The 142,410-nt window shown below is 54.5% G+C and overlaps 5 protein-coding genes across 11 annotated transcripts; 3 read left to right on the top strand and 2 right to left on the bottom strand.

Annotated features, from left to right (window-relative positions):
- Positions 1-16,697: 16,697 nt before the first annotated feature.
- Positions 16,698-42,826, top strand: TRIM62 (tripartite motif containing 62). Its single transcript, XM_077456001.1, has 6 exons — positions 16,698-16,966; positions 23,648-24,132; positions 28,638-28,733; positions 29,445-29,701; positions 30,832-30,947; positions 37,420-42,826. The coding sequence occupies exons 1-6, from the start codon at positions 16,852-16,854 to the stop codon at positions 37,968-37,970; spliced, it is 1,620 nt and encodes a 539-aa protein (XP_077312127.1). The 5' UTR covers positions 16,698-16,851; the 3' UTR covers positions 37,971-42,826.
- A 2,707-nt stretch (positions 42,827-45,533) lies between these two features.
- SVBP (small vasohibin binding protein) lies at positions 45,534-82,634 on the bottom strand. The gene is made up of 2 exons (XM_077456021.1): positions 82,426-82,634; positions 45,534-51,687 (listed from the first exon to the last, which is right to left on the bottom strand). The coding sequence occupies exons 1-2, from the start codon at positions 82,537-82,539 to the stop codon at positions 51,601-51,603; spliced, it is 201 nt and encodes a 66-aa protein (XP_077312147.1). The 5' UTR covers positions 82,540-82,634; the 3' UTR covers positions 45,534-51,600.
- LOC143933052 (calpain small subunit 1-like) lies at positions 59,298-60,877 on the top strand. The gene is made up of 2 exons (XM_077456012.1): positions 59,298-59,478; positions 59,655-60,877. The coding sequence occupies exon 2, from the start codon at positions 59,707-59,709 to the stop codon at positions 60,730-60,732; it is 1,026 nt and encodes a 341-aa protein (XP_077312138.1). The 5' UTR covers positions 59,298-59,478; positions 59,655-59,706; the 3' UTR covers positions 60,733-60,877.
- A 446-nt stretch (positions 82,635-83,080) lies between the features above and the next one.
- Positions 83,081-103,074, top strand: LOC143933051 (tyrosine-protein kinase STYK1-like). Of its 4 annotated transcripts, none has more exons than XM_077456009.1 (10): positions 83,081-84,087; positions 90,384-90,445; positions 90,858-90,998; positions 91,743-91,958; positions 92,060-92,241; positions 92,429-92,500; positions 93,778-93,995; positions 94,366-94,406; positions 95,663-95,759; positions 101,735-103,074. In XM_077456009.1, exons 2-10 carry the CDS (start codon positions 90,418-90,420, stop codon positions 101,907-101,909), a joined length of 1,170 nt encoding a protein of 389 aa, XP_077312135.1. In that variant the 5' UTR covers positions 83,081-84,087; positions 90,384-90,417; the 3' UTR covers positions 101,910-103,074. The 4 variants fall into 4 exon arrangements, with proteins under 4 accessions (XP_077312135.1, XP_077312134.1, XP_077312137.1 ...); XM_077456010.1 differs by lacking the exon at positions 83,081-84,087 and adding an exon at positions 84,123-84,213; XM_077456008.1 differs by lacking the exon at positions 90,384-90,445 and having other exon boundaries at positions 84,081-84,213.
- TMEM269 (transmembrane protein 269) lies at positions 98,965-119,385 on the bottom strand. 4 transcript variants are annotated; one of them, XM_077456019.1, is made up of 8 exons: positions 117,935-119,385; positions 115,067-115,128; positions 111,775-111,922; positions 108,208-108,305; positions 107,437-107,580; positions 105,345-105,545; positions 104,446-104,506; positions 102,104-102,655 (listed from the first exon to the last, which is right to left on the bottom strand). In XM_077456019.1, the coding sequence occupies exons 2-7, from the start codon at positions 115,089-115,091 to the stop codon at positions 104,484-104,486; spliced, it is 639 nt and encodes a 212-aa protein (XP_077312145.1). In that variant the 5' UTR covers positions 115,092-115,128; positions 117,935-119,385; the 3' UTR covers positions 102,104-102,655; positions 104,446-104,483. The 4 variants fall into 4 exon arrangements, with proteins under 4 accessions (XP_077312144.1, XP_077312145.1, XP_077312143.1 ...); XM_077456018.1 differs by lacking the exons at positions 102,104-102,655; positions 104,446-104,506 and adding an exon at positions 98,965-99,255; XM_077456017.1 differs by lacking the exon at positions 104,446-104,506 and having other exon boundaries at positions 117,935-119,384.
- Between the last annotated feature and the right edge of the window lie 23,025 nt (positions 119,386-142,410).

The following is a 142,410-nucleotide window of genomic DNA, read 5'->3' on the forward strand; positions in this document are numbered from 1 at the left end:
ACTGCAGGCTCTCACCGTCCAGCCTCGTCTTCTACTTCTCCTTCTCCTCTCTCCTCACAATTGTCCTCCACTCCACCTTCCATCACGCCAAGCTCACATTTTTCTGCAAAAAGGCAGGCTTCCGTGGGCCTAATGTTTGAGCGTAAAAAAATGATGACGCCGGATAACCCTCTTGCCCAACGGTTGGCGGCTGGCTTGTCAGAACTCATAGCCCGCCAACTACTGCCATATAAACTGGTGGACTCGGAGGCCTTTCGCAAATTTGTGGCCATTGGAACACCACAATGGAAGGTCCCAGGAAGGAAGTATTTCTCAGAGAAGGGCATCCCAGAGCTATATGGCCATGTTCAGCGGCAAGTGAATGTATCTCTGGCACACAGTGTCGGTGCCAAGATACATCTGACCACAGACACGTGGTCTAGCAAACACGGGCAGGGAAGGTATATCAGTTTTACTGCCCACTGGGTGAACCTTCTGACGGCCGTCAAGCATGTAACCCGTGGCACCCGTGTAGATTTGGTTTTACCGCCACGGATTGCATGCAGGCCTGACTCTTCTTCTCCTCCTCCTACTCCATCCTCCTCCCTCTCCTCCTCAGCTGCCTCCTCCTTTTCCGCTGCTAGCGCCTCTTCCACTGCACCGCCCAAGCTCCCCAGAACCTATTCCACATGCCAGGTGAGACGTTGCCATGCCGTGCTGCGTCTGTTGTGCCTGGAAGCAAAGAGCCACACTGGCCCGGCACTCCTTTCAGCTTTGCGTTCACAGGCAGATGAGTGGCTAACACCGCTCAATTTGACAGTTGGTAAAGTGGTGTGTGACAACGGTGCCAATCTGCTTAGCGCATTGAAACAGGGCAAAATCACGCACGTGCCGTGCATGGCACACGTCTTAAACTTGGTCGTGCAGCGATTCCTTGTCAAATACCCTGGGGTCCAGGACATCTTGCGGCAGGCAAGGAAAATCTCGGCCCATTTCAGAAGATCTTACACGGCCATGGCTCGCCTTGCTGACATTCAGCGGCGACACCATCTGCCGGTCAGACGTCTTATTTGCGATTGCCCGACGCGATGGAACTCAACCTTCTATATGCTTGATAGGCTGCTCCAGCAGAAACGTGCAGTTAACGTCTACCTGTATGAACTCTGCGAAAGAAACGGTTCTGGGGAGCTGGGTTTTTTTTCACCGCGCCAGTGGCTGCTCATGCGCGACACATGCAGACTTCTGCGGCCATTTGAGGAGATCACCAAACTGGTCAGTCGCAGCCATGGCGCCATCAGTGACATGGTACCTTATGCCTTCTTTCTGGAGCGTGCATTGCGTCGTGTCATTGATCAGGCTGTGGAGGAGCAGGAGCGGGAAGATGAGGAAGTCGCAATGCTGGATGAATTCCCAGGGGGGGCTACTCTATCTGAGACAAGTCAACAACAGGAGTCTGATGAGGAGTCAGAGGAGGATGGTGCCGGGGCGGATGAGCAGGAGCAAGAAGAGCATGCTTTAAACCTTTCTGGGATCCCTGTTGTGCGTGGATGGGGAGAGGAGAATGAAGAGGACGACATTATCCTGGATGATGAGCAGGAGCCAGGCCACCACACCGCTTCCACTTTAGTGCAAATGGGGGCCTTCATGCTCCAGTGTTTTAATAGGGACCCCCGTATAAAAAGCATGAGGGTCAAGGACCATTACTGGGTGGCAACGTACTTAGACCCCCGGTACAAACACAAAATGGCGGAAATGTTACCGCCGTCGCAGAGGGCTGTCAGAATGCAGCACTTCCAGGCCTTGCTTCGAGAAATGCTGCATTCTGCTTTTGCGTGCGCTGGCAGAGGAGCAATTCCCACTCCCAGAGAAGGATTTGCGGGTACCAATCCAACAGCGCCTGCAAGAAGAGGCCGGTTTGAAGATGTGTTGGTGACTTCGGATATGAGGTCATTCTTTCAGCCGACCCATCGACAGGTGTCATCCGGATCCAGCATCAGGGAACGCCTAGACCGTCAGGTGTCCGACTACATTGGGTTAACGGCCGATGTGGACGCTCTGAGGAGTGATGAACCCCTAGACTACTGGGTGGGCAGGCTTGACCTCTGGCCAGAGCTTGCCCAATTTGCAATCGAACTGTTGGCTTGCCCCTCATCCAGTGTCCTGTCCGAAAGGACGTTCAGCGCAGCAGGGGGGATTGTGACCGATAAGCGTACTCGCCTAGCTCACCACAGTGTTAACTACCTCACATTTCTAAAAATGAATGAGGCATGGATCTCGGAGGAATTCAACACATGTGATCAGTAGACCATGTATATGTCTATAAACAATTTTTTTAATCAAGCACACAGACCTTCTTAATTCATTTGGCTCACTTCCTTGACCCAAAAAAGCACACCGTACTATATGCCCCTACCCTCCTCTTTGAAGAGGTTGAGCGGTGTCATATTTCTACTGGGGCTGCTTATGATATCCCTGTGCTGTGCTGACTTCCTCCTGGGGGTTCTTATTATGAGGGGATCACACCATCCCTGTGCTGTGCTGACTTCCTCCTGGGGCTGCTTACGGTGCTGCTGTCAGCGCTGTATGTCACGGTGCTGCTGTCAGCGCTGTATGTCACGGTGCTGCTGTCAGCGCTGTATGTCACGGTGCTGCTGTCAGCGCTGTATGTCACGGTGCTGCTGTCAGCGCTGTATGTCACGGTGCTGCTGTCAGCGCTGTATGTCACGGTGCTGCTGTCAGCGCTGTATGTCACGGTGCTGCTGTCAGCGCTGTATGTCACGGTGCTGCTGTCAGCGCTGTATGTCACGGTGCTGCTGTCAGCGCTGTATGTCACGGTGCTGCTGTCAGCGCTGTATGTCACGGTGCTGCTGTCAGCGCTGTATGTCACGGTGCTGCTGTCAGCGCTGTATGTCACGGTGCTGCTGTCAGTGCTGTATGTCACGGTGCTGCTGTCAGCGCTGTATGTCACGGTGCTGCTGTCAGCGCTGTATGTCACGGTGCTGCTGTCAGTGCTGTATGTCACGGTGCTGCTGTCAGCGCTGTATGTCACGGTGCTGCTGTCAGCGCTGTATGTCACGGTGCTGCTGTCAGCGCTGTATGTCACGGTGCTGCTGTCAGCGCTGTATGTCACGGTGCTGCTGTCAGCGCTGTATGTCACGGTGCTGCTGTCAGCGCTGTATGTCACGGTGCTGCTGTCAGTGCTCTGTATTACGGTGCTGCTGTCAGATGCCTCTATCACGGTGCATGTGTCATTCCGGTATGTCACGCTGCTGGTGATCATCTCCTGCACCCTCTTCTTTGCCTACCCTGGTCCCTGACCTTCCCTCTCCTCCATTGCCTTCATTAGCTCCATAGTCCTGAATTGTTAGAACAATTTCCCAAATAAAATAAAAATGCTTGTAGTTATCGATCCCAAATTCACCTCATACATGTATTATGTCATTGTCCAGATGGTGGGACTACGTTTTACCCCCTAATAATTACCACGTGGCCGCAAATTCGACATGAAGGTTTGCAAAGTTCGCCTCCCATTGAAGTCAATGGGGCCCGCGGCGAACGGTCGGTTTCGCGAACGTTTGGGTCCGTTCGCATTTCGCGTTCGCGAAACGTCCCGTCGGAAGTTCGTCCATCACTAAACATGAACACCATCCCTACAGTCACACACGGAGGTGGGAACATGAACACCATCCCTACAGTCACACACGGAGGTGGGAACATGAACACCATCCCTACAGTCACACACGGAGGTGGGAACATGAACACCATCCCTACAGTCACACACAGAGGTGGAAACATGAACACCATCCCTACAGTCACACACGGAGGTGGAACATGAACACCATCCCTACAGTCACACACGGAGGTGGGAACATGAACACCATCCCTACAGTCACACACGGAGGTGGGAACATGAACACCATCCCTACAGTCACACACGGAGGTGGGAACATGAACACCATCCCTACAGTCACACACGGAGGTGGGAACATGAACACCATCCCTACAGTCACACACAGAGGTGGAAACATGAACACCATCCCTACAGTCACACACGGAGGTGGAACATGAACACCATCCCTACAGTCACACACGGAGGTGGGAACATGAACACCATCCCTACAGTCACACACGGAGGTGGGAACATGAACACCATCCCTACAGTCACACACGGAGGTGGGAACATGAACACCATCCCTACAGTCACACACGGAGGTGGGAACATGAACACCATCCCTACAGTCACACACGGAGGTGGGAACATGAACACCATCCCTACAGTCACACACGGAGGTGGGAACATGAACACCATCCCTACAGTCACACACAGAGGTGGAAACATGAACACCATCCCTACAGTCACACACGGAGGTGGAACATGAACACCATCCCTACAGTCACACACGGAGGTGGGAACATGAACACCATCCCTACAGTCACACACGGAGGTGGGAACATGAACACCATCCCTACAGTCACACACAGAGGTGGAAACATGAACACCATCCCTACAGTCACACACGGAGGTGGAACATGAACACCATCCCTACAGTCACACACGGAGGTGGGAACATGAACACCATCCCTACAGTCACACACGGAGGTGGGAACATGAACACCGTCCCTACAGTCACACACGGAGGTGGGAACATGAACACCATCCCTACAGTCACACACGGAGGTGGAAACATGAACACCATCCCTACAGTCACACACGGAGGTGGGAACATGAACACCATCCCTACAGTCACACACGGAGGTGGGAACATGAACACCATCCCTACAGTCACACACGGAGGTGGGAACATGAACACCATCCCTACAGTCACACACGGAGGTGGGAACATGAACACCATCCCTACAGTCACACACGGAGGTGGGAACATGAACACCATCCCTACAGTCACACACGGAGGTGGGAACATGAACACCATCCCTACAGTCACACACGGAGGTGGGAACATGAACACCATCCCTACAGTCACACACAGAGGTGGAAACATGAACACCATCCCTACAGTCACACACGGAGGTGGAACATGAACACCATCCCTACAGTCACACACGGAGGTGGGAACATGAACACCATCCCTACAGTCACACACGGAGGTGGGAACATGAACACCGTCCCTACAGTCACACACGGAGGTGGGAACATGAACACCATCCCTACAGTCACACACGGAGGTGGAAACATGAACACCATCCCTACAGTCACACACGGAGGTGGAAACATGAACACCATCCCTACAGTCACACACGGAGGGGGGAACATGAACACCATCCCTACAGTCACACACGGAGGTGGAAACATGAACACCATCCCTACAGTCACACACGGAGGTGGAACATGAACACCATCCCTACAGTCACACACGGAGGTGGAAACATGAACACCATCCCTACAGTCACACACGGAGGTGGGAACATGAACACCATCCCTACAGTCACACACGGAGGTGGGAACATGAACACCATCCCTACAGTCACACACGGAGGTGGGAACATGAACACCATCCCTACAGTCACACACGGAGGTGGGAACATGAACACCATCCCTACAGTCACACACGGAGGTGGGAACATGAACACCATCCCTACAGTCACACACGGAGGTGGGAACATGAACACCATCCCTACAGTCACACACGGAGGTGGGAACATGAACACCATCCCTACAGTCACACACGGAGGTGGGAACATGAACACCATCCCTACAGTCACACACGGAGGTGGGAACATGAACACCATCCCTACAGTCACACACGGAGGTGGGAACATGAACACCATCTCTACAGTCACACACGGAGGTGGGAACATGAACACCATCCCTACAGTCACACACGGAGGTGGGAACATGAACACCATCCCTACAGTAACACACAGAGGTGGGAACATGAACACCATCCCTACAGTAACACACAGAGGTGGGAACATGAACACCATCCCTACAGTAACACACGGAGGTGGGAACATGAACACCATCCCTACAGTCACACACGGAGGTGGGAACATGAACACCATCCCTACAGTCACACACGGAGGTGGGAACATGAACACCATCCCTACAGTCACACACGGAGGTGGGAACATGAACACCATCCCTACAGTCACACACGGAGGTGGGAACATGAACACCATCCCTACAGTCACACACGGAGGTGGGAACATGAACACCATCCCTACAGTCACACACGGAGGTGGGAACATGAACACCATCCCTACAGTCACACACGGAGGTGGGAACATGAACACCATCCCTACAGTCACACACGGAGGTGGGAACATGAACACCATCCCTACAGTCACACACGGAGGTGGGAACATGAACACCATCCCTACAGTCACACACGGAGGTGGGAACATGAACACCATCCCTACAGTCACACACCGAGGTGGGAACATGAACACCATCCCTACAGTCACACATGGAGGTGGAGACATGATGCTTTGGGGCTGTTTCTCTGATAAAGGTACCCACCGGATTTGCCCCATTGAGGGGCCAATGGACGGGGTCATGTATTGTAAGATCTTGGAGGAGAACCTTCTTCCCTCATCCAGAACACTGAAGATGGGTCATGGATGGGTCTTCCAGCATGACAATGACCCAAAACATACCGCCAAGGCAACAAAGGAGGGGCAGAAGAAGGAGCACATTAATATCATGAAGTGGCCAAGCCGGTCTCCAGACCTTAATCCTATAGAAAATTTATGGAGGAGCTGAAACTCGGAGTCGCCAAGAGACCTTCAGGATTTAGAGAAGATCTGTAGAGAAGAGAGGAGCAAATCCCTCCTGAGATGTGGAAACCTCATCACCACCTACAAGAAACGTCTGACCTCTGTGATCACCAACAAGGGTTTCTCCACCAACTACTAAGGCCCCTTTCACACTGGGGCGTTTTTCAGGCGCCTGAAAAAATCCAGCCCCTTTCACTCCAGTGATTTCACACTGGAGCGGTGCGCTAGCAGGAGGGTGAAAAAAGTCCTGGTAGCCGCATCTTTGGAGTGGTGAAGGTGCGGTGTATTCACCGCTCCTAAACCGCTCCTACCCATTGAAACCAATGGGGCAGCGTGGCTATACCGCCGGCAAAGCGGTTTTAACCCCTTTTCAGCCGCTAGCAGGGGTTAAAAGTGCCCCGCTAGCGGCCGCATACCACCGCCACGCTGCCCAGCGCCACCAGAGAGCCACGCTGCCCAGCACCACCAGAGAGAGCCACACTGCCCAGCACCACCAGAGAGCTACACTGCCCAGCGCCACCAGAGAGAGCCACACTGCCCAGCGCCACCAGAGAGAGCCACGCTGCCCAGCGCCACCAGAGAGAGCCACGCTGCCCAGCACCACCAGAGAGCTACACTGCCCAGCGCCACCAGAGAAAGCCACGCTGCCCAGCTCCAGCAGAGAGAGCCACGCTGCCCAGCACCACCAGAGAGAGCCACGCTGCCCAGCACCACCAGAGAGAGCCACGCTGCCCAGCACCACCAGAGAGAGCCACGCTGCCCAGCACCACCAGAGAAAGCCACGCTGCCCAGCACCACCAGAGAGAGCTACACTGCCCAGCACCACCAGAGAGAGCCACGCTGCCCAGCACCACCAGAGAGAGCTACGCTGCCCAGCACCACCAGAGAGAGCCACGCTGCCCAGCACCACCAGAGAGCTACACTGCCCAGCACCACCAGAGAGAGCCACGCTGCCCAGCACCACCAGAGAGAGCTACGCTGCCCAGCACCACCAGAGAGAGCCACGCTGCCCAGCACCACCAGAGAGAGCCACGCTGCCCAGCACCACCAGAGAGAGCCACACTGCCCAGCACCACCAGAGAGCTACACTGCCCAGCGCCACCAGAGAGAGCCACACTGCCCAGCGCCACCAGAGAGAGCCACGCTGCCCAGCGCCACCAGAGAGAGCCACGCTGCCCAGCACCACCAGAGAGCTACACTGCCCAGCGCCACCAGAGAAAGCCACGCTGCCCAGCTCCAGCAGAGAGAGCCACGCTGCCCAGCACCACCAGAGAGAGCCACGCTGCCCAGCACCACCAGAGAGAGCCACGCTGCCCAGCACCACCAGAGAGAGCCACGCTGCCCAGCACCACCAGAGAAAGCCACGCTGCCCAGCACCACCAGAGAGAGCTACACTGCCCAGCACCACCAGAGAGAGCCACGCTGCCCAGCACCACCAGAGAGAGCTACGCTGCCCAGCACCACCAGAGAGAGCCACGCTGCCCAGCACCACCAGAGAGAGCTACGCTGCCCAGCACCACCAGAGAGAGCCACGCTGCCCAGCACCACCAGAGAGAGCTACGCTGCCCAGCACCACCAGAGAGAGTCACGCTGCCCAGCACCACCAGAGAGAGCTACGCTGCCCAGCACCACCAGAGAAAGCCACGCTGCCCAGCACCACCAGAGAGAGCTACGCTGCCCAGCACCACCAGAGAGAGCCACGCTGCCCAGCACCACCAGAGAGAGCTACGCTGCCCAGCACCACCAGAGAGAGCCACGCTGCCCAGCACCACCAGAGAGAGCCACGCTGCCCAGCACCACCAGAGAGAGCCACGCTGCCCAGCACCACCAGAGAGAGCCACGCTGCCCAGCACCACCAGAGAGAGCTACGCTGCCCAGCACCACCAGAGAGAGCTACGCTGCCCAGCACCACCAGAGAAAGCCACGCTGCCCAGCACCACCAGAGAGAGCCACGCTGCCCAGCACCACCAGAGAGAGCTACGCTGCCCAGCACCACCAGAGAGAGCCACGCTGCCCAGCACCACCAGAGAGAGCTACACTGCCCAGCACCACCAGAGAGAGCCACGCTGCCCAGCACCACCAGAGAGAGCTACGCTGCCCAGCACCACCAGAGAGAGCCACGCTGCCCAGCACCACCAGAGAGAGCTACGCTGCCCAGCACCACCAGAGAGAGCCACGCTGCCCAGCACCACCAGAGAGAGCTACGCTGCCCAGCACCACCAGAGAGAGTCACGCTGCCCAGCACCACCAGAGAGAGCTACGCTGCCCAGCACCACCAGAGAAAGCCACGCTGCCCAGCACCACCAGAGAGAGCTACGCTGCCCAGCACCACCAGAGAGAGCCACGCTGCCCAGCACCACCAGAGAGAGCTACGCTGCCCAGCACCACCAGAGAGAGCCACGCTGCCCAGCACCACCAGAGAGAGCCACGCTGCCCAGCACCACCAGAGAGAGCCACGCTGCCCAGCACCACCAGAGAGAGCTACGCTGCCCAGCACCACCAGAGAGAGCTACGCTGCCCAGCACCACCAGAGAGCTACGCTGCCCAGCACCACCAGAGAGAGCCACGCTGCCCAGCACCACCAGAGAGAGCCACGCTGCCCAGCACCACCAGAGAGAGCCACGCTGCCCAGCACCACCAGAGAGAGCCACGCTGCCCAGCACCACCAGAGAGCCACGCTGCCCAGCACCACCAGAGAGAGCCACGCTGCCCAGCGCCACCAGAGAGAGCCACGCTGCCCAGCACCACCAGAGAGAGAAACACTGAGCCACTGCCAGGTTACAGACATGCTACACTACTGACCAGAGTCGCCCCTGGGGGAACCCAGAGTGAGCGATCGTCCAGCCGGAGGGATCACTGCTGTAGTTTGGCTGGTTCTGGTAAGAGGGCCTGTTGGCCATTATCTATTACTTATGCTAGGGATTTACTACGTCTGCAGTCTCTGACTATGATAATGTGATAATGACATTGCTGAAAAGGGGCGGTGCATGGGTGACCCTAAAATTATGCCCCCCCCCTGAAAAAAGTTCCCATGGCCATCAATATTCCATTCCGAGGGACCGAAAATTCTGATCGCCACCACTGCACTGAGCAATCATCGATCAATCAGATTGTATGTGGTGGGGGAGGGGGGACACAGCGCCGTGCAATACATCCAATACCGGCCCTTCTCTCGTCAGATTGGCCCTCGTTTATCAGTGTCTGAAAGTTGGACTGTGCGTTACTCTCAGCAGAAAGCCACCTTCCAATCTGTAATGTGACCCTGCAGGTCAGCCACGCCCAGATCACAGCACAATGTCCTCTCCCAGTCACAGACACACACCCTTCTAAACTATGTGCAGGGAAAATCCTCATCTCTATTAGCAAAAATCAGCCTGGTACAACAGGGACATCTAGAGGCCAAATTACAGACAGCAGTATGTAATAATAAAGATAATATTAAACATTTACAGCTGTGCTCATAAGTTTACACACCCCGGGGGCAGAATTGATGATTTATTGGCCGTTTTTCAGAGAATATGAATGATAACACACAATCTTCTCTCTCACTCGTGGTCAGTGATTGGCTGAAGCCATTTATTATCAATCATCTGTGTTTACTCTTTTTATATCATAATCACAACAGAACCTACCCAAATGCATCGATTAAAAGTTTACATACCCCGGTGATTTTGGCCTGATAACATGCACACAAGGTGACACAAAGGGGTTTGAACGGCTATAAAGGTCCCCATCCTCACCTGTGATCTGCTTGTAATTAGTGTGTATAAAAGGACAATGAGTTTCTGGACTCCTGACAGACCCTTCCATCTTCCATCCAGTGCTGCACTGACCTCTCTGGATTCTGAGTCATGGGGAAAGCAAATGAATTGTCAAAGGATCTGCGGGAAAAGGTAGTTGGACTGTATAAAGATGAGTCCGTCGGGAAGAGTCCGGCCGTGTGTGCGCGGCATTGGAGTATTCACAATCCATCGGCCTCTCCGGACCCCAGCCTGTCGGGGGATGGGACTTTGGAGGTGATTGGATCTGAATCCTTCACACTCATAAGGATGAGCAGAGGGTACCAAGACCCCTTCACCAGAACGGTCACCTCCCCTCCCCCCCCACAGCCTCAACTGGAAGCTACGAATCAGAGGGAGCAGCAGAAAGCCATAAGTTGTGCACCCCCTGAACTGTCAGTTGTGCACCCCCTTAAGCCTCATGCACACGAGACGCAGTTAAACGCGCGTTCAGATGCAGTTGGACAGTTTTTTCAACTGCACCTGAACTCATTCAATGTTATCCTATGTGTCCATGCACACAGTCTCGTTTTTTTCCGTTTATATGCAGTTGCGTTTAGTCTCGTTTTTCCAGAAGCAAAAAAATGCGTTCAGAAACAAAAATTTCTGCGTTTCAGACGCAAAACGCGGCAAAACGCGGTAAAACGCGGCAAAACGCCGCTACCGCGTTTAGCCGCGTTTGCGTTTATATGCGTTTTTAAAGGTGACCTTTTTTTTTACATTAAAAATCTCAAAAATGATTGCAAATGATGAAAAACCATTAGAAAAATATTTTAAACAATTGCAATTGCAAGTGGACAATCCACAACTTGTGGCAAGTGACGTGGCAAGTGGACAATCCACAACTTGTGGCAAGTGACGTGGCAGGTGGCAAGTGATGTGGCAAGTGGACAATCCACAACTTGTGGCAAGTGACGTGGCAGGTGAAGTGGCAAGTGACGTGGAAAGTGGACAATAGACAACTTGTGGCAGGTGACGTGGCAAGTGACCTGGCAGGTGACGCGGCAAGTGACTTGGCAGGTGACGTGGCAAGTGGAAAATCAACAACTTGTGGCAGGTGACTGGCATGTGACGTGGCAAGTGGACAATAGACAACTTGTGGCAGGTGACGTGGCAAGTGACCTGGCAGGTGACGCGGCAAGTGACTTGGCAGGTGACGTGGCAAGTGGAAAATCAACAACTTGTGGCAGGTGACTGGCATGTGACGTGGCAAGTGGACAATCCATAACTTGTGGCAGGTGACGTGGCAAGTGACGTGGCAAGTGGACAATCCACTTGTGGCAGGGGACGTGGCAAGTGACGTGGCAAGTGGACAATCCACTTGTGGAAGGTGATGTGGCAAGTGACGTGGCGAGTGGACAATCCACAACTTGTGTCAGGTGACGTGGCAAGTGGACAATCCACAACTTGTGGCAGGTGATGGGGCAAGTGATGTGGCAAGTGGACAATCCACTTGTGGCAGGGGATGTGGCAAGTGACGTGGCGAGTGGACAATCCACAACTTGTGTCAGGTGACGTGGCAAGTGGACAATCCACAACTTGTGGCAGGTGATGTGGCAAGTGATGTGGCAAGTGGACAATCCACTTGTGGCAGGTGACGTGGCAGGGGATGTGGCAAGGGACGTGGCAAGTGGACAATCCACAACTTGTGGCAGGTGATGTGGCTGGTGACGTGGCAAGTGGACAATCCACATCTTGTGGCAGGTGACGTGGCAGGTGACGTGGAAAGTGGTGTGGCAAGTGGACAATCCACAACTTGTGGCAGGTGATGTGGCTGGTGACGTGGTAAGTGGACAATCCACAACTTGTGGCAGATGGCATGGCAGGTGACGTGGAAAGTGGACAATCCACATCTTGTGGCAAGTGACGTGGCAGGTGATGTGGCAAGTGACGTGGCAAGTGGACAATCCACAACTTGTGGCAGGTGATGTGGCAAGTGATGTGGCAGGTGATGTGACAAGTGGACAATCCACATCTTGTGGCAAGTGACGTGGCAGCTGACGTGGCAAGTGACGTGGCAGGTGACGTGGCAAGTGACATGGCAAGTGGACAATCCACATCTCGTGGCAAGTGACGTGGCAGGTGATGTGGCAAGTGACGTGGCAAGTGGACAATCCACAACTTGTGGCAGGTGACGTGGCAGGTGATGTGGCAAGTGACGTGGCAGCTGACGTGGCAAGTGGACAATCCAAAACTTGTGGCAGGTGACGTGGCAAGTGACGTGGCAGGTGACGTGGCAGGTGACGTGGCAGGTGACGTGGCAAGTGATGTGGCAAGTGGACAATCCACAGCTTGTGGCAAGTGACGTGGCAAGTGGACAATCCACAACTTGTGGCAGGTGACGTGGCAGGTGAAGTGGCAAGTGACGCGGCAAGTAGACAATCCACAACTTGTGGCAGGTGATGTGGCAAGTGACGTGGCAGGTGATGTGGCAAGTCACGTGGCAAGTGGACAATCCACAACTTGTGGCAGGTGATGTGGCTGGTGACGTGTCAAGTGGACAATCCACAGCTTGTGGCAGGTGGCATGGCAGATGACGTGGAAAGTGGACAATCCACATCTCGTGGCAAGTGACGTGGCAGCTGACGTGGCAAGTGACGTGGCAAGTGGACAATCCAAAACTTGTGGCAGGTGACGTGGCAGGTGACGTGGCAAGTGACGTGGCAGGTGACGTGGCAAGTGACGTGGCAGGTGACGTGGCAAGTGATGTGGCAAGTGGACAATCCACAGCTTGTGGCAAGTGACGTGGCAAGTGGACAATCCACAACTTGTGGCAGGTGACGTGGCAGGTGACGTGGCAAGTGAACAATCCACAACTTGTGGCAGGTGACGTGGCAAGTGACGTGGCAGGTGATGTGGCAAGTGACGCAGCAAGTAGACAATCCACAACTTGTGGCAGGTGATGTGGCTGGTGACGTGGCAAGTGGACAATCCACAGCTTGTGGCAGGTGGCATGGCAGATGACGTGGAAAGTGGACAATCCACATCTCGTGGCAAGTGACGTGGCAGGTGATGTGGCAAGTGACGTGGCAAGTGGACAATCCACAATTTGTGGCAGGTGACGTGGCAGGTGATGTGGCAAGTGGACAATCCACAACTTGTGGCAGGTGATGTGGCAGGTGATGTGACAAGTGGACAATCCACATCTTGTGGCAAGTGACGTGGCAGCTGACGTGGCAAGTGACGTGGCAGGTGACGTGGCAAGTGACATGGCAAGTGGACAATCCACATCTCGTGGCAAGTGACGTGGCAGGTGATGTGGCAAGTGACGTGGCAAGTGGACAATCCACAACTTGTGGCAGGTGACGTGGCAGGTGATGTGGCAAGTGACGTGGCAGCTGACGTGGCAAGTGGACAATCCAAAACTTGTGGCAGGTGACGTGGCAAGTGACGTGGCAGGTGACGTGGCAAGTGGACAATCCACAGCATGTGGCAAGTGACGTGGCAAGTGGACAATCCACAACTTGTGGCAGGTGACGTGGCAAGTGAACAATCCACAACTTGTGGCAGGTGACGTGGCAAGTGACGTGGCAGGTGAAGTGGCAAGTGACGCGGCAAGTAGACAATCCACAACTTGTGGCAGGTGATGTGGCAAGTGACGTGGCAGGTGATGTGGCAAGTCACGTGGCAAGTGGACAATCCACAACTTGTGGCAGGTGATGTGGCTGGTGACGTGTCAAGTGGACAATCCACAGCTTGTGGCAGGTGGCATGGCAGATGACGTGGAAAGTGGACAATCCACATCTCGTGGCAAGTGACGTGGCAGCTGACGTGGCAAGTGACGTGGCAAGTGGACAATCCAAAACTTGTGACAGGTGACGTGGCAAGTGATGTGGCAGGTGACGTGGCAAGTGATGTGGCAAGTGGACAATCCACAGCTTGTGGCAAGTGACGTGGCAAGTGGACAATCCACAACTTGTGGCAGGTGACGTGGCAGGTGACGTGGCAAGTGAACAATCCACAACTTGTGGCAGGTGACGTGGCAAGTGACGTGGCAGGTGATGTGGCAAGTGACGCGGCAAGTAGACAATCCACAACTTGTGGCAGGTGATGTGGCTGGTGACGTGGCAAGTGGACAATCCACAGCTTGTGGCAGGTGGCATGGCAGATGACGTGGAAAGTGGACAATCCACATCTCGTGGCAAGTGACGTGGCAGGTGATGTGGCAAGTGACGTGGCAAGTGGACAATCCACAATTTGTGGCAGGTGACGTGGCAGGTGATGTGGCAAGTGGACAATCCCCAACTTGTGGCAAGTGACGTGGCAAGTGGACAATCCACAACTTGTGGCAGGTGCCGTGGCAAGTGACACGGCAAATGCAAGTGTACAACTGCTCTCTATGCTGCTGCTGCTCACTCTGATCAAAATAGCAGAAATAGTTAAAAAAAATGCTTTGAGAGCTTGGGGAGGGTCTACATGATGTTATCTTTATAAACGCGTCTAAACGCAAACGCGTCTAAACGCGTCTAAACGCGACATGCAAACGCGGCAAAACGCGCGTTTCTAAACGCGCGTTTCAGCTTTTTTTTAACAGAGGTTTCATCTGCGTCTCGTGTGCATGAGGCCTTAAATGTCAGTTGTGCACCTCTTGAACTGTCAGTTGTGCACCCCCTGAACTGTCAGTTGTTCCCCCCTGAACTGTCAGTTGTGCACCCCCTTAAATGTCAGTTGTGCACCCACTGAACTGTCAGTTGTCCACCCCTTGTACTGTCAGTTGTGCACCCCCTGAATTGTCAGTTGTTCCCCCCTGAACTGTCAGTTGTGCACCCCCTTAAATGTCAGTTGTGCACCCCCTGAACTGTCAGTTGTGCACCCCCTGAACTGTCAGTTGTGCACCCCCTGAACTGTCAGTTGTGCACCCCCTTAAATGTCAGTTGTGCACCCCTTGAACTGTCAGTTGTGCACCCCCTGAACTGTCAGTTGTCCACCCCTTGAACTGTCAGTTGTACACCCCCTGAACTGTCAGTTGTCCACCCCTTGAACTGTCAGTTGTACACCCCCTGAACTGTCAGTTGTGCACCCCCTGAACTGTCAGTTGTACACCCCTAAACTGTCAGTGTGCACCCCCTAAACTGTCAGTTGTGCACCCCCTGAACTGTCAGTTGTGCACCCCCTAAACTCAGTTGTGCACCCCCTGAACTGTCAGTTGTGCACCCCCTGAACTGTCAGTTGTGCACCCCTGAACTGTCAGTGTGCACCCCCTAAACTTTCAGTTGTGCACCCCCTGAACTGTCAGTTGTACACCCCTTGAACTGTCAGTTGTGCACCCCCTAAACTGTCAGTTGTGCACCCCCTGAAATGTCAGTTGTGCACCCCTTGAACTCAGTTGTGCACCCCCTGAACTGTCAGTTGTGCACCCCTAAACTGTCAGTTGTGAACCCCCTGAGCTGTCAGTTGTGCACCCCCTGAACTGTCAGTTGTGCACCCCCTGAACTGTCAGTTGTGCACCCCTTGAACTGTCAGTTGTGCACCCCCTAAACTGTCAGTTGTGCACCCCCTGAACTGTCAGTTGTGCACCCCCTGAACTGTCTGTTGTGCACCCCCTGAACTGTCAGTTGTACACCCCTTGAACTGTCAGTTGTGCACCCCCTAAACTGTCAGTTGTGCACCCCCTGAAATGTCAGTTGTGCACCCCTTGAACTCAGTTGTGCACCCCCTGAACTGTCAGTTGTGCACCCCCTGAACTGTCAGTGTGCACCCCCTAAACTTTCAGTTGTGCACCCCCTGAACTGTCAGTTGTGCACCCTAAACTGTCAGTTGTGAACCCCCTGAGCTGTCAGTTGTGCACTCCTTGAACTCAGTTGTGCACCCCCTGAACTGTCAGTTGTGCACCCCTTGAACTGTCAGTTGTGCACCCCCTAAACTGTCAGTTGTGCACCCCCTGAACTGTCAGTTGTGCACCCCCTGAACTGTCTGTTGTGCACCCCCTGAACTGTCTGTTGTGCACCCCCTGAACTGTCTGTTGTGCACCCCCTGAACTGTCAGTTGTACACCCCCTGAACTGTCAGTTGTGCACCCCCTGAACTGTCAGTTGTGCACCCCTTGAACTGTCAGTTGTACACCCCCTGAACTGTCAGTTGTGCACCCCCTGAACTGTCAGTTGTGCACCCCCTGAACTGTCAGTTGTACAGTGATGGAGGACTCTGGCCCTTTAAGCTCCCCCTCCCTCCCCCTCTGTAGAGAACAATGAGGAAATGGAGGAATGAACCATTCCAGGGATAGGGGGGGAGGTGATCTCTGCTCTGAGGATTGCTGGGATAGAAGGGAGCGCTGATCTCTCTCCCCTGTGGCCCCTGAATAGTCAGTGAGGACAGGCCTGGGGGCCCCTGGGAGCCGAGACCTCTGTCTGCAGGAGCCAATGTGGTCTCTTCCATCCTCCAGGGGGGGTGGGATCAGATCTGACCTGGAGCTGCTGGAGAGAAGAGCTGGGAGGGGGCAATTATACCTGGGGGGCAACACCGAGCAAGACTCAGGTGAGTCAGGGGCCCCATCCATGGGGGGAGGGGAGAATGACAGGTGACCCCCTCCCCCACTCCAATCCATTCTGTGTGTATAGATAACCCCCCCCAATGTGTGTGTATATAGATACCCCCCATGTGTGTATATAGATCCCCCTCCCCCAATGTGTGTATATAGATACCCCCCCCCCAATGTGTGTATATAGATACCCCCCATGTGTGTATATAGATCCCCCCTCCCCCAATGTGTGTATATAGATACCCCCCCAATGTGTGTATATAGATACCCCCCCCCCCAATGTGTGTATATAGATACACCCCTCAATGTGTGTATATATAGATACCCCCCCAATGTGTGTGTATATATATATATATATATATATATATATATATATAGATATATAGATCAGTGATCAGATATGTCCTCTCTATATATCTATCACACGACTGTCATCATCTCCTGAGTCCTGACTGACAGGTGTCCCCTCCCCCTCCCCGGTAGTATATAGGTTGCAGTGATTATTGATCATGTGTGGATGCTGTGTGTATATATATATATATATATATATACCACGTCTGTCATCATCCCCTCCCGGGTGCCCCATCCCTGTCTTCCATCAGAACCCCCCCCCCCCCCCCCAAATATATATGTTTTTGATATATATATATATATATATATATATATATATATATATATATATATACACAGTATGTGACAGAAGTAAGTACACCCCCAGTCACATTTCTTCTCTCTTTTCATGTGACAACACTGAAGAAATGACACTTGTCTACAATGTAAAGTAGTGAGTGTACAGCTTGTATAAGTAGATTGTAAGCTCTAAGGAGCAGGGCCCTCTGATCCCTCCTGTATTGATTTGTATTGTAAGTGTACTGTCTGCCCTCATATTGTAAAGCGCTGCGCAAACTGTTGGCGCTATATAAATCCTGAATAATAATAATAATAATATAACAGTGTAAATTTCCTGTCCCCTCAAAATAACTCAACACACAGCCATTAATGTCTAAACCGCTGGCCACAAAAATCAGGACACCCCTAAGTGAAAATCTCCAAATTGGGCCCAATCGGCCATTTTCCTTCCTCAATGTCATGTGACTCCATTACTTTGTCCTCTTCCCTCTCTTCCACCTCCTCTGCCCTCTTCCCCCTCCTCTGTCCTTTTCCCCCTCCTCTGTCCTTTTCCCCCTCCTCTGTCCTTTTCCCCCTCCTCTGTCCTTTTCCCCCTCCTCTGTCCTTTTCCCCTTCTCTGCCCTCTTCCCCCTCCTCTGTCCTTTCCCCCCCTCCTCTGTCCTTTTCCCCTTCTCTGCCCTCTTCCTCCTCCTCTGCCCTCTTCCCCCTCCTCTGCCCTCTTCCCCCTCCTCTGCTCCCCCTCCTCTGCCCTCTTCCCCCTCCTCTGTCCTTTTCCCCCTCCTCTGTCCTTTTCCCCCTCCTCTGTCCTTTTCCCCCTCCTCTGTCCTTTTCCCCCTCCTCTGTCCTCTTCCCCCTCCTCTGCCCTCTTTCCCCTCCTCTGCCCTCTTTCCCCTCCTCTGCCCTCTTCCCCCTCCTCTGCTCCCCTCCTCTGCCCTCCTCCTCTGCCCTCTTCCCCCTCCTCTGCCCCCTTTCCCTTCCTCTGCCCTCTTCCCCCTCCTCTGCCCTCTTCCCCCTCCTCTGCCCTCTTCCCCCTCCTCTGCCCTCTTCCCCCTCCTCTGTCCTCTTCCCCTTTCCTCCTGTCCTCTTCCCCCTCCTCTTCCCCTTTCCTCCTGCCCTCTTCCCCCTCCTCTGTCCTTTCCCCCTCCTCTGCCCTCTTCCCCCTTCCCCCTCCTCTGCCCTCTTCCCCCTCCTCTGCCCTCTTCCACCTCCTCTGCCCTCTTCCCCCTCCTCTGTCCTTTCCCCCCTCCTCTGTCCTTTCCCCCCTCCTCTGTCCTCTTCCCCCTCCTCTGTCCTCTTCCCCCTCCTCTGCCCTCTTCCCCCTCCTCTTCCCTCTTCCCCCTTCCTCTGCCCTCTTCCCCCTTCCTCTGTCCTCTTCCCCCTTCCTCTGTCCTCTTCCCCCTTCCTCTGTCCTCTTCCCCCTTCCTCTGTCCTCTTCCTCTGTCCTCTTCCCCCTTCCTCTGTCCTCTTCCCCCTTCCTCTGACCTCTTCCCCCTTCCTCTGTCCTCTTCCCCCTTCCTCTGTCCTCTTCCCCCTTCCTCTGACCTCTTCCCCCTTCCTCTGTCCTCTTCCCCCTTCCTCTGACCTCTTCCCCCTTCCTCTGTCCTCTTCCCCCTTCCTCTGTCCTCTTCCCCCTTCCTCTGTCCTCTTCCCCCTTCCTCTGTCCTCTTCCCCCTTCCTCTGTCCTCTTCCCCCTTCCTCTGTCCTCTTCCCCCTTCCTCTGTCCTCTTCCCCCTTCCTCTGTCCTCTTCCCCCTTCCTCTGTCCTCTTCCCCCTTCCTCTGTCCCTTTCCCTTTCCCCTTCCTACTGTATGTCCTCTTTCCCCTTCCTCTGTCCTCTTTCCCCTTCCTCTGTCCTCTGTCCTCTTTCCCCTTCCTCTGTCCTCTTTCCCCTTCCTCTGTCCTCTTTCCCCTTCCTCTGTCCTCTGTCCTCTTTCCCCTTCCTCTGTCCTCTTTCCCCTTCCTCTGTCCTCTTTCCCCTTCCTCTGTCCTCTGTCCTCTTTCCCCTTCCTCTGTCCTCTTTCCCCTTCCTCTGTCCTCTTTCCCCTTCCTCTGTCCTCTTTCCCCTTCCTCTGTCCTCTTTCCCCTTCCTCTGTCCTCTTCCCCCTTCCTCTGTCCTCCTCTGTCCTCTTTCCCCTTCCTCTGTCCTCTTTCCCCTTCCTCTGTCCTCCTCTGTCCCTTTCCCTTTCCCTTTCCTACTGTATGTCCTCTTTCCCCTTCCTACTGTATGTCCTCTTTCCCCTTCCTCTGTCCTCTTTCCCCTTCCTCTGTCCTCTTTCCCCTTCCTCTGTCCTCTTTCCCCTTCCTCTGTCCTCTTTCCCCTTCCTCTGTCCTCTTTCCCCTTCCTCTGTCCTCTTTCCCCTTCCTCTGTCCTCCTCAGTCCTCTTTTCTCCCCTCCTTTGTCCTCTTCCCCTCCTCCTCTGCCCTCTTCCCCCTCATCCTCCTTCTCTGTCCTCTTCCCCCTCTTCCTCCTTCTCTGTCCTCTTCCCCCTCTTCCTCCTTCTCTGTCCTCTTCCCCCTCTTCCTCCTTCTCTGTCCTCTTTCCCCTTCCTCTGCCCTCTTTCCCCTTCCTCTGCCCTCTTTCCCCTCCTCTTTCCCCCTCTTCCTCCTCTTCCTCCTTCTCTGTCCTCTTTCCCCCCCTACTCTGCCCTCTTCCCCCTCTTCCCCTCCTCCTCTGCCCTCTTCCCCCTCATCTCCCCCTCTTCCTCCTTCTCTGTCCTCTTCCCCCTTTTCCTCCTTCTCTGTCCTCTTCCCCCCCACCTCTGTCCTCTTCCCCCCCCTCCTCTGTCCTCTTCCCCCCCCTCCTCTGTCCTCTTCCCCCCCCCTCCTCTGTCCTCTTCCCCCCCCTCCTCTGTCCTCTTCCCCCCTCCTCTGTCCTCTTCCCCCCCTCCTCTGTCCTCTCCCCCCCCTCCTCTGTCCTCTTCCCCCCCCTCCTCTGTCCTCTTCCCCCCCCCCTCCTCTGTCCTCTTCCCCCCCCCTCCTCTGTCCTCTTCCCCCCCTCCTCTGTCCTCTTCCCCCCCCCCCTCCTCTGTCCTCTTCCCCCCCCCTCCTCTGTCCTCTTCCCCCCCCCTCCTCTGTCCTCTTCCCCCCCCTCCTCTGTCCTCTTCCCCCCCCTCCTCTGTCCTCTTCCCCCCCCCTCCTCTGTCCTCTTCCCCCCCCCTCCTCTGTCCTCTTCCCCCCCTCCTCTGTTCTCTTCCCCCTTCCCCTCCTCTGTCCTTTTTCCCTTCCCCTCCTCTGTCCTTTTTCCCTTCCCCCTCCTCTGTCCTTTTCCCTTCCCCTCCTCTGTCCTTTTTCCCTTCCCCTCCTCTGTCCTGTCCTGTCCTCTCCTCTGTCCTGTCCTCTCCTCTGTCCTGTCCTGTCTTGTCCTCTCCTCTGTCCTGTCCTCTCCTCTCCTCTGTCCTGTCCTCTCCTCTGTCCTGTCCTCTCCTCTCCTCTGTCCTGTCCTCTCCTCTGTCCTGTCCTCTCCTCTGTCCTGTCCTCTCCTCTGTCCTGTCCTCTCCTCTGTCCTGTCCTCTCCTCTGTCCTGTCCTCTCCTCTCCTCTGTCCTGTCCTCTCCTCTGTCCTGTCCTCTCCTCTGTCCTGTCCTCTCCTCTGTCCTGTCCTCTCCTCTGTCCTGTCCTCTCCTCTGTCCTGTCCTCTCCTCTGTCCTGTCCTCTCCTCTGTCCTCTCCTCTCCTCTGTCCTGTCCTCTCCTCTGTCCTGTCCTCTCCTCTGTTCTGTCCTGTCCTCTCCTCTGTTCTGTCCTCTCCTCTGTCCTGTCCTCTCCTCTGTCCTGTCCTCTCCTCTGTCCTGTCCTCTCCTCTGTCCTGTCCTCTCCTCTGTCCTGTCCTCTCCTCTGTCCTGTCCTCTCCTCTGTTCTGTCCTCTCCCTCTGTCCTGTCCTCTCCTCTGTCCTGTCCTCTCCTCTGTCCTGTCCTCTCCTCTGTCCTGTCCTCTCCTCTGTCCTGTCCTCTCCTCTGTCCTGTCCTCTCCTCTGTCCTGTCCTCTCCTCTCCTCTGTCCTGTCCTCTCCTCTGTCCTGTCCTCTCCTCTGTCCTGTCCTGTCCTGTCCTTCCTCTGTCCTGTCCTCTCCTCCTCTTTCCTGTCCTGTCCTCTCCTCTGTCCTGTCCTCCTCCTCTGTCCTGTCCTCTCCTCTGTCCTGTCCTCTCCTCTGTCCTGTCCTCTCCTCTGTCCTGTCCTCTGTCCTGTCCTCTCCTCTGTCCTGTCCTCTCCTCTGTCCTGTCCTCTCCTCTGTCCTGTCCTCTCCTCTGTCCTGTCCTCTCCTCTCCTCTGTCCTCTCCTCTGTCCTGTCCTCTCCTCTGTCCTGTCCTCTCCTCTGTCCTGTCCTCTCCTCTGTCCTCTCCTCTCCTCTGTCCTCCTCCTCTCCTCTCCTCTGTCCTGTCCTCTCCTCTCCTCTGTCCTCTCCTCTCCTCTGTCCTGTCCTCTCCTCTGTCCTGTCCTCTCCTCTGTCCTGTCCTCTCCTCTGTCCTGTCCTCTCCTCTGTCTCTCCTCCTCTCCTCTGTCCTGTCCTCTCCTCTGTCCTGTCCTGTCCTCTCCTCTCCTCTCCTCTGTCCTGTCCTCTCCTCTGTCCTGTCCTCTCCTCTGTCCTGTCCTCTCCTCTGTCCTGTCCTCTCCTCTGTCCTGTCCTCTCCTCTCCTCTCCTCTCCTCTGTCCTGTCCTCTCCTCTGTCCTGTCCTCTCCTCTGTCTCTCCTCCTCTCCTCTGTCTCTGTCTCTCCTCCTCTCCTCTGTCCTGTCCTCTCCTCTGTCCTGTCCTCTCCTCTGTCCTGTCCTCTCCTCTGTTCTGTCCTCTCCTCTGTTCTGTCCTGTCCTCTGTCCTGTCCTCTCCTCTGTCCTGTCCTCTCCTCTGTCCTGTCCTCTCCTCTGTCCTGTCCTCTCCTCTGTCCTCTCCTCTGTCCTCCTCCTCTCCTCTCCTCTGTCCTGTCCTCTCCTCTCCTCTGTCCTGTCCTCTCCTCTGTCCTGTCCTCTCCTCTGTCCTGTCCTCTCCTCTGTCCTGTCTCCTCCTCTCCTCTGTCCTGTCCTCTCCTCTCCTGTCCTCTCCTCTCCTCTCCTCTGTCCTGTCCTCTCCTCTGTCCTGTCCTCTCCTCTGTCCTGTCCTCTCCTCTGTCCTGTCCTCTCCTCTGTCCTGTCCTGTCCTCTCCTCTCCTCTCCTCTCCTCTCCTCTCCTCTCCTCTCCTCTGTCCTGTCCTCTCCTCTGTCCTGTCCTCTCCTCTGTCCTCTCCTCTCCTCTGTCCTCCTCTCCTCTCCTCTCCTCTGTCCTGTCCTCTCCTCTCCTCTGTCCTGTCCTCTCCTCTGTCCTGTCCTCTCCTCTGTCTCTCCTCCTCTCCTCTGTCTCTGTCTCTCCTCCTCTCCTCTGTCCTGTCCTCTCCTCTGTTCTGTCCTCTCCTCTGTCCCCTCTTCTCTGTTCCTCTCCCTGTACATCTGTACTCAACTATCTCTACACAACTATCGCCCTATCCCGACATCTCTACCCAATTATCGCCCTATCCCGACATCTCTACCCAACTATCGCGCTATCCCGACATCTCTACCCAACTATCGCCCTATCCCGACATCTCTACCCAACTATCGCCCTATCCCGACATCTCTACCCAACTATCGCCCTATCCCGACATCTCTACCCAACTATCGCCCTATCCCGACATCTCTACCCAACTATCGCCCTATCCCGACATCTCTACCCAACTATCGCCCTATCCCGACATCTCTACCCAACTATCGCCCTATCCCGACATCTCTACCCAACTATCGCCCTACCCCGACATCTCTACCCAACTATCGCCCTACCCCGACATCTCTACACAACTTTCATATTTGGCTGCACTAATGTTTTCCGGTAAATTCTGACTTACTGATGGGGTGCATTTTATTCTATTGGATCAGAACAATGTATCAATATCTTTATTTATGACAAATGTTTATATATGCATCTCATGCTAATATTATGTGACTGTGGGGGAGAGGACATTAGAGTGTAAGCTCCTCTGGTGTGGAGAGGTGTGACGATGTATGATAATAGTGTGACACTTTTGGGGGGGTCTCTCTCTTTTTGGTAGGACGTTTGAGGTGGAGCGCGGCCTCTCCCTATCGGTGGATCAGGTGTCTCGCAGTGCGGTCTCCTCCGGTCTCTGGGATGGCTTGCTGTCTGAAGGACGAGTTGCTGTGCTCCATCTGTCTCAGCATCTACCAGGACCCGGTGAGCTTTGGTTGTGAACATTATTTTTGCCGTAAATGTATCACGGAGCATTGGAGCCGCCAGAAGCACGGGGGTCCCCTGGACTGTCCAGAGTGCCGGAGGTCCTTCGCAGAGCCCACCTTGTCCCCCAGCCTGAAGCTCTCAAATATTGTGGAAAGGTACTCGGCCTTCCCCCTGGACGCCATCCTCAGCGCCCAGCGCAGCTCCTTTCCCTGCAAGGACCATGACAAGGTGAAGCTCTTCTGCCTGACCGACCGGGCCGTGGTCTGTTTCTTCTGTGACGAGCCCTCCCTGCACGAGCAACACCAGGTCACCAACGTGGACGAGGCCTTCGAGGAACTGCAGGTGAGTGTTGGGGCCACCCACATCGAATGTAATCGATTTAGTACAGATCATAGTGGGGTTCTCGGTCACCCTGTGCCACTAATAGACACAGGGTGACTTACACATAGGAGGGGCCGGGGTAGCTGAAACAAGGGTTTCCCAACCTCTTCAAGGGATTCTGGGTTCCACAGGCCCCCCGCCCAAAGGGACTCCTGTCACAATGCTGCAGACCCAAGCTCAACTCCAGCCACAGTCTTTATATTTATACAGAGTGGGGAGGAGCCTAATCTCCGTCTGTGATCCCATTGGTGAGATTCCCCCTACAATGGCGGAATATGCTGGGACTTATAGTTGTTCCCCAGTGGGTCAGATGAAGATTCCTTCATGTTCTGTCACTGAGTTTGGAGGGGGAGCTGGGTCAGCACAGAGCCCAGGATTTGTGTAGCAGCCAGGAAGCTGTACAATGAGAATAACATGTCAGCGAATTAATAAGAGAACTACAAGGCTGCCATTCCTGGTCTCCTGAAAACGCTGATTGCCTGGCTGTGTCACAGACCCGGGACTGGCATACAACACAAATAAGTCGGGGAGAAGTCTGACGTTTTTATCCCTGTTCTTCACTGACTCAGAATATACTGAAGACAAAGGATCAGCATGGTGGGCTGGGGATCAGCAATGGCGGGCTGGGGATCAGCAATGGCGGGCTGGGGATCAGCAATGGCGGGCTGGGAACCAGCTATGGCGGGCTGGGGACCAGCAATGGCGGGCTGGGGATCAGCAATGGCGGGCTGGGAACCAGCTATGGCGGGCTGGGAACCAGCTATGGCGGGCTGGGGACCAGCAATGGCGGGCTGGGGATCAGCAATGGCGGGCTGGGAACCAGCTATGGCGGGCTGGGGATCAGCAATGGCGGGCTGGGGACCAGCAATGGCGGGCTGGGGGGATCGGCAATGGCGGGCTGGGGGGATCAGCAATAGCGGGCTGGGGGGATCGGCAATGGCGGGCTGGGGGGATCGACAATGGCGGGCTGGGGGGATCGGCAATGGCGGGCTGGGGGGATCGGCAATGGCGAGCTGGGGCGGATCGGCAATGGCGGGCTGGGGGGGATCAGCATGGCGGGCTGGGGGGATCAGCATGGCGGGCTGGGGGGATCAGCATGGAGGGCTGGGGGGATCGGCATGGAGGGCTGGGGGGATCGGCAATGGCAAGCTGGGGGGGATCGGGAATGGCGAGCTGGGGGGATCGACAATGGCGAGCTGGGGGGGATCGGCAATGGCGAGCTGGGGGGGATCGGCAATGGCGGGCTGGGGGGATCAGCAATGCAGTAGATCAGCATCACACGTTCCCTTTAATACGATTTCTGGCCCTTCCACCCTCTGTAGGCGGTTCCTGGACCTTCCAGTGATAGAGAAGATCTCCATCCACCGGCGGGCGGGTATGTGTCTCTATAGAGAGGTGCTGAGTGTTGGCAGCGTGCACTGACATCACAAGTCCTGACGGTAGCGCTGTTTCCTCCCGGTGTGTATACAACTAACCCACCCCAATGCGCGTCCTGGCCGGCGGTTCGCAGGTTGCGTGTCGGTGGTGGACTCTTGCGGAGTTGGTTTGGGGGAGATTTACTAAAACCGGAGCACTCAGAAAACCTGCATGGCAGCCAATCAGCTTCTATCTTCAGCTTCTTCAATGAAAATTTGACAGTCAAACCTGGAAGCTGATTGGTTGATACGCAGAGCTGCACCAGATTTAGTAAATGTTCCCCTATGACTGGCGCAGACCCCCGCACTCATTATACTGACGCCTCTCTCTGTAATTATCAGTGTGCCGTCTAACTGTCACCTCTTCTGTGACTAATACACATTCATCCAATGAGAGGACAGATCTGTGCCAGGCTCCTCCCCTCCCCTCTGAGCCCATTGGGTGGTCAGGGTTCAGATTTCTGAGGTCATAGGGGGCGTTCCTTTTCTTTGTGATGTCATCACGGGAGCAGGCCTTCACATTCAACCCCCATAGGACCGTTTATGTTGTCAGTCCAATCCCCGGCATGGGCAGATTGGATGGGTATTGATCCTTTTAAATTGAATATAAATAATTGGACTGGCAAAAGGGCCCTGATTGGCTAATGCAGAATAAGGTGGACCACGTGGCACTGTGCTCCGTACAGATCGGGATCCACTGGATTATTTGCTGTGTGACACAATAAGGAGAGCCGGCAACTCTGGTATCCTTGGTGCAATCTTTATTTTAAAAAGGACTAACGCGTTTCGTCAAGTAGCCTTGCTCATAGCTGTGATTGAAGAGGAGCTCCCGTCTGGGCAGAAAAGTCAGCAGCTACAAATCCGGGACAAATCCTGTAGCTGCTGACTTTCAATATAAGGACACTTACCTGTCCGGGGATCCTTGCCCCAGCCGGTTCTTCAATGGGCTTTGGGTGCAGGCGCCGGCGTCTCGGGTAAGGGAAACCTTCAGGCTTCACAACCAGTTTCCTCCCGAGCATGGGGGAGTGGTGCTGCTTCGTGAACCGATGTCTTCTGGGACCTGTGTGTGTGTCCCAGAAGGGACAGGAGGAGGGGCCTAAGATCTTCATAGATTATCGCAGCGTTCTGACCCGGAAATGGGAGCGGGTACTTACCAAAAAAAGTGCCAAATGTGGCAGTGGAGGGGGGAGGGTGCGACAAGCAGAGCTTCCCCTTTTTGGGTGGATCTCCGCTAAAAAGGCTACTCGCTGAAACGTGTTTGTTTTTTTGTCACTATCATGCCACTAACCCCCCTACTGACACCAACAATGGGGCACTAATCCCCCTACTGACACCAACAATGGGGCACTATTTTTCTCACTGACACCAACAATGGGGCACTATTCCACCAGATGAAACTGGTGATGGAGCCCCCTACTGACACCAACCATGGGGCACTATTTTTCTCACTGACACCAACCATGGGGCACTATTTTTCTCACTGACACCAACAATGGGGCACTATTCCACCAGCTGAAACCAACAATGGGGCACCATTCTTCTAAATGACACCAACAATGGGGCACTATTCCACCAGCTGAAACCAACAATGGGGCACCATTCTTCTCACTGACACCAACAATGGGGCACTATTCCACCAGCTGAAACCAACAATGGGGCACCATTCTTCTAAATGACACCAACAATGGGGCACTATTCCACCAGCTGAAACCAACAATGGGGCACCATTCTTCTCACTGACACAAACAATGGGACACTATTCCACCAGCTGAAACCATTGATGGAGCCCCCTTCCCCCTACTGACACCAACAATGGGGCACTATTCTTCTCATCGATATCAACAATGAGGCACTGATCCTGGGGCATTTTCTAGTCCCACTGGCCACAGTCCGGGCCCCTAAAGCCTGAAGGACAGTAAACTGGCCCTTTGCTTATAAAGTTTGGAGACCCCTGCTATACCAGTCAGTGCCGCATCTTTGCCGCGTTATTTGCTGCGTATCGGAGGAGTGGGCTACCTGACCTTAGATGGGGCTGGGCCAAGGAGTGGGCAAAAGTGGCGGCTGCCTTGGGTGCTTCTAACACGAAAGGGGCATAAAAAGAAGAGCAGGACCAGCAACCCATGGAGGGGGAGGGGCCCAGAACTGACCATCTGGCCCCCCCCCCCCGTGTGGTAGGACCCCTCGGAGGGGAGCATACATTGTATTCAGGATGATGATATCCACCTCTCCTCATGGGCCCTGGGGCACCTGCCCCCCCCCCCCATGTGGTAGGACCCCTCGGAGGGGAGAGGGGAGCAGACATTGTATTCAGAATGATGATATCCGCCTCTCCTCATGGGCCCTGGGACACCCGCCCCCTCTGCCCCCCTATGTGGTAGGACCCCTCAGAGGGGAGCAGACATTGTATTCAGGATGATGGTATCCTCCTCTCCTCATGGGCCCTGGGACACCCGCCCCCCCTGCCCCCCTGTGTGGTAGGACCCCTCGGAGGGGAGCAGACATTGTATTCAGAATGATGATATCCGCCTCTCCTCATGGGCCCTGGGACACCCGCCCCCCCTGCCCCCCTGTGTGGTAGGACCCCTCGGAGGGGAGAGGGGAGCAGACATTGTATTCAGAATGATGATATCCGTCTCTCCTCACGGGCCCTGGGACACCCGCCCCCCCTGCCCCCCTGTGTGGTAGGACCCCTCGGAGGGGAGCAGACATTGTATTCAGAATGATGATATCCGTCTCTCCTCATGGGCCCTGGGACACCTGCCCCCCCCCATGTGGTAGGACCCCTCAGAGGGGAGCAGACATTGTATTCAGGATGATGGTATCCTCCTCTCCTCATGGTCCCTGGGACACCCACCCCCCCTGTGTGGTAGGACCCCTCGGAGGGGAGAGGGGAGCAGACATTGTATTCAGAATGATGATATCCGCCTCTCCTCATGGGCCCTGGGACACCCGCCCCCTCTGCCCCCCTATGTGGTAGGACCCTGGTCGGAGGGGCGCAGATATTGTATTCAGGATGATGGTATCTGGCTCACCTCTCTGTTGTCTCTCCAGCGAGAACTGAAGGAGCAGCTCCAGGCACTGCAGGAGAGCGCCAAGGGCCACACCGAGGCCCTCCAACTACTGAAGCGTCAGCTGGCCGAGACCAAGGTGAGACCATGCCAATGGGAAGAGTTTTCTGTGTACCAGGCCTGTCCTGCGTCTCACCCTGCGATGTAAAGCGGCACTCAGGCAGATAACATTGTTATTATTTAGAAGAAACCCTCCCCCCAGGCCATGCTGGAGAATCTCCATGGTGACCATGTGTACCTCCTGGGGGCCCCTAAACTGCCAGGGTTGGCCCTTCCTGGCCCCCCACAATCTTGTTGTTCTTAAAATATAAAGAAGTGGCCCTGTCTAACCCATCCCCCACCCCTCCCCCAGGGTGCTGATTGGCCAGTAAGTCTTACCAAATGGCACCCCGCAGTGCCCACTATGCAAGGCTTCCTTCTGTTTCTTCATAGTCCTGTCCATCCATATGTTATGATCTGTGACAGATCCCTGCTTCATATAATACCATGCTCCCAGTCCTGACACTGCAGTGCTCTGTGCTGGCAGAGCTGAGTAACAGCCACACCCCTGGCACAGGTTTGTATTGCCGAGGAAGAGAGAAGGCGTGGCTAAGCAGGCTTCTTACTGCCTGCTGATTACTGACTTCACCATCATACTCAGGCCCCGCCCCCTCCCCCGCATAGCCGCTGTGCCAGGAGAATGAAGATGGAGGATGTCAGTATGCCGTCTCCTATTGGTGCCAGCTTCTCTTTACCTGCAGTCCAGGTGATGGGAATGTGCCGCTCACCCTGTGCTTTCTCCCCTGCCTAGTCCTCTGCCAAGAGCCTGCGTGCCACCATCAGCGAGGCCTTCGAGCACCTCCACCGACTGCTGCGAGAGCGCCAGAAGGCCATGCTGGAGGAGCTGGAGTCCGACACGGCCCGCACCCTGACCGACATCGAGCACAAGGTCCAACGCTACAGCCAGCAACTGCGCAAGGTACAGGAGGGGGTGCAGATCCTACAGGAGCGCCTGGCGGAGGGCGACAAACACAACTTCCTGGCGGGAATCTCATCGCTATCTGAGAGGTACCTGTATGTGTGTGTTGGGGGGGGGAGGGGCAGTAACACATAGCAACCAGCCAAAAATCATATCATTGCTATGATGGCTTCTGGTATGCAGATCCCACCACATACGACCCACCACAGACCGCAGACGACCCACCGCAGACGACCCACCGCAGACGACCCACCGCAGACGACCCACCGCAGACGACCCACCGCAGACGACCCACCACAGACGACCCACCGCAGACTGCAGATGACCCACCGCAGACTGCAGATGACCCACCGCAGACTGCAGATGACCCACCGCAGACGACCCACCGCAGACCACAGACTACCCACCACAGACGACCCACCGCAGACTGCAGACGACCCACCGCAGACGACCCACCGCAGACCGCAGACGACCCACCGCAGACCGCAGACGACCCACCGCAGACGACCCACCGCAGACGACCCACCGCAGACGACCCACCGCAGACGACCCACCGCAGACCGCAGACGACCCACCGCAGACGACCCACCGCAGACCGCAGACGAGCCACCGCAGACGAGCCACCGCAGACCGCAGACGAGCCACCGCAGATCGCAGACGACCCACCGCAGACGACCCACCGCAGACCGCAGACGACCCACCGCAGACCGCAGACGACCCACCGCAGACGACCCACCGCAGACGACCCACCGCAGACCGCAGACGACCCACCGCAGACGACCCACCGCAGACCGCAGACGACCCACCGCAGACGACCCACCGCAGACCGCAGACGACCCACCGCAGACGACCCACCGCAGACGACCCACCGCAGACCGCAGACGACCCACCGCAGACCGCAGACGACCCACCGCAGACCACACTTTATAGATTGCAGATTATTTTTTACACCTTTTCTCTTTTGTTTGGTGTTTGGACATTTCCTGTATTTTCTATGTCTGTGACAACCCAGGAAGTGAGGTGTAATTTCCCCATGGGGGGAAAAAAACTGTTTTGGCCGGAGCTCCTCTTTAATAAACATCTCCGCACTCAGCCGTGTCTAGAGGAAAGGATCGCTCTGAGGCTTGGCTATCACATGATGCTTGGCTCTCGCTGTGATTGGCCGATCTGTAGATTGTATTGATTGACCCCGTTCCTCTCCTTTCTCCTCCCTCTCCAGGTTAAAGGGGAAGATCCACGAGACCAACCTGACCTACGAAGACTTCCCCACCTCCAAGTATATGGGGCCCCTGCAGTACACCATCTGGAAGTCGCTCTTCCAGGACATCCACCCGGGTAATAAGACCTTCCCTTTCTTCTCTCTGATTGGGCGAGCATTGTGGGAGGGACTATTCCCTGATGACCAATCGGTTCTTCCTGTCTGACCCAATCTGAAGTTAGCCCCCCCCTTTCCATATACAGCTAGCGACCCCCCCCCCTGGTACTTGTGAGGTGCTTAGATACTCAGGGGGCCCTAATTGGGGGAGGGGCATATGTGGATTTTCCTAGAATGTGGACAAAATTCCGAAAAATCAAACATTCCTGATTGTCAGCCGGTCCTGATTTCAGGGAACAGGGGACTGAGCACGCAGTGTAGAGGGGACAGGCAGGGTGGATCACATACATGTTCTGGGTTAGGGGACAGGCAGGGTGGATCACATACATGTTCTGGGTTAGGGAACAGGCAGGGTGGATCACATACATGTTCTGCGTTAGGGGACGGGCAGGGTGGATCACATACATGTTCTGGGTTAGGGGACAGGCAGGGTGGATCACATACATGTTCTGGGTTAGGGGACAGGCAGGGTGGATCACATACATGTTCTGGGTTAGGGGACAGGCAGGGTGGATCACATACATGTTCTGGGTTAGGGAACAGGCAGGGTGGATCACATACATGTTCTGGGTTAGGGGACAGGCAGGGTGGATCCCATACATGTTCTTGGTTCGGGGACAGGCAGGATGGATCACATACATGTTCTTGGTTCGGGGACAGGCAGGATTGGTCACATACATGTTCTTGGTTCGGGGACAGGCAGGATGGATCACATACATGTTCTTGGTTCAGGGACGGGCAGGGTGGATCACATACATGTTCTTGGTTCAGGGACGGGCAGGATGGATCACATACATGTTCGGGGACAGGCAGGATGGATCACATACATGTTCTTGGTTTGGGGACGGGCAGGGTGGATCACGTACATGTTCTTGGTTCGGGGACGGGCAGGATGGATCACGTACATGTTCTGGGTTCGGGGACGGGCAGGGTGGATCACGTACATGTTCTGGGTTCGGGGACGGGCAGGGTGGATCACGTACATGTTCTGGGTTCGGGGACGGGCAGGGTGGATCACGTACATGTTCTGGGTTCGGGGACGGGCAGGGTGGATCACGTACATGTTCTGGGTTCGGGGACGGGCAGGGTGGATCACATACATGTTCTGGGTTCGGGGACGGGCAGGATGGATCACATACATGTTCTGGGTTCGGGGACGGGCAGGGTGGATCACATACATGCTCAGTACCCATCTGCCGGGATCATGAGTCATCGCTAATTTCATAACAGCCGTGTTTCCTATTGAGTGATGGTGTGATTGGCCCACAGCTATCACATAGCACCTGTACCAATCACAGCACCCTGTACCATGTGGATAGCTGTAGCCAATCAAAGATCACTAGTAGTCATTATTTAAACAGCAAAGTGTAAAAAATTAAGTAAAATAAAAAGTAGTACAGCCTTACTATAGTGACACTGGACTACTCCGATGAAAGTATGTATTAATAAAAAAATGTAAAAAATTTAATATTTTATTTTTATTTTATTTATTTTTTCACATCCTGTCTCCAGTGTCCCTGATTACCACCCACCAGTCATGTGATGACGCTGCACTGGTGATGGTATGTGGGAAATTTTTTTTAATTTTCTAAAAATAAAATTAAAAAAATTGCAACTTCACAAAACCTGTCATGCTTCTTACGAAAAGGGGTGATTTGGGGGGTATTTGTACTGGAGGGGGTGATTTGGGGGATATTTGTACCGGGGGGTGATTTGGGGGGTATTTGTACTGGGGGGGTGATTTTTGGGTATTTGTACTGGGGTGGGATGATTTGGGGGATATTTGTACTGGAGGGGGTGATTTGGGGGATATTTGTACCAGGGGGTGATTTGGGGGGTATTTGTACTGGGGGGGTGATTTTTTGGGGGTATTTGTACTGGGGTGGGATGATTTGGGGGATATTTGTACGGGGGGGTGATTTTTTGGGGGGTATTTGTACTGTCCTGGTGGTTTCAGGCCTCAAGAAATGAGATTGGCTGTCAATATATCAGGATTGATCGATTATCAGATATATATCCTGTAGATTGGGGGCTCTATAACTTTCTTATACACTGATTTGGATTTTTTCCCAGACACGGAGCAGAATACATTTTGGCCTAACTTTATGAAGAAATTTGATTTTATTGCATATTTTTTTATAACAGAAGAACATTTTCTTACCTTTTCATTTCTATAATAAGAAATAACCCCCCAGTGGTGATGAATTGCCATGAAAAGAAATAGTCTGTATAAATATCATGTGGGTACAATGTTACAATTGTCATTTTCAGTGTTGAATAGCAGAGAATTTCCTGGTCAACAAGAGGGAAAATCTTCCGGAGGTGAAGGGGTTAATGTCGGCAACAAAGGACAACTGCCAGTGGGGATCACTTCAACCAAACAAAGAATGCCCCCCCTCCCCCAGGGACAGGCCAGGGAGGCTGCTCCCCCCCTCCCCCCCAGGGACAGTCCAGGTTCTGTACAGACTCCCCCCCCCCCCTCCTCCCCCCCCCCCCCAGGGACAGGCCAGGGAAGCTGCGGGTTCCGTGCAGACTGCCCCCCCCCCTCCCCCCAGGGACAGTCCAGGTTCTGTACAGACTTCCCCCCCCCCCCCCCCCCAGGGATAGTCCAGGTTCTGTACAGACTTCCCCCCTCCCCCCCAGGGACAGTCCAGGTTCTGTACAGACTTCCCCCCCCCCCCCCGGGACAGTCCAGGTTCTGTACAGACTTCCCCCCTCCCCCCCAGGGACAGTCCAGGTTCTGTACAGACTTCCCCCCCCCCCCCCCAGGGACAGTCCAGGTTCTGTACAGACTTCCCCCCCTCCCCCCCCCCCCCAGGGACAGTCCAGGTTCTGTAGAGACTGAACTGGGGAAAGATTCAGGTGACGGCAGATTTGTGGCCGGGGTGGTTTTTCCACTCGCTGTCATCAGGTGTGTCTGATTTATGTCAGGAGAAAGTTTGGGTGTGACACGTGTGTAGGGCAGAGGAGGCTCCTGCCTAGGGGAGAATCACACTGGGGCTGACAAGTGACACATTCCTGTTTATACAGATCACTGAGTACATAGAGAGAGGCACAGATCTGATCTTCAGACACATGACTCTTCCTCCACAATCAGCAGATCACACCCGTCCTTGCCTCCCGCCGGGGGGGGGGGGTCGTGCCCGTCCTTGCCTCTCGCCGGGGGGGGGGGGGGGTTGTGCCCGTCCTTGCCTCCCATCGGGGGGGTCGTGCCCGTCCTTTCCTCCAGCCGGGGGGGTGTGTGCCCATCTTTGCCTTCCGGGGGGGGGGGGGGGTTGTGCCCATCCTTGCCTCCCATCGGGGGGGTCGTGCCCGTCCTTTCCTCCAGCCGGGGGGGTGTGTGCCCATCTTTGCCTTCCGGGGGGGGGGGGGGGTTGTGCCCGTCCTTGCCTCCCATCGGGGGGGTCGTGCCCGTCCTTTCCTCCAGCCGGGGGGGTGTGTGCCCATCTTTGCCTTCCGGGGGGGGGGGGGGGGTTGTGCCCATCCTTGCCTCCCACCAGGCCCGTGGGAGGCAAGGATGGGCACGACCCCCCCCCCCGGTGGGAAGCCAGTGGTCGTGCCTGTCCTTGCCTCCCGCCGGTGGTTGTGCCCGTCTTACTTGGGACAGTCTGGCATCCCTGGCATTGTGCTCAGGTTTGCTGCACTGGGGATGTGGTGTTGGTAGAAGGAGGGGGGTCTGTGTGTTTCAGGGGTTCGCGGGGTAGTATACTGTAAGGCGGACTCCAGTACTGACTGGAATGGGTTGTGTCTTGGCTCACATCTATATCTGTAGGACAGGAAAGCTGAAATCCTGGCAGTGGATGTGACTGGAAGGGAGTGAATGTTTCCCCCGAGAATACTGACCAGGAAATACTTCTTTCCGTAGAGAACAATGGAAACCGCCCCAAAAAAAGTGCTGGGTGAAAAGTCTCGCCGAGTTTCCTACATGAATTCTGTACATTCACGGCATTGACTTCAGGAGAATCTGTGTCCCTGGGATTCACAGCTCATTCACCTCCTCCATTCCCCTAGTAGTGGGATTCACAGCTCATTCACCTCCTCCGTTCCCCTAGTAGTGAGATTCACAGATCATTCACCTCCTCCGTTCCCCTAGTAGTGGGATTCACACCTCATTCACCTCCTCCTTTCCCCTAGTAGTGGGATTCACAGATCATTCACCTCCTCCTTTCCCCTAGTAGTGGGATTCACAGATCATTCACCTCCTCCTTTCCCCTAGTAATGGGATTCACAGATCATTCACCTCCTCCTTTCCTCTAGTAGTGGGATTCACAGATCATTCACCTCCTCTGTTCCCCTAGTAGTGGGATTCACAGATCATTCACCTCCTCCTTTCCTCTAGTAGTGGGATTCACAGATCATTCACCTCCTCTGTTCCCCTAGTAGTGGGATTCACAGATCATTCACCTCCTCCATTCCCCTAGTAGTGGGATTCTCAGATCATTCACCTCCTCCGTTCCCCTAGTAGTGGGATTCACAGCTCATTCACCTCCTCTGTTCCCCTACTGGTGGGATTCTCAGATCATTCACCTCCTCCGTTCCCCTAGTGGTAGGATTCACACCTCATTCACCTCCTCCGTTCCCCTAGTGGTGGGATTCACACCTCATTCACCTCCTCCGTTCCCCTAGTGGTAGGATTCACACCTCATTCACCTCCTCCGTTCCCCTAGTGGTGGGATTCACACCTCATTCACCTCCTCCGTTCCCCTAGTGGTGGGATTCACACCTCATTCACCTCCTCCGTTCCCCTAGTGGTAGGATTCACACCTCATTCACCTCCTCCGTTCCCCTAGTGGTGGGATTCACACCTCATTCACCTCCTCCGTTCCCCTAGTGGTGGGATTCACACCTCATTCACCTCCTCCGTTCCCCTAGTGGTAGGATTCACACCTCATTCACCTCCTCCGTTCCCCTAGTGGTGGGATTCACACCTCATTCACCTCCTCTGTTCCCCTAGTGGTGGGATTCACACCTCATTCACCTCCTCCGTTCCCCTAGTAGTGGGATTCACAGCTCATTCACCTCCTCCGTTCCCCTAGTAGTGGGATTCACAGCTCATTCACCTCCTCCGTTCCCCTAGTGGTGGGATTCACAGCTCATTCACCTCCTCCGTTCCCCTAGTGGTGGGATTCACAGCTCATTCACCTCCTCCGTTCCCCTAGTAGTGGGATTCACAGCTCATTCACCTCCTCCGTTCCCCTAGTGGTAGGATTCACACCTCATTCACCTCCTCCGTTCCCCTAGTGGTGGGATTCACAGCTCATTCACCTCCTCCGTTCCCCTAGTGGTAGGATTCGCACCTCATTCACCTCCTCCGTTCCCCTAGTGGTAGGATTCACACCTCATTCACCTCCTCCGTTCCCCTAGTGGTGGGATTCACACCTCATTCACCTCCTCCGTTCCCCTAGTGGTAGGATTCACACCTCATTCACCTCCTCCGTTCCCCTAGTGGTGGGATTCGCACCTCATTCACCTCCTCCGTTCCCCTAGTGGTGGGATTCACACCTCATTCACCTCCTCCGTTCCCCTAGTGGTGGGATTCGCACCTCATTCACCTCCTCCGTTCCCCTAGTAATGGGATTCACGCCTCATTTCACCTCCTCCATTCCCCTAGTAATGGGATTCACGCCTCATTCACCTCCTCCGTTCCCCTAGTGGTGGGATTCACAGCTCATTCACCTCCTCCGTTCCCCTAGTAATGGGATTCACAGCTCATTCACCTCCTCCGTTCCCCTAGTGGTGGGATTCGCACCTCATTCACCTCCTCCGTTCCCCTAGTAATGGGATTCACAGCTCATTCACCTCCTCCGTTCCCCTAGTGGTGGGATTCACACCTCATTCACCTCCTCCGTTCCCCTAGTGGTGGGATTCGCACCTCATTCACCTCCTCCGTTCCCCTAGTAATGGGATTCACGCCTCATTTCACCTCCTCCATTCCCCTAGTAATGGGATTCACACCTCATTCACCTCCTCCGTTCCCCTAGTGGTGGGATTCACAGCTCATTCACCTCCTCCGTTCCCCTAGTAATGGGATTCACACCTCATTCACCTCCTCCGTTCCCCTAGTGGTAGGATTCACACCTCATTCACCTCCTCCGTTCCCCTAGTGGTGGGATTCTCAGATCATTCACCTCCTCCGTTCCCCTAGTGGTGGGATTCGCACCTCATTCACCTCCTCCGTTCCCCTAGTGGTAGGATTCACACCTCATTCACCTCCTCCGTTCCCCTAGTGGTAGGATTCACAGCTCATTCACCTCCTCCGTTCCCCTAGTGGTGGGATTCTCAGATCATTCACCTCCTCCGTTCCCCTAGTGGTGGGATTTACATCTCATTCACCTCCTCCGTTCCCCTAGTGGTGGGATTCACACCTCATTCACCTCCTCCGTTCCCCTAGTGGTGGAATGTCTCACACACCTTTTGATCTTCTCTCCTCAGTGCCGGCAGCGTTGACGTTGGACCCGGTGACCGCCCACCAGCGCCTGATCCTGTCGGATGACTGCACCATCGTGGCGTACGGTAACTTGCACCCTCAGCCTCTGCAGGACTCTCCGAAGCGCTTTGACGTGGAGGTGTCGGTGTTGGGCTCGCAGGTCTTCGATGGAGGCGTCCATTACTGGGAGGTGGTCGTCTCCGACAAGACGCAGTGGATGATTGGACTGGCCCACGAAGCCGTGAGCCGCAAGGGAAGTATTCAGATCCAGCCCGGGAAAGGCTTCTACTGCATCGTGATGCATGACGGCAACCGGTACAGCGCCTGCACAGAGCCCTGGACCCGACTCAACGTCAAGAGCAAGTTAGAGAAGGTCGGCGTCTATCTGGACTATGATAAGGGTCTGCTCATCTTCTACAACGCCGACGACATGTCCTGGCTCTACACCTTCCGCGAGAAATTCCCCGGGAGACTATGTTCATATTTCAGCCCCGGGCAGAGCCACGCCAACGGCAAGAATGTACAACCGCTACGCATCAACACGGTGCGAATATAGCACTGCGTGCCCCCCCCAACCCCCACCATGCTGCTGCCTGTCCAGGTGGAGGGAGGGACCCCGTATTTAGATAGAAATAAAATGTCTCCATCATCCACTGAGGGACACAGGAATTCAAAACAGTCGAGTGACACCGCTGCCCGCAGGAGGTGAAGACCTTAGAAAAAGTCATAAACCAGCCCCCTTGTAGCCCATCCTCCACCCAGCTGGGGTTGGATGCCTTCTCTTCAGCTCTGCAAAGTCTAGCTTCTCTTACTGTTTTGGTGTATAGGTGCATCAGTCTGGGGTCACAGGATGCCTTCACACCCGCCCATCCTTGTAAGGGTGCCTCCTGAGCACCGTTGGCATTAGGGTTGGTACCCCAAGGTTGTTCCCAGTCTCAGGAGGCTTTTTGGCTATACCAGCCTTTCTCAACCTTTTCCCCAGAGGAACCCTTTAAATAATTTCCGGGTCTCAGGGAACCCCTAATAAGATTAGTCCATTGGGGGCCATTAAAATGCCCCTTACATTGATGGTGGTAAATGGGGGGAAAAAAATGTCCCTTTTTAATGGGGTGGCCAGATTGATGACTTTGGCTCTGCCAAATGGGGTTGGACCTATGGAGGTACCATTAGATGAGGAGCTCAGCTACCACAGCTCGAGGAACCCCTTGCCACCCCCGGAGGAACCCTAGGGTTCCATAGATTCTTGGTTGGGATAATACACTGTGAGGGTTATCACCCTCCATAGATATCTCCTGAGATGGGTCATCTGACCAGGGGGCCTCAGTCTGGTATCTTCCCTCCCTAAACCAAGGTTGGGAGTGTAAGGCTTGGGCCTTTCATTTATTGACCAGCTGGTCTCCCCTCATGGACCGGTTTTGGTTCAGGGGTCCCTCTGGGGACCTGTTCTCCAGGTGCTGGACCTATCTGCTTTTTGTTTTTTTGACTTCCTGGGCAGTTGCCTTGTTCTGCCAGTTTTGGTGTTTTTTTGGTCCACAGCCTTTTGCAGGTGAGGGCTCGGCGCTCCTTCAGAGGGAGTCATTCCACTTGGAAATGTATTCTGTCCTGATCTGAGCATCAGGTTGGCCCTCTGTTGGCAGGGACTTCACCTCCGCTAGTTCAGATTTGGGGTTGGTCCTCCTGGTGGTAGTCATGTGTTACAGACGGCTCCTGGTCTCTTCTTAGTGCTGTTGGTGGCTGTTGCCGCCCCCTGGACTGGACTGCTCTTGGCCAATCCTGGCTGTTTCTGAATTCCTGTGCCCATCAATGGACGATGGAGAAAGTAGTACGATGTTTGTACTTGCCTGAATATCTTTTTCTTGGAGCGTCCCACCCTTCTGTGGTATTTGGTGGCCCTGTGTACTGCTTTCTCACAGAACCGGAGGCGTGCTCGGCACAGGAGGTGTTATGCCGGGATTGGCTTACAATTTTCCTGTTTGCTGGTGTCCATACCTCCTGTAAGCGGCAGTATAACCCAACTGTGGATGAATCCCTGTGTCCCTCAATGGACTCCAAGAAAAAGATTTCAGGGGAGGTTAAAAAAAAATCTTTATTTAGCCTATAATATAAGAGGACCAATGAAAGTATCGCAGGCATGGATCAGTGCAGAGAGGCCCCGCCCCTTCAGGACTGACTCATATAAGAGGACCAATGAAAGTATCGCAGGTGTAGATCAGTGCGGAGAGGCCCCGCCCCTTCAGGACCGACTCCTATAATATAAAAGGACCAATGAAAGTATCGCAGATGTAGATCAGTGCAGAGAGGCCCCGCCCCTTCAGGACCGACTCCTATAATATAAGAGGACCAATGAAAGTATCGCAGATGTAGATCAGTGCGGAGAGGCCCCGCCCCTTCAGGACCGACTCCTATAATATAAAAGGACCAATGAAAGTATTGCAGATGTAGATCAGTGCAGAGAGGCCCCGCCCCTTCAGGACCGACTCCTATAATATAAAAGGACCAATGAAAGTATCGCAGGTGTAGATCAGTGCGGAGAGGCCCCGCCCCTTCAGGACCGACTCCTATAATATAAAAGGACCAATGACAGTATCGCAGATGTAGATCAGTGCAGAGAGGCCCCGCCCCTTCAGGACCGACTCCTATAATATAAAAGGACCAATGAAAGTATCGCAGGCATGGATCAGTGCAGAGAGGCCCCGCCTCTTCAGGACCGACTCCTATAATATAAAAGGACCAATGAAAGTATCGCAGATGTAGATCAGTGTGGAGAGGCCCCGCCTCTTCAGGACGACTCCTATAATATAAGAGGACCAATGAAAGTATCGCAGGTTTAGATCAGTGCGGAGAGGCCCCGCCCCTTCAGGTCTGACTCCTATATTATAAAAGGACCAATAAAAGTATCGCAGATGTAGATCAGTGCAGAGAGGCCCCGCCCCTTCAGGACTGACTCATATAAGAGGACCAATGAAAGTATCGCAGGAGTAGATCAGTGTGGAGAGGCCCCGCCCCTTCAGGACGACTCCTATAATATAAAAGGACCAATGAAAGTATTGCAGATGTAGATCAGTGTGGAGAGGCCCCGCCCCTTCAGGACTGACTCGATCCGCCATATAACGGAATGAATGGCTTGAGTCAGGAACATTGGGTGGATCCCAATTCTAGAATGTTGGCCCCCATGGCCCTGTGGGAAATGTCTCCCCATATAATTGGGAGGATGGGAGTCGTAGTCTCATGATCAGAAGTAGAGGAGCTGTGCGGAGCACAGGGGATTCTGGGAAGACGTCTTTTATACGGCCGATTCCCGGATCTGATCTCTCTGACTGTGGAGGCCGAATGGTAAAAAGGGGTAATTTTCTGCCTGCAGGAGGCATTCAGATAATGTACCAAATCCATCACACAGCCAGAGAATGAAGGCCCGACGTGAGGGGGAGGGGGCAGTCCTGTATTTGGTTTTGGATGGGGGGGAAGGGGGCGTGGGCCGGGTTGCTGTCTGTGCCCCTAGGGGGGAGATGTTGTCCCCGCACCTCTGTTTTGGCCAGAATGGGGCACAAAGAAAACCTCTCCAAGGAGGTAGACAGACAGAAATGTTTTTATCTCTCTCCCATCCAAAAATGTAAAGCTGAACACCTAATAAAAAAAAAATGAATAGCCCTTTAATGTGTTTGCTGCAATACTTAAATTCAACCCTGAGCTGCTCCCCGTGGTATAAGTTTTCTGCCACTAGATGTCCTCAGTTTTCAGGATTGAATGACATCCAGCGTCATCCAACCGATGAGTTCTGAGGCCACCGGCAGGCTGTAATTGGTCGGTGAAAGGAGAAGCAGCAGACTGATGAGGTCATCTCTCTGTCCCTCTGCTCTCACACGTTCAGCTTTAAAAACCATTGGTTAGCATTGGGCTTTAACCGCTTGAAATCGATGTGCTGCTAACAAGGAAAGGAAGAGAGAGATTGGTTCAGTCAGTCAGGAGCAAGCGATCGCCCTTCCCGAGCCTGCCCCCGTCACCATATAACACTTCTATATATTCCCTTCCCCTGACATCCAACTGATAGACCGTTGTACCCCAAAACTGGATTCAGCTGTGGCTGGAGTGAAGTGAGAGCGAAGGATCATCGCACTTGGAGGATCTCCATCCAGCAAGTCTACAAATGTCCCCCTTTAGCTTCTTCCTTCCTTGTGATGCCCCCGAGAGTTCTACAAGGATTCTCCGAATGAACCCTAGTCATTAACAGCCCCCCCTGAGGGCCAGGGAGAGATCTGCATATTGCACAGTCGGGAGGGAGGACATTGCACCTCGCCAATTTGATGGCCTCCTTTTTAATCTACTTTTACTTCATTCCACCCAAAATCTGATCCTTCTCTGGAGTATGGGGAGAACTAAACTCTTCCCTGTGATTGGCTACCTTAACTCTGATCTGGTTAGCAGTAGGTGGTCACATCCAGCTGGACGGGTTCTGTAATGTTGAGGACATTTTGTAGAGTCTCCAAGGAACTTCAGTTCTAATGAGTGTCGGGAAGATCCCCGCATGCATATACCCACCACACAGGTAGACCCCCTTCATCCAAATACCATGGAAGGTGTCATGGCGGTTCTGGTTTGTCCAAGAACAGGTGGAGGTGTGGATGTTGTGCTCCCACCTTATTCTAGTTACATCATCCCATCCCTGGCATCGGGGAGTCTGCAGAGGTGTTATTCCTTCCATTCATAAGACTTGAGGTTTGAATTGTAAAATCTCCAGGGTAGAGAAGATAAGAATAAGTGGAAGATGGGTGGTGTTGGAGGCCCAACCCCCGATCAAGGATAGTTGTCCCAGTTTGACATGGATATCCTTGTGAACCAGTTTTCCTCCCTGTCTAAATGTCCACCTCAATGTCCTGCCACCGTCTAAAAGACAAAGTCTTGACCTGTAGAACTTGTCCTGCTATGTTGGGTCTTCCCCAGAAGAATTTGTCCTACTAGGTTAAGTCTTGACCTGTAGAATTTGCCCTCCGGTGTTCTCCTGTGTTGGATCTTTTGTTTCATGAGAGGTTGCCTTACCTCCCAACCGTTCAGGTCTTTGTATTCCTCACTACATAAGGTCCTTCCCTTGTGTTTGGCTGTTGAGTCTGAAGAAATGGCTTGGAGGAGCTATGAGATATCGTCACCACGACAGAACAAGTCCAGCTGGAAGCGACCAACTGCTACTCGATACCCCATGACCTGGAGCCATGAGGTGCTTCACAGACTTACCTCTGAGCCTGGTGAAATGTCCATCCCAATGTAGAGGGTGGGGTTTGGCCCCTGGTTCCCCTCCACCTCACAGATCTGCAGTTGTTTTGATGTAATAAAACGTGCAAATGCCGATATTACCCAGAAAATGTGGAAACTGTTACAGCACTGCTGAGAAATGTCGCAATAAACTGTGAAAAGGTTGAAGTTTGCCTGGTTGTCCCTTTATTGTAGGATTACAGTTGTACTTTATATGGAGATCTGCAGCGTGGCTCTTATTGATAGCAGATCAGGTCAGAAAGACATTCTCTCCCCATCAGGTGTAACTTTGCGACTGACGCATTTTACCCAAGGAGCTCGATCACAAGAAAACATTCTATGAACGTCCGTCTGATCTTGTCTACATCAATCGTGGTTAGTAACACATGGTGTAGAGCTAAAACAAAATATTGGCATATAAATCAAGTGCAAAATAAATCACACGATGCAATAATTAAACACATTCCCAGATTAAAGTGCCAAGTGCAAAAAGGTCACCGAACGACCAAATAGCAAATCCAAATAATGATGAGGTGAAGAGAGGTCATGTAGTGATAAAACTCCAAATCACCGAGTAGTGAGTAAAGTTCATATAGTGGTGTGTTAAAGTCACAATATACTGAGGGATCCAAATAGAGGAGGGATCCAAAACACGTGGTCCGGTGCAGAGGGGGAAGTGCATGAAGAAACCTGAAAAGCCACAATCGGATCACCCAGGATAGTGATAGTCCTCAGGCCAATTAGGGGGGTAAATACTCTTACTGGATGATGTGGACACAGGCCACACACGACAGTGGGTCAGTCAGGCAGAAAATACCGACTAGGTAGACTCTGAAGACGGACACTGGACAGCTTACATCGGGAGTTGCGATTGGAGCTCTGGTAGAAATCGACCAAACGTATGGATCAGAAATGACCTGGATGGAGTCAGAGGAAGGTGGGTTACACAAGACACCGGTCCATTGAATCTGCCTGCTCATAGAACTGCATGGAGCTTCTGATCCAAGTCCTCCTGAAAAACTCCCTAATCCGATGCAGGCCCCGCCGCTTCCCGGGACCGTCTTTTCTGCTCAGACTTCTCTGGGGCCTGCATCGGATTAGGACGTTTTTCAGGAGGACTTGGATCAGAAGCTCCATGCAGTTCTATGAGCAGGCAGATTCAATGGACCGGTGTCTTGTTTAAACCCACCTTCCTCTGACTCCATCCAGGTAATTGCTGATCCATACATTGGACGATTTCTACCAGAGCACCAATCGCAACTCCCGGTGCAAGCGGTCCAGTGTCCGTCTTTGGAGTCTACCTATTCGGTATTATATGCCTGACTGACCCACTGTCATGAGTGGCCTGTGTACACATCATCCGGTAAGAGTATTTACCCCCCTAATTGGGCTGAGGACTATCACTATCCTGGGCGATCCAATTGTGGCTTTTCAGGTTTCTTCATGCACCTTCCCCTCTGCACTGGACCACGTGTTTTGGATCCCTCCTCTATTTGGATGTTCTAGTACAGCCATTCTCAACCAGGGTTTCCGGGGTTCCTCCAGAGGTCGCTAGGGGTTCCTTGAGCTGTTGCTGATGAACCACCTATTTGATGCCTACAGAGTTCAAGGTTCAGCACCACATAGCAAAGCCAGCAGCACGACACCAAATCACTTTTTGACTGTCTTTAAGGATGGAATTCTAAACACCACTTTAAGGGGGGCATTCTAAACACCACTTTAAGGGGGACATTCTTCCCATTGACCACTAATATAAGGAGCATCGTTCCTATTGAGCCCTGATGATTTGGTTTTAGGAAGGGTTCCTTGAGACATGAAAATTATTTTTGGGGTTCCCCTAGAGTTAAAAGGTTGAGAAAGCCTGTTGTAGTATATTGTGACTTTAACACACCACTATATGAACTTTACTCACTACTCGGTGATTTGGAGTTTTATCGCTACATGACCTCTCTTCACCTCATCATTATTTGGATTTGCTATTTGGTCCTTCGGCGACCTTTTTGCACTTGCCACTTTAATCTGGGAATGTGTTTAATTATTGCATCGTGTGATTTATTTTGCACATGATTTATATGCCAATATTTTGTTTTAGAGCTACACCATGTGTTATAATTTGTCAAATTTTGTGTTAGCCGCTTTGATTGGTTATTGCCGGCTCGTGCCGTAATCTCACCCCAGTAGAGTGCAGCTCATGTTTTTGAACACAACAGGAGGTGGTTGTATGACACCTATAAATCCCCTTCGTCTCGGGGCCGGCTTCTCAGAGGCTAAAAACCAGCCCAGTAATAGTGAGTGATGCCCCCCATTTTCCAACATCAACAGGGGGCACTGCTGAGCTCCAGAAGGGTGATGAGGAAACACAGCAAATGCCAACCCTTGCAGGAGAGTGGCTGTGTGTTACCACCCAGAGCTGCAACATTCACAAACCAAAATTATTCAGCCAATAACAGGTACTTAAAGTGGACCCGTCATCACATTGATTTTCCCTTTTTTAGTCCTCCCTCGCCAGGGCCATCTACCCCCCCCCCCCTTCATGCAGGCCCCCATCAAGCTGGGGGTTGAGGGGGCACCTCTGCAGATGCCTTTCGAAGCTGGACTGTGTGCATCTATAGACACACAACTTGGCTCAGCGATGCTCCTACTCACAGTATTTGGCAGCAGCAGGAGCCTATGGGGCCACGCTGCCCTCAGTGTCTCCTGTGAGAGAGGAGAGCGTGCTGCAGACGGGTTTGGGTTTTTATTGGACTGTCGCTGGATGTTGTGACATATAATCATGAAGAATGAGGAGTTCTGACATTCTACAAAATTGGGATCTGCACCTTAAATTACACCATCCGGCACACAATATTATCATAAAGACACACACAGACCTAAATAAGCAGATATAGATTTATTAGAGTTGTGTCCCTGGGACAGCGAAGAACAACTGACACTCAGAGGGGCGGACTGGATCCAGGTTGGGACTTGCTCGGAATCTCCTGAAGAAGAATTCTTCTGTTTCCCTGCCAGGTGAATGTTTTGTTTCATTGTTGGTGGATTAGTGTTCCTGGCACAGTGAGTAAGAGCACCAGAAAGTGTTGGGTTGTATAAAAGCTTTTAATAAAAGTACAACAAAAATAAATCAGCAATGACTCCACCGACATAAAAACAAGTAAAAGTACAGCCGGTAAGGGAGGAGGAACTGGGAGTGATGCGTTCATGACTGGTCATCCATGGTGGAGGAGCTGGGATGGGAGCGCTCCATGTCTGGTCATCCATGGTGGAGGAGCTGGGATGGGAGCGCTCCATGTCTGGTCATCCATGGTGGAGGAGCTGGGATAGGAGCACACCATGTCTGGTTATCCATGGTGGAGGAGCTGGGATGGGAGCGCTCCATGTCTGGTCATCCATGGTGGAGGAGCTGGGATGGGAGCACACCATGTCTGGTTATCCATGGTGGAGGAGCTGGGATGGGAGCACACCATGTCTGGTCATCCATGGTGGAGGAGCTGGGATGGGAGCGCTCCATGTCTGGTTATCCATGGTGGAGGAGCTGGGATGGGAGCGCTCCATGTCTGGTCATCCATGGTGGAGGAGCTGGGATGGGAGCGCTCCATGTCTGGTTATCCATGGTGGAGGAGCTGGGATGGGAGCACACCATGTCTGGTTATCCATGGTGGAGGAGCTGGGATGGGAGCGCTCCATGTCTGGTCATCCATGGTGGAGGAGCTGGGATGGGAGCACACCATGTCTGGTTATCCATGGTGGAGGAGCTGGGATGGGAGCACACCATGTCTGGTTATCCATGGTGGAGGAGCTGGGATAGGAGCGCTCCATGTCTGGTTATCCATGGTGGAGGATCTAGGATGGGAGTGCACTGTGTCTGGTCATCCATGGTGGAGGAGCTGGGATGGGAGCGCTCCATGTCTGGTTATCCATGGTGGAGGATCTAGGATGGGAGTGCACTGTGTCTGGTCATCCATGGTGGAGGAGCTGGGATAGGAGCGCTCCATGTCTGGTTATCCATGGTGGAGGATCTAGGATGGGAGTGCACTGTGTCTGGTCATCCATGGTGGAGGAGCTGGGATAGGAGCACTCCATGTCTGGTTATCCATGGTGGAGGAGCTGGGATGGGAGCACACCATGTCTGGTTATCCATGGTGGAGGAGCTGGGATGGGAGCGCTCCATGTCTGGTCATCCATGGTGGAGGAGCTGGGATGGGAGCACACCATGTCTGGTTATCCATGGTGGAGGAGCTGGGATGGGAGCACACCATGTCTGGTCATCCATGGTGGAGGAGCTGGGATGGGAGCGCTCCATGTCTGGTTATCCATGGTGGAGGAGCTGGGATGGGAGCGCTCCATGTCTGGTCATCCATGGTGGAGGAGCTGGGATGGGAGCGCTCCATGTCTGGTTATCCATGGTGGAGGAGCTGGGATGGGAGCACACCATGTCTGGTTATCCATGGTGGAGGAGCTGGGATGGGAGCGCTCCATGTCTGGTCATCCATGGTGGAGGAGCTGGGATGGGAGCACACCATGTCTGGTTATCCATGGTGGAGGAGCTGGGATGGGAGCACACCATGTCTGGTTATCCATGGTGGAGGAGCTGGGATAGGAGCGCTCCATGTCTGGTTATCCATGGTGGAGGATCTAGGATGGGAGTGCACTGTGTCTGGTCATCCATGGTGGAGGAGCTGGGATGGGAGCGCTCCATGTCTGGTTATCCATGGTGGAGGATCTAGGATGGGAGTGCACTGTGTCTGGTCATCCATGGTGGAGGAGCTGGGATAGGAGCGCTCCATGTCTGGTTATCCATGGTGGAGGATCTAGGATGGGAGTGCACTGTGTCTGGTCATCCATGGTGGAGGAGCTGGGATAGGAGCACTCCATGTCTGATCATCCATGGTGGAGGAGCTGGGATAGGAGCACTCCATGTCTGGTCATCCATGGTGGAGGAGCTGGGATAGGAGCACTCCATGTCTGATCATCCATGGTGGAGGAGCTGGGATGGGAGCGCTCCATGTCTGGTCATCCATGGTGGAGGAGCTGGGATAGGAGCGCTCCATGTCTGGTTATCCATGGTGGAGGAGCTGGGATGGGAGCGCTCCATGTCTGGTTATCCATGGTGGAGGAGCTGGGATAGGAGCACACCATGTCTGGTTATCCATGGTGGAGGAGCTGGGATAGGAGCACTCCATGTCTGGTCATCCATGGTGGAGGAGCTGGGATGGGAGCGCTCCATGTCTGGTCATCCATGGTAGAGGAGCTGGGATGGGAGCACTCCATGTCTGATCATCCATGGTGGAGGAGCTGGGATAGGAGCACACCATGTCTGATCATCCATGGTGGAGGAGCTGGGATGGGGGCACACCATGTCTGGTCATCCATGGTGGAGGAGCTGGGATAGGAGCGCTCCATGTCTGATCATCCATGGTGGAGGAGCTGGGATAGGAGCACACCATGTCTGATCATCCATGGTGGAGGAGCTGGGATGGGGGCACACCATGTCTGGTCATCCATGGTGGAGGAGCTGGGATAGGAGCGCTCCATGTCTGATCATCCATGGTGGAGGAGCTGGGATAGGAGCACACCATGTCTGATCATCCATGGTGGAGGAGCTGGGATGGGGGCACACCATGTCTGGTCATCCATGGTGGAGGAGCTGGGATAGGAGCGCTCCATGTCTGGTCATCCATGGTGGAGGAGCTGGGATAGGAGCGCTCCATGTCTGGTTATCCATGGTGGAGGATCTAGGATGGGAGTGCACTGTGTCTGGTCATCCATGGTGGAGGAGCTAGGATAGGAGCACTCCATGTCTGGTTATCCATGGTGGAGGATCTAGGATGGGAGTGCACTGTGTCTGGTCATCCATGGTGGAGGAGCTGGGATAGGAGCACACCATGTCTGATCATCCATGGAGGGGGAGCTGGGATAGGAGCGCACCGTGTCTGGTCATCCATGGTGGAGGAGCTGGGATGGGAGCACACCATGTCTGGTCATCCATGGTGGAGGAGCTGGGATGGGGGCACACCATGTCTGGTCATCCATGGAGGGGGAGCTGGGATGGGAGTGCCCTGTGTCTGGTCATTCCTGGAGGAGGAGCTGGGATGGGAGCACACCATGTCTGGTCATCCATGGTGGAGGAGCTGGGATGGGAGCACACCATGTCTGGTCATCCATGGAGGGGGAGCTGGGATGGGAGTGCCCTGTGTCTGGTCATTCCTGGAGGAGGAGCTGGGATGGGAGCGCACCATGTCTGGTCATCCATGGAGGGGGAGCTGGGATGGGAGCGCACCACGTCTGGCCATCCATTGTGGGGGAGCTGGGATGGGAGCACACCACGTCTGGTTATCCATGGTGGAGGATCTAGGATGGGAGCGCACTGTGTCTGGTCATTCCTGGAGGAGGAGCTGGGATGGGAGCACACCACGTCTGGTCATCCACCGTGGAGGAGCTGGGATAAGTGCATCGTATCCCGTCATTCCTCGTGGAAGAGCTGGGATGAGAGAGCACTGTGTCCAGTCATCCATGGTGGAAGAGCTGGGATGAGAACGCACCATGTCTGGTCATCCATGATGGAGGATCTGGGATGGGAGCACTCCACATCTAGTCATCCATGATGGAGGATCTGGGATGGGAGCACTCCACATCTAGTCATCCATGATGGAGGATCTGGGATGGGAGCACTCCACATCTAGTCATCCATGGTGGAGGAGCTGGGGTGGGAGTGCACCATGTCTGGTCATCTGGATTGTAGGAAGGGAGCACTACTTATCTGGTCTTCCATGATGGAGGAGCTGGGATAGGAGAACACCTAGTCTAGTCATCCATGGTAGAGGTGTTGGGATGGGAGCACACCACATCTGATCATCCATGGTAGAGGAGTTGGGATAGGAGCGCACCATGTCTGGTCATCCATGATGAGGGAATTGGGATGGGAGCACACTGTGTCTAGTCATCCAGAGTAGAGAAGTTTGGATGGGAGAACATGACATCTCATCTATGGGGGAGAAGCTGGGATGGGAGCACACCACGCGGTAGGTCATCCATGGTGGAGGAGCTGGGTTTGTAGTGCACCGTCTGGTCATCTATGGTGGAGGAGCTGGGTTGAAGTGCACCATGTCTGGTCATCCATGGTGGAGGAGCTGGGTTGAAGTACACCATGTCTGGTCATCCATGGTGGAGGATCTGGGGTTGAAGTGCACCATGTCTGGTCATCCATAGTGGAGGAGCTGGGATGGGAGTGCACTGTGTCTGGTCATCCATGGTGGAGGAGCTGGGTTGAAGTGCACCATGTCTGGTCATCCATGGTGGAGGAGCTGGGTTGAAGTGCACCACGTCTGGTCATCCATGGTGGAGGAGCTGGGTTGAAGTGCACCATGTCTGGTCATCCATGGTGGAGGAGCTGGGGTTGAAGTGCACCATGTCTGGTCATCCATGGTGGAGGATCTGGGGTTGAAGTGCACCATGTCTGGTCATCCATGGTGGAGGATCTGGGGTTGAAGTGCACCATGTCTGGTCATCCATGGTGGAGGAGCTGGGTTGAAGTGCACCATGTCTGGTCATCCATGGTGGAGGAGCTGGGTTGAAGTGCACCACGTCTGGTCATCCATGGTGGAGGAGCTGGGTTGAAGTGCACCATGTCTGGTCATCCATGGTGGAGGAGCTGGGGTTGAAGTGCACCATGTCTGGTCATCCATGGTGGAGGAGCTGGGGTTGAAGTGCACCATGTCTGGTCATCCATGGTGGAGGATCTGGGGTTGAAGTGCACCATGTCTGGTCATCCATGGTGGAGGAGCTGGGTTGAAGTGCACCATGTCTGGTCATCCATGGTGGAGGAGCTGGGTTGAAGTGCACCACGTCTGGTCATCCATGGTGGAGGAGCTGGGTTGAAGTGCACCATGTCTGGTCATCCATGGTGGAGGAGCTGGGTTGAAGTGCACCATGTCTGGTCATTCATGGTGGAGGATCTGGGGTTGAAGTGCACCATGTCTGGTCATTCATGGTGGAGGAGCTGGGTTGAAGTGCACCATGTCTGGTCATCCATGGTGGAGGAGCTGGGTTGAAGTGCACCACGTCTGGTCATCCATGGTGGAGGAGCTGGGTTGAAGTGCACCATGTCTGGTCATCCATGGTGGAGGAGCTGGGTTGAAGTGCACCATGTCTGGTCATCCATGGTGGAGGATCTGGGTTGAAGTGCACCATGTCTGGTCATCCATGGTGGAGGATCTGGGTTGAAGTGCACCATGTCTGGTCATCCATGGTGGAGGATCTGGGGTTGAAGTGCACCATGTCTGGTCATCCATGGTGGAGGAGCTGGGTTGAAGTGCACCATGTCTGGTCATCCATGGTGGAGGAGCTGGGGTTGAAGTGCACCATGTCTGGTCATCCATGGTGGAGGAGCTGGGTTGAAGTGCACCATGTCTGGTCATCCATGGTGGAAGAGCTGGGTTGAAGTGCACCATGTCTGGTCATCCATGGTGGAGGAGCTGGGTTGAAGTGCACCATGTCTGGTCATCCATGGTGGAGGAGCTGGGTTGAAGTGCACCATGTCTGGTCATCCATGGTGGAGGAGCTGGGGTTGAAGTGCACCATGTCTGGTCATCCATGGTGGAGGAGCTGGGTTGAAGTGCACCATGTCTGGTCATCCATGGGGGAGGAGCTGGGTTGAAGTGCACCATGTCTGGTCATCCATGGTGGAGGAGCTGGGTTGAAGTGCACCATGTCTGGTCATCCATGGTGGAGGAGCTGGGTTGAAGTGCACCATGTCTGGTCATCCATGGTGGAGGAGCTGGGGTTGAAGTGCACCATGTCTGGTCATCCATGGTGGAGGAGCTGGGTTGAAGTGCACCATGTCTGGTCATCCATGGTGGAGGAGCTGGGTTGAAGTGCACCACGTCTGGTCATCCATGGTGGAGGATCTGGGGTTGAAGTGCACCACGTCTGGTCATCTGTGCGCTCTATTTCCCGGACGCCTGCATCTGTTTACAGAACGCTTCAAACTGCTGCTGCTCCAACTCCGTCATCACCTTGTTCAGGGCGTAGATCTGAAATAAAGAGAACCTGTTATCTCCACAGCCTCAGGTTGTGTCATCTCCTCATGCCGCAGCAGTACATGCAATTAAAATGAAGCAGAAGTTATCTGAAGGGATATATGTGAGATCAGAATTGGAATAGGAAGATTATTGGCAGCGCATAGCTGACTTCCTGTGTGCCCCCCCCCCCCCCCCCGCCTGTTATGGAGATTGGCACCTACACCTACATTTGGGAATATTGGCACAACTCACACTGTTTATAACTCACAATTCTGAACATTTTACTATTTGGAAGAGAAGTGAATTGGCGCCCTGCGGCGGTCCTATAAACGCATGGCGAGATGAAGATCGCGGCTTCTGTACCAGGAGGAAAGCGTCTACCGCGACACCTCCAGAGAAGATCTCACGTCACAGTTTGAGGCCCGGCAGCCATCTTCTCCACCACATCCTGCTGAACACAAGACGAGGGACGAGTGCCAAGTAAACCACAATGTGGGCATAGCGCAGCCTCACCCATCCCCCCCGGCATGAATTGTGATCCTCGTGTCTGACGGAAGGAGCTCAGAACACCAACAAGGCACCAATAAATGTTCTTCTGTAAGAACTTCATCTCCACACCTAACCCCACAATTCACCACCTCAGCCAGCGCCGGGCACAAGGGATCCATGAACGATGAGGACACCCCATCCCCCGCTCCCAGAGTTTATCATAAGGGAAGACGAGAGTGAGATGAGCAAACTCCGCAGCAACCAATCACGTCCTTTCACTCTCCTATCAGCACCGTGAAGTGAAATCTGGGCTCTGATTGGCTGCTGCGGACCACCCACTAGAGGGCGAAACACGTTAAATGAAGACTGTGGAGTGTCTCTGTCCTATTGTAGTTGGAGTATTATGGGGGGGTGGAGGGGGTGATCTGGGTGGAGTACTATGGGGGGGGTTCTGTAGTTGAAGCACTATGATGGGGTGGAGGCGGTGATCTAGGTGAAGTACTGGGGGAGGGGTTCTGTAGTTGGAGTATTATGGGGGGGGGTGGAGGGGGTGATCTGGGCGGAGTACTATGGGGGAGGGGTTCTGTAGTTGGAGTACTATGAAGGGGTGGAGGGGGTGATCTGGGTGGAGTACTATGGGGGAGGGGTTCTGTAGTTGGAGTACTATGAAGGGGTGGAGGGGGTGATCTGGGTGGAGTACTATGGGGGAGGGGTTCTGTAGTTGGAGTACTATGAAGGGGTGGAGGGGGTGATCTGGGTGGATTACAATGGGGGGAGGGGTTCCGTAGTTGGGTAACTATGAAGGGGTGGAGTATATAATAAGATCAGCCAGAGAACGAGAGGGATGAGAAGGTGGGGGGGGGGGCAGGTATTTTTTTGCCCCCGGGGAGGTTCTCACACCCAGATCTGGTTAGCAGGGCGTCTCTAGAATACAATGCATGTATGCAGCATGTGTCATGTGCCCCCGGGGGAGGTATACAGTATATATGCACACAACTGTCATTGGCAGCACATATCACAGGCTGGAGTCTATTTATAATGCTGAGCAGAGCAGCGGGGGAGGGGGAGTCCCGGTATTAAAGCTGCAGGGACCTGGCAGCACCGCTATGGGAGATCCTCAGCGCCCTCCACTACTGAGCGGCCTCTCCGGGTTCAGGTCCCCCCCACCCCATTACACAATGGTCACCCACCAACCTACCAGTCAGTCCCAATGGCCAACAAAGCAGTGAAGGGGGAAGGGGGGACCATACTCACACTGGATCCAGTCTTTATAATACAGCACCCCCCAAATTTGAACATGTGAACCGCCATCTGGAGGGGTGCTGTACAGTCGGGAGGGGGTGCTGTACAGTCGGGGGGTGATGTACAGTTGGAGGGGGGAGAGGGGTGCAGTACAGTCGGAGAGGGGTGCTGTACAGTCAGAGTGGGGAGAGGGGTGCTGTACAGTCGGAGGGGTGCTGTACAGTCGGGAGGGGGAGACGGGTGCTGTACAGTCGGAGAGGGGTGCCGTACAGTCGGGAGAGGGGTGATGTACAGTCGGGAGAGGGGTACTGTACAATCAAAGGGGGAGAGCGGTGCTGTACAGTCGGAGGGGGAGAGGAGTGCAGTACAGTCGAAGAGGGGTGCTGTACAGTTGGGGGTTCTGAACAGTCAGAGGGGTGCTGTACAGTAGGAGGGGAGGGGTGCTGTAGAGCAGGAGGGGGGAGAGAGGTGCTGTACAGTCGGAGGGGAGGGGTGCTGTACAGTCGGAGGGGGAGAGAGGTGCTGTACAGTCGGAGGGGGGAGAGGGGTGCTGTACAGTCGGAGGGGGAGAGGGGTGCTGTACAGTTGGAGAGGGAGGGGTGCTGTACAGTCAGAGGGGGGAGAGGGGTGCTGTACAGTCGGAGGGGTGCTGTACCGTCGGGAGGGGGAGAGGGGTGCTGTACAGTCGGAGAGGGGTGCCGTACAGTTGGGAGAGGGGTGATGTACAGTCGGGAGAGGGGTGATGTACAGTCCGAAGGGGAGCTGTACAGTCGGAGGGGGGAGAGGGGTGCTATACAGTCAGAGGGGGGAGAGGGGTGCTGTACAGTCGGAAGGGTGCTGTACAGTCGGGAGGGGGAGAGGAGTGCTGTACAGTCAGAGGGGTGCTGTACAGTCGGAGAGGGGTGCCGTACAGTTGGGAGAGGGGTGATGTACAGTCGGGAGAGGGGTGATGTACAGTCGGGAGAGGGGTGATGTACAGTCAGGAGAGGGGTGATGTACAATCAAAAGGGGAGAGCGGTGCTGTACAGTCGGAGGGGGAGAGGGGTGCAGTACAGTTGGGGGTTCTGAACAGTCGGAGGGGTGCTGTACAGTAGGAGGGGAGGGGTGCTGTAGAGCAGGAGGGGGGAGAGAGGTGCTGTACAGTCGGAGGGGGGAGAGGGGTGCTGTACAGTAGGAGGGGAGGGGTGCTGTAAAGTCGGAGGGGTGCTGTACAGTTAGAGTGGGGAGAGGGGTGCTGTACAGTCGGAGGGGTGCTGTACAGTCGGGAGGGGGAGAGGAGTGCTGTACAGTCAGAGGGGTGCTGTACAGTTGGGAGGGGGAGAGGGGTGCTGTACAGTCGGAGAGGGGTGCCGTACAGTCGGGAGAGGGGTGATGTACAGTTGGGAGAGGGGTACTGTACAGTCAGGAGAGGGGTGATGTACAATCAAAGGGGGAGAGCTGTACAGTCGGAGGGGAAGAGGAGTGCAGTACAGTCGAAGAGGGGTGCTGTACAGTTGGGGGGGAGAGAGGTGCTGTACAGTAGGAGGGGAGGGGTGCTGTACAGTTAGAGGGGGGAGAGGGGTACTGTAAAGTCGGAGGGGGGAGGGGTGCTGTACAGTTAGAGTGGGGAGAGGGGTGCTGTATGGTCAGAGAGGTGCTGTACAGTCGGGAGGGGGAGAGGAATGCTGTACAGTCAGGGGGGGAGAGGGGTGCTGTACAGTTGGGAGGGGGCGATGTACAGTCGGAGGGGGGTGATGTACAATCGAAGGTGGAGATGGGTGCTGTACAGTCAGAGGGGGAGAGGGGTGCTGTACAGTCGGAGGGGGAGAGGGGTGCTGTACAGTCGGAGGGGGAGAGGGGTGCTGTACAGTCGGAGGGGGAGAGGGGTGCTGTACAGTCGGAGGGGGGTGCTGTACAGTCGGAGAAAGGAGCTGTACAGTCGGAGTGGGGAGAGGGGTGCTGTACAGTCGGAGTGGGGAGAGGGGTGCTGTACAGTCGGAGGGGGAGAGGGGTGCTGTACAGTCGGAGGGGGAGAGGGGTGCTGTACAGTCGGAGGTGGAGATGGGTGCTGTACAGTCGGAGGGGGGAGGGGTGCTGTACAGTCGGAGGGGGGAGAGGGGTGCTGTACAGTCGGAGGGGGGAGAGGGGTGTTGTACAGTCGGAGAGGGGTGCTGTACAGTCGGAGGGGGGAGAGGGGTGTTGTACAGTCGGAGAAAGGAGCTGTACAGTCGGAGTGGGGAGAGGGGTGCTGTACAGTCGGAGGGGTGCTGTACAGTCGGGGGTGATGTACAGTCGGAGGGGGAGGGGTGCTGTAGTCAGAGGGGGAGGGGTGCTGTACAGTCGGAGGGGGGTGATGTACAGTCGGAGAGGGGAGGGGTGCTGTACAGTCGGGGGTGATGTAAAGTCGGAGGGGGGAGGGGTGCTGTAGTCAGAGGGGTGCTGTACAGTAGGAGGGGAGGGGTGCTGTACAGTTAGAGGGGGGAGAGGGGTGCTGTAAAGTCGGAGGGGTGCTGTACAGTTAGAGTGGGGAGAGGGGTGCTGTACAGTCGGAGGGGTGCTGTACAGTCGGGAGGGGGAGAGGAGTGCTGTACAGTCAGAGGGGTGCTGTACAGTTGGGAGGGGGAGAGGGGTGCTGTACAGTCGGAGAGGGGTGCCGTACAGTCGGGAGAGGGGTGATGTACAGTTGGGAGAGGGGTACTGTACAGTCAGGAGAGGGGTGATGTACAATCAAAGGGGGAGAGCTGTACAGTCGGAGGGGAAGAGGAGTGCAGTACAGTCGAAGAGGGGTGCTGTACAGTTGGGGGTTCTGAACAGTCGGAGGGGTGCTGTACAGTAGGAGGGGAGGGGTGCTGTAGAGCAGGAGGGGGGAGAGAGGTGCTGTACAGTCGGAGGGGGGAGAGGGGTGCTGTACAGTCGGAGGGGGAGAGAGGTGCTGTATAGTAGGAGGGGAGGGGTGCTGTACAGTTAGAGGGGGGAGAGGGGTACTGTAAAGTCGGAGGGGGGAGGGGTGCTGTACAGTTAGAGTGGGGAGAGGGGTGCTGTATGGTCAGAGAGGTGCTGTACAGTCGGGAGGGGGAGAGGAATGCTGTACAGTCAGGGGGGAGAGGGGTGCTGTACAGTTGGGAGGGGGCGATGTACAGTCGGAGGGGGGTGATGTACAATCGAAGGTGGAGATGGGTGCTGTACAGTCGGAGGTGGAGAGGGGTGCTGTACAGTCGGAGAGGGGTGCTGTACAGTCGGAGAAAGGAGCTGTACAGTCGGAGTGGGGAGAGGGGTGCTGTACAGTCGGAGTGGGGAGAGGGGTGCTGTACAGTCGGAGGGGGAGAGGGGTGCTGTACAGTCGGAGGGGGAGAGGGGTGCTGTACAGTCGGAGGTGGAGATGGGTGCTGTACAGTCGGAGGGGGGAGGGTTGCTGTACAGTCGGAGGGGGGAGAGGGGTGCTGTACAGTCGGAGGGGGGAGAGGGGTGTTGTACAGTCGGAGAGGGGTGTTGTACAGTCGGAGAAAGGAGCTGTACAGTCGGAGTGGGGGAGAGGGGTGCTGTACAGTCGGAGGGGTGCTGTACAGTCGGGGGTGATGTACAGTCGGAGGGGGAGGGGTGCTGTAGTCAGAGGGGGAGGGTGCTGTACAGTCGGAGGGGGGTGATGTACAGTCGGAGAGGGGAGGGGTGCTGTACAGTCGGGGGTGATGTAAAGTCGGAGGGGGGAGGGGTGCTGTAGTCAGAGGGGTGCTGTACAGTAGGAGGGGAGGGGTGCTGTACAGTTAGAGGGGGGAGAGGGGTGCTGTAAAGTCGGAGGGGTGCTGTACAGTTAGAGTGGGGAGAGGGGTGCTGTACAGTCGGAGGGGTGCTGTAAAGTCGGGAGGGGGAGAGGAGTGCTGTACAGTCAGAGGGGTGCTGTACAGTTGGGAGGGGGAGAGGGGTGCTGTACAGTCGGAGAGGGGTGCCGTACAGTCGGGAGAGGGGGTGATGTACAGTTGGGAGAGGGGTACTGTACAGTCAGGAGAGGGGTGATGTACAATCAAAGGGGGAGAGCTGTACAGTCGGAGGGGAAGAGGAGTGCAGTACAGTCGAAGAGGGGTGCTGTACAGTTGGGGGTTCTGAACAGTCGGAGGGGTGCTGTACAGTAGGAGGGGAGGGGTGCTGTAGAGCAGGAGGGGGGAGAGAGGTGCTGTACAGTCGGAGGGGGGAGAGGGGTGCTGTACAGTCGGAGGGGGAGAGAGGTGCTGTATAGTAGGAGGGGAGGGGTGCTGTACAGTTAGAGGGGGGAGAGAGGTGCTGTACAGTCGGGAGGGGGAGAGGAATGCTGTACAGTCAGGGGGGGAGAGGGGTGCTGTACAGTTGGGAGGGGGCGATGTACAGTCGGAGGGGGGTGATGTACAATCGAAGGTGGAGATGGGTGCTGTACAGTCGGAGGTGGAGAGGGGTGCTGTACAGTCGGAGAGGGGTGCTGTACAGTCGGAGAAAGGAGCTGTACAGTCGGAGTGGGGAGAGGGGTGCTGTACAGTCGGAGTGGGGAGAGGGGTGCTGTACAGTCGGAGGGGGAGAGGGGTGCTGTACAGTCGGAGTGGGGAGAGGGGTGCTGTACAGTCGGAGGGGGGAGAGGGGTGCTGTACAGTCGGAGGGGGGAGAGGGGTGCTGTACAGTCGGAGGGGGGAGAGGGGTGCTGTACAGTCGGAGGGGGGGAGAGGGGTGCTGTACAGTCGGAGGGGGGAGAGGGGTGCTGTACAGTCGGAGAGGGGTGCTGTACAGTCGGAGAAAGGAGCTGTACAGTCGGAGTGGGGAGAGGGGTGCTGTACAGTCGGAGGGGTGCTGTACAGTCGGAGGGGGAGAGGGGTGCTGTACAGTCGGAGTGGGGAGAGGGGTGCTGTACAGTCGGAGGGGGGAGAGGGGTGCTGTACAGTCGAAGAAAGGAGCTGTACAGTCGGAGTGGGGAGAGGGGTGCTGTACAGTCGGAGGGGTGCTGTACAGTCGGAGGGGGAGAGGGGTGCTGTACAGTCGGAGTGGGGAGAGGGGTGCTGTACAGTCGGAGGGGGAGAGGGGTGCTGTACAGTCGGAGGGGGAGAGGGGTGCTGTACAGTCGGAGGGGGAGGGGTGCTGTACAGTCGGAGGGGAGAGGGGTGCTGTACAGTTGGAGGGGGGAGAGGGGTGCTGTACAGTCGGAGGGGGGAGAGGGGTGTTGTACAGTCGGAGAGGGGTGCTGTACAGTCGGAGAAAGGAGCTGTACAGTCGGAGTGGGGAGAGGGGGTGCTGTACAGTCGGAGGGGTGCTGTACAGTCGGGGGTGATGTACAGTCGGAGGGGGAGGGGTGCTGTAGTCAGAGGGGGAGGGGTGCTGTACAGTCGGAGGGGGGTGATGTACAGTCGGAGAGGGGAGGGGTGCTGTACAGTTGGGGGTGATGTACAGTCGGAGGGGGGAGGGGTGCTGTAGTCAGAGGGGTGCTGTACAGTCGGAGGGGGAGGGGTGCTGTACAGTCGGGGGCGCAGATCAGCACCCCAGAAGAAGTGCGGGGCGGACTCTGACCACCTGCAGCTCATTTCTATGTAATGTGTGATTGCCAACAAAGAGTTAAACTTCCAGCAGAATCCGGATCTCCTCCAGGGACCGGTTGTGGGACCGGCTGTGGGACCGGTTGTGGGACCGGTTCAGCAACTGTGGTCTGATGGAGAAAAGCTCAGCGACCATCATCACATGAGAAGAAGAAAGAAGCATTATAAGAGTGGGGTGAGCAGAGCCTGCAGAGCAATGGTGGGTGCAGAGGAAGGGGCGGTGTACAGCAGAGCAGGGTGGGAGGGAGGGAAGGAGATTCTCCCTCTGGCGGGGGCTGGGCGGGTCACACAATTTGGAAGGAATGTTTTGGGAAAGCTCTCCTATTGGCCGCCCTCCCTCCATGTGTCGGGGTGGAGCTGAGCTCTGACTCAACAATTCTGCTTTCCTCCCTAGTGAGGCTGAGGAGGACGAGACCAGCTCTGCACCAGAGACACCCAGCCCAGGACCCCCCAAGCCTGGTCCTCCGCTCAGGACCCCCAAAACCTGGTCCCTGCTCCTCTGCTCAGGACCCCCCAAGCCTGGTCCTCCGCTCAGGACCCCCAAAACCTGGTCCCTGCTCCTCTGCTCGGGACCCCCCAAGCCTGGTCCCTGCTCCTCTGCTCAGGACCCCCAAAACCTGGTCCCTGCTCCTCTGCTCAGGACCCCCAAAACCTGGTCCCTGCTCCTCTGCTCAGGACCCCCCTAAACCTGGTCCCTGCTCCTCTGCTCAGGACCCCCTAAGCCTGGTCCCTGCTCAGGACCCCCCAAGCCTGGTCCTCCTGCACATCAGAGAAGATGTTTTTGCTGAACAGTTTGAAGTCCGGAGGAGGAGGAGGAGGAGGAGGAATTGGGAATGTCCTACAAGGGGCCATCAGTGGTCTGTCAGGTTCAGGACAAGGTGGAGGAGCTGCAGGTGTTGGAAACTTTCTACAAGGCGCCATCGGCGGGCTGGCAGGCTCTGGCCAAAGCAGAAGTGCTGAAGGTCAAGGCGGCGGCGGTGGTGGCGGCGGTGGAGGTGTCGGTAACATCCTAGGAACCATCAGCGGTCTGGCAGGTTCTGGGCAAGGAGGAGGTGCCGGCAAGTTCCTAAAGGGGGCCATTGACAGTCTAAGTGGCGGGGGCGGACAGGCTGGAGGAGCCGGGAAGCTCTTTGCCGGAGTCCCCGGAGCAGGCGGTGGTCAGGGAGGGAACATCCTTGGGGGAATTCTTGGACTTATCGGCAACGCCATTGCAAACTACAGGCCGGAGCCGCCCCCTCCCGCAACTGCCAACGTTTACCAACAAGAAGCCACCGAGAACGATGAGCAGCGGCAGTTCCGCCGCCTCTTCCGGCAGCTGGCCGGGGAGGACATGGAGGTGGACCCCCAGGAGCTCCAGAACGTCCTGAACAAGGTGGTGGCCAAGCACCAGGACCTGAAGACCGACGGCTTCAGCATCGACACGTGCCGCAGCATGGTGGCCGTCATGGACAGCGACAGCACCGGCAAGCTGGGCTTCGAGGAGTTCAAGTATCTCTGGAACAACATCAAGAAGTGGCAATGCATCTACAAACAGTTCGACACGGAGAAGAGCGGCTACATCCCCGCCGCTTCCATGCCGGCCGCCGTGCAGGCCGCGGGCTTCCAACTCAACGAACAACTTCACCAGCTGCTCGTCCGCCGATACGCCGACGACAAGGGCAACGTCAACTTCGACAGCTTCATCAGCAGCCTGGTGCGCATGGACTGCATGTTCCGCGCCTTCCAAGCCCTGGACCGGGAGGGCAACGGCCAGATCCAGGTCCGGCTCCCCGATTGGCTGAAGATGACCATCTACTCGTAAGGCTACTCACAGCCCGCGGGGCCCCTGTGGAGGTATAGTCTTGGCACGGTGAGGGGCCCCTGGTATTGCCTTTCCTTCCTGTAAGCAGCCCCCTATCTCTTTGTTATTACCCCCCCCCCAATAAAGGCAGAATGTAGAAAGGTGAGAGGACTCTGCATTTATTTCCACCGTGTGTCGGCTTTATGGGCACCACCCCCCCCAGGCCACTATGGGCACTACAACCCCCCCCTCCACACCCCCCCAGGGCCACTATGGGCACCTCAACCCCCCCCAGGGCCACTATGGGCACCTCAACCCCCCCGGGCCACTATGGGCACCACCCCCCCAGGGCCACTATGGGCACCACCCCCCCAGGGCCACTATGGGCACCTCAACCCCCCCGGGCCACTATGGGCACCTCAACCCCCCCCAGGGCCACTATGGGCACCACCCCCCCAGGGCCACTATGGGCACCACCCCCCCAGGGCCACTATGGGCACCTCAACCCCCCCGGGCCACTATGGGCACCTCAACCCCCCCCAGGGCCACTATGGGCACCACCCCCCCCCGGCCACTATGGGCACCACCCCCCCAGGGCCACTATGGGCACCACCCCCCCAGGGCCACTATGGGCACCACCCCCCCCAGGGCCACTATGGGCACCACCCCCCCCAGGGCCACTATGGGCAGCACAACCCCCGGGACCACTATGGGCACCACAACCCCCCCCCCGGGCCACTATGGGCACCTCAACCCTCCTCCCTGGCCACCACAACCCCCTACAGGCCACTATGGGCACCACAACCCCCCCGAGTCACTATGGGCACCCCAACCCCCCCCCCAGGGCCACTATGGGCACCACAACCCCCTCCGGGGCCACTATGGGCACCTCAACCCTCCTCCCTGGCCACCACAACCCCTACAGGCCACTATGGGCACCACAACCCCCCCGGGGCCACTGTGAGCACCTCAACCCTCCCCCCGGGGCCACTATAGGCACCTCAACCCTCCCCTCCGGGGCCACTATAGGCACTTCAATCCTCTCCTCCCGGGGCCACCACAACCCCCTACAGGCCACTATGGGCACCTCAATCCCCCCAGAGTCACTATGGGCACCACACTATGGGTACCATACCCCCCCGCGCAGTGCTGAGGCTGGCTGCACCCCCTCCCCCTCTGAGCTGTGCGCTCTGGTAGAGTTACATGTATGACTCATACCGCGGGAACGCCACACCCCCTCCCCCGCACCGGAGGGGTAATAAAAACCAGAGAGCAACATGAGGGGGAAGACACCTCACCATGACTACAGACCCTGTCTGGTTGCTATGGGTTACTGCACACATTGTGATTGCTCTCTAATTAAAGGGGCCGTCACCTAGAAGTCCCGTCTGGTGTATCAGAGGTGAGGGATAGCCGAGCGCCCCAATATTCCCACCCCATAATATTCCCACCCCCCAATATTCACACCCCCCAATATTCCATCCATCACCCCCCCAATATTCCCACCCCATAATATTACACCCCCATAATATTCCCACCCCATAATATTACACCCCCATAATATTCCCACCCCATAATATTACACCCCCATAATATTCACACCCCATAATATTACACCCCCCCTGGCACAATGTGAAGTCAGTGCATTGTGGGATGTGGTTGGGGATTATTATTTTCGAGTACATTGTAAATATCTGGATATTGGGGGGAGGGGGAGGTCCGGTGTGGTAGGTTGTTCCTCCTCCTCCTCCTACAATCTCACACACAGTACAGTGGAGAATCCATGGTGAGGAGTGCAGTGATTGGCTGCAACAATCACTTCTGATTGGTTGCCGGGTGACCGCACTGTTCAGGTGTTTAATTTGTGTTTTCACCCCCCCCCCCCGTGTCATCGCCGAGGAGCCGAGGTATGAGATTGTATGCAGAGTCTGAACCAACTGTGTGTATGCCGTACCTGGGGGTCCTACTACATGTATAGACACCGCTACTACATCACAGCTACTACATCCCTACTACATCGCTGCTGCTACATCACCACTACTACATCCCTACCACACTGCTGTTACATCACCACTACTACATCCCTACCACACTGCTACTACATCACCACTACTACATCCCTACCACACTGCTGTTACATCCATACCACACTGCTACTACATCCCTACCACACTGCTGTTACATCCATACCACACTGCTACTACATCATCATTACTACATCCCTACCACACTGCTACTACATCCCTACCACACTGCTACTACATCACCACTACTACATCCCTACCACACTGCTGTTACATCCATACCACACTGCTACTACATCATCGCTATACAAGTCACTCACTCACTACTACATTGCTACTACATCCCTACCACACTGCTACTACATCACCACTGCTACATCCCTATCACACTGCTACTACATCTCTACCACACTGCTACTACATCACCACTACTACATCCCTACCACACTGCTACTACATCCCTACCACACTGCTACTACATCCATCACTACTACATCCCTACCACACTGCTACTACATCCATCACTACTACATCCCTACCACACTGCTACTACATCCATCACTACTACATCCCTACCACACTGCTACTACATCATCGCTATACAAGTCACTCACTACTACATAGCTACTACATCCCTACCACACTGCTACTACATCACCAATACTACATCCCTACTACACTGCTACTACATTCCTACCACTGCTACTACATCACCAATACTACATCCCTACCACACTGCTACTACATCACTGCTACTACACTGCTACTACATCACCACTACTACATCCCTACCACATTGCTACTACATCACCACTACTACATCCCTACCACACCGCTACTACACCACCACTACTACACTGCTACTACATCACTGCTACTACATCACTGCTACTACATTCCCACTACACTGCTAGTACATCACTGCTACTACATCGCTACTAAATCACCCCTACTACATCCCTACATCACTGCTACATCACCGCTACTACATCAATACCAGACTGCTACATCACCACTACTACATCCTACCACACTACTACATCCCTACTACACTTCTAAATCACCACTACTACATCCCTACCACACTGCTACTACATCACCGCTACATCCCTATTACACCGCTACTACATCATCGCTACTACATCCCTACTACACTGCTACTACATCATCGCTACTACATCCCTACCACACTGCTACTACATCACCACTACTACATCCCTACCGCACTGCTACTACATCACCGCTACTACATCCCTACCACATTGCTACTACATCACCACGACTACATCCCTACTACACTGCTACTACATTCCAACCAAACCGCTACTACACCACTGCTACTACATCACTGCTACTACATTCCCACTACACTGCTAGTACATCCCTGCTACACTGCTACTACATCAACCCTACTACATCCCTAATACACTACTACTACATCATCCCTACTACGCTGCTACTACATTACCACTACTACGTCCCTACATCACTGCTACATCACCGCTACTACATCCATACCAGACTGCTACATCACCACTACTACATCCTACCACACTGCGACTACATCCCTACTACACTTCTACATCACCACTACTACATCCCTAACACATTGGTACTACTACATCCCTACTACACTGCTACTACATCACCACTACTACATCCCTACCGCACTGCTACTACATCCCTACCACATTGCTACTACATCCCTACCACACCGCTACTACATCACTGCTACTACACCCCTACCACACCTCTACTACATCACTGCTACTACATTCCCACTACACTGCTAGTACATCCCTGCTACACTGCTACTACATCACCCCTACTACATCCCTAATACACTACTACTACATCATCCCTACTACACTGCTACTACATTACCACTACTACATCCCTACATCACTGCTACATCACCGCTACTACATCCATACCAGACTGCTACATCACCACTACTACATCCTACCACACTGCGACTACATCCCTACTACACTTCTACATCACCACTACTACATCCCTAACACACTGGTACTACATCACCGCTACATCCCTACTACTACTACATCCCTACCACACTGCTACTACATCCCTACTACACTGCTACTACATCCCCACTACTACATCCCTACCGCACTGCTACTACATCCCTACCGCATTGCTACTACATCCCTACCGCATTGCTACTACATCCTAACCAAACTGCTACTACATCCCTACCACACCGCTACTACATCACTGCTACTACATTCCCACTACACTGCTAGTACATCACTGCTACTACATCCCTACTACACTGCTACTACATCACCGCTACATCCCTACTACTAAATCACCGCTACATCCCTATTGCACTGCTACTACATGACCGCTACTACATCCCTACTACACTGCTACTACATCCCTACTACACTGCTACTACATCACCCCTACTACATTCCTACTGCACTGCTACCACATCACTGCTACTACATTATCCCTACTACACTGCTACTACATTACCACTACTACATCCCTACTACACTTCTACTACATGACTGCTACTACATCTCTACTACACTGCTACTGCTTCACCACTACTACATCCCTACTACACTGCTGCTACTACATCCCTACTACACTGCTACTACATCACTGCTACCCCATAACTACTATATCCCTACCACACTGCTACTCTATCACCGCTACTACATCACTGCTACATCCCTACCACACTTCTACTACATCCCTACCATACTGCTACTACATCACTGCTACTACAGCCCTACTACATTGCTACTCCATCACCGCTACTACATCCCTACTACACTGCTACTTCATCACCGCTACTACATCCCTACTACACTGCTACTACATCACTACTACACTGCTACTACATCCCAACCAAACTGCTACATCATCCCTACTACACCACTGCTACATCACCGCTACTATAACCCTACCACACTGCTACTACATCCCTACTACACTTCAACATCACCACTACTACATCCCTACCACACCACCGCTGCTACATCCCTACCACACTGCTACTACATCACCAATACTACATCCCTACTACACTGCTACTACATCCCAACCACACCTCTACTACATCACCGCTACTACATCCTACCACACCGCTTCTACATCCCTACTACACTTCTACATCACCACTACTACATCTCTACCACACTGCTACTACATCACCGCTACATCCCTACTACTACATCACTGCTACATCCCTACCACACTGCTACTACATCCCTACCACACTGCTACTACATCCCTACCACACCGCTACTACATCCCTACTACACTGCTACTACATCACTGCTACTACATCCCTACTACACTGCTACTCCATCACCACTACTACATCCCTATCACACTGCTACTACATCACCACTACTACATCCCTACTACACTGCTACTACATCCCTACCACTTAATCACCGCTACTACACTGCTACTTCATCCCTACTACACCCCTACCACACCGCTACTACATCACCGCTACTACTTCCCTACCACACTGCTACTACATTCCTACCACACTGCTACTAAATCACTGCTACTACATCCCTACCATACTGCTACATCACTGTAACTACTTCCCTACCACACTGCTCCTACGTCACCGCTACTACATCCCAACCACACTGCTACTATATCACTGCTACTACATCCCTACCATACTGCTACATCACTGCTACTACATCCCTACCACACTGCTAATGCATCACCACTACTACATCCCTACCACACCGCTACTACATCCCAACCACACTGCTACTACATCACTGCTACTACATCCCTACCACACTGCTAGCTACTACATCCCTATCACACTGCTATCACATCCCTACCAAAATGCTACTACATCCCTACCACATTGTTACTACACCACAACTACATCACTGCTACTACATCCCTACTACACTGCTACTACATCACCACTACTACACCCCTACCACACTGCTACGACATCCCTACCACACGGCTACTACATCTCTACTACTATATCTCTATCACATTGCTACTGTATCCCTACTATACCGCTACTACATCACCACTACTACATCCCTACCACACTGTTACTACACCACTGCTACCCTACTACTACATCCTTATCATACTGCTACTCCATCCCTACCACACTGCTACTCCAGCCATTCCACAGGGCTACTGCATTGCTACTACAATATCCCTATCACGCTGCTATTATAGATCCCTGCTACACTGCTACTACATTCCTACTACATCCCTATCACACCACTACTACATCCCTACTACAATGCTAATACACCACTACTTCCCTATCACACTGCTACTACATCCCCACCACACGGCTACTAGATCCTATCAAACTGCTGCTACAATGCTACTACATCCCTACCACATCCTTACTACTACATCCCTACCATGCCATTACTATAGCACTACTACACTGCTACTATATCCCTACTACATGGCTTCTACAGCCCTACCACAATGCTACTACATCCCTACTACTATATCCCTATCACGCTGCTACTACAATACTACTATATCCCTAGTTCACTGGTAATCTATCCCTACTACACCCCTATCACACGGCTACGACATCCCTACCACATCCCTACTACTACATCCCTATCACACGGCTACGACATCCCAACTACAATGCTACTGCTTCCCTATCACACTGCTACTACACCCGTACCACACACCTGCTACAATACTACATCCTTATCACACTGCTACGACATCCTTAGTACAACGCTAATACGCTGTTACCACACAGCTACTACATTCCTACCACACTGCTACTACATCTCTACTACTATATCACTACCACACTGCTACTACATCCCTACTACACTGCTATCACACCGCTACTACATCCCCACCACACGACTACTAGATCCCTATCACACTGCTACGACATCCCTACCACACGGTTACTACATCCCTACTACTATATCCCTATCCCACTGCTACTATATCCCTACTATACCGCTGCTACATTCCTATCATACGGCTACGACATCCTTACCACATCCCTACTACTACAACCGTACCACACTGACTCTTCAGCTCCCTGGATTTCTGGCGGGATCAGTGGCTGCCTTCTCCTACACACACAGATCTCCTACTGGTGTTCCAGACTCCGCCCCCTGTCCTGTGATCAGATCTCCTGGTGTTCCTGACTCCGCCCCCTGTCCTGTGATGCGAGATCTCCTTCTGGTGTTCCTGACTCCGCCCCCTTTCCTGTGATCAGAGATCTCCTCCTGGTGTTCCTGACTCCGCCCCCTGTCCTATGATCAGAGATCTCCTCCTGATGTTCCCGACTCCGCCCCCTGTCCTGTGATCAGATCTCCTGGTGTTCCTGACTCCACCCCCTGTCCTGTGATCACAGATCTCCTCCCTCTGTTCCTGACTCCGCCCCCTATCCTGTGATCAGAGATCTCCTCTTGGTGTTCCCGACTCCGCCCCATGTCCTGTGATCAGAGATCTCCTTCAGGTATTCCTGACTCCGCCCCCTGTCCTGTGATCAGATCTCCTGGTGTTCCTGGCTCCGCCCCCCTGTCCTGTGATCAGAGATCTCCTGGTGTTCCTGACTCCGCCCCCTGTCCTGTGATCAGAGATCTCCTCCCGGTGTTCCTGACTCCGCCCCTTGTCCTGTGATCAGAGATCTCCCGGTGTTCCCAACTCCGCCCCCTGTCCTGTGATCAGAGATGATCTGGTGTTCCCGACTCCGCCCCCTGTCCTGTGATCAGATCTCCTGGTGTTCCTGACTCCACCCCCTCTCCTGTGATCAGAGATCTCCTGGTGTTCCTGACTCCACCCCCTGTCCTGTGATCAGAGATCTCTTCCTGGTGTTCCTGACTCCGCCCCCTGTCCTGTGATCAGAGATCTCCTCTTGGTGTTCCTGACTCCACCCCCTGTCCTGTGATCAGAGATCTCCTCCTGGTGTTCCTGACTCTGCCCCTTGTCCTGTGATCAGAGCTCTCCTCCCGGTGTTCCTGACTCCGCCCCCTGTCCTGTGATCAGAGATCTCCTCTTGGTGTTCCTGACTCCACCCCCTCTCCTGTGATCAGAGATCTCCTCCTGATGTTCCTGACTCCTCCCCGTCCTGTGACCAGAGATCTCCTCCCGATGTTCCTGACTCCGCCCCCTGTCCTGTGATCAGAGATCTCCTCCTGGTTTTCCCGACTCCGCCCCCTGTCCTGTGATCAGAGATCCCCTCCTGGTGTTCCCGTCTCCGCCCCCTGTCCTGTGATCAGATTTCCTGGTGTTCCTGACTCCGCCCCCTGTCCTGTGATCAGAGATCTCCTCCTGGTGTTCCCGACTCCGCCCCTTGTCCTGTGATCAGAGCTCTCCTCCCGGTGTTCCTGACTCCGCCCCCTGTCCTGTGATCAAAGATCTCCTCCTGGTGTTCCTGACTCCGCCCCCTGTCCTGTGATCAAAGATCTCCTCCTGGTGTTCCTGACTCCGCCCCCTGTCCTGTGATCAGAGATCTCCTGATGTTCCAGACTCCGCCCCCTGTCCTGTGATCAGAGCTCTCCTCCCGGTGTTCCTGACTCCGCCCCCTGTCCTGTGATCAGAGATCTCCTGGTGTTCCTGACTCCGCCCCCTGTCCTGTGATTAGAGATCTCCTCCTGGTGTTCCTGACTCCGCCCCCTGTCCTGTGATCAGAGATCTCCTCCTGGTGTTCCTGACTCCGCCCCTTGTCCTGTGATCAGAGCCCTCCTCCCGGTGTTCCTGACTCCGCCCCCTGTCCTGTGATCAGAGATCTCCTGGTGTTCCTGACTCCGCCCCCTGTCCTGTGATTAGAGATCTCCTCCTGGTGTTCCTGACTCCGCCCCCTGTCCTGTGATTAGAGATCTCCTCCCGGTGTTCCTGACTCCGCCCCCTGTCCTGTGATCAGAGATCTCCTGATGTTCCAGACTCCGCCCCCTGTCCTGTGATTAGAGATCTCCTCCTGGTGTTCCTGACTCCGCCCCCTGTCCTGTGATTAGAGATCTCCTCCCGGTGTTCCTGACTCCGCCCCCTGTCCTGTGATCAGAGATCTCCTGATGTTCCAGACTCCGCCCCCTGTCCTGTGATCAGAGATCCCCTCCTGGTGTTCCTGACTCCGCCCCCTGTCCTGTGATCAGAGATCTCCTCCTGGTTTTCCCGACTCCGCCCCCTGTCCTGTGATCAGAGATCCCCTCCTGGTGTTCCCGTCTCCGCCCCCTGTCCTGTGATCAGATTTCCTGGTGTTCCTGACTCCGCCCCCTGTCCTGTGATCAGAGATCTCCTCCTGGTGTTCCTGACTCCGCCCCTTGTCCTGTGATCAGAGCTCTCCTCCCGGTGTTCCTGACTCCGCCCCCTGTCCTGTGATCAAAGATCTCCTCCTGGTGTTCCTGACTCCGCCCCCTGTCCTGTGATCAGAGATCTCCTCCTGGTGTTCCCGACTCCGCCCCTTGTCCTGTGATCAGAGCTCTCCTCCCGGTGTTCCTGACTCCGCCCCCTGTCCTGTGATCAAAGATCTCCTCCTGGTGTTCTCGACTCCGCCCCCTGTCCTGTGATTAGAGATCTCCTCCTGGTGTTCCTGACTCCGCCCCCTGTCCTGTGATTAGAGATCTCCTCCCGGTGTTCCTGACTCCGCCCCCTGTCCTGTGTTCAAAGATCTCCTCCTGGTGTTCCTGACTCCGCCCCCTGTCCTGTGATCAGAGCTCTTCTCCTGGTGTTCCTGACTCCGCCCCCTGTCCTGTGATCAGAGATCTCCTCCTGGTGTTCCTGACTCCGCCCCCTGTCCTGTGATTAGAGATCTCCTCCCGGTGTTCCTGACTCCGCCCCCTGTCCTGTGATCAGAGATCTCCTGATGTTCCAGACTCCGCCCCCTGTCCTGTGATCAGAGCTCTCCTCCCGGTGTTCCTGACTCCGCCCCCTGTCCTGTGATCAGAGATCTCCTGGTGTTCCTGACTCCGCCCCCCCTGTCCTGTGATTAGAGATCTCCTCCTGGTGTTCCTGACTCCGCCCCCTGTCCTGTGATCAGAGATCTCCTCCTGGTGTTCCTGACTCCGCCCCTTGTCCTGTGATCAGAGCTCTCCTCCCGGTGTTCCTGACTCCGCCCCCTGTCCTGTGATCAAAGATCTCCTCCTGGTGTTCTCGACTCCGCCCCCTGTCCTGTGATTAGAGATCTCCTCCTGGTGTTCCTGACTCCGCCCCCTGTCCTGTGATTAGAGATCTCCTCCCGGTGTTCCTGACTCCGCCCCCTGTCCTGTGATCAAAGATCTCCTCCTGGTGTTCCTGACTCCGCCCCCTGTCCTGTGATCAGAGCTCTTCTCCCGGTGTTCCTGACTCCGCCCCCTGTCCTGTGATCAGAGATCTCCTCCTGGTGTTCCTGACTCCGCCCCCTGTCCTGTGATTAGAGATCTCCTCCCGGTGTTCCTGACTCCGCCCCCTGTCCTGTGATCAGAGATCTCCTGATGTTCCAGACTCCGCCCCCTGTCCTGTGATCAGAGCTCTCCTCCCGGTGTTCCTGACTCCGCCCCCTGTCCTGTGATCAGAGATCTCCTGGTGTTCCTGACTCCGCCCCCTGTCCTGTGATTAGAGATCTCCTCCTGGTGTTCCTGACTCCGCCCCCTGTCCTGTGATCAGAGATCTCCTCCTGGTGTTCCTGACTCCGCCCCTTGTCCTGTGATCAGAGCTCTCCTCCCGGTGTTCCTGACTCCGCCCCCTGTCCTGTGATCAGAGATCTCCTGGTGTTCCTGACTCCGCCCCCTGTCCTGTGATTAGAGATCTCCTCCTGGTGTTCCTGACTCCGCCCCCTGTCCTGTGATCAGAGCTCTCCTCCCGGTGTTCCTGACTCCGCCCCCTGTCCTGTGATCAAAGATCTCCTCCTGGTGTTCTCGACTCCGCCCCCTGTCCTGTGATTAGAGATCTCCTCCCGGTGTTCCTGACTCCGCCCCCTGTCCTGTGATCAGAGATCTCCTGATGTTCCAGACTCCGCCCCCTGTCCTGTGATCAGAGATCCCCTCCTGGTGTTCCTGACTCCGCCCCCTGTCCTGTGATCAGAGATCTCCTCCTGGTTTTCCCGACTCCGCCCCCTGTCCTGTGATCAGAGATCCCCTCCTGGTGTTCCCGTCTCCGCCCCCTGTCCTGTGATCAGATTTCCTGGTGTTCCTGACTCCGCCCCCTGTCCTGTGATCAGAGATCTCCTCCTGGTGTTCCTGACTCCGCCCCTTGTCCTGTGATCAGAGCTCTCCTCCCGGTGTTCCTGACTCCGCCCCCTGTCCTGTGATTAGAGATCTCCTCCCGGTGTTCCTGACTCCGCCCCCTGTCCTGTGTTCAAAGATCTCCTCCTGGTGTTCCTGACTCCGCCCCCTGTCCTGTGATCAGAGCTCTTCTCCTGGTGTTCCTGACTCCGCCCCCTGTCCTGTGATCAGAGATCTCCTCCTGGTGTTCCTGACTCCGCCCCCTGTCCTGTGATTAGAGATCTCCTCCCGGTGTTCCTGACTCCGCCCCCTGTCCTGTGATCAGAGATCTCCTGATGTTCCAGACTCCGCCCCCTGTCCTGTGATCAGAGCTCTCCTCCCGGTGTTCCTGACTCCGCCCCCTGTCCTGTGATCAGAGATCTCCTGGTGTTCCTGACTCCGCCCCCCCTGTCCTGTGATTAGAGATCTCCTCCTGGTGTTCCTGACTCCGCCCCCTGTCCTGTGATCAGAGATCTCCTCCTGGTGTTCCTGACTCCGCCCCTTGTCCTGTGATCAGAGCTCTCCTCCCGGTGTTCCTGACTCCGCCCCCTGTCCTGTGATCAAAGATCTCCTCCTGGTGTTCTCGACTCCGCCCCCTGTCCTGTGATTAGAGATCTCCTCCTGGTGTTCCTGACTCCGCCCCCTGTCCTGTGATTAGAGATCTCCTCCCGGTGTTCCTGACTCCGCCCCCTGTCCTGTGATCAAAGATCTCCTCCTGGTGTTCCTGACTCCGCCCCCTGTCCTGTGATCAGAGCTCTTCTCCCGGTGTTCCTGACTCCGCCCCCTGTCCTGTGATCAGAGATCTCCTCCTGGTGTTCCTGACTCCGCCCCCTGTCCTGTGATTAGAGATCTCCTCCCGGTGTTCCTGACTCCGCCCCCTGTCCTGTGATCAGAGATCTCCTGATGTTCCAGACTCCGCCCCCTGTCCTGTGATCAGAGCTCTCCTCCCGGTGTTCCTGACTCCGCCCCCTGTCCTGTGATCAGAGATCTCCTGGTGTTCCTGACTCCGCCCCCTGTCCTGTGATTAGAGATCTCCTCCTGGTGTTCCTGACTCCGCCCCCTGTCCTGTGATCAGAGATCTCCTCCTGGTGTTCCTGACTCCGCCCCTTGTCCTGTGATCAGAGCTCTCCTCCCGGTGTTCCTGACTCCGCCCCCTGTCCTGTGATCAGAGATCTCCTGGTGTTCCTGACTCCGCCCCCTGTCCTGTGATTAGAGATCTCCTCCTGGTGTTCCTGACTCCGCCCCCTGTCCTGTGATTAGAGATCTCCTCCCGGTGTTCCTTACTCCGTCCCCTGTCCTGTGATCAGAGATCTCCTGATGTTCCAGACTCCGCCCCCTCTCCTGTGATTAGAGATCTCCTCCTGGTGTTCCTGACTCCGCCCCCTGTCCTGTGATTAGAGATCTCCTCCCGGTGTTCCTGACTCCGCCCCCTGTCCTGTGATCAGAGATCTCCTGATGTTCCAGACTCCGCCCCCTGTCCTGTGATCAGAGATCCCCTCCTGGTGTTCCTGACTCCGCCCCCTGTCCTGTGATCAGAGATCTCCTCCTGGTTTTCCCGACTCCGCCCCCTGTCCTGTGATCAGAGATCCCCTCCTGGTGTTCCCGTCTCCGCCCCCTGTCCTGTGACCAGATTTCCTGGTGTTCCTGACTCCGCCACCTGTCCTGTGATCAGAGATCTCCTCCTGGTGTTCCCGACTCCGCCCCTTGTCCTGTGATCAGAGCTCTCCTCCCGGTGTTCCTGACTCCGCCCCCTGTCCTGTGATCAAAGATCTCCTCCTGGTGTTCCTGACTCCGCCCCCTGTCCTGTGATCAGAGATCTCCTCCTGGTGTTCCCGACTCCGCCCCTTGTCCTGTGATCAGAGCTCTCCTCCCGGTGTTCCTGACTCCGCCCCCTGTCCTGTGATCAAAGATCTCCTCCTGGTGTTCTCGACTCCGCCCCCTGTCCTGTGATTAGAGATCTCCTCCTGGTGTTCCTGACTCCGCCCCCTGTCCTGTGATTAGAGATCTCCTCCCGGTGTTCCTGACTCCGCCCCCTGTCCTGTGATCAGAGATCTCCTGATGTTCCAGACTCCGCCCCCTGTCCTGTGATCAGAGATCCCCTCCTGGTGTTCCTGACTCCGCCCCCTGTCCTGTGATCAGAGCTCTCCTCCCGGTGTTCCTGACTCCGCCCCCTGTCCTGTGATCAGAGATCTCCTGGCGTTCCTGACTCCACCCCCTGTCCTGTGATCAGAGCTCTCCTCCCGGTGTTCCTGACTCCGCCCCATGTCCTGTGATCAGAGATCTCCTCCTGGTGTTCCTGACTCCGCCCCCTGTCCTGTGATCAGAGATCTCCTGGTGTTCCTGACTCCGCCCCCTGTCCTGTGATCAGAGCTCTCCTCCCGGTGTTCCTGACTCCGTCCCCTGTCCTGTGATCAGAGATCTCCTGGTGTTCCTGACTCCGCCCCCTGTCCTGTGATTAGAGATCTCCTCCTGGTGTTCCTGACTCCGCCCCCTGTCCTGTGATCAGAGCTCTCCTCCCGGTGTTCCTGACTCCGCCCCCTGTCCTGTGATCAGAGATCTCCTCCTGGTGTTCCTGACTCCGCCCCCTGTCCTGTGATCAGAGATCTCCTGGTGTTCCTGACTCCGCCCCCTGTCCTGTGATCAGAGATCTCCTGGCGTTCCTGACTCCGCCCCCTGTCCTGTGATCAGAGCTCTCCTCCCAGTGTTCCTGACTCCGCCCCCTGTCCTGTGATCAGAGATCTCCTCCTGGTGTTCCTGACTCCGCCCCCTGTCCTGTGATCAGAGATCTCCTGGTGTTCCTGGCTCCGCCCCCTGTCCTGTGATCAGAGATCTCCTGGCGTTCCTGACTCCGCCCCCTGTCCTGTGATCAGAGCTCTCCTCCCGATGTTCCTGACTCCGCCCCCTGTCCTGTGATCAGAGATCTCCTCCTGGTGTTCCTGACTCCGCCCCCTGTCCTGTGATTAGAGATCTCCTCCCGGTGTTCCTGACTCCGCCCCCTGTCCTGTGATCAGAGATCTCCTGATGTTCCAGACTCCGCCCCCTGTCCTGTGATCAGAGCTCTCCTCCCGGTGTTCCTGACTCCGCCCCCTGTCCTGTGATCAGAGATCTCCTGGTGTTCCTGACTCCGCCCCCTGTCCTGTGATTAGAGATCTCCTCCTGGTGTTCCTGACTCCGCCCCCTGTCCTGTGATCAGAGATCTCCTCCTGGTGTTCCTGACTCCGCCCCTTGTCCTGTGATCAGAGCTCTCCTCCCGGTGTTCCTGACTCCGCCCCCTGTCCTGTGATCAAAGATCTCCTCCTGGTGTTCTCGACTCCGCCCCCTGTCCTGTGATTAGAGATCTCCTCCTGGTGTTCCTGACTCCGCCCCCTGTCCTGTGATTAGAGATCTCCTCCCGGTGTTCCTGACTCCGCCCCCTGTCCTGTGATCAAAGATCTCCTCCTGGTGTTCCTGACTCCGCCCCCTGTCCTGTGATCAGAGCTCTTCTCCCGGTGTTCCTGACTCCGCCCCCTGTCCTGTGATCAGAGATCTCCTCCTGGTGTTCCTGACTCCGCCCCCTGTCCTGTGATTAGAGATCTCCTCCCGGTGTTCCTGACTCCGCCCCCTGTCCTGTGATCAGAGATCTCCTGATGTTCCAGACTCCGCCCCCTGTCCTGTGATCAGAGCTCTCCTCCCGGTGTTCCTGACTCCGCCCCCTGTCCTGTGATCAGAGATCTCCTGGTGTTCCTGACTCCGCCCCCTGTCCTGTGATTAGAGATCTCCTCCTGGTGTTCCTGACTCCGCCCCCTGTCCTGTGATCAGAGATCTCCTCCTGGTGTTCCTGACTCCGCCCCTTGTCCTGTGATCAGAGCTCTCCTCCCGGTGTTCCTGACTCCGCCCCCTGTCCTGTGATCAGAGATCTCCTGGTGTTCCTGACTCCGCCCCCTGTCCTGTGATTAGAGATCTCCTCCTGGTGTTCCTGACTCCGCCCCCTGTCCTGTGATTAGAGATCTCCTCCCGGTGTTCCTTACTCCGTCCCCTGTCCTGTGATCAGAGATCTCCTGATGTTCCAGACTCCGCCCCCTCTCCTGTGATTAGAGATCTCCTCCTGGTGTTCCTGACTCCGCCCCCTGTCCTGTGATTAGAGATCTCCTCCCGGTGTTCCTGACTCCGCCCCCTGTCCTGTGATCAGAGATCTCCTGATGTTCCAGACTCCGCCCCCTGTCCTGTGATCAGAGATCCCCTCCTGGTGTTCCTGACTCCGCCCCCTGTCCTGTGATCAGAGATCTCCTCCTGGTTTTCCCGACTCCGCCCCCTGTCCTGTGATCAGAGATCCCCTCCTGGTGTTCCCGTCTCCGCCCCCTGTCCTGTGACCAGATTTCCTGGTGTTCCTGACTCCGCCACCTGTCCTGTGATCAGAGATCTCCTCCTGGTGTTCCCGACTCCGCCCCTTGTCCTGTGATCAGAGCTCTCCTCCCGGTGTTCCTGACTCCGCCCCCTGTCCTGTGATCAAAGATCTCCTCCTGGTGTTCCTGACTCCGCCCCCTGTCCTGTGATCAGAGATCTCCTCCTGGTGTTCCCGACTCCGCCCCTTGTCCTGTGATCAGAGCTCTCCTCCCGGTGTTCCTGACTCCGTCCCCTGTCCTGTGATCAGAGATCTCCTGGTGTTCCTGACTCCGCCCCCTGTCCTGTGATTAGAGATCTCCTCCTGGTGTTCCTGACTCCGCCCCCTGTCCTGTGATCAGAGCTCTCCTCCCGGTGTTCCTGACTCCGCCCCCTGTCCTGTGATCAGAGATCTCCTCCTGGTGTTCCTGACTCCGCCCCCTGTCCTGTGATCAGAGATCTCCTGGTGTTCCTGACTCCGCCCCCTGTCCTGTGATCAGAGCTCTCCTCCCAGTGTTCCTGACTCCGCCCCCTGTCCTGTGATCAGAGATCTCCTCCTGGTGTTCCTGACTCCGCCCCCTGTCCTGTGATCAGAGATCTCCTGGTGTTCCTGGCTCCGCCCCCTGTCCTGTGATCAGAGATCTCCTGGCGTTCCTGACTCCGCCCCCTGTCCTGTGATCAGAGCTCTCCTCCCGATGTTCCTGACTCCGCCCCCTGTCCTGTGATCAGAGATCTCCTCCTGGTGTTCCTGACTCCGCCCCCTGTCCTGTGATCAGAGATCTCCTCCTGGTGTTCCCGACTCCGCCCCTTGTCCTGTGATCAGAGCTCTCCTCCCGGTGTTCCTGACTCCGCCCCCTGTCCTGTGATCAAAGATCTCCTCCTGGTGTTCTCGACTCCGCCCCCTGTCCTGTGATTAGAGATCTCCTCCTGGTGTTCCTGACTCCGCCCCCTGTCCTGTGATTAGAGATCTCCTCCCGGTGTTCCTGACTCCGCCCCCTGTCCTGTGATCAAAGATCTCCTCCTGGTGTTCCTGACTCCGCCCCCTGTCCTGTGATCAGAGCTCTTCTCCCGGTGTTCCTGACTCCGCCCCCTGTCCTGTGATCAGAGATCTCCTCCTGGTGTTCCTGACTCCGCCCCCTGTCCTGTGATCAGAGATCTCCTGATGTTCCAGACTCCGCCCCCTGTCCTGTGATCAGAGCTCTCCTCCCGGTGTTCCTGACTCCGCCCCCTGTCCTGTGATCAGAGCTCTCCTCCCGGTGTTCCTGACTCCGCCCCCTGTCCTGTGATCAGAGATCTCCTCCTGGTGTTCCTGACTCCGCCCCCTGTCCTGTGATTAGAGATCTCCTCCCAGGGTTCCTGACTCCGCCCCCTGTCCTGTGATCAGAGATCTCCTGATGTTCCAGACTCCGCCCCCTGTCCTGTGATCAGAGCTCTCCTCCCGGTGTTCCTGACTCCGCCCCCTGTCCTGTGATCAAAGATCTCCTCCTGGTGTTCCTGACTCCGCCCCCTGTCCTGTGATCAGAGATCTCCTCCTGGTGTTCCCGACTCCGCCCCTTGTCCTGTGATCAGAGCTCTCCTCCCGGTGTTCCTGACTCCGCCCCCTGTCCTGTGATCAAAGATCTCCTCCTGGTGTTCTCGACTCCGCCCCCTGTCCTGTGATTAGAGATCTCCTCCTGGTGTTCCTGACTCCGCCCCCTGTCCTGTGATTAGAGATCTCCTCCCGGTGTTCCTGACTCCGCCCCCTGTCCTGTGATCAGAGATCTCCTGATGTTCCAGACTCCGCCCCCTGTCCTGTGATCAGAGATCCCCTCCTGGTGTTCCTGACTCCGCCCCCTGTCCTGTGATCAGAGCTCTCCTCCCGGTGTTCCTGACTCCGCCCCCTGTCCTGTGATCAGAGATCTCCTGGCGTTCCTGACTCCGCCCCCTGTCCTGTGATCAGAGCTCTCCTCCCGGTGTTCCTGACTCCGCCCCATGTCCTGTGATCAGAGATCTCCTCCTGGTGTTCCTGACTCCGCCCCCTGTCCTGTGATCAGAGATCTCCTGGTGTTCCTGACTCCGCCCCCTGTCCTGTGATCAGAGCTCTCCTCCCGGTGTTCCTGACTCCGCCCCCTGTCCTGTGATCAGAGATCTCCTGGTGTTCCTGACTCCGCCCCCTGTCCTGTGATTAGAGATCTCCTCCTGGTGTTCCTGACTCCGCCCCCTGTCCTGTGATCAGAGCTCTCCTCCCGGTGTTCCTGACTCCGCCCCCTGTCCTGTGATCAGAGATCTCCTCCTGGTGTTCCTGACTCCGCCCCCTGTCCTGTGATCAGAGATCTCCTGGTGTTCCTGACTCCGCCCCCTGTCCTGTGATTAGAGATCTCCTCCTGGTGTTCCTGACTCCGCCCCCTGTCCTGTGATCAGAGCTCTCCTCCCGGTGTTCCTGACTCCGCCCCCTGTCCTGTGATCAGAGATCTCCTCCTGGTGTTCCTGACTCCGCCCCCTGTCCTGTGATCAGAGATCTCCTGGTGTTCCTGACTCCGCCCCCTGTCCTGTGATCAGAGATCTCCTGGCGTTCCTGACTCCGCCCCCTGTCCTGTGATCAGAGCTCTCCTCCCGGTGTTCCTGACTCCGCCCCCTGTCCTGTGATCAGAGATCTCCTCCTGGTGTTCCTGACTCCGCCCCCTGTCCTGTGATCAGAGATCTCCTGGTGTTCCTGGCTCCGCCCCCTGTCCTGTGATCAGAGATCTCCTGGCGTTCCTGACTCCGCCCCCTGTCCTGTGATCAGAGCTCTCCTCCCGATGTTCCTGACTCCGCCCCCTGTCCTGTGATCATAGATCTCCTCCTGGTGTTCCTGACTCCGCCCCCTGTCCTGTGATCAGAGATCTCCTCCTGGTGTTCCCGACTCCGCCCCTTGTCCTGTGATCAGAGCTCTCCTCCCGGTGTTCCTGACTCCGCCCCCTGTCCTGTGATCAAAGATCTCCTCCTGGTGTTCTCGACTCCGCCCCCTGTCCTGTGATTAGAGATCTCCTCCTGGTGTTCCTGACTCCGCCCCCTGTCCTGTGATTAGAGATCTCCTCCCGGTGTTCCTGACTCCGCCCCCTGTCCTGTGATCAAAGATCTCCTCCTGGTGTTCCTGACTCCGCCCCCTGTCCTGTGATCAGAGCTCTTCTCCCGGTGTTCCTGACTCCGCCCCCTGTCCTGTGATCAGAGATCTCCTCCTGGTGTTCCTGACTCCGCCCCCTGTCCTGTGATCAGAGATCTCCTGATGTTCCAGACTCCGCCCCCTGTCCTGTGATCAGAGCTCTCCTCCCGGTGTTCCTGACTCCGCCCCCTGTCCTGTGATCAGAGATCTCCTGGTGTTCCTGACTCCGCCCCCTGTCCTGTGATCAGAGATCTCCTCCTGGTGTTCCTGACTCCGCCCCTTGTCCTGTGATCAGAGCTCTCCTCCCGGTGTTCCTGACTCCGCCCCCTGTCCTGTGATCAGAGATCTCCTGGTGTTCCTGACTCCGCCCCCTGTCCTGTGATCAGAGATCTCCTGGTGTTCCTGACTCCGCCCCCTGTCCTGTGATCAAAGATCTCCTCCTGGTGTTCTCGACTCCGCCCCCTGTCCTGTGATTAGAGATCTCCTCCTGGTGTTCCTGACTCCGCCCCCTGTCCTGTGATTAGAGATCTCCTCCTGGTGTTCCTGACTCCGTCCCCTGTCCTATGATCAAAGATCTCCTCCTGGTGTTCCTGACTCCGCCCCCTGTCCTGTGATCAGAGCTCTTCTCCCGGTGTTCCTGACTCCGCCCCCTGTCCTGTGATCAGAGATCTCCTCCTGGTGTTCCTGACTCCGCCCCCTGTCCTGTGATTAGAGATCTCCTCCCGTTGTTCCTGACTCCTCCCCCTGTCCTGTGATCAGAGATCTCCTGATGTTCCAGACTCCGCCCCCTGTCCTGTGATCAGAGCTCTCCTCCCGGTGTTCCTGACTCCGCCCCCTGTCCTGTGATCAGAGATCTCCTGGTGTTCCTGACTCCGCCCCCTGTCCTGTGATTAGAGATCGCCTCCTGGTGTTCCTGACTCCGCCCCCTGTCCTGTGATCAGAGATCTCCTCCTGGTGTTCCTGACTCCGCCCCTTGTCCTGTGATCAGAGCTCTCCTCCCGGTGTTCCTGACTCCGCCCCCTGTCCTGTGATCAGAGATCTCCTGGTGTTCCTGACTCCGCCCCCTGTCCTGTGATTAGAGATCTCCTCCTGGTGTTCCTGACTCCGCCCCCTGTCCTGTGATTAGAGATCTCCTCCCGGTGTTCCTGACTCCGCCCCCTGTCCTGTGATCAGAGATCTCCTGATGTTCCAGACTCCGCCCCCTGTCCTGTGATTAGAGATCTCCACCTGGTGTTCCTGACTCCGCCCCCTGTCCTGTGATTAGAGATCTCCTCCCGGTGTTCCTGACTCCGCCCCCTGTCCTGTGATCAGAGATCTCCTGATGTTCCAGACTCCGCCCCCTGTCCTGTGATCAGAGATCCCCTCCTGGTGTTCCTGACTCCGCCCCCTGTCCTGTGATCAGAGATCTCCTCCTGGTTTTCCCGACTCCGCCCCCTGTCCTGTGATCAGAGATCCCCTCCTGGTGTTCCCGTCTCCGCCCCCTGTCCTGTGACCAGATTTCCTGGTGTTCCTGACTCCGCCCCCTGTCCTGTGATCAGAGATCTCCTCCTGGTGTTCCCGACTCTGCCCCTTGTCCTGTGATCAGAGCTCTCCTCCCGGTGTTCCTGACTCCGCCCCCTGTCCTGTGATCAAAGATCTCCTCCTGGTGTTCCTGACTCCGCCCCCTGTCCTGTGATCAGAGATCTCCTCCTGGTGTTCCCGACTCCGCCCCTTGTCCTGTGATCAGAGCTCTCCTCCCGGTGTTCCTGACTCCGCCCCCTGTCCTGTGATCAAAGATCTCCTCCTGGTGTTCTCGACTCCGCCCCCTGTCCTGTGATTAGAGATCTCCTCCTGGTGTTCCTGACTCCGCCCCCTGTCCTGTGATTAGAGATCTCCTCCCGGTGTTCCTGACTCCGCCCCCTGTCCTGTGATCAGAGATCTCCTGATGTTCCAGACTCCGCCCCCTGTCCTGTGATCAGAGATCCCCTCCTGGTGTTCCTGACTCCGCCCCCTGTCCTGTGATCAGAGCTCTCCTCCCGGTGTTCCTGACTCCGCCCCCTGTCCTGTGATCAGAGATCTCCTGGTGTTCCTGACTCCGCCCCCTGTCCTGTGATCAGAGCTCTCCTCCCGGTGTTCCTGACTCCGCCCCCTGTCCTGTGATCAGAGATCTCCTGGTGTTCCTGACTCCGCCCCCTGTCCTGTGATTAGAGATCTCCTCCTGGTGTTCCTGACTCCGCCCCCTGTCCTGTGATCAGAGCTCTCCTCCCGGTGTTCCTGACTCGGCCCCCTGTCCTGTGATCAGAGATCTCCTCCTGGTGTTCCTGACTCCGCCCCCTGTCCTGTGATCAGAGATCTCCTGGTGTTTCTGACTCCGCCCCCTGTCCTGTGATCAGAGATCTCCTGGCGTTCCTGACTCCGCCCCCTGTCCTGTGATCAGAGATCTCCTGGCGTTCCTGACTCCGCCCCCTGTCCTGTGATCAGAGCTCTCCTCCCGGTGTTCCTGACTCCGCCCCCTGTCCTGTGATCAGAGATCTCCTCCCGGTGTTCCTGACTCCGCCCCCTGTCCTGTGATCAGAGATCTCCTGGCGTTCCTGACTCCGCCCCCTGTCCTGTGATCAGAGCTCTCCTCCCGGTGTTCCTGACTCCGCCCCCTGTCCTGTGATCAGAGATCTCCTCCTGGTGTTCCTGACTCCGCCCCCTGTCCTGGAATCATGCTATGTTCCCCAAGGTGTATATAGAAGATGGGTGTAGTAATTTAGCTAAATTTGTAGTTTTAGAATAAGGCTGCGTGTAGTAAGATGGAGGACATAGAGGAGATGACATAAAGCTGGGTGTAGTAAGATGGAGGACATAGCGGTGACGACATAAGGCTGGGTGTAGTAAGATGGAGGACATAGAGGTGATGACATAAGGCTGAGTGTAATAAGATGGAGTACAGAACGGTGACGACATAAGGCCGGGTGTAGTAAGATGGCGGAGAAAACACGGATCTGGGTGTAGTAATATGGCGGACCGGTCCGCACAGTACCTCGGCTCTCTGGCGCTGTTTCAGCTCCTGCTGGGCGCTCCTCTGTTTGGCTTTCTCCAGGCGGCTCACAGACTCTTTGGGTTTGGATTTTTCTTTGCGGCCGGCGGGCTCCATGGCAACCAGCGCGTGTACGACTCTTCCCGGGTGAGGCCGCCGCGCGTCCCCGAACCAGACTGCGCACGCGCAGAGTCTCCGACTAAGCCCGCCCATCAGGGGGCGGAGAGATGAGAGTGCGGATTCTGACAGGAAGTGGGATGTGTACCAGAGAATAGAGTCCCCCATCACAGGAAGTGAGGAGTGTGGTGGGAAATAGACTCCCCAGATAGAGAGACCCCCCAGAGAACAAGAGGAGGAGCAACATGAGGGGACTGTCCCCCCAAACCTGATCATTGTGGGCGGAGTTCACTGGTACCTCATGGGGCGTCCCCAGTATTCTCTGACCCCTCCCCCCCAATATCCTCTGATCCCCATGTCCTCTGACCCCCAAAATCCCCTGACCCCTCCCCCATGTCCTCTGACCCCTCTAATATCCCGACCCCCCATGTCCTCTGACCCCCAATATTCCCTGACCCCTAAAATCCTCTGACCCCCCAATATCCCCTGACCCCTCCCCCCATGTCCTCTGACCCCTCTAATATCCCGACCCCCCAATGTCCTCTGATCCCCCAATATCCTCTGACACTTCCCCCCATGTCCTCTGACCTTCCAATATCTTCTGACCCCCCCTCAATATCCCATGACCCCAATGTCCTCTGACACCCCCATGTCCTCTGAACCCTCCCCCTAATATCTCATGACCCCCAATATCCTCTGACCCCCCAATGTCCTCTGACCCCCCAATGTCCTCTGACCCCCCTCAATATCCTCGAATCCCCCAATATCCTCTGACCCCCCAATGTCCTCTTACCCCCTCAATATCCTCGGACCCCCAATATCCTCTGACCCCCCCAATATCCTCTGACCCCCCTCAATATCCTTGGACCCCAATATCCTCTGACCCCCCAATGTCCCCTGACCCCGCCGATGTCCTCTGACCCCCCAATGTCCTCTGAACCCTCAATATCCTCTGACCCCCCAATGTCCCCTGACCCCGCCGATGTCCTCTGACCCCCCAATGTCCCCTGACCCCGCCGATGTCCTCTGAACCCTCAATATCCTCTGACTCCCCTATGTCCTCTGCCCCCCCCCAATATCCCCTGCCCTCCAATATCCCCTTTCCCCTCAATATCTTCTGATCCCCCAATATCCTCTGATCCCCAATATCTTCTGACCCCCAATGTCCTCTGACCCCCAATATCCTCTGAGCCCCAATATACTCTGACCCCCAATGTCCTCTGACCCCCCAATATCTTCTCACCCCCCAATGTCATCTGACCCCCAATATCCTCTGTCCCCTCATTATCTTCTCACCCCCCAATGTCATCTGACCCCCAATATCCCCTGAGCCTCCCACTATCCTCTGACCCCCCAATATCTTCTGATCCCCCAATATCCTCTGTCCCCCCGGTGGATGGGGATGGCGGTGACACCAGGTGACATCCTCTGTGACTCATCCTGTGTCTGTCACTCTGCCCCTCCTCCGGTTAAACTCCAACCACAGAAGAAGAAGTGTCACTGTCACCTGAGCGGACCACAGAGCTGACTCTTCACTGCAACCCACAGGTGAGACCTCGGGGGGGAATTCTCTGATTATGGAGGATCACTGTCCCCATCCTCGGTGTCACCGGATAGGAGAGACCAGAGAAGGACAGAGGGGAACCAAGGAACGAGATGAGATAACGATGGAAGGTGATATATGACCCCCCATACATTCCATACAATCTGATTGTACAATCTCCTTTATATCTGCCATCAGCTATGTACTGCCAGGACTCGCCTGATTGTATACAGATTGGTTGGGAGGTGTGTCCTCTGTCAGAGATTGTACAATCAGATTGGTTGGGAGGTGTGTCCTGTGTTGGAGATTTTACAATCAGATTGGTTAGGAGGCGTGTCCTGTGTTGGAGATTGTACAATCAGATTGTACAGTGTATGGCCGGTTTCTGTCACACAGATGATGGAGAATTATTGATGATTTTTCACAGTTTTTATGCTCAGAGATCAAATTCAATTCCATGGACCGGCCAATCGGTGTTCTCCAATTGGACTGTCAGTTACCTCTAAAGACAGAGCCCCCCTCCCCTATACAAAAGATGGGGGCGCTATCCTATTATTCTGTGTCATCATGGTCAAAAGGTTAATGTCATTGGTGATTGGTGTCAGTTGGCAGTGATTGGTGGTTGGTGTCAGTTGGTAGTGATTGGTGTCAGTTGGCGGTGGTTGGTGTCAGTTGGTGGTTGGTGTCAGTTGGTGGTGATTGGTGGTTGGTGTCAGTTGGTGGTGATTGGTGGTTGGTGTCAGTTGGTAGTGATTGGTGGTTGGTGTCAGTTGGTAGTGATTGGTGGTTTGTGTCAGTTGGTAGTGATTGGTGGTTGGTGTCAGTTGGCAGTGATTGGTGTCAGTTGGTGATTGGTGTCAGTAAGCAGTGGTAGGTGTCAGTTGGCAGTGATTGGTGGTTGGTGTCAATTGGTAGTGATTGGTGTCAGTTGGTGGTTGGTGTCATTTGGTGGTGGTTGGTGTCAGTTGGCGGTGGTTGGTGTCAGTTGGTGGTGATTGGTGGTTGGTGTCAGTTGGTAGTGATTGGTGGTTGGTGTCAGTTGGTAGTGATTGGTGGTTGGTGTCAGTTGGTGGTGATTGGTGGTTGGTGTCAGTTGGTGGTGATTGGTGGTTGGTGTCAGTTGGTAGTGATTGGTGGTTTGTGTCAGTTGGTAGTGATTGGTGGTTGGTGTCAGTTGGCAGTGATTGGTGTCAGTTGGTGGTTGGTGTCAGTAAGCAGTGGTAGGTGTCAGTTGGCAGTGATTGGTGGTTGGTGTCAATTGGTAGTGATTGGTGTCATTTGGTGGTGGTTGGTGTCATTTGGTGGTGGTTGGTGTCAGTTGGTGGTGGTTGGTGTCAGTTTGTAGTGATTGGTGGTTGGTGTCAGTTGGTGGTGATTGGTGGTTGGTGTCAGTTGGCAGTGATTGGTGTCAGTTGGTGGTGATTGGTGGTTGGTGTCAGTTGGCAGTGATTGGTGTCAGTTGGTAATGATTGGTGGTTGGTGTCAGTTAGCAGTGGTAGGTGTCAGTTGGTAGTGATTGGTGGTTGGTGTCAATTGGTAGTGATTGGTGGTTGGTGTCATTTGGTGGTGGTTGGTTTCATTTGGTGGTGGTTGTGTCAGTTGGTGGTGGTTGGTGTCAGTTGGCGGTGGTTGGTGTCAGTTGGTAGTGATTGGTGGTTGGTGTCAGTTGGTAGTGATTGGTGGTTGGTGTCAGTTGGTAGTGATTGGTGGTTGGTGTCAGTTGGTAGTGATTGGTGGTTGGTGTCAGACCAGTTAAACCATCAATGCCCAGCACTGTACACACAGACCGGTGACACCATCAATGCCCGGCACTGTACACACAGACCGGTGACACCCTTGATGCCCAGCACTGTACACACAGACCGGTGACACCATCGATGCCCAGCACTGTACACACAGACCGGTGACACCATCGATGCCCAGCACTGTACACACACAGAACGGTGACACCATCAATGCCCGGCACTGTACACACAGACCGGTGACACCCTTGATGCCCAGCACTGTACACACAGACCGGTGACACCATCGATGCCCAGCACTGTACACACAGACCGGTGACACCATCGATGCCCAGCACTGTACACACACAGACCGGTGACACCATCGATGCCCAGCACTGTACACACAGACCGGTGGCACCATCGATGCCCAGCACTGTACACACACAGACTGGTGGCACCATCGATGTCCAGCACTGTACACACAGACCGGTGGCACCATCGATGCCCAGCACTGTACACACACAGAACGGTGACACCATCGATGCCCAGCACTGTACACACAGATTGGTGGCACCATCGATGCCCAGCACTGTACACACACAGAACGGTGACACCATTGATGCCCAGCACTGTACACACAGACCGGTGGCACCATCGATGCCCAGCACTGTACACACACAGAACGGTGACACCATTGATGCCCAGCACTGTACACACAGACCGGTGGCACCATCGATGCCCAGCACTGTACACACAGACCGGTGGCACCATCGATGCCCAGCACTGTACACACACAGACCGGTGGCACCATCGATGCCCAGCACTGTACACACAGACCGGTGGCACCATCGATGCCCAGCACTGTACACGCAGACCGGTGGCACCATCGATGCCCAGCATTGTACACACAGACCGGTGGCACCATCGGTGCCCAGCACTGTACACACACAGAACGGTGACACCATCGATGCCCAGCACTGTACACACAGACTGGTGACACCATCGATGCCCGGCACTGTACACACAGACTGGTGACACCATCGATGCCCGGCACTGTACACACAGACTGGTGGCACCATCGATGCCCAGCACTGTACACACACAGACCGGTGGCACCATCGATGCCCAGCACTGTACACACACAGAACGGTGACACCATCGATGCCCAGCACTGTACACACAGACTGGTGGCACCATCGATGCCCAGCACTGTACACACACAGAACGGTGGCACCATCGATGCCCAGCACTGTACACACACAGAACGGTGGCACCATCGATGTCCAGCACTGTACACACAGAGCGGTGGCACCATCGATGCCCAGCACTGTACACACACAGAACGGTGACACCATCGATGCCCAGCACTGTACACACAGACTGGTGGCACCATCGATGCCCAGCACTGTACACACACAGACTGGTGGCACCATCGATGCCCAGCACTGTACACACACAGACTGGTGGCACCATCGATGTCCAGCACTGTACACACAGACCGGTGGCACCATCGATGCCCAGCACTGTACACACACAGAACGGTGACACCATCGATGCCCAGCACTGTACACACAGACTGGTGGCACCATTGATGCCCGGCTCTGTACACACACAGAACGGTGACACCATTGATGCCCAGCACTGTACACACAGACTGGTGGCACCATCGATGCCCAGCACTGTACACACACAGAGCGGTGACACCATCGATGCCCAGCACTGTACACACAGACTGGTGGCACCATCGATGCCCAGCACTGTACACACACAGAACGGTGACACCATTGATGCCCAGCACTGTACACACAGACCGGTGGCACCATCGATGCCCAGCACTGTACACACACAGAACGGTGACACCATTGATGCCCAGCACTGTACACACACAGAACGGTGACACCATTGATGCCCAGCACTGTACACACAGACCGGTGGCACCATCGATGCCCAGCACTGTACACACAGACCGGTGGCACCATAGATGCCCAGCACTGTACACACATAGAACAGTGACACCATTGATGCCCAGCACTGTACACACAGACTGGTGGCACCATCGATGCCCAGCACTGTGCACACAGACCGGTGGCACCATCGATGCCCAGCACTGTACACACAGACCGGTGGCACCATCGATGCCCAGCACTGTACACACACAGACCGGTGGCACCATCGATGCCCAGCACTGTACACACAGACCGGTGGCACCATCGATGCCCAGCACTGTACACACAGACCGGTGGCACCATCGATGCCCAGCACTGTGCACACAGACCGGTGGCACCATCGATGCCCAGCACTGTACACACAGACCGGTGGCACCATCGATGCCCAGCACTGTGCACACAGACCGGTGGCACCATCGATGCCCAGCACTGTACACACAGACCGGTGGCACCATCGATGCCCAGCACTGTACACACAGACCGGTGGCACCATCGATGCCCAGCACTGTACACACAGACCGGTGGCACCATCGATGCCCAGCACTGTACACACAGACCGGTGGCACCATCGATGCCCAGCACTGTACACACAGACCGGTGGCACCATCAATGCCCAGCACTGTACACACAGACCGGTGGCACCATCGATGCCCAGCACTGTACACACACAGAACGGTGACACCATCAATGCCCGGCACTGTACACACAGACTGGTGGCACCATCGATGCCCAGCACTGTACACACACAGAACGGTGACACCATTGATGCCCAGCACTGTACACACAGACCGGTGGCACCATCGATGCCCAGCACTGTACACACACAGAACGGTGACACCATTGATGCCCAGCACTGTACACACACAGAACGGTGACACCATTGATGCCCAGCACTGTACACACAGACCGGTGGCACCATCGATGCCCAGCACTGTACACACAGACCGGTGGCACCATAGATGCCCAGCACTGTACACACACAGAACAGTGACACCATTGATGCCCAGCACTGTACACACAGACTGGTGACACCATCAATGCCCGGCACTGTGCACACAGACCGGTGACACCATCAATGCCCGGCTCTGTACACACAGACTGGTGACACCATCAATGCCCGGCTCTGTACACACAGACTGGTGATACCATCAATGCCCGGCTCTGTACACACAGACTGGTGACACCATCAATGCCCGGCACTGTACACACAGACTGGTGACACCATCAATGCCCGGCACTGTACACACAGACTGGTGACACCATCAATGCCCGGCACTGTACACACAGACTGGTGACACCATGGACCTGGCAGACTTTGCTGTGCTCAGAGTTGGCACCGCTGAGGCCTCCTGGAGGGAAGTAAACACACACAGCTGTCAGCGTACATGTGACCTCAGTGTTGGAGAACGGGGAAATGTTCTAAGAACACCATGGCAGTGCCACCAGTCATCAGATTATCATTGTGAGGTTGGTGTCCTCTGGGGGGAGAGGGGTACACCTGGTGAGAGATTGGTGTCACCCCAGGGGGGAGGGGAGGTACACCTGGTGAGAGGTTGGTGTCACCCTGGGGGGGAGGGGAGGTGTGTGTTGTCATGTGACACGCGGTGACCTCGCTGGACTCTGATCTCTCCAATAATCAGATAGCGGCGGGCGGCGTGGCACCGATCTGATACCGCCTGTCACTGATTAAGGACAAGGTTCTTCCGGCAGATCAATAATCCGAGTCACCTCCACCTAAGACAGAACTCCTCAGACAAGCGCCGTAACCCATAGCAACCAGATGACAGTTTACTGTTGTCAGATCTGATTGGCTGCCAGGTGGTTCTGCGCTTGGATCAGTGATCAATCTTTGTCCCTGTGACAGACCGAGCCGGGACCGAGGCTTTGTGAGAGGACTGAGTGCGCCTCTTGCTGACGGATTATGGGCCCTGGATTTTAAGGGGTACAGGGGGGATGAGAACCCCACTATACTCTGTGCTGGACAGATTCAATGCTGTATATATGTATATATGATGTGTGTTGCCTCGTGCTGTTGGGACACACACTGTCAGATGCGAATGTCATCACCTCCAGCCACCCGTCTGTTGTCTTGTATAATGTGAATGGGTCTAGTCGGGCTTGTAGAGAATTCCACACATTGTTGTTGGGATAATTAGCCTGTGTTGATGTTTATGGTGATGTGTATTGAATTGTTAGTGAGCTAGGAGCCGAAAAGTCTTATCTCTCAGTCAACTAGTCTGAGTGTTGATTTCGATAATTATCTCAGGTTAATTAGGTTCGGTTTTAGTCTTCTGCTGTATTATAAATATTTGGCATTTTGGTTCTAATAAATCAGTCCATGTTGAGCAGCTAAGCAAGTCTCGTCTTGTGTTGTGCTTGTGAGCGGTTGGAATATCTGATCTCTCTACTCAGGCTGGGAGGAAGCGGGATATTCTGACGGAAGCACTCAATCGGGGGGGGGGGGGGTTCGGTTCCGTCTCAGTACCGATGTGATCATCTATGACACCACAGAGGGAAGCAATCTGATTGGAGGGAGGTGTGGGCGGGCATTATAATGGCGTCTGTTGTCTGTAGCATCCAATTAGATCATCCCGTTGTTCCGTAATGTCGGTGTCCTTCTCTCTGTTCCAGGGATTGGTCCGGGATCGATGGACCGCCGAGATCCATGAATTCCTCCGAGGATTTCCACCCGAGTAAGAATTCCGACCTCCCGCTTCAGTCACAGAGCTCTGTGAACCCTCCATGGGGCCCCTTCACAATGACCACCGCACCCCACAGACTATCGCACCCCGCATACCATCGAGCCCCGCATACCATCGAGCCCCGCATACCATCGAGCCCCGCATACCATCGCACCCCACATACCATCGCACCCCGCATACCATCGCACCCCGCAGACTACCGCACCCCGCATACCATCGCACCCCGCAGACCACCGCACCCCACATACCATCGAGCCCCGCAGATCATCGCACCCCGCAGACTATCGCTCAGCGCGGACTATCGCACCCCATAGACAATCGTATCTGCGAGCATTGCCATTAATGTGTGATTTTGCTCTGGATGTCTGTCGGGTTTCTCCTCATCCTCGTTTCTCTGTTGCAGATGAGAGCGGCTGGCAGAATTCCGTCATCATCGTCCCCACAATTCTCTCCTCCTCCACCCTGCTGACCATCATCATCATCTTATGGAGACTGATCGGGAGGAAGGGAGGGGAAAAACGGGATGCCGGAGAGACGAGGGGAGGTACGGAGATCTCATAGGATCAGATTGTATGAAGTGACCCCCATATACGGGAGATCTCTGGGAGGAGATCAGATTGTATGAGGTGACCCCATATACGGGAGATCTCTGGGAGGAGATCAGATTGTATAAGGTGACCCCATATACGGGAGATCTCTGGGTGGAGATCAGATTGTATGAGGTGACCCCATATATGGGAAATCTCTGGGAGGAGATCAGATTGTATGTGGTGACCCCATATACGGGAGATCTCTGGGAGGAGATCAGATTGTATGAGGTGACCCCATATACGGGAGGATCTCTGGGTGGAGATCAGATTGTATGAGGTGACCCCATATATGGGAGATCTCTGGGAGGAGATCAGATTGTATGAGGTGACCCCATATAGGGGAGATCTCTGGGTGGAGATCAGATTGTATGAGGTGACCCCATATACGGGAGGATCTCTGGGTGGAGATCAGATTGTATGAGGTGACCCCATATATGGGAGATCTCTGGGAGGAGATCAGATTGTATGAGGTGACCCCATATATGGGAGATCTCTGGGAGGAGATCAGATTGTATGAGGTGACCCCATATACGGGAGATCTCTGGGTGGAGATCAGATTGTATGAGGTGACCCCATATACGGGAGATCTCTGGGGGATGGTACAGGGATGAGGATGGGATGCGCTGTGTGTAGTCGGGTTGTACAATATCGGTCACCCAGGGCAATAATCGGTTCCTGTGATTGTCTTTTCCCATCAGATGCTGAGGACGGTGATTGGGCGGTGAACATGGGCGGGGTCTATGAATATCCTCTCGGGGCCCCGGACCCCGTGCTGGAGATGAAGCAGCTGCCGCAGGATTGGAGGATGGAAGACAGGGCGGTCCTGTGTGTGGGACACTTTGGTCCAATCAGTCGGGCAGTTCTTGTCGGGAAGGGGGAGGACAGACGTGAGGTCATCTTGAAGGAATTGTCCGGTGAGTGGGAGATCTGAGGTGATGGTGTGATGTCATAGGTTGGATGATGTCATAGGTTGGATGATTTCACCGATAACGCTGACCACCGATGTTCCCTCCAGAGAAGTGCAGTCCCGGGGAGGTCCAGGACTTCATAGACCTCCTGAAGTTCTACCATGAAGTCTGCAATCATGGGGGCGTGGTGCGGATGTTGTGGTGTCAGACGGAGGCCCCGCCCATGTGTCTGATCATGGAGGCCATGACACTCGGGAATCTTCTGCTCTTCCTGCGGGAATCCCATGAGGTAAGCGGGGGGGGGAGGGGGGCGTCTTCTGTCCTTAGGGACCATCCAGTCCCCGTATTGTGTCCAAAAATGGGGAGGACTCTGGATTATGAGGACCTCAAGAAGTCCCGATAATCCACAGCGGACCCCATTCTTCACTGATATCTGACCCCCCATTCTCCTCCCATAATGCATCTGTTCTCCGCAGGAGGGGATGGCCGCCTGCAGCATCTCCGAGCAACATGTCTTCTCCATGGCGGCACAGGTGGCGAGCGGCCTGGTGAGGAACCCCCAGAATGACTGTGGAAAGATCTGACCCCCGTAATCTGCCCCCCATAATCTGATCCCATAATCTGACCCCCGTAATCTGACCCCCGTAATCTGACCCCCGTAATCTGCCCCCCGTAATCTGCCCCCCATAATCTGCCCCGTAATCTGACCCCCGTAATCTGACCCCCATAATCTGACCCCCATAATCTGACCCCCATAATCTGCCCCGTAATCTGACCCCCATAATCTGCCCCGTAATCTGACCCCCATAATCTGACCCCCATAATCTGACCCCCATACCCCATAATCTGACCCCCATAATCTGCCCCCCGTAATCTGCCCCCCATAATCTGCCCCCATAATCTGACCCCCGTAATCTGACCCCCATAATCTGCCCCCATAATCTGACCCCCATAATCTGATCCCATAATCTGACCCCCGTAATCTATCCCCATAATCTGTTCTGACCTGCAGGAAGGGAGAAGCTGATTGGTTGCTGGAGCAGACAAGGACGGTTCTTCTTTCAGTTGGGGGAGGGGTGTGATTGCTGTGATTAGAGGATGGGAACCTCTGAGATGCGGGACAATGAGAATCACCATAATAAATGGCTGGAGATCAGACCCTGTCTAATGTCCCCCCCCCAACTAGAGATCAGAACCATCCCGCCCCCCCGATCGGAGATCAGAACCATCCCCGCCCCCCCGACTTGAGATCAGAACACCCCCATCCCCCCGACTGGAGATCAGACCACCACCCCCCGACTGGAGATCAGAACACCCCCCCCCCGACTGGAGATCCGACCACCCCCCCTTCCCGACTGGAGATCGGAACACCTCCCCCCCCCCGACTGGAGATCAGAACACCCCCATCCCCCCGACTGGAGATCAGACCACCACCCCCCGACTGGAGATCAGAACACCCCCCCTTCCCGACTGGAGATCGGAACAACCCCCCCCCCCCCGACTGGAGATCAGAACCATCCCCCCTCCGACTGGAGATCAGAACCATCCCCCCTCCGACTGGAGATCAGAACCATCCCCCCTCCGACTGGAGATCAGAACCATCCCCCCCCCGATCGGAGATCAGAACACCCCCCCGCCCCCCCCCGACTGGAGATCAGAACACCCCTGCCCCCCCGACCGGAGATCAGAATCATCCTCCCTCGACTGGAGATCAATCAGAACACCCCCCCCCCCCTCCGACCAGAGATCAGAACCCCCCTCCGCCCCCCGACCAGAGGTCAAACCCCTCCCCCTCCCCTGAGTGATTGCTCCATTTCTCTTCCAGGAATATCTGAGCGGGACGCACAATCTGGTACACGGGTACGTGGCGGCGTGTAACGTCCTCATCCACGAGGATATGAGTGTCCGGCTGTGTGGGCTGGGATTGGCCAGTGTACAGCACCGGACCGGGTCCTTCCCAACCAGGCGAGCCGCCCGGGTTCCCGTAAAATGGCAATCGCCGGAGCGGCTGAGAGAGCCGAGCGTCACCGAGAAGAGCGATGTGTAAGTGTGGGGGAGGGGAGGGATCATCCCTACCACATAGACCTAGAATAATCATTTTATTATGGGGTCACTTCCTGTGAGAACACTGGGGGGGGCACATCGCCACCCCCTAATGATCTGATATCATTGATCCACCAATCAGGGCAGAGCAGATGGTGAAATGCGTCAGCCGGTGGCTGGAAATGAACGCACTTCCATGTACATTATCATCGCTCCGCTCACTTCAGCCATTTGTATGCAGAGCCAGCCAATCATCTTGCGGGTTTGATCTTTTCCATGGGAATGGCACTCAGTCCCGACGCGTTTCATATACAAATCGTAAATGTGATCATCCGATGGCGTCTTCTCACATCTCCTTCTCTCCCTGCAGGTGGTCGTTCGGCATCTTCCTGTATGAGCTGGTGACTCTAGGTAAGGGCGGAGTCATGTGTACGGTGCATTGTATACCCTATATCACCAAAAGTATTGGGACGCCTGCCTTCTCACACACACTATATTCCCAAAAATATTAGGACGCCTGCCTTTACACACACTAAGACTGGGATGTCATTAAAGTTCATGTGTGTGTAAAGGCAGGTGTCCCAATACTATTGTATATATCTATATATAGCGGTGATAAGAAAGGTGAATGAGGGGTGAGATTCCGCTGAGTCAGCTGGAAAAGTCATAAAATGTTTTATCTGCAGAGATTATAAATGGAGCCGCAGGTCAGTTCAGATCATATACATTTTCCTGGTGACATCTGTATAAGGGAGAGTTTCCCGCACTCTGACTTCCTGTGGTGTCTCCAGGACAGGAAGTGAAGGAAAATCTCCCCAGTGGACCATGACCAGGGGGACAAAAATCTGCCAGGGGTTCTAACCCTTTCCTGACTGGAAACAGAAAGATTTGGCTACAAAGATACATTATGGGGAGGTGTACAGAGTCACATTAGTTAGTAGTGTGGGTGAAGGAGACCAGATTCTGAGCTCCCTTCATAGGAAGATTTGGGAGGAGATTATTGGGACGTTTTGGGCGCTTCAACTAGACAGGAATTCAGTAATTGGCAACATGAATAAAAAGTTCACAATTTATTGAATTACATCATTAAAACATTCCATAATATTTAATATCTAATATATCTAATAATCTCTAATATCTAACACTCCCAACATGTTTCACCCTGTGGGGCTTCCTCAGGGGAGGAATAAGTGCTGATAATTTAAGAAGAGTATTGAGTGTTTATCTCTGTACTGCTGAGAAATACCGACAATAAGACAATGTTATTCGATCATTAGATATGATGGAATGTTTTAATGATGTAATTCAATAAATTGTGAACTTTTTATTCATGTTGTCAATTACTGTCTAGTTGAAGTGCCCAAAAAGTCCCAATAATCTACAAAGTAGCATTGTTTATAAACATTGATCAGACAGGAGATGGAGAGATACAAAGTAGCATTGTTTATCTCCCATCTGACTAATGTTTATAAACAATGTTACTTTGTATCTCTCCATCTCCTGTCTGATCGATGTTTATAAACAATGTTACTTTGTATCTCTCCATCTCCTGTCTGATCAATGTTTATAAACAATGTTACTTTGTATCTCTCCATCTCCTGTCTGATCGATGTTTATAAAGAGATACAAAGTAACAGATATAACTGGGATGTGTGTCTCTGTCTCAGGCGCCCCGCCGTACCCGGACGTGGATCCTGCAAAGATTCCAAAGACGCTGAAGAAGAATTACAGGATGGCGAAACCGCAACAATGTGGAGAGCGGCTGTGAGTAGGGAGTGTCCGCACACACGTCAGAGAATGAAGGGTTAATGGGGGGAGGGGTGCACAGTGACATGGGGACCACTAGAGGGCAGCAGAGGATCAGTGACAGACCCAATACGGCTCTTCATAGGGGAGGGACATTTCCTTTTAGATAATTAAAGACCAACTCCAGCTAAGACTCGCCTGTTACTGAGACAGGTTTTTATTTTTTATGGAAAGTCACCACATTCCGGGGCGGTAATATTCATCCCTTCACACCACACCAAAGACACCACACCGGTCACACCACACCGGTGACACCACACCTGTCACACCACACCGGTCACACCACACCGGTCACACCACACCGAAGACACCACACCGGTCACACCACACCGGTGACACCACACCTGTCACACCACACCGGTCACACCACACCGGTCACACCACACCGGTGACACCACACCTGTCACACCACACCGGTCACACCACACCGGTCACACCACACCGGTGACACCACACCTGTCACACCACACCGGTCACACCACACCTGTCACACCACACCGGTCACACCACACCGGTCACACCACACCGGTCACACCACACCAGTGACACCACACCGGTCACACCACACCGGTCACACCACACCAGTGACACCACACCGGTCACACCACACCGGTCACACCACACCGGTCACACCACACCGGTCACACCACACCAGTGACACCACACCGGTCACACCACACCGGTCACACCACACCGGTCACACCACACCTGTCACACCACACCAGTGACACCACACCGGTCACACCACACCGGTCACACCACACCTGTCACACCACACCGGTCACACCACACCGGTCACACCACACCGGTCACACCAGACTTCTCACACAAGACTTCTCACACCAGACCGGTCACACCACACCGGTCACACCACACCGGTCACACCACACCGGTCACACCACACCGGTCACACCACACCGGTCACACCACACCAGTGACACCACACCGGTCACACCACACCGGTCACACCACACCGGTCACACCACACCGGTCACACCACACCGGTGACACCACACCGGTCACACCACACCTGTCACACCACACCGGTCACACCACACCGGTCACACCACACCGGTCACACCACACCAGTGACACCACACCGGTCACACCACACCGGTCACACCACACCAGTGACACCACACCGGTCACACCACACCGGTCACACCACACCGGTCACACCACACCGGTCACACCACACCAGTGACACCACACCGGTCACACCACACCGGTCACACCACACCGGTCACACCACACCAGTGACACCACACCGGTCACACCACACCGGTCACACCACACCGGTCACACCACACCTGTCACACCACACCTGTCACACCACACCGGTCACACCACACCGGTCACACCAGACTTCTCACACAAGACTTCTCACACCAGACCGGTCACACCACACCGGTCACACCACACCGGTCACACCACACCGGTCACACCACACCGGTCACACCAGACTTCTCACACCAGACTTCTCACACCAGACTTCTCACACCAGACTTCTCACACCAGACTTCTCACACCAGACTTCTCACACCAGACTTCTCACACCAGACCGGTCACACCACACCGGTCACACCACACAGGTCACACCACACCGGTCACACCACACCTCTCACACCACACCTCTCACACCACACCTCTCACACCAGACTGGTCATACCACACCAGTGACACCACACCGGTCACACCACACCGGTCACACCAGACTGTTCACACCAGACTGTTCACACCAGACTGTTCACACCAGACTGTTCACACTAGACTGTTCACACTAGACTGTTCACACTAGACTGTTCACACTAGACTGTTCACACTAGACTGTTCACACTAGACTGTTCACACTAGACTGTTCACACTAGACTGTTCACACTAGACTGTTCACACCAGACCGTTCACACCAGACCGCTCACACCACACCGGTCACACCAGACTAGTGACACCAGACCAGTCACACCACACCGGTGACACCAGACCAGTCACACTACACCGGTCACACTAGACTGCTCACACCAGACCGGTGACACCACACCAGTCACACACCAAACTGCTCACACCACACCTGTCACACCACACCGGTCAGACCGTGTCTTTATAGACTTGGGCCCGCTTTGTGGCTACAGACATTCTTTTAGGAAGGATTTCCACCTCGTTTTGGAGGGTGACGGTGGAATCTCTGCACATTTGTGTGGTCAGCAACTGATGATGGATGTGGGGGGCGGATCCTGAGTCTAATCCTGGGCGGGGCACTGACATTTTCGTGGGCAGTGGCTGGTGTTGGCGCTTCAATCACCCGGCACCGTGGTTGTATGGTGTCAGGATGGTTGAAGCGCATTATTTCTATTGTCACCTGCCACCGGATGGGGAATGTCGCTGCCAGTGATAATGTCCCTGTTGTCCCAGAGTGAGGGCGGGCAGTGAGACATGATGTCACCTCTCTGCTGCCTGCGCCTGCATAGTAATGGCTTCTTTTAGAAATGTGGTGATGTGGGGGGGTGAGAGACAGCGTCGTCTTCAACTTTCATATTTAGGTAGGTGGAGGGGAGGACAGGGTGGGAGCAGCCAGGTGGAGGGGAGCACAAGGTGGGAGCAGCCAGGTGGAGGGGAGCACAAGGTGGGAGCAGCCAGGTGGAGGGGAGCACAAGGTGGGAGCAGCCAGGTGGAGGGGAGGACAAGGTGGGAGCAGCCAGGTGGAGGGGAGGACAAGGTGGGAGCAGCCAGGTGGAGGGGAGGACAAGGTGGGAGCAGCCAGGTGGAGGGGAGCACAAGGTGGGAGCAGCCAGGTGGAGGGGAGCACAAGGTGGGAGCAGCCAGGTGGAGGGGAGCACAAGGTGGGAGCAGCCAGGTGGAGGGGAGGACAGGGTGGGAGCAGCCAGGTGGAGGGGAGCACAGGGTGGGAGCAGCCAGGTGGAGGGGAGCACAAGGTGGGAGCAGCCAGGTGGAGGGGAGCACAAGGTGGGAGCAGCCAGGTGGAGGGGAGCACAAGGTGGGAGCAGCCAGGTGGAGGGGAGCACAAGGTGGGAGCAGCCAGGTGGAGGGGAGAACAAGGTGGATGCAGCCAGGTGGAGGGGAGGACAGGGTGGGAGCAGCCGGGTGGAGGGGCGCACAGGGTGGATGCTGCCAGTGTCAGAAACATTGAATCAGACTGAGACAGAAGTACAGGTAAATCACACTTGTTTAATAATAAAAGTAAGTAGAACAAACGTAGCCAGAGTTCAGGAACCGGAACGGATAGTCAGACAAGCCAGAAAGTCAGGAAGCCGGAGATCAGCGTAGTAGAACAGCAAGCAGGTTCTGGAGCCAGAAGGAATGTCAGCCAAGCAAGTCTTTAAGAGGAATACAGGCGCGTGTCTCTAGAGATGTGACCAAGGCGAAGGCAGAGATCATCAGGACTGGATGGCTTAAGTAGGCAGGACTGATGAGCAGGATATCATCAGCAGGTGAGTCACTGTGGAGAGATAGGACCTGGCAATTAGCCGACAGCTGTGCGGCCAGCTCAGAGAAGGAAGGGCTGAGCCCAGCCTTGACAGCCAGGTGGAGGGGAGCACAAGGTGGGAGCAGCCAGGTGGAGGGGAGCACAAGGTGGTAGCAGCCAGGTGGAGGGGAGCACAGGGTGGATGCAGCCAGGTGGAGGGGAGCACAAGGTGGGAGCAGCCAGGTGGAGGGGAGCACAGGGTGGGAGCAACCAGGTGGAGGGGAGCACAGGGTGGATGCAGCCAGGTGGAGGTGAGGACAATGTGGGAGCAGCCAGGTGGAGGGGAGCACAGGGTGGATGCAGCCAGGTGGAGGGGAGCACAGGGTCGATGCAGCCAGGTGGAGGGAAGCACAGGGTGGATGCAGCCACGTGGAGGTGAGGACAATGAGGGAGCAGCCAGGTGGAGGGGAGCACAGGGTGGATGCAGCCAGGTGGAGGCGAGCACAGGGTGAATGCAGCCAGGTGGAGGGGAGCACAGGGTGGATGCAGCCAGGTGGAGGGGAGCAGAGGGTGGATGCAGCCAGGTGGAGGGGAGCACAGGGTGGATGCAGCCAGGTGGAGGGAAGCACAGGGTGGATGCAGCCAGGTGGAGGTGAGGACAATGAGGGAGCAGCCAGGTGGAGGGGAGCACAGGGTGGATGCAGCCAGGTGGAGGGGAGCACAGGGTGAATGCAGCCAGGTGGAGGGGAGCACAGGGTGGATGCAGCCAGGTGGAGGGAAGCACAGGGTGGATGCAGCCAGGTGGAGGTGAGGACAATGAGGGAGCAGCCAGGTGGAGGGGAGCACAGGGTGGATGCAGCCAGGTGGAGGGGAGCACAGGGTGGATGCAGCCAGGTGGAGGGGAGCACAGGGTGGATGCAGCCAGGTGGAGGGGAGCACAGGGTGAGAGCAGCCAGGTGGAGGGGAGCACAGGGTGGATGCAGCCAGGTGGAGGTGAGGACAATGAGGGAGCAGCCAGGTGGAGGGGAGCACAGGGTGGATGCAGCCAGGTGGAGGGGAGCACAGGGTGAATGCAGCCAGGTGGAGGGGAGCACAGGGTGGATGCAGCCAGGTGGAGGGAAGCACAGGGTGGATGCAGCCAGGTGGAGGTGAGGACAATGAGGGAGCAGCCAGGTGGAGGGGAGCACAGGGTAGATGCAGCCAGGTGGAGGGGAGCACAAGGTGGATGCAGCCAGGTGGAGGTGAGGACAATGAGGGAGCAGCCAGGTGGAGGGGAGCACAGGGTGGATGCAGCCAGGTGGAGGGGAGCACAGGGTGGATGCAGCCAGGTGGAGGGGAGCACAGGGTGGATGCAGCCAGGTGGAGGGGAGCACAGGGTGGATGCAGCCAGGTGGAGGGGAGCACAGGGTGGATGCAGCCAGGTGGAGGGGAGCACAGGGTGGATGCAGCCAGGTGGAGGGAAGCACAGGGTGGATGCAGCCAGGTGGAGGTGAGGACAATTAGGGAGCAGCCAGGTGGAGGGGAGCACAGGGTGGATGCAGCCAGGTGGAGGGGAGCACAGGGTGGATGCAGCCAGGTGGAGGGGAGCACAGGGTGAGAGCAGCCAGGTGGAGGGGAGCACAGGGTAGATGCAGCCAGGTGGAGGGGAGCACAGGGTGAGAGCAGCCAGGTGGAGGGGAGCACAGGGTAGATGCAGCCAGGTGGAGGGGAGCACAGGGTGGATGCAGCCAGGTGGAGGGGAGCACAGGGTGGGAGCAGCCAGGTGGAGGGGAGCACAGGGTGGGAGCAGCCAGGTGGAGGGGAGCACAGGGTAGATGCAGCCAGGTGGAGGGGAGCACAGGGTGGATGCAGCCAGGTGGAGGGGAGCACAGGGTGGGAGCACCTACATTCCATCATCTGGAGGGGTTCCATATATACATATCTGGCAATATAAAGCACATTGGGGGGGGGGGGATTTACTAAAACTGGAGAGTGAAGAATCTGGTGCAGCTCTGCACGGGAGCCAATCAGCTTCTCACTTCAATGAAGCTTTGACAATATAACCTGGAATCTGATTGGTTTCTATGCAGAGCTGCACCAGATTTTGCTCTCTCCAGTTTTAGTAAATCCCCCCCCCCCCTCCCCCGTGGTGTGTGTACCGGGGTCACAGGGGAATGAACGGGGCGCCTCTGTACAGAGCTCTTCCTGTCCATTCATTAATAATAAGAACCTACGGCCCCCAGTGGGGTACCTACCAGGGTTACAAAGGTCGCACTTACACCACTGCTGGGGGAACCCACAGAAAGCAGTAAGGGGGCCCGTTGTGGTCCCACAATGGGAGTAAAGGGCCCCGGGATGGGTGGGAAGGGCACCAGGCGGGGTTCTTCATGGTTTCCTGCACTGGGGCCCTGAAGGTTCTAGTTCCACCTCTGAATCTCCCCCATTGTGTAGCGTGTCATATATTGTGTCCTGACCCGGGTGAGGGGACCTGATGATGTGAGGTCACCTCGGATGTCTTCTGTCCCCCCCATAGGTATGATGTCATGACCAGTTGTTGGCAGTGGGAGGCGCCAAATCGGCCGTGCTTCACCGACCTCCTGAAACAGCTGCAGAACTTCTCCGCCGAGGCCAATGGAAGCACTCCGCTCCGAGCCACCGACACCCTGGATTGGGCTGAGTACCTCCGTGTGGCTGGGATTCCGTCCTGACAACAGTCCCCTTGGAAGCCTTCATGGTATAAAGAGAGGAGCGGCTCCGGGGGGACAGAGACGTCTGATGGAGGACATTGATCAGAGGCGGGGGGAAGGTGACCTATCTCCAGCCACTTATCACCGATGGCCAATGAGACCCCCACACTGACTTCACATAAGAGGAGGGGACGGAGGCGGAGGTGAAGACGGAATACACGCGGATCTAATAAACTTTATTTCTCTCTCCTATTTACAAACTTACAACAGAAAATATTCACATCATACGCAATGACATAGACAATTATCTGGTGGAGACATCCGGTGGTGGAGTTCCTCCATACGGCACCTGGAGAACCATGGGGAAGTTGTGCCCGTCCCTCTCCCCGGCGGGCGGAGAATTCCTCCGGTGTGACAGGAAATGGCGGCAATGTGGGGACACGGTCTAGAAATCTAGTCCCAGGGAATGCGGGAGAGGGGGAGCGCCTCCAGGTCTCCATATTTCGTTTTTTTTTTTGGTGAATTCCGAGGTTGAGGGCCCAGTGCAGGTCCAAGGAGAGACCTCTATATATATATATATATATATATACTGCGTCTATCACAGCACAGTCCTCACTGCAAACCCACGCCAATGCAGGTCACACGGCCACCCGCCCGTCACACCTTAAAGCTCCATAAGGCCTCCGGGAAGAGGATGTATGACATGGACCATACCAAGTGGTACAAACACGCCAGGGGGGAGAAGGAGCACAGCATCATCAACACACCTGCAAGGAGACAGCAATTGTCAGAGACTCCTCCTCCATCTGCATGTAAACTTCTCCTACACTCCACTGCCACACCCAGCTGTCGGTAGACTCCACCCCCCACTCTGCAGCCACACCCAGCTGTATGTAGACTCCACCCCGCACTCTGCAGCCACACCCAGCTGTATGTAGACTCCACCCCCACTCTGCAGCCACACCCATCTGTATGTAGACTCCACCCCCCACTCTGCAGCCACACCCAGCTGTATGTAGACTCCACCCCCCACTCTGCAGCCACACCCAGCTGTATGTAGACTCCACCCCCACTCTGCAGCCACACCCACCTGTATGTAGACACCTCCCCCACTTGTCCCTGTTGCTCCTATGGGGGGGGACAATTATGGGGGATGGATTGTATGAAATGTAGAAGATGTTTTGCACTTTTTGTGTTTTTTTTTCTGCTGTAAAATGTGGAAAATATTCATCTTTGTGTTCTTCACTGTGACTTCCCTTCATTTATTCTTCTGAAAGCAGCAAATGTGGTAACCCATAGCAACAGGACGCCAGCTGACTGTAACCGGGTAAAGACTTCCCACCCTTATCCATGTGAGTGCCCAGACTTGGTGCCGCCTCTACCCACCATACCCCCTCCCCCGGGTGTCTCTCACCCCCATAAGTGCCACCCTTGTAGCCGCCTGTACCCACCATACCCCCCCTTCTGTCTCTCACCCCCATAAGTGCCACCCTTGGTGAAGCCTGTACCCACCATACCCCACATGTGTCTCTCACCCCCATAAGTGTCCTCCCTTGATGCCGCCTGTACCTACCGTACCCCCGTGTGACTTTCACCACCATAAATGCCACCTGTACCCACCATACCCCCGTGTGTCCCTCCCCTATAAATGCCACCCTTTGTGTCATCTGTACCCACCATACCCCGTGTGTCTCTTACCTTCATAAGTGCCACCCTTGGTGCTGCCTGTACCCACCACACCCCCTGTGTGTCTCTCACCCCCATAAGTGTCTGCCCATTGTGCCACCTGTTCCCATCATACCCCCATGTCTCTCACCCCCATAAGTGTCCATCCTTGGTGCCGCTTGTACCCACCATACTCCCTTGTGTCTCTCACCCCCATAATTGCCACCCTTGGTGCCACCTGTTCCCACCATACCCTCCGTGTCTCTCACCCCCATAAGTGTCTGCCCATGGTGCCACCTGTTCCCATCATACCCCCATGTCTCTCACCCCCATAAGTGTCCACCCTTGGTGCCGCTTGTACCCACCATACCCCCTTGTGTCTCTCACCCCCATAATTGCCACCCTTGGTGCCACCTGTTCCTACCATACCCTCCGTGTCTCTCACCCCCATAAGTGTCTGCCCATGGTGCCACCTGTTCCCATCATACCCCCATGTCTCTCACCCCCATAAGTGTCCACCCTTGGTGCCGCTTGTACCCACCATACCCCCTTGTGTCTCTCACCCCCATAATTGCCACCCTTGGTGACACCTGTACCCATCATACCCCCGTGTCTCTTACCCCCATAAGTGTCCGCCCTTGGTGCCATCTGTACCCATCATACCCTCCCGTGTCTTTCACCCCCATAAGTGTCCGCCCTTGGTGACACCTGTACCCATCATACCCCCCGTGTCTCTCACCCCCATAAGTGTCCACATTTAGTTTGCATATGTAGCACTATACAAGTTATTCATTCATTCATTCAAGTGTCCGCCCTTGGTGCCGTCTGTACCCACCATACCCTCTGTGTGTCTCTCACCCCCATAAGTGTCCGCCCTTGGTGCCGCCTGTACCTTTAATGGAACGTCCCACACTCCGCTTGAGTGCCCATCTAATAAATCCGGTTAGTCCAGTCTGAATATAAAGATTAGATATTATAGCTGCATATTACAACCAAGAACTAGGCAGGACTCGTTTGGATTACGTATAAACACAGAACACCTTCACACAATAGCAGGAGCCCCCAGTAGCAGACAGACTAGCTCCTACATTGAAGACTATGAAATCCATATCTAAGCAATGCTTTGGATTAATCAAGGATTGCAGATGACACGGCAAGAGTCTACAACAGTCTACAAAACTCTTACAATGTTCCATCATTTTCTCAGTCACCCTGTGCCCCTAATGGACAGACACAGGGTGACCTACACATAGGAGGTGCATGGGGAGCTGAAACAATTGTTACCCAACCTCTCCAAGGGATTCTGGGTTCCATGGGCCCCCTGCCCAAAGTGACTCCCCTCACTCTACCCACCATACCCCCGTGTGTCTCTCACCCCATTAATGTCTGCCCTTGGTGCCACCTGTACCCACCATACCTCCATGTGTCTCTCACCCCCATGAGTGCCATCCTTGGTGCCACCTGTACACACCATACCCCCCGTGTGTCTCTCACCCTCATAAGTGTCCACCCTTGGTGCCACCTCTACCCACCATACCCCCCCTTATGTCTCCCACTCTCCATAAATGTCCACTTTTGGTGCCGTCTGTACCCACCATACCCCCCACGTGTCTCTCACTTCCATAGGTGTCCACCCTAGGTGCCGCCTGTACCTAACATACCCCCTGTGTGTCTTTCACCCCTGAAGTTGCCCAGACTTGGAATTACCTGTACCCACCATGTGTCTCTCACCCCAGTATGTGCCCACCCTTGGTACCGCCTGTACCCACCTTACCCCTGTGTGTCTCTCACCTCCTGCAAACACCATCTTCTTCCAGGCCTGGGACTCCAGGATCTTGTCATGCGGGTAGATTCCCTGATCAATCATAAACAGGATCATGATGATGGCGATGGCGCGCAGGACTAGTGGGTGCCCGCTAGTCAGGAGAGAGGCGCAGGACAAGATGGCGGAGGCGTACAAACAGGGCAGCCCGCGGTACATGAAGGGGATTCCTGGGGAGAAGACACATTCAGTGACATCAATATCTCTCCATCCCACCCAAATCTGACTACAGTCTGCAAATTGTGGGGGTGTCACTGCTAGAATCCCACCAATCAGATTCACTTCCTCCCCCCCCCCAAAAAAATCAGGGAGTCACTTCCTTCCCCAGCAATCAGAGATTCACTTTCTGCCCCCAACAGAGATTCACTTCCTGTCCCCTCAACAGTCAGGGAATAACTTCCTGTCCCCAACAATCAGGGAGGTACTTCCTGTCCCCCAACATTCAGAGATTCACTTCCTGTCCTGAGGTGTCATCTCTTGTCCCCCAACAATCAAAGTCACTTCCTGTCCCCAACAATTAGGCAGTCACTTCCTGTCCCCCAACAATCAGATTCACTTCCTGTCCTCCAACAATCAAGGGGTCACTTCCTGTCTTGGGGTGTAATTTCCTGTCCCCTAACAATGAGTCACTTCCTGTCCCCAACAATTGGGCAGTCACTTCCTGTCCCCAACAATCAGAGATTCACTTCCTGTTTTCCAACTTGATTGGTAGGGACTATTGGGGTTCGTTGCTTGGGGATAATAATGTAATAATCATTATATATATTTACAGTATATCAGGCATTATGTTCCAGGGCGGGGCTAAAGAATGAATGTAGAAGGCGTAAACATGGGACAGCAAAGTAACGGTCGGGGGACGGTCAGTATGGAGGGTGGAGCCCCGCCAATATTGCCGCCTCCCACAATGCAGTGTGTGCTCTGCAGCTGCCTTTAAAGAGGCGTGGTCAGAGCAATGGAGGAGGCGGCATAGGTGTCAGAGCGCCAATCAGGTAGGCAGAATTTAGTTGGCTGATTATTGATGGGTGAATATATTCAGGTGATATTTTGGGTGCTCATAGTCGGGTGATATCTCGGGGGAATATAGTTGGGTGCTAAAAGGTGATATTTTGGGTGAATATATTTGGGTTCTCATAGTCGGGTGAATATATTTGGGTGCTCATAGTCGGGTGATATCTCGGGTAAATATATTTGGGTGCTCATGGTCGGGTGATATTTCGGGTGAATATATTTGGGTGCTCATGGTCGGGTGATATTTCGGGTGAATATATTTGGGTGCTCATAGTCGGGTGATATCTCGGGTAAATATATTTGGGTGCTCATGGTCGGGTGAATATATTTGGGTGCTCATTTTCGGGGTGAATATATTTGGGTGCTCATAGTCGGGTGAATATATTTGGGTGCTCAAAGTCGGGTGATATTTCGGGTGAATATATTTGGGTGCTCATAGTCGGGTGAATATATTTGGGTGCTCATAGTCGGGTGAATATATTTGGGTGCTCATGGTTGGGTCATATTTCGGGTGAATATATTTGGGTGCTCATAGTCGGGTGAATATATTTGGGTGCTCATGGTTGGGTCATATTTCGCGTGAATATATTTGGGTGCTCATAGTCGGGTGAATATATTTGGGTGCTCATAGTCGGGTGAATATATTTGGGTGCTCATAGTCGGGTGAATATATTTGGGTGCTCGTAGTCGGGTGAATATATTTGGGTGCTCATGGTTGGGTGATATTTCGGGTGAATATATTTGGGTGCTCATAGTCGGGTGAATATATTTGGGTGCTCATGGTTGGGTGATATTTCGGGTGAATATATTTGGGTGCTCATAGTCGGGTGAATATATTTGGGTGCTCATGGTTGGGTGATATTTCGGGTGAATATATTTGGGTGCTCATAGTCGGGTGATATTTCGGGTGAATATATTTGGGTGCTCATAGTCGGGTGAATATATTTGGGTGCTCAAAGTCAGGTGATATTTCGGGTGAATATATTTGGGTGCTCATTTTCGGGTGAATATATTTGGGTGCTCATAGTCGGGTGAATATAGGCGGATCCTTACCGCTGGAGTAGAAGCAGAGGCGGGTGAAGACGGCGAGGGCGTACACCATCACCAGCAGGGCGTCCATCGCGCCATTCCTGTGCAGCAGTAGCGCGGTGGCCAAACCAAACGATGTGAAATCTGCGAAGTCATCCAGCTTTGCCCCTGAAAAGCGAACAATAAACACCCGGATGAGTTCTCTGATCGGGAATGTTGATCATCTACACGCCGGGCACAGAACTCAAGTCTTCATGACTGACACCAGAATTCACGGGGACAGAAGGACGGACGCTCCGCATTAAAGGAGCGCTCCGCCCAGAACTGACATGTTCGGGTTTGGTGGATGATACCAGCTGACTCCTCCCACTCATGGGTGACATCTCAGTGATTGGACGAATGGGACTAAAGAAGAGCGAATTCTCAGCCGCCGTTCATCACCTGCTTCCCACTGACTGCGATGGGAACCAGCGAGGAGAACGCTGCAGCATGTCACCAACATATACCGGGGAGGAGGAGAGAATACTGACAGATAAGGGAACAATCCTATCACACACAGGGTAACACAGACAGTCCTGATTTCAGGCAGACTGGGGGTTATTAGAGGTTGGGGAATGATTGATGGGGGTCAGGGTAGGGGTAACACAGACAGTCCTGGTTTCAGGCAGACTGGGGGGTATTGGAGGGTCGGGGAATGACCAGTGCACCGTAGTTTCTCCTTGCGGTGAGGTAGAGAACGATGGGGGAGCCTCTCACTCCTGATCATCCGGCGGATGGAATAATGACATCACTCACCCAGAGCCGAACACGTGTTCAGCCGCCGAGCCACCGCGCCGTCCGCCAGGTCCAACATGAAGCTGATAAGGAGGAGCCAACACGCCCACTGCCGGTACCTGCCGGGGAGAGAGGAACCAATCAGAGTGCGCCGTCATCACAACATCCGTATACAGATAATACAACAGACCTGCAATCCAATCTGATCCTCAGGACTCAGGAGGACGAAAGTTGACCCTTATTATACGTTTCATGTATAGATGGGGCCCCTGAGATAGGTGGAGGGCCCCTGAGATAGGAGGAGGGCCCCTGAGATGAGTGGAGGGGCCCCTGAGATGAGTGGAGGGGCCCCTGAGATAGGTGGAGGGGCCCTGAGATAGGTGGAGGGCCCCCCCGGTGCTCTGCCACCCCTCTACTCCCATCTCATATCTACAACAGAACGTTTCACAGAGATGGAGACTTGCAGGACGTCCGCTACCGGGAGGAAGCGTCTGCTCCGCCCAGAACGACCGTCCGCCGTCTTTGCCAAAACTGCAGGAGAAATCAGCAGCTGGAATCACAAGTCAAGAGAACATAAGGAAGGATTCTAAAGTGACCTTCATAGGATTGTAAACCTTAAGCCGCGTACACACGTAGCCGTCTGTCCGACGTACTTAGTCTGGCGGACGTCCGCCAGACTGTCCGTCGGAATTTCCGAACGGGCTACTTGCCCACACACGGCACTTTTTCAGCGGGCTAATACGGCGTACTAAGCCCGCCGTACTAAGCCCGCCGTACTTTCGAAATGAACGGACTCGCCCACACACGCGGAGGAAAGTCCGCTCATTTCGAGCGCGTCTCCAGGTAGGCGGGGCCCGCGAAGGAGACGTCGCTGGCCCCGCCGCCTGGTATGGACTTAAAGGGGAACCCCCAACGCCGAAAAAAAATCGTCGTGGGGGTCCCCCCAAGTCCACAACAGACCCTTGTCCGAGCACGCTACCCGGCCGGCCAGGAAAGGGGGGCGAGCGAGCGCCCCCCCCTCCTGAGCCGTTCCAGGCCGCGTGCCCTCAACATGGGGGGTGCCTTGGGGAAGGGGGGGCCGCGCAGCCCCCCCACCCCAAAGCACCTTGTCCCCATGTTGATGAGGACAAGGGCCTCTTCCCGACAACCCTGGCCGTTAGTTGTCGGGGTCTGCGGGCGGGGGGCTTATCGGAATCCGGGAGTCCCCTTTAATAAGGGGGCCCCCGGATACCGGCCCCCCACCCTATGTGAATGAGTATGGGGTACAATGTACCCCTACCCATTCACCTGTAAAATAAAAGTACAAAAAAAACACAACACACGAGATAAAATACTTTATTGCACAGCTCCGGGGGTCTTCCGTCTTCGGGGGTCTTCTCCCCGGACTCCTCCGCTATTTTCTTGTAGCTCTTTTGCTAGCGGAGGAGTCCGGCTTTCTTCCTCCCCGCCGCCGGCCTCTTCTCCCGACTTCGGGGGTCTTGTCCCCCTCTTCGGTTCTTCTGCCGGGCCACCGCGCCTTCTTATAGCTCTTTTACAGGTGGTGGCCCGGTCTTCTGTCGCCATCGCCGCCTTCCGTTCTTCTTCTTCTTCTCCTCCTTCTTCTCCAGGAGATGTTGACTAGACGATCTCTCCGGCCGCAATGCCAGGGACGCACTGCGCTGCCACTTATATAGGGACAAGGGGCGGTGTCACATGGCTTTATGTCACATGGGTTGATGTCACATGGGGACTGTGACATCGTAAGGGGGCGGGGTCACCATGCGACACCAACCCATGTGACATAAAGCCATGTGACACCGCCCCTTGTCCCTATATAAGTGGCAGCGCAGTGCGTCCCTGGCATTGCGGCCGGAGAGATCGTCGAGTCAACATCTCCAGGAGAAGAAGAAGAAGAAGAAGAACGGAAGGCGGCGGCGGTGACAGAAGACCGGGCCACCGCCTGTAAAAGAGCTATAAGAAGGCGCGGTGGCCCGGCAGAAGAACTGAAGAGGGGGACAAGACCCCCGAAGTCGGAAGAAGAGGCCGGCGGCGAGGAAGAAAGCCGGACTCCTCCGCTAGCAAAAGAGCTACAAGAAGATAGCGGAGGAGTCCGGTGAGAAGACCCCCGAAGACGGAAGACCCCCGGAGCTGTGCAATAAAGTATTTTATCTCGTGTGTTGTGTTTTTTTTGTACTTTATTTTACAGGTGAATGGGTAGGGGTACATTGTACCCCATACTCATTCACATAGGGTGGGGGGCCGGTATCCGGGGGCCCCCTTATTAAAGGGGGCTCCCGGATTCCGATAAGCCCCCCGCCCGCAGACCCCGAAACCAACGGCCAGGGTTGTCAGGAAGAGGCCCTTGTCCTCATCAACACGGGGACAAGGTGCTTTGGGGTGGGGGGGCCTGGTACGGCTCAGGAGGGGGGGGCGCTCGCTCGCCCCCCCTTTCCTGGCCGGCCGGGTAGCGTGCTCGGACAAGGGTCTGTTGTGGACTTTGGGGGGACCCCCACGCCGATTTTTTTTCGGCGTTGGGGGTTCCCCTTTAAGTCCATACCAGACGGCGGGGCCAGCGACGTCTCCTTCGCGGGCCCCGCCTACCTGGAGACCCGCTCGAAATGAGCGGACTTTTCTCCAGGTGGGAAAAGTCCGCTCATTTCAAAAGTACGGCGGACTGGCACACACACGGCCGGATTGTCCGCCGAAATGCGAGTACGGCGGGCAGATTGATGTGCAACCCGGCATTCTAAGTCCGCCGTACTTTCGGGTCAAAAAAGTATGCCGGAGACTACACACGGGGGGATTGTTTGGCGGACTTGAGTTTGCCGGACTTTTCCACCGGATTGTTTGATCGTGTGTACGCGGCATTACAGATCTGAGAGCTCATGTAGACGGGTGGCGGGGTTCCTCCTTAAAGCGGAGGTCCACCCTAAAATGGACCTTCCGCTCATCGGAACCCTCCCCCCCTCCGGCGCCACAATTGGCACCTTTCAGGGGGGAGGGGGGTGCAGTTACCTGGATAATCCGGGTAAATGCACCCACTTCCGGGATAGCTCTCTGCGGAAAGGGGCGTAGATTACGCCCCTTTCCGCAAGTGCCCGCCCCTTTCCGCAAGTGCCCCACTGCCTGCTGGGAAAACGCACAGATCCCAGAGGCAGCGGGGACCGTCCTTATTGCGCAGCGCGGCTCGCGCATGCGCAGTAGGGAACCGGGAAATGAAGCCGAAAGGCTCCATTTCCTGATTCCCATACCCAAGATGGCGGCGGCAGCACCCGAGAAACGATCTACAGATCGGCTTCGGGTGCTGACATCGCGGGCGCGCTGGACAGGTAAGTGTCGCTATTTTAAAAGTCAGCAGCTGCAGTATTTGTAGCTGCTGGCTTTTAAAAAAAAAAAAAAACGCGGAGTCCCGGCGGACTCCCGCTTTAACCTCACCCAACCCTCCGCTTAGCAATGGAAGCTCCCAGCTCCAGAGTCAGATCTCTGCCACACCCCCTTCTACAAGAGGATGGAAAGTGGGCGTGTCTGAGGTCTGACTTTAGAGGAGGAGGTCGATATTTGCATATTAAAGCAGAATGTTGGCGGTGGCGGCCATGTCTGGGCACTCACCCGTTCAGGTTGCAGAGGATGGAGCTCAGGCCCATCAGCAGGTTGGCCATGGACAGGAAGTTGGCGGCATTCTTCCGAACGAACTCCCGTGTCTGGCAGTGGGATGGCGGCCCGAGATGGATGACTTTCCTGGCATGATGGACGAGTCCTGGGGGGAGAAAAGAGAAGATCAGCCCCGGACACGCCCCTTTCAGCATTCCGAGATTGTAAATAAAGTTGTAATGGCGGCTCTTTACTTCTAAATACCCGAAACATCCGATTGATCGCCGGCACCCACCTCAAGATCATCGGTAGAAGATATAATCATTCTAATCTGTCCGATATCAATGGTCACCGGATTCACCCACAGCATCCGCAGACACCGTATTCACCCGCAGCATCCGCAGCCACCGTATTCACCCGCAGCATCCGCAGCCACCGTATTCACCCGCAGCATCCGCAGACACCGTATTCACCCGCAGCATCCGCAGCCACCGTATTCACCCACAGAATCCGCAGACACCGTATTCATCCGCAGCCACCGTATTCACCTGCAGCATCCGCAGCCACCGTATTCACCCGCAGCATCCGCAGACACCGTATTCACCCACAGAATCCGCAGACACCGTATTCACCCACAGAATCCGCAGACACCGTATTCACCTGCAGCATCCGCAGCCACCGTTTTCACCCGCAGACACCGTATTCACCCACAGAATCTGCAGCCACCGTATTCACCGGCAGCCACCGCATTCACCCACAGGATCCGCAGCCACCGCATTCACCCACAGGATCCGCAGCCACCGTATTCACCCACAGAATCCACAGCCACCGTATTCACCCGCAGCATCCGCAGCCACCATATTCACCCACAGAATCCGCAGCCACCGTATTCACTCGCAGCATCAGCAGCCACAGCATTCACCAGCAGCATCTGCAGCCACCGTATTCACCCACAGAATCCGCAGCCGCCATATTCATCCGCAGCCACCGTATTTTCACCCACAGAATCCGCAGCCACCTCATTCACCCACAGAATCCGCAGCCACCATATTCATCCGCAGCATCCACAGCCACCACATTCACCCACAGAATCCGCAGCCACTGTATTCACCCACAGAATCCGCAGCCACCATATTCATCCGCAGCAACCGCAGCCACCATATTCACCCACAGAATCCACCATCACCGTATTCACCCACAGAATCCGCAGTGCTCATATTCACCCGCAGCATCCACAGCCACCGTATTCATCTGCTGTCACCGTATTCCCCCGCAGCATCCCAAGTCACCACATTCATCCGCAGCACTTCATCTGTGTATAGGCTGCCATCCAGTGGCAACACAATTTGTATTAATGGCCATATATCTCACAATCTAATTGTAAAATCTCTATACAAGGAGTGTGACGGGAGTCACTTTGGGTGGGGGGCTCATGGAACCCAACTTACTTTAGAGAGGTCAGGAAACAGCTCCCCCCCCCCGGCCCCTCTTATGTGTAAGACACCCTGTGTCTATTAGGGGCACAGGATGACCGAGCAAAGGATGGACAACTACTTAATGGACACTGAGAATGCGGTTTGGATCACTTCGAACGATATCCCTCAAGAAATCTATGAAGACTATTCTTGGTTTGTTGATTCTGAACCCAACATGTTCATCGGGGGAGGGGGTCACATTGGTCTCTGTTCCATGTAGGAGCCGAAGATTCTGTTACTGGAGGTCTCTGTCCACCACTTCTGGTAAGAGTACCTACCTCTTATTTCCGGGGAGAATACGCCGTCCCTGATGTTCTACATGCACCCCATTTCTGAGTAACGACCTATCTGTGGCGGACTTTACTGGTTCCTCATAGGATTGTTCCACTGATTGGACCTTCTCACTCATTATATACACGATTGTTATATTTGAGATCGATTTCTATCACAAAGTTATCATTTGATCACTTGGAACATATTCATTGATCACTGTTTTTAGTGCTACATTCTTTCTATTGTATCTTGTGATCTTGGGGCCGGGCAGTCTGACGTGTAGTGAGATAAAGGATTGATCAAAGCATTATGGAGGTGTGAATTCCCATTCACCGATTGTTTCTGCCCGGTGGCCAATCTGACGAGACTCTTGGAGGATCCTCTACGATGGGATCAGCCACGAGTCAACTGTGCCTCCTTATCTAACCATTGGGCGATGTTTTGGGTAAATATGTGGTGAATCGCCTCCAATGAATGTTCCAGCTTCATACAAGCTACTTGTCGGCTAGACTTGTACGATCGGCTAGTCTTGTACGATCGGCTAGTCTTGTACGATCGGCTAGACTTGTACGATCGGCTAGACTTGTACGATCGGCTAGACTTGTACGATCGGCTAGACTTGTACGATCGGCTAGACTTGTACGATCGGCTAGTCTTGTACGATCGGCTAGACTTGCACGATCGGCTAGACTTGCACGATTGGCTAGTCTTGTACGATCGGCTAGTCTTGTACCATCGGCTAGACTTGTACGATTGGCTAGTCTTGTACGATCGGCTAGTCTTGTACGATCGGCTAGTCTTGTATGATCGGCTAGACTTGTACGATCGGCTAGTCTTGTCTTGTACGATCGGCTAGTCTTGTACAATCGGCTAGTCTTGTACCATCGGCTAGACTTGCACGATCGGCTAGACTTGCACGATCGGCTAGACTTGTACGATCGGGTAGTCTTGTACGATTGGCTAGACTTGTACGATCGGCTAGACTTGTACGATCGGCTAGTCTTGTACGATCGGCTAGACTTGTACGATCGGCTAGTCTTGTACGATCGGCTAGACTTGCACGATCGGCTAGACTTGCACGATCGGCTCGGCTAGACTTGCACGATCGGCTAGACTTGCACGATCGGCTCGTCTTGTCTTGTACGATCAGCTAGTCTTGTACGATCGGTGAAAATATCTGGTTCCTATGTCCAGACCGGAGGAAGCGGTATACTGACAGAAGCGGAGTGTGGGATGTTTTCTGCCACAAGCACCACCTAAACAACCCCCTCAATATCATACAATCTGGAAGGCCCTCCCACTACATAGTCATAAAGAAGATCGTACTATCAGATTGTAAAGTGTATGGCCAGCTTTACTATATTCATCTGCAGTCCTGGCGAAGGAGGCGGGTCTCTGAAACGCGTTGACTGTCAGACGGGAATTCCCATCTGGTTCCTCACTGGCCGCAAGTGAGCGCCACCCAACCCCTCAGGGCCAGCTTGGTGTTCACCAACAGTCTCAGCTGTGAACCCAGACAGACTATTTACCCGTAAGTGTATGTCATCATCCTGAGCACTCACCTGAGGGCGGCAGCTGCATCAGCATCCTGAAGCGTCCAGCAGGCGGCGCTGTCCTGGGGTATCTGCGGAGGGGGAGAAGCGGCAATGTGAGGGTTAATGATGATGATCAGGGATGAGGAGAGATGTCACCGCCGCCCACACAATGGACAAAAGAGGGGAAAACAGAAATAAATAAGAGGAGTGCTTTGTTTGTGCCGGAGAACCTTCCTCAGCCAATAGCGGCCCCCCATTCTGTGTTTCCTCCGCAGCCGTTGCACGGCTCTAGACAAGACGGCGGGGGGGAGGGGGGTCTCCTAGTACGATATCCCCACCCCCCCATTCAGACGCTTCTACAGGTAGTTCAGGTACAGCTCTCTTCTCATAGGCTCAGTGCCAATGAGGAGGGAGCGGGGGGCGGGGCAGAGCTGTGCTGTGTGTGTCTATGGGCGCACACAGTTTAGGAGTGTGTTCATAGAAAGCAGCTTGCTATTGGAGAAACCACGAAATACCTGCGCTACTCGAAGGACCCATAAATAAAACACTTATGTAAAAAGCTAGCAAAAAAGTATCCTGGGAAAACCATAAATAAGAATAAAAATGCAGAGCTTCTATTGGTGGAAACAGAATCCACCCCATGAATGAATAGCGAGTCAACTGAATACAAGGTTTTTAGATATAAATATCGTCCATAATATCAGGAATCAAAGGTTCCATAAAAGTCCAGGGATGAGAATCCAAACAACGGGAGTCCCTGTGAAGATCCACCGCCCATGAGAAGAAGGCACACAGACTCTTACCATCAGCGTTGGACCACCCCAATAAAGTAGTCAAAAAAAAATTATGTAATCCACGGTAGCTGTAATCATCAGGCTGGGTCTCCTTCTACAAGGAGGTTATATCAAGTCTCACATAAAGGCAAAACATAAACAATGCCCAGTATTACTGGTAAGGTGCCTTTAATGGAAAAGTGCCAAGGTACTCACAAACATCATAGTAGCTCAGCTCCGTCCTACGCATTTTGTCTTAATAGACGCCATCATGGCCCCTGATGATGCCGTGATGACATCTATGATGGCAAAAAACGCATAGGGAGGAGCTGAGCTACGTGATGTCACCACGCTTGACGGACATTTTGCTGGTTGGAAACAGTCGCTTCCTATCCTCTGATGGGCACAGATGTGATTTTACGTAGGATGTTTGTGAGTACCTTGTCACTTTTCCATTAAAAGCACCTTATCGGTAATACTGCTCAATGTTTATGTTTTGCCTTTATGTGAGACTCGATATAACCACCTGTAGAAGGAGACCCAGCCTGATGATTGCAGCTACTGTGGAATCTGAGGAGCCGGAAGCCTATTATTTTATATAATGATTTTTTTGACTACTTGATTGGGGTGGTCCAACGCTGAGGGTAAGAGTCGGTGTGCCTCCTTCTCATAGGCGGTGGATCTTCACCGGGACTCCCGTTGTTTGGATTCTCATCCCTGGACTTCTATGGAATCTTTAAATCCTGATATTATGGACGACAATTATATCTAAAAACCTTGTATTCAATCGACTCGCTATTCATTCACTGGATGGATTCTGTTTCCACCAGTAGAAGCTCTGCATTTTATTCTTATTTAGCTTGCTATTGGGGCATTCATCAGGGGGAGGGGCCAGGATTTCCTATGGGGGACCCCAGAAGAGGAGGTTCTGCATCATCCAGTGCAAAACCATTACACCGCAGGTAAGCATAACATAACATTAATATAAAAAAAAAAAATCCCTTTACAATCGCTGTAACAGACTGACTACACACGATACAATCTGATTGTACAATCTCCTCCCATCTACCAACAAGTGCGCAGTGTAGGGGCCGCCTGATTGGACAGCTGGGTGACATAGAGGGGACGTGTGTGGTTTGGACTCCCGGCAGATATAAAAGACAAATAGTCACAGAATACATCATTAGATAAGAGAAATGTCATCCGGTATCACCCTCTGCAGTCCCCCGTACAGCAGAGCTCAGACTGTGGGGGAGGGAAAAGCAGCACAAGGAGCCAATCTGTGTTGCTGGAGTGCTCATACATGAATAAGAGACATGCTGATAGGAGGAGAGAGCAGAGTGACAGAGAGAGGAGCTCACCAGTGAGTTGCTTCTCCTTTTACCGTCCAATCACAGGCTGGGGGGGGGGGGGGCGGGGCAAGACCTGTAACTGCAGCAGAGAAAAATCAGGTCTCCCATCCTGCCAGGGCTGTGCTGTGTGACAGAGCTGTGTAAATGTCAGGACTGGATGAACAGCAATACAAATCACTTGTCCGGAGTTCAGCTTTAGAAAACGGGGCGTGCTCCTCTAGATTTAAAGGGACAGTGCCCTCAGTTCTCACACTTCCCAGTACAAAGCAGTGCAAAGTGTCGTTACCCATAGCAACCAGACATTACTACAGCAGGTGAAGAGGGGGAGGGGTATGCACCACGGGACAAGGAAGGGGGGGATGGATCGTCCTCTGACGCTCCAGCCAATGAGGAACTATAAGTCCCAGCAGATCCACAGGGAATTCTGGGATGTGGGGAGCCATGACAGTCACCTGACAGCCTGCGAGGATGATAGGACGGGGGAGGGGCGTCCTTCCATCACAAAGTATACATAGAGATCCATCATCAGCTGAATGTAGCGATATGTAACACCTGGTTACTATTGGCAACAACACTTCCCTCCAGTCCTCACTGATTGCCACATTTACTGCTGCCCCCTCCCCCATCACTTACCTGTTCATGCAGCATTCAGAATCATTCACACCTTCAGCAGGTAAGTGATGAAGACTCTCACAGCTGCTACAGACCCCCCCCCCCCCCCCCACTATGTCCACCAACCCATTGGGTGCAGAATAAAAAGGGTCACTTACCTAGGGGTGGTCAGGTTTCCTCCTTATGGGGTATGTTCTCCTCCTTATGGGGTAAGTTCTCTTCCTTGGGGTGGTCAGGTCTCCTCCTTGGGGGGTACGGTCTCCTCCTTATGGGGTAAGTTCTCCTCCTTATGGGGTAAGGTCTCCTCCTTGGGGGTAGTCAGGTCTCCTCCTTGGGGGTGGTCAGATCTTCTCCCTGGGGGTGGTTAGGTCTCCTTCCTTGGGGGTGGTAAGATCTCCTCCCTGGGGGGTAAGTTCTCCTCTTTGGGGTCAGCACTGTCAGGGGCTCCAGCTGACAGCAGATCTTACAATTCTGTGTTCCTGGAGAGAAATCCAGAAGATGAGGGTTCAGGTGCCCCGTGTCACTGTGAGGAGCGGTGCCGGATCCCCTGGAGTGGGAACAGAGGCAATGTACATTGAGGAGCCCCTACTGTTTTATGTCCTATCTCACTGGCGGCGGAGGAATAGGGGTCCTATATCTCTGTGGATGGAGTGGGAGGGGGGTCCTGTGTCTCTAGGGATGGAGAGGGGGTCCTGTGACTCTGGGGATGGAGAGGGGGTCCTGTGACTCTGGGGATGGAGAGAAAGAGGGGGTCCTATGTCTCTGGGGTCCTCTGAATCTGGGGTCCTATGTCTCTGGGGTCCTGTGTCTCCAGGATCCTATATCTCTGGGGTCCTACGATTTCGGGGTGCTATGTCTATAGGGGTCCTGTAGCTCTGGGGTCCTGTGTCTATGGGGTCCTCTGAACCTGAGTTCCTGTGTCTCTGGGGTCCTCTGAATCTGGGGTCCTGTGTATCTGGGATCCTCTGAATCTGGGGTCCTGTGTCTCTGGTATCCTCTGAATCTGGGGTCCTGTGCCTATGGGGTCCTCTGAATCTGGGGTCCTGTGTCTCTGGGGTCCTATGATTCCGTGATGTTATGTCTATTAGGGTCCTGTAGCTCTGGGGTCCTGTGTCTATGGGGTCCTCTGAATCTGGGGTCCTGTCTCTCTAGGATCCTATGTCTGTGGGGTCCTATGACTCTGGGGTGCTATGTCTTTTGGGGTTCTGTGTCTATGGGGTCCTCTGAATCTGGGGTCTTGTGTCTCTGAGGTTCTATGTCTTTGGGGTCCTGTGACTCCGGGGTCCTCTGAATCTGGGGTCCTGTGTCTCGGGGTCCTATGACTCTGGGGTCCTGTGTCTCTGGGGTTCTATGACTCCGGGGTCCTCTGAATTTGAGGTCCTGTGTCTCTGGGGTCCTATGACTCCGGGGTGCTATGTCTATCCGGGTCCGGTGACTCCAGGGTGCTATGTCTATTGGGGTCCTGTGTCTCGGGGTCCTGTGACCCTGGGGTGCTATGTCTATTGGGGTCCTGTAGCTCTGGGGTCCTGTGTCTGTGTGAGGAGTCCTGTGTCGCAGTTCAGTTCTCTGACATTCCCATCCTCCTCCTCCTCCTTCTATTCTCTCTCTGCTGCCTCTCATGGCCAAACCGGAGAGGAAAATTCCATAGAAGTCTCCTGACTGAACCTCACAGATCAGAGTTATTTGGGGGTGTGGGGGGGGGGGGGGTTGGGGTGACATGGGGGGTTCTGATATCAGCTACAGGGGTTCCTCTTCTGCAACATAGGGGTCAGATTCAAAGGGATCCCCAACAGTTCTACACCCCAAAAAATGAGTCTGGGGTACAGAGGAATTAATACTTGGCTACAGAGGGATAAGAACCGGGGTGCACACAGAATGGGGTACAGAGGGACATATACTGGGGTTCACACAGAATGGGGTACAGAGGGACATATACTGGGTGCACACAGAATGGGGTACAGAGGGACATATACTGGGGTGCACACAGAATGGGGTACAGAGGGACATATACTGGGGTGCACACAGAATGGGGTACAGAGGGACATATACTGGGGTGCACACAGAATGGGGTACAGAGGGACATATACTGGGGTGCACACAGAATGGGGTACAGAGGGACATATACTGGGGGCACACAGAATGGGGTACAGAGGGACATATACTGGGGGCACACAGAATGGGGTACAGAGGGACATATACTGGGGGGCACACAGAATGGGGTACAGAGGGACATATACTGGGGGCACACAGAATGGGGTACAGAGGGCTAAATACCGAGGTGCACACAGAATGGGGATCAGATGAATTATTAAAGGGGTGCACTGATTATAGGGTGCAAAGTGATTAATAGTGGGGGGGACACAAGGGGAATAATGTGGGGGTACAGAGATTATAGGGTACAGAGTGATGTGCCTGCGTGGGTTTCCTCCGGGGTCTCCCACACTCCAAAGATTTGCAGAGATGTAATTGGCTCCTGTACATTGTTCCCAGTATGTGAGTTGGGGACCTTAGATTGTAAGCTCCTCAGGACAGGGACTGATGTGAATGTACAATATACTGACTACACTATATATGTACCTAAAATGATTACATAATACCGGGGTACACACAGAATGGGGTACGGGGGGCTTAGTACTGGGGTACACACAGAACGGGGTACAGGGGGGTTAGTACTGGGGTACACACAGAGTGGGGTACAGAGGTATAAGTACTGGGGTACACACAGAGTGAGGTACAGATGTATTAGTACTGGGGTACACACAGAGTGGGGTACAGGGGGATTAGTACTGCGGTACAAACAGAGTGGGGTACAGGGGGATTAGTACTGGGGTACACACAGAGTGGGGTACAGGGGTATTAGTACTGGGGTACACACAGTGGGGTACAGGGGGATTAGTACTGGGGTACACACAGAGTGAGGTACAGATGTATTAGTACTGGGGTACACACAGAGTGGGGTACAGGGGGATTAGTACTGGGGTACACACAGAGTGGGGTACAGGGGGATTAGTACTGGGGTGCACACAGAATGGGGTACAGGGGGTATTAGTACTGGGGTACACACAGAGTGGGGTACAGGGGGATTAGTACTGGGGTGCACACAGAATGGGGTACAGGGGGTATTAGTACTGGGGTACACACAGAGTGGGGTACAGGGGGATTAGTACTGGGGTACACACAGAATGGGGTACAGGGGTATTAGTACTGGGGTACACACAGAGTGGGGTACAGGGGGATTAGTACTGGGGTACAAACAGAACGGGGTTCAGAGGGCTTAGTACTGGGGTACACACAGTAGGGGGTACAGGGGGGGTTAGTACTGGGGTACACACAGAACAGGGTTCAGAGGGAGATGTTATCTATGTGGGTCGGAGTCCTACTTTATGTGCCTGTAATAATCTGAATAGCATGTCCTTGCTGTGCCCCCCTCCCCCATGTCAGGTGTGTGAAGGTCGGGGGGGGGGGGTGCGGAGTGCACAATGGAGCGCGGCGGGGCGTTTCTCTGCATATAATGGACCCCGCCGCCAGCTCACCACCTGACCACCACTCCTCTACAGCCACCAAGGTGAAAAAAAGACTCCCCTCCCCCACCATGAGCCATGAAGTATAGGTATCCCCATAGTATAGGTTGGGGTTGCTGGATTTTTTGTGCCCCCTCATAATGAAGCACCCAAGGCGGCTGCCCCATTTGCCTATCCCTTGCCCCTGAATGCACCGGCCACCTTGGTATCCTATGAGTGCCTGTTGGTTGGAGCACTACAAGTCCCAGCATGCAGTGTCAGTGACAGTCAAACACCGATATCCCAGGACTTTTATGTCGTTACCAGGGTGGCCTGCACTGCAAGTCTCATCTATATGCTGGGAAGTGACAGTTATGTGACAGTGCAGGCACGCAGTCCCTGGCTGGGACAGTATTGGGGTCTCCATAGTGCTGGGTGTTCAGTGCGCCCCTGTACCTTTAAGGAGGGGTGGGCTCTTTCCAGGCTCACCTGCCCTCACCTGTCCATTATATGAATGCGCTCCCATTGTGGAGACCCAGAAGTCAGGGTCAGGAGCTGCAAAAAATGGGGTGCTTTAATGGGGTCTTCAGCTTACCCATGCATTAGCAAATGTTGCATGAGTAGGGAGGGATTAGTTGGGAGGGTGTAGAGGGATGAGTAGGGAAGGTGTAGAGGGATTAGAAGGGGTGTAGTAGAATGATTAGGGAGGGTGTAGAGGGATGAGTAGGGAGGGTGTAGAGGGATGAGTAGGGAGGGTGTAGAGGGATGAGTAGGGAGGGTGTAGAGGGATGAGTTGGGAGGGTGTAGAGGGATGAGTAGGGAAGGTTTAGAGGGATTAGTAGGGAGGGTGTAGAGGGATTAGTAGGGAGGGTGTAGAGGGATTAGTAGGGAGGGTGTAGAGGGATTAGTAGGGGTTGTAGAGGAATGAGTAGGGAGGGTGTAGAGGGATGAGTAGCAAGGGTGTAGAGGGATGAGTAGCAAGGGTGTAGAGAGATTAGTAGGGAGGGTGTAGAGAGGTTAGTAGTGGGTGTAGAGGGAAGAGTAGGGAGGGTGTACATGGATTAGTAGGGGGTGTAGGGGGATGAGTAGGGATTGTCTACAGGAATTAGTAGGAAGGGTGTAGACGGATGAGTAGGAAGGGATGAGTAGGGAGGGTGTAAAGGGATAAGTAGGGAGGGTGTAGAGGGATGAGTAGGGAGGGTGTAGAGGGATGAGTAGGGAGGGTGTAGAGGGATGAGTAGGGAGGGTGTAGAGGGATGAGTAGGGAGGGTGCAGAGGGATGAGTAGGGAGGGTGCAGAGGGATGAGTAGGGAGGGTGCAGAGGGATGAGTAGGGAGGGTGCAGAGGGATGAGTAGGGAGGGTGCAGAGGGATGAGTAGGGAGGGTGCAGAGGGATGAGTAGGGGGTGTAGAGGGATGAGTAAGGGGTGTGGAGAGATGAGTAGGGAGCGTGTAGAGGGATGAGTAGGGGGTGTAGAGGGATGAGTAGGGAGGGTGTAGAGGGATGAGTAGGGGGCGTAGAGGGATGAGTAGGGAGGGTGCAGAGGGATGAGTAGGGAGGGTGCAGAGGGATGAGTAGGGAGGGTGCAGAGGGATGAGTAGGGAGGGTGCAGAGGGATGAGTAAGGGGTGTGGAGAGATGAGTAGGGGGTAGGGGTGTAGAGGGATGAGTAGGGAGGGTGTAGAGGGATGAGTAGGCAGGATGTAGAGGGATGAGTAGGGATGGTGTAGGGGGTGTAGAGGGATGAGTAGGGGGTGTAGAGGGATGAGTAGGGAGGGTGTAGAGGGATGAGTAGGGAGGGTGTAGAGGGATGAGTAGGGAGGGTGTAGAGGGATGAGTAGGGAGGGTGTAGAGGGATGAGTAGGGAGGGTGCAGAGGGATGAGTAGGGGGTGTGGAGAGATGAGTAAGGGGTGTGGAGAGATGAGTAGGGAGCATGTAGAGGGATGAGTAGGGGGTAGAGGGTGTAGAGGGATGAGTAGGGGGCGTAGAGGGATGAGTAGGGAGGGTGCAGAGGGATGAGTAGAGACGGTGCAGAGGGATGAGTAGGGAGGGATGAGTAGGGAGGGTGCAGAGGGATGAGTAGGGAGGGTGTAGAGGGATGAGTAGGGGGTGTAGAGGGATGAGTAGGGGGGTGTAGAGGGATGAGTAGGGGGGTGTAGAGGGGTGTAGAGGGATGAGTAGGGAGGGTGTAGAGGGATGAGTAGGGGGTTTAGAGGGATGAGTAGGGAGAGAGTAGAGGGATAAGTAGGGAGGGTGTAGAGGGATGAGTAGGGAGAGAGTAGAGGGATGAGTAGGGAGGGTGTAGAGGGATGACTAGGCAGGATGTAGAGGGATGAATAGGGAAGGTGTAGGGGGTGTAGATGGATGAGTAGGGGGTGTAGATGGATGAGTAGGGGGTGTAGAGGGATGAGTAGGGGGGTGTAGAGGGATGAGTAGGGGGGTGTAGAGGGATGAGTAGGGGGGTGTAGAGGGATGAGTAGAGAGGGTGTAGAGGGATGAGAAGGGGGGGTGTAGAGGGATGAGTAGGGAGGGTGTAGAGGGATGAGTAGGGAGTGTAGAGGGATGAGTAGGGAGGATGTAGAGGAATGAGAAGGGGGGTGTAGAGGGATGAGTAGGGAGGGTGTAGAGGGATGAGTAGGGAGGGTGTAGAGGGGTGAGTGGGGAGGGTGTAGAGGGGTGAGTAGGGAGGGTGTAGAAGGATGAGTAGGGGTGTAGAGGGATGAGTAAGGGTGTGGAGAGATGAGTAGGGAGGGTGTAGAGGGATGAATAGGGGGTAGGGGGTGTAGAGGGATGAGTAGGGAGGGTGTAGAGGGATAAGTAGGGGGTTAGAGGGATGAGTAGGGGGCATAGAGGGATGAGTAGGGGGCATAGAGGGATGAGTAGGGAGGGTGTAGAGAGATGAGTAGGGGGATGTAGAGGGATGAGTAGGGAGGGTGTAGAGGGATGAGTAGGGAGGGTGTAGAGGGATGAGTAGGGAGGGTGTAGAGGGATGAGTAGGGAGGGTGTAGAGGGATGAGTAGGGAGGATGTAGAGGAATAAGATGGGGGTGTAGAGGGATGAGTAGGGGGGTGTAGAGGGATGAGTAGGGGGGTGTAGAGGGATGAGTAGGGGGTGTAGAGGGATGAGTAGGGAGAGAGTAGAGGGATGAGTAGGGAGGGTGTAGAGGGATGACTAAGCAGGATGTAGAGGGATGAGTAGGGAAGGTGTAGGGGTTGTAAATGGATGAGTAGGGGGTGTAGATGGATGAGTAGGGGGTGTAGAGGGATGAGTAGGGGGGTGTAGAAGGATGAGTAGGGGGGTGTAGCGGGATGAGTAGAGAGGGTGTAGAAGGATGAGAAGGGGGGGTGTAGAGGGATGAGTAGGGAGGGTGTAGAGGGATGAGTAGAGAGGGTGTAGAGGGATGAGTAGAGAGGGTGTAGAGGGATGAGTAGAGAGGGTGTAGAGGGATGAGTAGAGAGGGTGTAGAGGGATGAGTAGGGAGTGTGTAGAGGGATGAGTAGGGAGTGTGCAGAGGGATGAGTAGGGAGTGTGCAGAGGGATGAGTAGGGAGTGTGCAGAGGGATGAGTAGGGGGGGTGTAGAGGGATGAGTAGGGAGGGTGTAGAGGGATTAGTAGGGAGGATGTAGAAGGATGAGTAAGGGGTGTGGAGAGATGAGTAGGGAGGGTTTAGAGGGATGAGTAGGGGGTAGGGGGTGTAGAGGGATGAGCAGGGAGGGTGTAGAGGGATGAGTAGGGAGGGTGTAGAGGGATGAGTAGGGTGTAGAGGGATGAGTAGGGAGGGTGTAGAGGGATGAGTAGGGAGGGTGTAGAGGGATTAGTAGGGAGGATGTAGAAGGATAAGTAAGGGGTGTGGAGAGATGAGTAGGGAGGGTGTAGAGGGATGAGTAGGGAGGGTGCAGAGGGATGAGTAGGGAGGGTGCAGAGGGATGAGTAGGGAGGGTGCAGAGGGATGAGTAGGGAGCGTGTAGAGGGATGAGTAGGGAGCGTAGAGGGATGAGTAGGGAGCGTAGAGGGATGAGTAGGGAGCGTAGAGGGATGAGTAGGGAGCGTAGAGGGATGAGTAGGGGGTGTAGAGGGATGAGTAGGGGGTGTAGGGAGGGTGTAGAGGGATGGGTAGGGAGGGTGTAGAGGGATGGGTAGGGAGGGCGTAGAAGGATGAGTAGGGGGCGTAGAGGGATGAGTAGGGGAGGGTGTAGAGGGATGAGTAGGGAGGGTTCAGAGGGATGAGTAGGGAGGGTGTAGAGGGATGATTACGGGGCGTAGAGGGATGATTAGGGGGCATAGAGGGATGAGTAGGGAGGGTGTAGCGGGATGAGTAGGGAGGGTGTAGAAGGATGAGAAGGGGGGGTGTAGAGGGATGAGTAGGGAGGGTGTAGAGGGATGAGTAGAGAGGGTGTAGAGGGATGAGTAGAGAGGGTGTAGAGGGATGAGTAGAGAGGGTGTAGAGGGATGAGTAGGGAGGGTGCAGAGGGATGAGTAGGGGGGTGTAGAGGGATGAGTAGGGAGGGTGTAGAGGGATGAGTAGGGAGGGTGTAGAGGGATTAGTAGGGAGGATGTAGAAGGATGAGTAAGGGGTGTGGAGAGATGAGTAGGGAGGGTTTAGAGGGATGAGTAGGGGGTAGGGGGTGTAGAGGGATGAGCAGGGAGGGTGTAGAGGGATGAGTAGGGGGTGTAGAGGGATGAGTAGGGAGGGTGTAGAGGGATGAGTAGGGAGGGTGTAGAGGGATGAGTAGGGAGGGTGTAGAGGGATGAGTAGGGAGGGTGTAGAGGGATGAGTAGGGAGGGTGTAGAGGGATGAGTAGGGAGGATGTAGAGGGATTAGTAGGGAGGATGTAGAAGGATGAGTAAGGGGTGTGGAGAGATGAGTAGGGAGGGTGTAGAGGGATGAGTAGGGAGGGTGTAGAGGGATGAATTCTGCCTGTGGTGATAATGCTCACGGGGTGATAAGGGGGTGCCCAGGCGTTCCCGGCACACCACATCCACACGTCTGTTTTGTTTCTCATCTCTGCTGAAGGAAACGGATTTCTCTGTATTTATGTAAATATTTTTATTTTCGTTACTTTGTATATTTTGTAAATATGATTTTATCAGGAAGAAGGAAGTTTGTAGGATTTTTAATGCACAAAAATATATAGATTATATATTTATATAACTCGGCACAGGGATGGTGGGAACCCCTCATAATGGGCACAGCGGTGTACAGACCCGGGAACTCGGCACAGGGATGGTGGGAACCCCTCATAATGGGCACAGCGGGTGTACAGACCCGGGAACTCGGCACAGGGATGGTGGGAACCCCTCATAATGGGCACAGCGGGTGTACAGACCCGGGAACTCAGCACAGGGATGGTGGGAACCCCTCATAATGGGCACAGCGGGTGTACAGACCCGGGAACTCAGCACAGGGATGGTGAGAACCCCTCATAATGGGCACAGCGGGTGTACAGACCTGGGAACTCAGCACAGGGATGGTGGGAACCTCTCATAATGGGCACAGCGGGTGTACAGACCCGGGAACTCAGCACAGGGATGGTGGGAACCCCTCATAATGGGCACAGCGGGTGTACAGACCTGGGAACTCAGCACAGGGATGGTGGGAACCTCTCATAATGGGCACAGCGGGTGTACAGACCCGGGAACTCAGCACAGGAATGGTGGGAACCCCTCATAATGGGCACAGCGGTGTACAGACCCGGGAACTCGGCACAGGGATGGTGGGAACCCCTCATAATGGGCACAGCGGGTGTACAGACCCGGGAACTCAGCACAGGGATGGTGGGAACCCCTCATAATGGGCACAGCGGGTGTACAGACCCGGGAACCCGGCACAGGGATGGTGGGAACTCCTCATAATGGGCACAGCGGGGGTACAGACCCGGGAACCCGGCACAGGGATGGTGGGAACTCCTCATAATGGGCACAGCGGGGGTACAGACCCGGGAACTCAGCACAGGGATGGTGGGAACCCCTCATAATGGGCACAGCGGGTGTACAGACCCGGGAACTCGGCACAGGGATGGTGGGAACCCCTCATAATGGGCACAGCGGGTGTACAGACCCGGGAACTCGGCACAGGGATGGTGGGAACTCCTCATAATGGGCACAGCGGGGGTACAGACCCGGGAACCCGGCACAGGGATGGTGGGAACTCCTCATAATGGGCACAGCGGGGGTACAGACCCGGGAACTCAGCACAGGGATGGTGGGAACCCCTCATAATGGGCACAGCGGGTGTACAGACCCGGGAACTCAGCACAGGGATGGTGGGAACCCCTCATAATGGGCACAGCGGGTGTACAGACCCGGGAACTCAGCACAGGGATGGTGGGAACCCCTCATAATGGGCACAGCGGGTGTACAGACCCGGGAACTCAGCACAGGGATGGTGGGAACCCCTCATAATGGGCACAGCGGGGGTACAGACCCGGGAACTCAGCACAGGGATGGTGGGAACCCCTCATAATGGGCACAGCGGGTGTACAGACCCGGGAACTCAGCACAGGGATGGTGGGAACCCCTCATAATGGGCACAGCGGGTGTACAGACCCGGGAACCCGGCACAGGGATGGTGGGAACTCCTCATAATGGGCACAGCGGGTGTACAGACCCGGGAACCCGGCACAGGGATGGTCTCTACGCCTGAATTCCATTTTCTGCCCTCCAGAAAAAACATCAACAGGAATTACTCCTGGCGGGTTGGCGTGTTGTTATCGGTCGGCGGCCCCATCACTTATCTCTCCTTTCTCTGAGATAATCCCCCCTGTAAAGAGGGATCACATCACGGTGATCCCTCCATGTCACTTCCCCCGTGACTGCAATCTGCTGACCTCCGTCCTCTCACCCAAACACTCAACATAGTAAACAGATTGTACCGCCATCCCGCTAAAAGCCCCCCAACACCTTCATCCAGCCCCCCCCCCCCAACACAACCATCCAGCCCCCCCAACACTATGCGTTCTCCTCCCCCCAACACTACCCCTCCCCCCCCCCCAACACCATCATCCACCCACCTATTACAATACCTCCCTCCAAACTACTACAACTCCAATCATCCACCCACCTACCACAACAACCTCTTTCCAAACCACCACAACTCCCACCATAAACACACAGGAGCCCCATAGGGCCACATCAGCCTCCCATCCCCCTCTGTACAGATCTGCGTATTCAGTATTCTGTAATCTCCAATAATGACAACAGTATAGAAAGAATCAGGAGGACGACACCTAGGGGTCACAGCACAGGGGCTTTGCTGACATCTTGTGGCCATCGGTGGAATTGCACCCTTCTGGATTTCTGGCTGCTCAATACTGAGGAGTAAGGATGAGCTCTGGAGTGATCGCACAGCCCGCCAGGAAGTCGGCACTCGGCACGGTGGAGCGCTAATCGCAGGCAGTGAGATATTGTCCCGATGGGGGGCTGCAGAGATCAGGGCATTGGGGGTTATTTACTAAAGGAAAATCCACTTTGCACTGAAAGTGCACTTGGAAGTGAAGTCGCTGTAGATCTGAGGGGGACATGCAAGGAAAATAAAAAACAGCATTTTAGCTTGCACCTGACTGGATGATAAAATCAGCAGAGCTTCCCCTCATTTCAGATCTTCCCCTCAGATCTACAGCAACTGAACCTCCAAGTGCACTTGCAGTGCAAAGTGGATTTGCCTTTAGTAAATAACCCCCAATGTCTCACTGCCTGTGATTAACCCAGCGCAGTGCCAACTTCCTGGAGGGCTCTGCCAGTGGGCTGTGCGAACACGCCGGAGCTCATCCTTACTCAGGAGCTGTGCAGGATTTCAGGATCTCCAGCCATCAGCAGGTCAGCATTTCTGGAAATTTTCATTCAAGAATATAAGCAAAGTGTCCTGCTATTAAATGTACAGCTGTTTACATTCCATTTGTTAGTGTATATCCCCAGGTAGACTCCTCCTACTTTGTGTCTCTGCCCTTCCCACATTGGGGAGATTTCCCGCACTAGTTTGTGTCTCTGCCCCTCCCACAATGGGGAGATTTTCTGCAGTAGTTTGTGTCTCTGCCCCTCCCACAATGGGGAGATTTCCCTGCAGTTGTTTGTGTCTCTGCCCCTCCCACAATGTGGAGATTTCCCTGCAGTAGTTTGTGTCTCTGCCCCTCCCACAATGGGGAGATTTTCCGCACTAGTTTGTGTCTCTGCCCCTCCCACAATTGGGAGATTCCCCCAGTAGTTTGTGTCTCTGCCCCTCCCACAATGGGGAGATTTCCGCACTAGTTTGTGTCTCTGCCCCTCCCACAATGGGGAGATTTCCCTGCAGTAGTTTGTGTCTCTGCCCCTCCCACAATGGGGAGATTTCCAGCAGGAGTTTGTGTCTCTGCCCCTCCCACAATGGGGAGATTTCCCCCAGTAGTTTGTGTCTCTGCCCCTCCCACAATGGGGAGATTTCCCTGCAGTAGTTTGTCTCTGCCCCTCCCACAATGGGGAGATTTGTGTCTCTGCCCCTCCCACAATGGGGAGATTTCCCTGCAGTAGTTTGTCTCTGCCCCTCTCACAATGGGGAGATTTCCCTGCAGTAGTTTGTGTCTCTGCCCCTCCCACAATGGGGAGATTTCGCCCAGTAGTTTGTGTCTCTGCCCCTCCCACAATGGGGAGATTTCCCCCAGTAGTTTGTGTCTCTGCCCCTCCCATAATGGGGAGATTTCCCGCAGAAGTTTGTGTCTCTGCCCCTCCCCCAATGGGGAGATTTCCCTGCAGTAGTTTGTGTCTCTGCCCCTCCCACAATGGGGAGATTTCCCCCAGTAGTTTGTGTCTCTGCCCCTCCCACAATGGAGAGATTTCCTGCAGTAGTTTGTGTCTCTGCCCCTCCCACAATAGGGAGATTTCCTGCAGTAGTTTGTGTCTCTGCCCCTCCCACAATGAGGAGATTTCCTGCAGTAGTTTGTGTCTTTGCCCCTCCCACAATGGGGAGATTTCCCGCAGAAGTTTGTGTCTCTGCCCCTCCCACAATGGGGAGATTTCCTCCAGTTGTTTGTATCTCTGCCCCTCCCACAATGGGGAGATTTCCCGCAGTAATTTGTGTCTCTGCCCCTCCCACAATGGAGAGATTTCCTGCAGTAGTTTGTGTCTCTGCCCCTCCCACAATGGAGAGATTTCCCGCAGTAATTTGTGTCTCTGCCCCTCCCACAATGGGGAGATATCCTGCAGTAGTTTGTGTCTCTGCCCCTCCCACAATGGGGAGATTTCCCCCAGTAGTTTGTGTCTCTGCCCCTCCCACAATGGGGAGATTTCCCCCCAGTAGTTTGTGTCTCTGCCCCTCCCACAATGGGGAGATTTCCTGCCATAGTTTGTGTCTCTGCCCCTCCCACAATGGGGAGATTTCCCTGCAGTAGTTTGTGTCTCTGCCCCTCCCACAATGGGGAGATTTCCCGCAGTAGTTTGTGTCTCTGCCCCTCCCACAATGGGGAGATTTCCAGCAGTAGTTTGTGTCTCTGCCCCTCCCACAATGGGGAGATTTCCTGCAGTAGTTTGTGTCTCTGCCCCTCCCACAATGGGGAGATTCCCCCAGTAGTTTGTGTCTCGGCCCCTCCCACAATGAGGAGATTTCCTGCAGTAGTTTGTCTCTGCCCCTCCCACAATGGGGAGATTTCCTGCCATAGTTTGTGTCTCTGCCCCTCCCACAATGGGGAGATTTCCTGCAGTAGTTTGTGTCTCTGCCCCTCCCACAATGGGGAGATTCCCCCAGTAGTTTGTGTCTCTGCCCCTCCCACAATGGGGAGATTTCCCCCAGTAGTTTGTGTCTCTGCCCCTCCCACAATGGGGAGATTTCCTGCCATAGTTTGTGTCTCTGCCCCTCCCACAATGGGGAGATTTCCCTGCAGTAGTTTGTGTCTCTGCCCCTCCCACAATGGGGAGATTTCCCGCAGTAGTTTGTGTCTCTGCCCCTCCCACAATGGGGAGATTTCCAGCAGTAGTTTGTGTCTCTGCCCCTCCCACAATGGGGAGATTTCCTGCAGTAGTTTGTGTCTCTGCCCCTCCCACAATGGGGAGATTCCCCCAGTAGTTTGTGTCTCGACCCCTCCCACAATGAGGAGATTTCCTGCAGTAGTTTGTGTCTCTGCCCCTCCCACAATGGGGAGATTCCCCCAGTAGTTTGTGTCTCGGCCCCTCCCACAATGAGGAGATTTCCTGCAGTAGTTTGTGTCTCGGCCCCTCCCACAATGAGGAGATTTCCCTGCAGTAGTTTGTGTCTCTGCCCCTCCCACAATGGGGAGATTTCCCGCAGTAGTTTGTGTCTCTGCCCCTCCCACAATGGGGAGATTTCCCTGCAGTAGTTTGTGTCTCTGCCCCTCCCACAATGGGGAGATTTCCTGCAGTAGTTTGTGTCTCTGCCCCTCCCACAATGGGGAGATTCCTCCAGTAGTTTGTGTCTCTGCCCCTCCCACAATGAGGAGATTTCCTGCAGTAGTTTGTGTCTCTGCCCCTCCCACAATGGGGAGATTCCTCCAGTAGTTTGTGTCTCTGCCCCTCCCACAATGGGGAGATTTCCTGCAGTAGTTTGTGTCTCTGCCCCTCCCACAATGGGGAGATTTCCCTGCAGTAGTTTGTGTCTCTGCCCCTCCCACAATGAGGAGATTTCCTGCAGTAGTTTGTGTCTCTGCCCCTCCCACAATGAGGAGATTTCCTGCAGTAGTTTGTGTTTCTGCCCCTCCCACAATGGGGAGATTCCCCCAGTAGTTTGTGTCTCGGCCCCTCCCACAATGAGGAGATTTCCTGCAGTAGTTTGTGTCTCTGCCCCTCCCACAATGGGGAGATTTCCTGCAGTAGTTTGTGTCTCTGCCCCTCCCACAATGGGGAGATTTCCCGCAGTAGTTTGTGTCTCTGCCCCTCCCACAATGGGGAGATTTCCTGCAGTAGTTTGTGTGACGAACGCGGGTGTCAGATCCCTGCCCTCCTCGCTAACTGGCGACAAAGGACCGGCCAACCTCACACCCCGCTGTCACTTACGTAACAATGCCACACTCAGCTGCACCCAGCACAAAGATTTTTCAGCTTGCAGGACCACATTCTAGGTGCAGGCAGCCTGAGAGCGATTGTCACTGGGCTAATTACACAATTAACCCTTTAACTGCCACCACCCCCATTTAAAGACAGAGCCGGGGGGACTCGTAATTTTAGCAATACCAATTAGAATAAGCGCCTGCAACACACACACTGCCACCACAGACAGGTCTGCTCAGTGCCTTACTCTATCACAGTAGCGCCCTTTTAAGAGACAGGTTCGTTTATAGTTTGCATCAAGAGCTTAGTGCTCATGCACACGGACGTTTTAAAAAACTGGCTGCAAAGCTAGCTCCCATGCCTGGAAAAATTGTTGTTAAAAACGTGATTTTTACCGCGTTTTGCATTGGCGTTTTTGCACGTTTTTTTAGCGTTAAGGAGCGTTTTTTAAGAAACACATCTCTTGGCTATAGCACTCAGAAAACAAAGAAAATATGTTGCGCGTTTATGCACGTTTTCCCGCGATTCGCGTTTTTACAGCTCTAGCTCCACGCCACGGAACGCACTGGTCCTGGGTTTTTTTTTACAGCTTAAAAACGCCTAGGTGGGCATGAAGCCATAGACTAACATGGACAGCCGTTTTTAAGCTGCAAAAAAAGCTCAAAAAAGTGGCTGTAAAAACGTCCGTGTGCGTGAGGCCTTAAAGACAAGGTTAACACTTTTCAACATAAGGATTTATTATGAAAAGGTCAAGGTTGGTGCGAATAAAACATTTACAGAAAAAGGATGTTTCAAAAAATAAAGACAATATACAGCCACAAAGAAATAAGGTAGAATTGAGAAGGTAGAATACTTGCAATTAATGTCCGAGGGTTGATCAGAGTTCAATCGATGAGCAAAGGTAATCGGTTCTCAAACTTGGCAGATCTTCCTGCTTGGATAGTAAAAGGAGAACTGCCCATTGCCTTGGCCTCTCCTCTTTTCTGTCAAATCAAAGGGGGTGTTGACAGCGACCAGTGACCAATCGTCTGGTCATCTTGTTTAGGGGTTGGTTGCTGGGAGGTGTCTACACTCATGACCCTGTCCCAGGTACACTTTATGATACATATTCATATCTCTGCCTCTCTATTGTTTATAGACTGCAGATATCCATTTTAGTGATCAGCATGATATTTGCTTCAAAACAAGTCCACACATGACAGGATTCCCATTTCAGGGTTACCTAGGAGGAGTAAGGGGTCCCAGTGGCTTCCCATATGACCTGGCATAGGGGTGTTTGGACTTGAAATGTTAGAAATTATCAGAGGAAACTAAATATATCCATATTATGGCTGTGCTATGAGGGCTTTGAAAGTTATAAAAAATGTTAAAGTTTCAACACGTTACTAATCTGTTTGCACGCTATCTTGTTGGAAGTATTTACGACGGGGATCTGTTAGGGCCGGTTCACACAGCGAGGCGCGGCGAGGCGTCTCCGACTTGCCTCGCCGCGACCTGCGGGGACCTCAGCGGCGACTTGCAGAGGACTTCTGTATAGAAGTCAATGCAAGTCGCCCCCGAAGTCGCCCAGAAGTAGTACAGGAACCTTTTTTCTGAGTCGGAGCGACTCGAGTCGCTCCTCTCAGAGCGGTTCCATTGTACAGAACGGGGGCGACTTGCGGGAGCGAGGCGAGGCGAGTCGTGTCGCCTCGCATCGCCTCGCTGTGTGAACCGGCCCTTAGTTCTCTGCATGGAGAAAGTGACAGTTTTACGACAGGCTGGAATATCTTGCCAGGCAACTTGAGCCTTGTTTTCTCTGCTAAGATAACCTTTCTTCCCTTTGAAGATTTTAAGAGCTTTTGGAATTCCTAAGACAAGGGAGGGGGGAGTTTAGATTATTCTGTAAGTTTATTCTAAGGTCAGCCAAACTGTCATGGCTGCTTTCCACACAAAATGGCAACTAGTTACAATATATCCTGGCTCAGACGTGATATTGTTACAGTTTGTGTCTCTGCCCCTCCCACAATAGGGAGATTTCCTGCAGTAGTTTGTGTCTCTGCCCCTCCCACAATGGGGAGATTTCCTGCAGTAGTTTGTGTCTCTGCCCCTCCTACAATGGGGAGATTTCCCTGCAGTAGTTTGTGTCTCTGCCCCTCCCACAATGGGGAGATTTCCCGCAGTAGTTTTTGTCTCTGCCCCTCCCACAATGGGGAGATTTCCCCCAGTAGTTTGTGTCTCTGCCCCTCCCACAATGGGGAGATTTCCTACAGTAGTTTGTGTCTCTGCCCCTCCCACAATGAGGAGATTTCTAGCAGTAGTTTGTGTCTCTGCCCCTCCCACAATGAGGAGATTTCCTGCAGTAGTTTGTGTGACGAACGCGGGTGTCAGATCCCTGCCCTCCTCGCTAACTGGCGACAAAGGACCGGCCAACCTCACACCCCGCTGTCACTTACGTAACAATGCCACACTCAGCTGCACCCAGCACAAAGATTTTTCAGCTTGCAGGACCACATTCTAGGTGCAGGCAGCCTGAGAGCGATTGTCACTGGGCTAATTACACAATTAACCCTTTAACTGCCACCACCCCCATTTAAAGACAGAGCCGGGGGGACTCGTAATTTTAGCAATACCAATTAGAATAAGCGCCTGCAACACACACACTGCCACCACAGACAGGTCTGCTCAGTGCCTTACTCTATCACAGTAGCGCCCTTTTAAGAGACAGGTTCGTTTATAGTTTGCATCAAGAGCTTAGTGCTCATGCACACGGACGTTTTAAAAAACTGGCTGCAAAGCTAGCTCCCATGCCTGGAAAAATTGTTGTTAAAAACGTGATTTTTACCGCGTTTTGCATTGGCGTTTTTGCACGTTTTTTTAGCGTTAAGGAGCGTTTTTTAAGAAACACATCTCTTGGCTATAGCACTCAGAAAACAAAGAAAATATGTTGCGCGTTTATGCACGTTTTCCCGCGATTCGCGTTTTTACAGCTCTAGCTCCACGCCACGGAACGCACTGGTCCTGGGTTTTTTTTTACAGCTTAAAAACGCCTAGGTGGGCATGAAGCCATAGACTAACATGGACAGCCGTTTTTAAGCTGCAAAAAAAGCTCAAAAAAGTGGCTGTAAAAACGTCCGTGTGCATGAGGCCTTAAAGACAAGGTTAACACTTTTCAACATAAGGATTTATTATGAAAAGGTCAAGGTTGGTGCGAATAAAACATTTACAGAAAAAGGATGTTTCAAAAAATAAAGACAATATACAGCCACAAAGAAATAAGGTAGAATTGAGAAGGTAGAATACTTGCAATTAATGTCCGAGGGTTGATCAGAGTTCAATCGATGAGCAAAGGTAATCGGTTCTCAAACTTGGCAGATCTTCCTGCTTGGATAGTAAAAGGAGAACTGCCCATTGCCTTGGCCTCTCCTCTTTTCTGTCAAATCAAAGGGGGTGTTGACAGCGACCAGTGACCAATCGTCTGGTCATCTTGTTTAGGGGTTGGTTGCTGGGAGGTGTCTACACTCATGACCCTGTCCCAGGTACACTTTATGATACATATTCATATCTCTGCCTCTCTATTGTTTATAGACTGCAGATATCCATTTTAGTGATCAGCATGATATTTGCTTCAAAACAAGTCCACACATGACAGGATTCCCATTTCAGGGTTACCTAGGAGGAGTAAGGGGTCCCAGTGGCTTCCCATATGACCTGGCATAGGGGTGTTTGGACTTGAAATGTTAGAAATTATCAGAGGAAACTAAATATATCCATATTATGGCTGTGCTATGAGGGCTTTGAAAGTTATAAAAAATGTTAAAGTTTCAACACGTTACTAATCTGTTTGCACGCTATCTTGTTGGAAGTATTTACGACGGGGATCTGTTAGGGCCGGTTCACACAGCGAGGCGCGGCGAGGCGTCTCCGACTTGCCTCGCCGCGACCTGCGGGGACCTCAGCGGCGACTTGCAGAGGACTTCTGTATAGAAGTCAATGCAAGTCGCCCCCGAAGTCGCCCAGAAGTAGTACAGGAACCTTTTTTCTGAGTCGGAGCGACTCGAGTCGCTCCTCTCAGAGCGGTTCCATTGTACAGAACGGGGGCGACTTGCGGGAGCGAGGCGAGGCGAGTCGTGTCGCCTCGCATCGCCTCGCTGTGTGAACCGGCCCTTAGTTCTCTGCATGGAGAAAGTGACAGTTTTACGACAGGCTGGAATATCTTGCCAGGCAACTTGAGCCTTGTTTTCTCTGCTAAGATAACCTTTCTTCCCTTTGAAGATTTTAAGAGCTTTTGGAATTCCTAAGACAAGGGAGGGGGGAGTTTAGATTATTCTGTAAGTTTATTCTAAGGTCAGCCAAACTGTCATGGCTGCTTTCCACACAAAATGGCAACTAGTTACAATATATCCTGGCTCAGACGTGATATTGTTACAGTTTGTGTCTCTGCCCCTCCCACAATAGGGAGATTTCCTGCAGTAGTTTGTGTCTCTGCCCCTCCCACAATGGGGAGATTTCCTGCAGTAGTTTGTGTCTCTGCCCCTCCTACAATGGGGAGATTTCCCTGCAGTAGTTTGTGTCTCTGCCCCTCCCACAATGGGGAGATTTCCCGCAGTAGTTTTTGTCTCTGCCCCTCCCACAATGGGGAGATTTCCCCCAGTAGTTTGTGTCTCTGCCCCTCCCACAATGGGGAGATTTCCTACAGTAGTTTGTGTCTCTGCCCCTCCCACAATGAGGAGATTTCTAGCAGTAGTTTGTGTCTCTGCCCCTCCCACAATGAGGAGATTTCCCTGCAGTAGTTTGTGTCTCTGCCCCTCCCACAATGGGGAGATTTCCAGCAGTAGTTTGTGTCTCTGCCCCTCCCACAATGGGGAGATTTACCACAGTAGTTTGTGTCTCTGCCCCTCCCACAATGGGGAGATTTCCTGCAGTAGTTTGTGTCTCTGCCCCTCCCACAATGGGGAGATTTCCCTGCAGTAGTTTGTGTCTCTGCCCCTCCCACAATGGGGAGATTTACCACAGTAGTTTGTGTCTCTGCCCCTCCCACAATGGGGAGATTTCCCGCAGAAGTTTGTGTCTCTGCCCCTCCCACAATGGGGAGATTTCCAGCAGTAGTTTGTGTCTCTGCCCCTCCCACAATGGAGAGATTACCTGCAGTAGTTTGTGTCTCTGCCTCTCCCACAATGGGGAGATTTCCAGCAGTAGTTTGTGTCTCTGCCCCTCCCACAATGGGGAGATTTCCCACAGTAGTTTGTGTCTCTGCCCCTCCCACAATGGGGAGATTACCTGCAGTAGTTTGTGTCTCTGCCTCTCCCACAATGAGGAGATTTCCTGCAGTAGTTTGTGTCTCTGCCCCTCCCACAATGGGGAGATTTCCCGCAGTAGTTTGTGTCTCTGCCCCTCCCACAATGGGAAGATTTCCCCCAGTAGTTTGTGTCTCTGCCCCTCCCACAATGGGGAGATTACCTGCAGTAGTTTGTGTCTCTGCCCCTCCCATAATGGGGAGATTTCCCCCAGTAGTTTGTGTCTCTGCCCCTCCCACAATGGGGAGATTTCCCCCAGTAGTTTGTGTCTCTGCCCCTCCCACAATGGGGAGATTTCCCGTAGTAGTTTGTGTCTCTGCCTCTCCCACAATGGGGAGATTTCCCCCAGTAGTTTGTGTCTTTGCCCCTCCCACAATGGGGAGATTTCCCGCAGTACATTGTGTCTTTGCCCCTCCCATAATGGGGAGATTTCCTGCAGTAGTTTGTGTCTCTGCCCCTCCCACAATGGGGAGATTTCCCGTAGTAGTTTGTGTCTCTGCCTCTCCCACAATGGGGATATTTCCCCCAGTAGTTTGTGTCTCTGCCCCTCCCACAATGGGGAGATTTCCAGCAGTAGTTTGTGTCTCTGCCCCTCCCATAATGGGGAGATTTCCTGCAGTAGTTTGTGTCTCTGCCCCTCCCACAATGCGGAGATTTCCTGCAGTAGTTTGTGTCTCTGCCCCTCCCACAATGGGGAGAATTCCTGCCATAGTTTGTGTCTCTGCCCCTCCCGCAATGGGGAGATTTCCAGCAGTAGTTTGTGTCTCTGCCCCTCCCACATTGGGGAGATTTCCCACATAAGTTTGTGTCTCTGCCCCTCCCACAATGGAGAGATTTCCTGCAGTAGTTTGTGTCTCTGCCCCTTCTACAATGGGGAGATTTCCCTGCAGTAGTTTGTGTCTCTGCCCCTCCCACAATGGGGAGATTTCCCGCAGTAGTTTTTGTCTCTGCCCCTCCCACAATGGGGAGATTTCCCCCAGTAGTTTGTGTCTCTGCCCCTCCCACAATGGGGAGATTTCCTGCAGTAGTTTGTGTCTCTGCCCCTCCCACAATGGGGAGATTTCCAGCAGTAGTTTGTGTCTCGGCCCCTCCCATAATGGGGAGATTTCCTGCAGTAGTTTGTGTCTCTGCCCCTCCCACAATGAGGAGATTTCCCTGCAGTAGTTTGTGTCTCTGCCCCTCCCACAATGGGGAGATTTCCAGCAGTAGTTTGTGTCTCTGCCCCTCCCACAATGGGGAGATTTCCCCCAGTAGTTTGTGTCTCTGCCTCTCCCACAATGGGGAGATTTCCAGCAGTAGTTTGTGTCTCTGCCTCTCCCACAATGGGGAGATTTGTGTCTCTGCCCCTCCCACAATGGGGAGATTTCCCGCAGAAGTTTGTGTCTCTGCCCCTCCCACAATGAGGAGATTTCCCTGCAGTAGTTTGTGTCTCTGCCCCTCCCACAATGGGGAGATTTCCTGCAGAAGTTTGTATCTCTGCCCCTCCCCCAATGGGGAGATTTCCCTGCAGTAGTTTGTGTCTCTGCCCCTCCCACAATGGGGAGATTTCCCCCAGTAGTTTGTGTCTCTGCCCCTCCCACAATGGGGAGATTTCCCCCAGTAGTTTGTGTCTCTGCCCCTCCCACAATGGGGAGATTTCCTGCAGTAGTTTGTGTCTCTGCCCCTCCCACAATGGGGAGATTTCCTGCAGTAGTTTGTGTCTCTGCCCCTCACACAATGGGGAGATTTCCCTGCAGTAGTTTGTGTCTCTGCCCCTCCCACAATGGGGAGATTTCCCCCAGTAGTTTGTGTCTCTGCCCCTCCCACAATGGGGAGATTTCCAGCAGTAGTTTGTGTCTCTGCCCCTCCCACAATGGGGAGATTTCCAGCAGTAGTTTGTGTCTCTGCCCCTCCCATAATGGGGAGATTTCCTGCAGTATTTTGTGTCTCTGCCCCTCCCACAATGCGGAGATTTCCTGCAGTAGTTTGTGTCTCTATCCCTCCCACAATGGGGAGATTTCCTGCAGTATTTTGTGTCTCTGCCCCTCCCACAATGCGGAGATTTCCTGCAGTAGTTTGTGTCTCTGCCCCTCCCACAATGGGGAGATTTCCTGCCATAGTTTGTGTCTCTGCCCCTCCCGCAATGGGGAGATTTCCAGCAGTAGTTTGTGTCTCTGCCCCTCCCACATTGGGGAGATTTCCCACATAAGTTTGTGTCTCTGCCCCTCCCACAATGGAGAGATTTCCTGCAGTAGTTTGTGTCTCTGCCCCTCCCACAATAGGGAGATTTCCTGCAGTAGTTTGTGTCTCTGCCCCTCCTACAATGGGGAGATTTCCCTGCAGTAGTTTGTGTCTCTGCCCCTCCCACAATGGGGAGATTTCCCGCAGTAGTTTTTGTCTCTGCCCCTCCCACAATGGGGAGATTTCCCCCAGTAGTTTGTGTCTCTGCCCCTCCCACAATGGGGAGATTTCCTGCAGTAGTTTGTGTCTCTGCCCCTCCCACAATGGGGAGATTTTCAGCAGTAGTTTGTGTCTCGGCCCCTCCCATAATGGGGAGATTTCCTGCAGTAGTTTGTGTCTCTGCCCCTCCCACAATGAGGAGATTTCCCTGCAGTAGTTTGTGTCTCTGCCCCTCCCACAATGGGGAGATTTCCAGCAGTAGTTTCTGTCTCTGCCCCTCCCACAATGGGGAGATTTCCCCCAGTAGTTTGTGTCTCTGCCCCTCCCACAATGAGGAGATTTCCCTGCAGTAGTTTGTGTCTCTGCCCCTCCCACAATGGGGAGATTTCCAGCAGTAGTTTGTGTCTCTGGCTCTCCCACAATGGGGAGATTTGTGTCTCTGCCCCTCCCACAATGGGGAGATTTCCCGCAGAAGTTTGTGTCTCTGCCCCTCCCACAATGAGGAGATTTCCCTGCAGTAGTTTGTGTCTCTGCCCCTCCCACAATGGGGAGATTTCCCCCAGTAGTTTGTGTCTCTGCCCCTCCCACAATGGGGAGATTTCCCCCAGTAGTTTGTGTCTCTGCCCCTCCCACAATGGGGAGATTTCCTGCAGTAGTTTGTGTCTCTGCCCCTCCCACAATGGGGAGATTTCCTGCAGTAGTTTGTGTCTCTGCCCCTCCCACAATGGGGAGATTTCCCTGCAGTAGTTTGTGTCTCTGCCCCTCCCACAATGGGGAGATTTCCTGCCATAGTTTGTGTCTTTGCCCCTCCCACAATGGGGAGATTTACCGCAGTAGTTTGTGTCTCTGCCCCTCCCACAATGGGGAGATTTCCTGCAGTAGTTTGTGTCTCTGCCCCTCCCACAATGGAGAGATTTCCTGCAGTAGTTTGTGTCTCTGCCCCTCCTACAATGGGGAGATTTCCTGCAGTAGTTTGTGTCTCTGCCCCTCCCACAATGGGGAGATTTCCCGCAGTAGTTTGTGTCTCTGCCCCTCCCACAATGGGGAGATTTCCAGCAGTAGTTTGTGTCTCTGCCCCTCCCATAATGGGGAGATTTCCTGCAGTAGTTTGTGTCTCTGCCCCTCCCACAATGAGGAGATTTCACTGCAGTAGTTTGTGTCTCTGCCCCTCCCACAATGAGGAGATTTCCCGCAGTAGTTTGTGTCTCTGCCCCTCCCACAATGGGGAGATTTCCCGCAGAAGTTTGTGTCTCTGCCCCTCCCACAATGGGGAGATTTCCCGCAGTAATTTGTGTCTCTGCCCCTCCCACAATGGGGAGATTTCCCGCAGAAGTTTGTGTCTCTGCCCCTCCCACAATGGGGAGATTTCCTGCCATAGTTTGTGTCTTTGCCCCTCCCACAATGGGGAGATTTCCCGCAGTAGTTTGTGTCTCTGCCCCTCCCACAATGTGGAGATTTCCCGCAGTAGTTTGTGTCTCTGCCCCTCCCACAATGAGGAGATTTCCTGCAGTAGTTTGTGTCTCTGCCCCTCCCACAATGGGGAGATTTCCCGCAGAAGTTTGTGTCTCTGCCCCTCCCACAATGGGGAGATTTCCTGCCATAGTTTGTGTCTTTGCCCCTCCCACAATGGGGAGATTTACCGCAGTAGTTTGTGTCTCTGCCCCTCCCACAATGGGGAGATTTCCCGCAGTACATTGTGTCTTTGCCCCTCCCATAATGGGGAGATTTCCTGCAGTAGTTTGTGTCTCTGCCCCCCCCACAATGGGGAGATTTCCCGTAGTAGTTTGTGTCTCTGCCTCTCCCACAATGGGGATATTTCCCCCAGTAGTTTGTGTCTCTGCCCCTCCCACAATGGGGAGATTTCCAGCAGTAGTTTGTGTCTCTGCCCCTCCCATAATGGGGAGATTTCCTGCAGTATTTTGTGTCTCTGCCCCTCCCACAATGCGGAGATTTCCTGCAGTAGTTTGTGTCTCTGCCCCTCCCACAATGGGGAGATTTCCTGCCATAGTTTGTGTCTCTGCCCCTCCCGCAATGGGGAGATTTCCAGCAGTAGTTTGTGTCTCTGCCCCTCCCACATTGGGGAGATTTCCCACATAAGTTTGTGTCTCTGCCCCTCCCACAATGGAGAGATTTCCTGCAGTAGTTTGTGTCTCTGCCCCTCCCACAATAGGGAGATTTCCTGCAGTAGTTTGTGTCTCTGCCCCTCCTACAATGGGGAGATTTCCCTGCAGTAGTTTGTGTCTCTGCCCCTCCCACAATGGGGAGATTTCCCGCAGTAGTTTTTGTCTCTGCCCCTCCCACAATGGGGAGATTTCCCCCAGTAGTTTGTGTCTCTGCCCCTCCCACAATGGGGAGATTTCCTGCAGTAGTTTGTGTCTCTGCCCCTCCCACAATGAGGAGATTTCCCTGCAGTAGTTTGTGTCTCTGCCCCTCCCACAATGGGGAGATTTCCAGCAGTAGTTTGTGTCTCTGCCCCTCCCACAATGGGGAGATTTCCCCCAGTAGTTTGTGTCT

Source organism: Lithobates pipiens, unplaced genomic scaffold (genome assembly GCF_037356315.1).
Source record: "Lithobates pipiens isolate NorthernLeopardFrog02 unplaced genomic scaffold, aLitPip1_a1.2 Scaffold_27, whole genome shotgun sequence".
In the NCBI taxonomy this organism is placed as follows: Eukaryota; Metazoa; Chordata; class Amphibia; order Anura; family Ranidae; genus Lithobates; species Lithobates pipiens.

Coding starts and splice junctions, on each gene's coding strand:
- TMEM269 (XM_077456017.1), bottom strand. CDS start 115,091: ATGCTGATGCAGCTGCCGCCCTCAG. Junction 108,306..111,774: donor ATCCTCTGCAACCTGAACGG/GTGAGTGCCCAG, acceptor TCTCCCCGGCAG/GTACCGGCAGTGGGCGTGTT. Junction 107,581..108,207: donor GAACACGTGTTCGGCTCTGG/GTGAGTGATGTC, acceptor TTCGCTTTTCAG/GGGCAAAGCTGGATGACTTC.
- TRIM62 (XM_077456001.1), top strand. CDS start 16,852: ATGTGGTCTCTTCCATCCTCCAGGGGGGGTGGGATCAGATCTGACCTG. Junction 16,967..23,647: donor CAACACCGAGCAAGACTCAG/GTGAGTCAGGGG, acceptor TCTTTTTGGTAG/GACGTTTGAGGTGGAGCGCG. Junction 30,948..37,419: donor CTTCCAGGACATCCACCCGG/GTAATAAGACCT, acceptor TTCTCTCCTCAG/TGCCGGCAGCGTTGACGTTG.
- LOC143933052 (XM_077456012.1), top strand. CDS start 59,707: ATGTTTTTGCTGAACAGTTTGAAGTCCGGAGGAGGAGGAGGAGGAGGA.
- LOC143933051 (XM_077456008.1), top strand. CDS start 84,117: ATGGAGGATCACTGTCCCCATCCTCGGTGTCACCGGATAGGAGAGACC. Junction 90,999..91,742: donor TGCCGGAGAGACGAGGGGAG/GTACGGAGATCT, acceptor TTTTCCCATCAG/ATGCTGAGGACGGTGATTGG. Junction 92,501..93,777: donor CACAGGTGGCGAGCGGCCTG/GTGAGGAACCCC, acceptor TTTCTCTTCCAG/GAATATCTGAGCGGGACGCA.
- SVBP (XM_077456021.1), bottom strand. CDS start 82,539: ATGGAGCCCGCCGGCCGCAAAGAAAAATCCAAACCCAAAGAGTCTGTG. Junction 51,688..82,425: donor AACAGCGCCAGAGAGCCGAG/GTACTGTGCGGA, acceptor TCTTTATTTCAG/ATCTACGCCCTGAACAAGGT.